The sequence below is a fragment of the Vigna umbellata genome, chromosome 3 (assembly GCF_029865625.1).
Source record: "Vigna umbellata cultivar VRB3 chromosome 3, Vumbellata_1.0, whole genome shotgun sequence".
In the NCBI taxonomy this organism is placed as follows: Eukaryota; Viridiplantae; Streptophyta; class Magnoliopsida; order Fabales; family Fabaceae; genus Vigna; species Vigna umbellata.
In genome coordinates this window covers 14,673,210-14,817,388 of record NC_142167.1, presented here as the reverse complement: position 1 = coordinate 14,817,388, position 144,179 = coordinate 14,673,210, and the positions used below count along the sequence as shown (strand labels likewise).

The window sequence follows — 144,179 nt, the reverse complement described above, 5'->3', positions numbered from 1 at the left end:
TTTTACTTCTCTTTAAGAGTTCTTCTCTTACATTCATCTGTTTCAATATCAGAGACGGTTTGAATGATTCTCGTGGTGAGATCTTTAAATCTAACTGATTGGTTTCTCAAATAAAGTAAGTTGGTTTTATGCTCCTTTCTTTGGTCAAATTTCTTGAATGTTAACTCTCTTTATTTTTCATGTGAAGTTTGAGTTTTCTATAAGACTCTCTATTGATCAGTAGTCCTAACGATGTACCTTGATCGTGTTTCTGTGGTTCATAGGAGCATATAGAGATTTTTGTATGTTGGAATTGTTTTAGGCTTTCGGGAGCGGTTTGGTCTTCTGTCAGGTAAGAGAAGCTAATATTTTCTTAACTTGTGTTACGAAGTATGAAGTTTTTATTTACTAGGTTGTGAGAATGATATTTGATTGAATATGTTATTATTTGAGACAATTATTTAGTAATATTTGTATTTGATGAGTGAATTTGGATGATGGAGAAATGTTGTTGTGAATTGATACTTGTTTGAACTTTGAATGTTGTTGTTTTGGAGTCCTAGGGGTACAAATTTGTTTTAGAATTGAAAGTAGTGAAAATGGAGTGTTGTTGGGTTGGTTTTCGGTCTAAATTGGCGTTTTATTAGGTAAATTTCTATTAGAGTGACTTTGGAACTATAATTGATGTTTGAGAGCGGTATTTAAGTCATTACAAACTTGTCTAGGATTTTTAATGATAAATCTTATGTTGAGTTAATAAGTAGTTCATAAGTTGAGTTTTAGGATGTTTTTGGTACATTTTAGGGGTTTTAATAGGTGAATATGTAGAGGAGTAAGTCTCTCATAAAATTTAAGGTTTGGAGCCTGTTGTTGAGTCAAGTATGACTTGTTAGGACCTTTAGTTGGCTAAATTCTAGTTTATAATATGTAGAATTGGTTATAGATGATTTTGAGTGGTTGGGTTAATCTAGTGTATCTTGTTTCTTACGAAATGATCAAAGAGATACTCAATTTCATCAATAAACCTATTTTGCATCAATCCTAGCATTAAAGAAGTCAATTTGGTCATTTGGATACGTCCAAGGTGCATTTAGATTAGAACTTCCTGTCATCCAATATAACGTTGAAGGCTCTATTTAATTGCTAAGTTATGCTTTTCTAGCGAGTTTTGGAGGCTGGACGAGTTAATAGAGTAGTGACAGTGTGTTTCAGAGGCTAAGCGAGAGTTCTCGTTGGGCTTGGAGAACTCTCTGGTTTCGCTCTCGTTGGGCCAGCTAGGGGAGATCGTTGGGCGAGCATGGTCAACGATGAGCGTCAGAATGCTGGTGTTGGACGTCTCTATGCAATTTTGGTTTGTGTATTCTTTTCTCTTGTGTCTTGCTAGGTTTAAGTGTTATCGGTACTTTGATACTTGTTTGGCACTATCTATTGAATTGTATGGTGTATGATGAGGATGCGTATGTATTGATCATGTGCGTGATAGATGGATGTAATTTCATGACTTTCGTGGAGAGATTCCATGGTGGTACCCTCTAATATAGGTCTTGATGTAGGAAGCTCAGTGTTAGGAGTTATTCTAACGCTTCAATAATCGTTCAATCTCAAGTAAGGAAGAGGATTATGTAATGAGGAGTAGCAGGAGGTCCTAGTCTATCATATGATGTTCTATGTCCATAAGTAGTTTGACGGACTAATCTTGCGAAGAGAAGGGGCAGTTGTTCCTCCACTACAAGTGTACAACCCGCCATATAAATATTTGTATCCAGATTTGTCAAGTCTAGAATATGTATATATGCTTAGGTTCTTATTTGATTTTAAAGTAAAATGTGTTGTATGTTGGATTATAATTACATGATTTGATTATTTTACAATATTAACTTACTCTTTCTTCTCTGTATGTATGTTTGTCAGGTAAAGTAGTGGTCCAATTAGAAATTACACATTGACTAAACATAAAATAATTTTATAATGTATAATTATATGTAAATTTCACTGTATTACTGAATGAAATTTAAAATCAACTTTTTAATAATATGAACTAAAATCTACTTTATATTGTTTGTTAAATGTGCCCGTTTAATAAAATTAAATTAAATTTAAATAATTAAAAGTAATTAAAGTCCAAAATTATATATATATATATATATATATATATATATATATATATATAAAACTTAATGTTAAAGTTTAACTCAACTTTATGAAATTAATTTAAAAATTTATAAAGTGAGATTTACACCTTTTATAAATTCATTATACTTTCAACACTATCTGTGAGTCACATTTTAAAAATCTGTTTAACAGAGTATAAAGAATGTTTACATCGATTAATTATGAGAGCAGTGTGTTAGAAAGCTATAAAATGTGTTGGCACATGTCAAATGCGGTAGAAACATGGAGAGAATTAATAGTATTAGATCTTGCTGTTTTCCACATGAAACATTTTCATAGTATTAACCAATTGAACTGCTAGAACTTTCATTAATCAGGAAAAAAGGAGAGCTTATTATCAAGTTGAAATTGCACAAGAACATGTAGGAATACTAGGAACAACCATAACAGATGCACACGCATGCATGCACTTTAAAGATGGAAAGTTTAATTGCTTGAATAAGTTGAGGATCATGCTGGTGCTTTGACAAGCTTAGATGGAAAATCCAGCACCACAATCTTCTCAATAGCTGGTGAAAACACTCCTGAGAACTCAACATGATTGGGATGAGTCTGAAATGCATTGAACTCCTCTTTTCCATCGAATGCCATCAAGAAAACATGAGTGAAACCTTGTCTTAGCATTTCATGGCTTTCTATGTCCTTTCCCCTGTCATACAAACATGAATCAAACCTAGTCTTAGCATATCAATGATTATTTACTAAATGTTTGATCAATCTTTCAAAAACATAGAAAAATCGGAAAAACACAATACCTTCGATCCAAAACCTTAATAAATTTATAAAATTTTTATTTTGTAAAGTATTTAAACTTTTTTTAAGTGTGTCTATAGACACATACTTTTTAACTTTGATAATACTAAATTAAAGAAAAATCATGCATGTATGCAAAAATAGCCTAAAAAGGTTAAGGATCATATATATATATACAACCTTTACTGGTTGTGTTTTTCATTTACTATATATCTAAAAGGTTATCTTTGACAACCGATATACCAAAAATCAATAAAACGTTATATAAAGTGATACCCTATTCATAGATCACACACAGAAGTATTAACCAGTCATGTAAATGCAGAAAAGTAAGTCATGTAAATAAAGCAAGATATAGTTTTATACCATTCAAAGGATTTGACTTGATCAATTCCAGATGCCATCTTCTCCAACCCTTGAATGAGTTCTTCAACTTCCACACCATCCTTGAACTTAACAATCACATAGTGATTAAAAGAACCCATAGCTGCAACACAAGTCTTATAACCAAAAGTGTAGTTGCTAGGAGCCACATATATATGCAGAAAAGCTACACATCATGCAGGCAAAAACTATTTTACAGTCCCTATTTGTACACTGTGATCATAAAAGACCAATTTCACCGCAAAAAAGTAATTGGGGACAGAATCCACGGTTGAATATGAGGAAAGGTACTGGTTCGAAACATTGACCCACCATGGTGCAACTTCTTCTCCATATTTGCACAGTAAAAGTTGTCTGGTTAAATTGTCATTGTGCATGAAGGACACAGCTTTGGGGTCATTTCCCTCTAGAAGTTTGAGTTATGTGTTGGCCTCATTCAGAGTCAGAAAACATTATCATAATATATCTGCCACAACCCTTTCCTTTCTTCACTGCCATTTTCTATTCAAGAAAAAGTGGTGTCATTTGCTGGACTGTTCTTCTTGTCCTTGCCATGTGCACTACCAAGATGAATTATTGAACTTCAATTCATCAATGGCATCTTCATATGTACTTATCTTTAAGGAATAGGTTAAGAAATCAATTTAAGTCTAACTCAATCTCAGTTAAGTGATCAGTGAAAAAATTTGCATCTATTTATATATTATAAATTAATCTTATTTATAATTTAGATTAACTTCCAATAGAATGTTGAGTCTCTTTAATATACAACAGTGTAGATATTTTTTTATTTATCATTTTCACCTGTTTAATTCCAAAATATCTTTTCTTTTTCTCTGCTTAATAAATGATATTGAAATCATTTAATGCCTGTTATATAGTAATTTTTGGAAATTTTTGTGAATATTTTTTTCCTGATATATATTGTCTGGTTTGAAAGTTGAAGCTTTTGAAGGATTGAAGAAAAATATGTATTTAAATAATTTTTAGTTTCCACCGTTAAGTTATACAAAACTATTGAATGAATTGGAATGAACCTCCACTTCAGGACTAAAGAGGTTTTATTTGAATATATTAATTAATCTTAAGAATATTATCAATTATAAATTGAAAGAAAAAATATATTTAAATTATTTTTTATGTCAATTCCTAAATAAATTAAAAATAATAGATACCTAGAAGACGTATTTATTTTGCATCAACACGTGTTTCCTATGCTATCATTGGTGTAAAAAGGCTAGCAATATTTAGCTTAATTATATGACATGACATATATGAAAAAAGAAAGCCATTATTGATTATAGATAGCCTAATAAAATCAATACAATTGGTAATCCGTCTTAATCATTAGATATTATGAAATCAAAAACTTTTAATACAAATGAATTATTTGGGTTGATTTTTTTTAGAAATTATTTTCTCTATAATTTTAATAATTGATGATATTTTAGTCAATAATGGACTCCAATATTTACCCTTAGATTCAAGAAATTTAAACTGTGAAAATTTGACTAGATTAAAGAAAAATATTATAAATTTAAATTTTTGATAAAAGAAATATAACTTGTTACAGGTTAACCACTAAAATATAGCATATAGTAAAAAATATTTATTTTTTAATAAATTCTTTCAACTCTATTTTATAAAATTAATTTCTAAATAAAATTTTGTATCTTCAAAAGTCTAATAAATAATAAATTTTGTTGAAATAAATTTCATATAAGTTTCATACAATCAAACTTTAAATATAATTTAATCTTACAAAATTTACATATAATATAAGATTTTTATCTATTTATATAATATAAATTTGTCTTAATTTTTAATTGGTGTGAAGTCTCTAATATTATTGATATAAAAATATGAAACATCATATTAGAGTTAGGAATATGTGTTTTCGTAAAAAATTTTGGATACTAATTGACTTTCTAAATATACTAAGACTCGCCAATAAAGAAACATCATATTATAGCTCTATTATGGTGTATTGTGTGATAGATTATATGAAAAAGATAAGATACAAAGAGTGTAATAGATACAAATATTCTCTTTCACAAGGTGAATCATCACTTCTAAATCATTTTTATATCGTTTTCAGAATTGTACTTGTATGTTTTTACATTTTAAATTTTGTAAATCTAAAAAAATAATTAAATTGAATCGATTTAACAAAAATAAAATTGAAAAATAAAAAAAATAAGGGAAACTAAAGTGAACTAACAACAAAAATTGTAACAAAAATAGTAATTAAACAATAACAAGGGTAACTAATTTATTTATTTATAAATAAAAAATATAGATTAATATTTATTTAAAGTAAATTTTTAATTAATTTTAGGTTAATACAAATATTTTAAAAATATAAATAATATATTTAATTAATTATGAGTAACTATGTTTTTAGGTTGGGAAAATATTGAATATTTATGAAGGGTGCAAATACATTTGTAACAGACTTCCAATCTAAAAAATATATAGTTTTGCAGGGTAATATTTTTATAAATGATTTTTTCAATGTTTTTGTAAGGTTTAATACCTAATTTTGTTCCCAGTTTGGTTGACAAATCTCAATTTAGTTCATCATTACAAAAGTGTTTGAAATGTGTTCTTACTTTTAAATTTTTGTGTTAAATTAGTCTTTTCCGTTAAATATAACCAAACGAAGTTAAGAGATTGATTATATGGCAGAATGCAGTGATAACGTGTCATTTTTATATTATTTTTATATTGTATGCGGTGACATGTTAAGTTGTCAAAGGTTGAGCTGGATATTGTCATTTTTAAATTGTCAAAAATTATATTTTCTGTTACTCACCCTTCCAAATATGACATCGTTCGCCCCGCTTTCATCATACTGCAGCCACCACCCACATCTTCCGCCTCTGCCTCCGTTCGTCCCCGCTTACATGACGTTCACTAAATTTGTCCCGGGAAGGTGGGGCAGCCAAATTTTGTCTTTGATTCACTTCCCAATTTGGGAACCTCTCTTTCAGCTTCCCCTTCCAAATCCAAACCTAGAAAATTTCTGAACCTTCTCTTTCAACTTTCCCTTCCAACTTTCCCTTTCAACTTTCAACCTAGACAGGTGTTGATTCCACCTGTGCTCAATGGGCCATATGTGTCCCGCGAACACCAGCAGAAATGGCGGCAGAGAACCCAATTCTTTGATCGGTCGCTCTTCTGGATCTCCATCCAGCTCTCTATCCTTCTACTGTAATCGAGTTTCCGTTACCACACCAGATCTATCACCATCACACTTATGTTTCGCAATGTCGTCTACAACAACTAGATTTGAATTTAGATATATAACCCCTCACGTAGCTCTCGAGAATCAAGGTATTCTCGGGAATGGAGGTTCGATTAGAGGCACATTTATCGGCAATGCAGAATGGGGCGGCGCGGCAAAAGGAGAGTGGTGACGTTTAGAGCAGGAGGCAGAGGACGACGTCGAGGTGGGAGGAGCCATAACATCTCCTTCGGTGTGAAGGGAAAAGATAGAAGTTAGGGTTGGGTTTATGTGAGGTAGAGTGGGGATGTGAATGAGAATCAATGCATTTCTCAATTGGAGAGTGGATGATGCCGTGGGGTCGAAGCGAGCGAGGAGAGAGAAAACGATGGAGAGGAATTCATGCTAAGGTGCGCACTGTTTCCTCTTCCTCCCTTCCTATGCTTCTGCTTCCTCTCTCCACTGATTCTCCATGAATGTGTGTGCTATTGATGATCGTGGATGGTTCAAGAAGAGAGGTGAAGAGTTTTGTGTGTGGAATTAGGCAGTTTGCAGCTTTGATTGGTGGTTGTGGAGGTGCTCTATGAGTTTGGGGTTTGGGTGAATGGAGGTGATGAAGTATTTGTATGTGGAGTGATGAATGAGTGCTGGAATTTGTGGAGGTGGGGGAGACATATGTGATTAGCATAAAAGAAAAGGCCCTAAATCGATTTTTCTCTCATTTCAGATACTTAATCTTTAATATCGAGTTTAACTTCTAACACGTCAATGTGCATATAATATAAGAATAACACGTTATCATTGCATTCTGCCACATCATCATCCCATTAACTCCGTTTGGTTATATTTAACGGAAATGACTAATTTGACTCAAAAATTTAAAAGTAAGAACCCATTTCAAACACTTTTGTAACGAGGGACTAAATTGAGATTTGCCAACCAAACTAAGGACAAAATTGGGAATTAAACCTTTTTGTAATAAGTATTAGAGACAAATCCTTATTTTTTTTTCTTTTTCGCGTTCCGCCCCAATCTAATTTGGGACAACATTTTTTAATTCTTTGAGATTATACTGAAATATATATTTGATTTTTTTTAAATAATATAACTAAATTATGAAATTAAAATAGGGTAATAGGTTGATTAAGGATAAATAAGAATGAAGATATTTTATTAATGAAAATGACTAGGGTATAAATACATCAATTCTCTTACAAATAGCATATGGTTTATCCTTTTAAGGAAAAAAGAGAGTCAATTTTTATTATTAAGTTATGAAAAAAAAAGTTTTTTAAACCTATAAACTCATGTTATTTAAAAATAGACTTAATTGCTCTATTTAAAGTTTTAAGTTGGTTTTTATTTGAATGTTTGTTTTAATCAAGTCTCAACTTTTGAAAAATTAGCTTAATTAAGTATTTTTCGTTAGGATCCTAACAATTTGACAGAAAATACTTAATTGTGTCAATTTTTCAGAAAATGAAAATTTGATTGAAACAAAAATTTAAGTGAAGACTTACTTAAAACTTTTCAACCAAATTTGAAATGAACAGAGTAATTAAGCCTATTTTTAACTAATATTAGTTTAAAATTTGATGATAAAATTGACATCAATTCTTCCCTTAGACTAGAAGGGAGTTATAAATTAAATAAAAACCAGTGAGAAGAAGAAGATGAGTATGAAAAAGAGGGAGGAGAGAGAGGATGAAGAGGTGACAAAAATAACAACAATGGTGATGGACGACGACAACGGTGATAAGAGCAACAGAAAAGAAAGAAGAAAAGAAGAAAGAAGAGGAGGAGAATGACGAGACAAAGTAATGTACATAGCGACAACAGTGACAACACCATACAACTGTGGTAACACCAGACAATAAAGACAACTATGAAAGAAGAGAAGAAGTAAAAATAAAGAAAAAAAATAAAAATGAGAGAAAGATTAAATTGGTTGTTAATTATCTTTGATAATTAAAAATAAATCAAAAAATTAATTGATAAAATTTATTAACAAATATTTTATCCGTTAGTAATTTTAATGATTTTTTTAAAGGATTATAAACCCATTTTTCTTGTAATAGGAATGCAATTTTTTTATCATTATTTACTAATATTATTTTCGAGGAAAAAAATAAAGAGAAAGAGAGTTTATCTACAAAAATAAAAAACTAGCTCAATTTAATAACATTATTAACTTATAATCTTTATTTTTAAGAATTAATGCTGTGGAAGAGAAAGTTTGGATTTGCCGGTGTGGAGACAAAACTAGGGTAGTTATAACATTCTGGATTGATGCATAAAAACATTGCGAAATTATTGATCTAGAATATTTTTCTTTTCTAACAACACGTCTCTTGATCTTTTCCAGTTGACGAGCAGTTTAAAATTATCTTATATTTTAATATAACTAGGTTATATTAAAAGTTTATATTTTATTCATCTTATTACTAAATAATAAAATTCTAAAAACTAATTTGACCATTCACAATTAACAATGAAAATTTTCTATCTTAAGTATTTTGTTTGATATTTTTAAGTTAGAATAATTATGACTTTAGAATCTTAATATATTTATTTCAATTTATTTTTTTTCTTCTCTTTTCAAAACGTCTGTTCTAACTCAAAAAGTTGTTCTCTCTTATATCAGTAGTGTATAATGATTCTTTTGTGAGAGATCAATAATAATAAAAGTTAAGTTAATTTATATAAAAAAGTTGATATTACTCTAATTTAAAACTAATTTAAAATATAAAGACAATAAATTTATAAATCTTTTAATTGATTTTCTTAATTTTATATTTTTTAAATTAAACTTTCATTTAAATTCTTAACATTATATATGTATGAACTAAATAACACTTTTTTCTGTGGTTGAAAATTAGAAATACGAGAATGTAAAGATGGTAACCAAGCACATGATTGACTTTGACGAAATGCACTTGGTCAAGTTCATACCTGTATCTCATGAGCAGAGTCAAAAGTTCTTTTACAGAATACATTTTTTGCATACGAAATATAAAATATATATTTAGTAATAAAATATCCTTTTGATATAAAACTAATTAATATTGTCCTGTACGGTCCTCCCGACTGAGCGGTTCTCCCAAGTTCGACCGAACGGTTCCTTCAGGTCGACTCTTCTAAGGCCGTCCTTAGACCGACCATACATAGACTGAGCGATCTTTCCAAGGTCGTCCATCAAGACCGAGCGTCTAAGTTGACGCCGTTCTTGGACTGACCATACATAGACCGAGCTGTCTTTCCAAGGCCGTCCATTTAGGTCGACCATCAAGACTGAACATCCAAGCTGACCAACCAGCAGAACCGAGTGGTCGCCTACCCGGGTCGATTACATGATTAGATTACAAACACTAATGACTCTTTAAGCCCCTAATGAAGATTAAGCATGATTAGGCCATCATCAGACCCACAAAAGGTAAAAGCCCATTACAACTGCTATAAATAAAGGTCTCAGGTATGATTTCTGGGCAGGTTGCATAGCACATGCTTTACTCGCTATAATAACTACTCGATCACTTTACTGACTTGAGCGTCGGAGTGCCTTTGACAGGTGTCCGCCCGGCTCGGAGAGCGAGGAGGGAGAACAAATACCACAACTAGAGAACCAGAAGAGGAGAGAACTCGTCCGGTCTTCCACAGTTTGGAGCAACGTCCATCCGCTTTCAGGTGCCCGCCCGGCTTGGAGAAGGAGGAGGACAACCATTTGGAGCGCTTGAAGCAACGTCCGTCCGCTTTGGAGAAGCTCTCCCGGTCTCCTTTAGTTCGTGGTCTTCACAAGTCGTCCGGCCTTCGAATACAGTATGGAACGCTTAAGTCCGCGCAGTCTTCGAGATTCGTCCGACCTTGGTATAATGTTATACTAGAAACATTTTGCCCATTCTCTTTTAGTTCGTGGTCTTCACAAGCCGTCCGGCCAAGCATGGAACACTTAAGTCCGCCCAGTCTTCGAGATTCATCCGGCCTTCGACACAATGTTATACCCGAAACAAATATTAAAATTGATAAATGTTCATTATCACCGTTTAATCAATTATAAATCGGTCAACACACCTTGATACTTTATAATGATATGAAAACCTATTTTTCTCAATCTCCATAATTACTTTTTAATTGTAAAAGATAAAACAATTAAAAATTTTAATAATTTATGTCTTAAAACAATAAACTTTAAACTCTAACTTAATTTTATAAAATCAACTTTTAAAATAAAATTTATATTCAGTTATATAAAACTGACTTTTTAAAAGATGAGCTTTTTTATTAATTATCATAAATTAATCTTATTTTCTTAATCAATATAACACTTTTAACATACCTCCACATGTTGACACATTAGTGGCTTAGGATGCAACAAACTTTATTATAATAAATTTTAATTCATAATTTTAATTTTAAACTTAACTCACTTTTTAAAAAAATTTATAAAATGAAATTTGTATGTTTTAATGTAAATTAATCTTATTCTAATTTATACAAGGTTTTCAACAACTTTACTGAAATTCAATTTATCCTTTTAAAACTTTATTCGTTTAGTTTGGATAATTTTTTTCTTTGAAACATGTATAAAACAAAAAGTTGTTTACATTAAATTAAAAAGTTATCCCAGATTAAATAATCAGCATACACTTTACTCATACTCATGATTCCTCTATCCACAAATATATACAATAGATTTTGACTTGAGAGAGATATTACAATTTTTATATAATTAACTTATATATTAGTAATTATATATATATATATATATATATATATATATATATATATATATATATATATATATATAATTATTGTCATTATTGGGTAAATTCAATAAAAACTTTCAATTTGATAGAGCTATTATTATTAAAAAGTAGATTTTTAAATCTAATAATTCTACAAAATTGACTTAGGTTTATATTACCTATATACTATATGTAATCGTCTAATATCTTATCATTGTGGATTTCCAAGTGTTACCTTCTTGCATGAAACGAGTTCATTTAGTAATTTGCTCGCACCCACAACAAACTTAAATATAAAAGATAAAAGAAAAAAGAAAAAAAGAAGAAGGAGAAGACCAGAAAACCACGTTTTTCTTTTCTACGATTGATCCACGTATGTCGATAATGTAAACAATAAATTCTTATAGAGTCTGTTTATCTGCAAAACTAATTAATAAACTTTTATGACAAACGACAACAAATGTTTTTAAAATATTACGATACTTTTAAAAATAACTTTCAAAAACTTGCTTTAATGATAAAATATTATATTTATATGTTGTATCCTATGAAATATTGACCGAGCGATAATTGAAAAGGAATGATCGGTCTGTCCGTCATTGGTCAGTCTGATCAAATGGTTTGGGCCGTAATTGAGCGTACAGTGTTAATAAGCTACTTCAAATGATAATTGGGTCAGCACTTAAGTTATTATATCTGGTTAAAGATATTTGATAAATCAAATCCAGAAATATTTGGTTGAAGATACTGATAAACAGGATTTTCAGATAATCTGTTTATATCTTATTTTGTTTATATTTTATTGGGCTTTTATCAGTTTATGATCCATGAGTTAAATTATAAATACAAAGCTAGGGCCACAAGCCAGGTACATTTTCACTTAAGCATTATACACTCTCTCCTACTCTCCAAATATTCAAACAATGTCAATCAAGCACTGATTGTCTCATTAAAAGTAAACACTCTTCAACCACACACCTAACTTGAGTGTCGGAGTGTCTTTTGCAGGTACATCCTCCCTCGTCAAGAAGGAGACCGATCAGTTTGTGCCAATACCGATCGGCCAATAGCAGGAGTTTGGAAGCGAGCGAGCGGCCCAGACACGTCAGCAGGTTAGTCTCTTGGTCCCGAAAATATTTGCAGAAACATTTGGCGCCCACCGTGGGGCCGAGCGTCAAACCCAATGGTGACCACGAGGAGCATGGAGGAAGAACAGAACAACAGAGATTTGATAGCGCAGATGCAAGCACAGATACAGGCATAGGCAAGAACCATACAGGCACAAACGAAAGCACAACAAGAGATGCAGCGAAGGCACGCTGAGGTGATTGCAACATTGAGAGTAGAGCGAGGCCGTACCGAACGTCAGATCAGCACTCGGAGGCCACAGTCGATCGGGGTAACAACCATCAGAATGATAACGATGGAAGTCGTAATCGATAGCCATCTCAGCATACCGACCCGAACGGTCGGGGAAGGAGAGAATCGTCCCTCCTGCAAACCGATCGACCCTAAAGTCTACTCCCTTTTACGACGGCCATCATGCAAACTCCAATGCCAGAGAAGAATCCTCCTGTATTGGATAGGTATGATGGCTCGGCATATCCCGATAATCATCTTATGATTTTCACCAATGCAATGGTGTTCTACACGGACAGTGATCCGGTTATGTGCAGAGCTTTCTCCTTATCACTCAAGGACGAGGCATTAGAGTGGTATAACACTCTTTCCCCGAACACAGTGGATTGCTTCACCATTGTGGAAACCCTTTTTAGAAGACAATATGCCTCAAATCGTAATCAGGAGGTAACACCAGCGGAATTGGTAAATACTAAAATGGAAAAAGGAGAAACTTTGAAGGCCTTTATGAAAAGGTATACTGAAACTGCAGGGCGAGTTAAAGAGGTAAATCACTCTTTTATCATCACCAATTTGCCTTCCTGTCTAAGACCAGGATATTTTGTTGAAAAATTGTATGCACGACCACCAAAAACTATGGAGGAACTCCAAGAAAGAGTAGTTAAATTCATCCGCATGGAGGATATATGAATCTCACAAAGAAAGCGACAACAAGAAGCTGAGTCAAGTGGAGGTAGAAAGGACGGCAAGCGACCATTCGGCAATAATGGTAAAAGTGGGGAGTTTCCCCGAACATTTAAGTTTAATCATTATACAGCCCTCAACGCACCTAGGGCAAAAGTTCTTGAAGAAGCTCTAAACGTTGAACTTCTCACACTCTAAACGAAACTATCTCCAAGAAACGCAGATGAAAGGAAGAGCTGTCATTTCTATCAGAATCATGGACATACTATAGAAGAATGCATTACGCTAAAAAACGAAATAGAAAGCCTCATTCGGGCAGGACATCTCCGTAAGTATATACAGGAAACAAGAAGAAGTCCCGAACGGACGTATCGGAAGAACGAACGGAGGCGAGACTATAGTCGCAATCTAGTCGTCATCGTGAACGATCGGTTCATAGAATTATCAACTGAAGAGAGGAATCCAAAACTCTGTTAATGTTTAAATTTTTGATTTAGACTTTTGTTATTTTCTTATACTTTAATTATGAAATAAATAAAACCGAGCAATTCATGCTCGGTCATTGGTTACCAATTTCGTTAAAGAATTTTATAGTCAACACTGAAGCTAAAAGACCGAGCGGTAAATCCCTCTCGGCAAAAAGGTAAAGCCCTCTCAAAGCCGAACGGTAAAACCCGTTCACTAGGAAGCACTCCTAGCTCAAAGACCAAGCGGTAAATCCCTCTCGGCAAAGAGGTAAAGTCCTCCATTAGGAAGTTCTCCAGGAACTCCTAGTGTAAAGCCGAACGGTAATGCCCGTTCACTAGGAAGCACTCCTAGCGCAAAGACCGAGTGGTAAATCCCTCTCGGCAAAGAGGTAAAGCCCTCTCAAAGCTGAACGGTAAAGCTCGTTCACTAGGAAGCACTCCTAGCTCATAGACCGAGCGATAAATCCCTCTCGGCAAGGAGGTAAAGCCCTCTCAAAGACGAACGGTAAAGCCCGTTCACTAGGAAGCACTCCTAGCTCAAAGACCAAGCGGTAAATCCCTCTCGGCAAAGAGGTAAAGCCCTCTCAAAGCCGAACGGTAAAGCCCGTTCACTAGGAAGCACTCCTAGCTCAAAGACCAAGCGGTAAATCCCTCTCGACAAAGAGGTAAAGTCCTCCATTAGGAAGTTCTCCAGGAACTCCTAGTGTAAAGTCGAACGGTAAAGCCTGTTCATTAGGAAGCACTCCTAGAGTAAAGACCGAGCGGTATCCCTCTCGGCAAAGAGGTAAAGCCCTCTCAAATGGAAACCGAACGGTGAAGACAGTCCCCCAGTTATTGTAAATCAAATGGTAAAACCCGCTCCCTAGGAGGAACTCCTAGGTCAAAGTCAAAGACCGAGAGATAAATCTCTCTCGGTTCATGTTGAAGGCCGAGAGGTAAATCCCTCTCGGTTCATGTTGAAGACCAAGAGGTAAATGTAATCCCTCTCGGTTCATGTTGAAGGCCGAGAAGTAAATCCCTCTCGGTTCATGTTGAAGGCCAAGAGGTAAATTCCTCTCGGTTCATGTTGAAGGCCGAGAGGTAATTCCCTCTCGGTTGATGTTGAAGACCGAGCGGTAAATCCCTCTCGGTTCATGTTGAAGGCCGAGAGGTAAATCCTTCTCGGTTCATGTTTACATGGAAAAGCAAACTTCTCACTACAACAAACACAACCTCCCTCAAACTCATAAGTCCTATAGTTAATCAAGGTTAAAGCTGACCAATTACACTCGGACTTGGGGGACATGATGTATCGTATGAAATATTGACCGAGCGATAATTGAAAAGGACCGATCGGTCTGTCCGCCATTGGTCAGCTTGATCAAATGGTTTGGGCCATAATTGGGCCTACAGTGCTAATAAGCTACTTCAAATGATAATTGGCTCAGCACTTAAGTTGTTACTGGGCCAATGATCTAGTGAATAATAAAATAATTCAAGATATCTGGTTAAAGATATTTGATAAACCAAATCCAGAAATATTTGGTTGAAGATATTGATAAACAGGATTTTCAGGTAATCTGTTTATATCTTATTTTGTTTATATTTTATTGGGCTTTTATCAGTTCATGATTTATGAGGTAAATTATAAATACAAAGCCAGGGCTACAAGCCAGGTACGTTTTCACTTAAGCATTATACACTCTCCCCTACTCTCCAAATATTCAAACAGTGTTAATCAAGCACTGATTGTCTCATTAAGAGTAAACACTCTTCAACCACACGCCTAACTTGAGTGTCCTCCCTCGTCAAGAAGGAGACCGGTCGGTTTGTGCCAATACCGATCGACTAATAGCAAGAGTTTGGAAGCGAGCGAGCGGCCAGACACATCAGCAGATTAGTCTCTCGGTCCCGGAAATATTTGCAGAAGCATACGTTAATAATAATAATAATAATAATAATAATAATAATAATAATAATAATAATAATAATATAAATAAAATTATGAGATAAAATGATATCATATGTATATATATAAATTTTGAAAAATGAAGTCAACCTATCATGTTCTTTTTTAAATAGAATAAATCTGTACAAAGTGTAGGGAACATATTTTGCACATAGAAAGAAACCTAATTTTGTTTTTTCTGATATAGCAGTTTCACACTTTTTATTTCTTCTCCCTAATGACGTTGCCAATTACATATATAAACCTTTCTGACTTCATATTCCTCTCAAAAAGGTGCATGCACTTAACCACGACATACGGATAGGTCTTTCTGATGAGTTTGAAAAATCGTTGGGAGATATTATAGCAGCAGTTCAACAGTACATGCAGTAATTAACCAAAGATTCTAGCAGAAGGAATTAGTATCATTCAACGATCTTTTTTTAACTCTCTCTCACACACACATAGATTCTCACTGTGTTTAAAATATCTGTGAGAATGAGAAACCAAAAATATAGGTAGTATTGATATCAGTTATTCCACAGAGTAAGGTCTATTTCAGAATCAGAATGGTCCCAGTCCAGTGCTCTAGAGGGTGGAGTAATTAGCAATCCCTCGGCCATACTATCCAACAAACCTGGCATATTATACAGTGCCTCCTCATCAAAGAACACTGTTTCAGACTCATCATTGTGGATGCTCGTGTTCAAAAAACTCTCTTCTGCATTCCCATTTTCTTCAAAACTAGAATTTCCATGAGAGGAACAAGAAAAAGATGTGTTTGGCGTGAAAGTATCATCAACAGTAGCAGTTTTTGCTGCTTCCCTTATATCTGCAGCAGAAGAAGACTTTGCAAGAGGAAGAAGGGAAACTGAATCGGGGAAATTGAACTTAGCAGAGATGCCATTAAGGGCTAAAACAGCCACGTCGTGTGCCCTAGCAGCCATTTCAGGAGAAGGGTATGTGCCTACCCAGATCCTTGACTTTTTCACTGGTTCCCTAATTTCACACACCCATCTGTTTCCGTTTCTTTGGCGTACACCCCTATACACAGGGTGCCGTGTCTCCCTAAACTTCTTTCTACCTGCTTTCCTCTTGTGAGATGGATTTGAAGAATCACACAATGGATCAGATTTTGGTGGAGACTGTGACTTGGAACAAGGAGATTCGTTGTTCTTCATGTTCATATTAATCATTTGTATCTATTTGAGTTTTGGAAAAGATGAAGCATAAGAATGGAGAAGAAAGAGAAAATGGTGTGTTGTCTGTGTGTGAGGAAGATGATACTTGATTCAGTAATATATATATATATATATATATATATATATATATATATATATATATATATATATATATGAATGATAAACACGATTTGGACACGTACACGTGCGACACATGTACGTTATGAATATCATTGCTTTGGTTGGTTTTGGGAGACCACGTGGGTGTGAAGAACAGATTTTAAGAGTGTTTAACCCTGGATTCTGGTTTTGTGACCTCAATGGATGTCGTGTCGCGAGCAGGGGTGAGATGAAAGGTGGTATTCAAATTCAAAGAATGTAAACTGTTAGACCAGGCTACACTGTGGGTAAAAGAAGTGACAGATAAAAATAGAAAGAAAAAGAGAAAAAAAAACTAACAGTTTGTGGTGAACAAACGATATAGAAGAGATATGGTGAAAAGGAAGTGAAATAAGAGTGAAAGTGTGGGCGATATTATATTATTCAGATTTGTATAATGTGATGATAAAATACACAATGTGACGAACTTGAGTTGGTTGCAATATTTAAAGCTATAAAGGTATCATTACGAGTGATATTGCCATCAACTTTTGGAAATAACGAAATAGGAAAATAATCCTTTTTTAAAATTTAGATAAAAAATACACACAAAAATTAAGGTAGTTTGACGTTTGAAAACATATATCTTTGAATAAACATAAATATGTTATTAAAAAAATTATTGGGTTGATCCAAGTTGATGAGTTCCTGATTGATAAAAAGAAATTTACCTACAAGAATTTCGAAGTATTAGAATATAAAATTAGTATTAAGTTAGATTATTACTAAAGGGATATTTATACGCTTATGTGTAGAGATGATAATGAATCAAGTCGAGCGCGAATAATTTCTATCAGCACTTCCATAACAAAAAAGTTCATTTATCATGTGTTTGGTTATCCATTGAATATTTGTCTAAAAAATATCTCCAAGTATTTTAAAACGTATGGGTATCCGTAAGTATCCTTATATATTTAAAAAAATTCAATAAATTTTTAAAATAAAATCTATGTAAAACTAAAATAAAATAAAATATAAATTAAATTAAATATAAATTAAAATTTAATTTCAATTAAATTTAACTTAATAAAATATAATTTAATTTAAATTTTAATTAAATTTACCTGAATAAAATATAAATTAAATTTTAATTTTAATTGTTTGTCGCTAATAGATACTCGCAGATACAAATAGTATAATATCCACACCCATTTATAAATTAGTATTAAAATACCTATAAATCGCCATCCGCGTATAATAAATACTCATGAGTACTAATTATCCGTGGTAGATTTTATCTATACATACCTACATGCATGACTATATTTGTCATCCCTACTTTCTTTTGTGAGCCTATTAGTATAACAACAATTAAGATAAATTCAAAATATAACAACATATTAATAGATATAATAATTTTATTCAATTTATAAATCTCACACTTGGATCACATGACTATAAGACCATTTTGGACCTAATGATAATAATATATTTTGAGTCGGATATGAACAAATAATATTACTTAACATAATACAAACTTTTGTATATTTTTCTATAATAAATTTTAAATCTTCTTATACAATTTGTTTTAGAATGTAGGGTCGAGGTCAACGATTCAAAGTTTGGTGAGTCATCTGGGGTTCGAAAGTTGTCATAAAGTCCAAGTTCTAGTGTTACTGCTTGTCCAAACCACTCAGAGGGTACTTGCACAAGACACTTTGATGTTAAAGTCAACTTAATGTTGACAGTTCAAATATTAATAGTGCAATAAATGCAGATCACCTACCTTCTTACCTCAAACCTTTAGGGTGCTCTGTTCGGTATTCGATATCACCCCAACTCCTCTCATCTTTCCACATTACTTCCGTACTCACCCGAACGCCAACAAAAGTTTGGTGTCCCTCGTATCCAAAAAGGTGACGTGACTATTTTCTTTGTATGTCACCATCTTTAAGGGGATTCAAGACAAAGTGCTTCAGGATGGGAATAATAGAGGTCGGTCGACCAAAGTTTTTTATGAGGCCGATTGACTTAAATTTCCTTTGTATCGGACTCAAATTCCCCTAAAAATAACCTTATGGCACACAAGTCCACAATGACACTGAAAGAAGTGGCTGCAATGGAGATGATCAATCACCTCCCTTGTCGTCTTCCCTCCCGAAAACTTATCATGTGCCACAAGTCTACAAACCTCTTCCACAAGGTGTTTGCTAAGCTTTATTTATCAATGTTTAGTGATTAATTGGTGTTAACTTGCTATCTCGAGTCGATGGTGGCGAGTCTTCGAGCTCTTCAACAGCGAGTCACCCTACCTCGAGCACTCCAACATTAAGACGTCCTACTATTGTCAAAGGGACTGAACAGTTATCTATCGATTGTCCTACCTCTGGATGTCCACCTAATCAACCTCAACCTGTTTGGGTTGCTTTTGCCTTTCAACCAACGCCCATCACGGTCTTCTACCCTGATCCACAAGAAGGTCGAGAGGCAAAGAAGGGGAAAAGGAAGTCTCAATGTCAAGGTGAGAAGTCATCTTCACACAAGAAGAGTTGCAAGGATGGCGACCCTTCCAAGTCTTTGATTGGAGGCGTCTTTAGCATTGAGTTCCAACTTGGTGCTAAGGTAGTCTTCAACTTGGTCGGGGACAAGAAGAACTTGATGGAGAAGATGTCTCACAAGAAAGCTTTGGACGCTACCTTTGAGATGGTTGCCCTGACGGCTCTATTAATTTTGCGTGTTGTTGACACCGCAAATAGTGGGTCCAAGAAGCTGAAGGAAAAATTGGCTACCATGTAGTTTAGCTTGGACAAAGCATTAAAGGTCATTTCTGAGTTGAATGCAAAGTTTCAGGAGGTGATCACTGCTCACCCTGATTGCGATAAGAAGCGGGAGGATGCGGCCACCCAGCTATCAGAGTCCCACGGGATTGACACTACAAGAAAAAAAAGTATTATCGATGGTCAAAATTAGTCAAAAACATTAAAAATTCGTCGGTAGTGGCTTTTATTCGGACGATCCACCGATTGACCTAAATTCGTCTGTAAGAATGCAATCGATAATATGTACCGATGAAATATTAAATTTGTCGATAATTATCAACGAAAAATCCGTTAGTAAATATAAAAAAAAATTATCGATAATTATTGAAGAAAAAATTCGTCAGTAATTATCGAAGAAAAAAATCGTAAATAATTATTGAAGAAAAAACCCATCGATAATTACCAAAAAGAAAAATTTGTCAATAGTTATTGAAGAAAAAATTTGTTAGAAGTTACTGAAGGAAAAATTCGTCGAAAATTATCCAAAGAAAAATTTGTCGGTAAATACTATAATCTGGATCTTCTTCTTCATCACCTCTCCTTTTTCTTCTTTGCTTTAGGGTTTCAATTTTTTTGTTTGTGCATTTTCATGTCAACAAAATCAAATCTTCCTAGCCTTGTCGCCAATTTTGAACTTTCAATCCGATGATGCGAATCTGCTTCAGGTGCACTTTGATGCCAAAGTTAGCTTAACGTTGGCAGTTCATATATTAATAGCGCAACAAGTTACCAATGAGGAGCATTGGTATCTTGAAGCTACTGTGAAGTTTTGATGATGATAAAAGCTGAAGAATTGAAGACTCTAAATGCATCTTTGTTAAACGCATTTTGTAGAAACAAATGTATAGGATAAATTGTAATGATGTAAAAACTGTTAGAAGTTTTTGTATTTATTGCGCAAATAATCGATTATCAAGAGCCAATTTAGAAGAGAGTTGCTCGCGCAAATAATTGATTATTACACAGAATAATCGATTATCATTGTTTCATTTAATATTGTCCAAGTCTCTGGAATAATCGATTATTGCTCAGGATAATCGATTATCACATTTTGAAAACCCCATAACGGACACAAATAATCGATTATCACTTATGATAATCGATTATCAGTGGCAGTTGGGAGATGTCTTTTCAGTTTTTGTCCCTGCACGAAACTAGGCTTATAAATAGAGGTCTTCACAGCTCTTAGAAAAAATACTTTCAATTGAGGGTATTAGAGCTTTGTGCCTAAGGGAAGCTCTCTGTGAGTGAAAAGGATCTATGCCATTTTGAGAATACAGTTTGTCTGAGGAAGTTCTCAAAGGGATAAAGTGCTCTTGTCTGGTCTTGTGAATAGGAGAAGCTCGCGCTTTGTGTGCCAAAGGTCGGAGCAGTTCTCTTCAAGTTGGCAGAGCTGGTGCTTCCGGTTCGTTCGTCGAAGAAAGCTCTTCCGGTTCATTTGTCGAAGGAAGTTACTTGTTGCACTCTTTTGGTTCGTTTGTCGAAGGAAGTTACTTGTTGCACTCTTCTGGTTCGTTTGTCGAAGGAAGGTGTTTTCTATTCTTTGCTCATTTCATTATCTTGTAATCTGTACAACTATATTTTTAGTGAAAAAGGTTAATCACTATTTATAGTGATTAACAACTGGACGTAGAATCTTTTGATTCGAACCAGGATAAAAATTCTGTGTTGATTTTCTTGATTCCTAAACTCTTAGCACATCAACTGTTCGATAAAAGTTCGCAAAGAAAATCAATTTTTGAAACCGACTATTTTAACTTGTGTTGTGATCGTTACACGCTTTCCTCTATCTATATTTTATTCCGCTGCGCGACTCTATAACGGTACCGATTGTTCCGACAATAAATGCATATCATCTAACTCCTTACCTCAAACTTGCATTTATAAGTTTTTGAATGGACTTTTGATTAATACTAGCCTAATTACAACACAATTAAGTAATGACATTTTACCTCTAAGTTGATCAACATTAAAGTTAATTGTGCAGACTCATGACCAATCGATTCATTTCTTGACCAATTGGTCTCCAAAATAGCTCATTGGATCGTCTAAATTATGGTTAACCATCTAGTTTGTGTTTGACATATGGTCATACAGTACAGAATTCAAAAGAGTTGAATTATAGTGATTATTCTCAAATCAACTTTATTTTTTATAATTTTTTTTTTTTGCTACATTCTTCATATTTGTGAACGGAGGACTTTGATGAACATTACTTATAACCAACGTCAACATAGCTGACTTTGTGATGTTTCGTGTTTAGTTTATTAAATGTGTTCAGAATGAATTAATGGGTATATGATTCCACATAAATTAAAAAGAAGTTGAAAGAAAATTATACACATCGATATAGTTTATCTAGAATTTAACATTTTATAAAAATAAAATTTGACGTACGTGTGATAACTATAAAAAAGAATTAAGGTCTAAAAATTTACAATTTATTATAAATAAATAAGAAAGTATATTATAAAAAATATATTGAAAGAGACTGTAAAATAAAATTTAGATTTGTACTTGTAATATAATGAAATAATTAATAACAATATTTAATTATTATACACACAAATATAGCGATGAAAGATTAAAAAAAATATTAATGTGGAATGTAAGATAGTGTATGCCAACCCACACTTTAGTTATGAGAATATTGCAAGTTATGCAAAAGGACTCTACGGGTTGAATGACTTAAATGTCCATTCCATCCAGTATTTCTTCAAAGAGGACTGCACCGTACTTTGTTTGCTAATAAGTATTTATGTAATTCTATCTTAAAAAACTATTTTATTATGAATTAAATATAATATATAAATCATAATGTTATTGTTACTACGAGTTTATAACTTACGGATTGGGTACGAGGATGACAAGATAGTTGGAAAAAACTTAACCATTGACATGTTAGGGAAGTATCTTTTGATCGATTGGTCCCGAAAAGCGTTGAACAAAATTAAGACGTAATTAATATCGCAACAACTTCTATAAAGTGGTTAAAATTTGTATTAAAGATTATTAAGAGATAAATTAACTTGTCATTAATATAATAATCTGATCAATTAATTTATATCTTAATAATTATTAATGTAAACTGTTTAACAGTAATCGTTCTAACATTAATTGAACTTTAATTCTATTAAATGGTTGTGAAAATCGAACTGTAAAGAAATGTTTTCTTAATGTTAATCGTTGGATTCTCTCTAACTATGTTGACACCGAATCAGTAAGGTATAAGCCATAGTAACATAAATTTATCGTGGAATAGTGAGCTATACCTTGGAATGAATGGGTTAATTCAATTAATAATGTTTGGTTCCCACTTTTTAGTCATAAGCAGACATCACGAGTATGGATAAAGTCCACCATTCATACTCAACCTAATAGAGCTCTATCCTTTTCGTGGACTATGTTTCCATTTTACAAATCACAAGTTTTCTGACATTTTGTCTGTTTTAATCATGATTATGGTTCACTTCTCCTTTCTAATACGACCTAGATTAATCTTATAAATGTCCAAGGTTAATAATTTTGTTTAGATAATTTGTGAATATTATGAATATAGAGATATATAAAGATAATTTTATAACAATAACTTTAAAAGTTATATAAAGATAATGTTTTATTGACAAATAGTATAATTATCTTACATTACTCGTGTTTAAATTGATATCAATGATTTGATTATTTTTTTCATTAAAGAAGACAACTGAATAAAGTGGAAACTGATTTTATTATCTCACTTTTATTTTCTTCAAAATAAAATTCATTTTCATATTTAATGAATATAAAAATTTTATTTTATCTCCAGTACCCATTAATATTAATTAATTTTTTTTAATAAAAAACAAAATAATAATAAAAAATATAATATTTTCAAATATTAAATATTAAAAGATGTGTTCTTCTTTTTTAATATCAGATATTTATAAACAAATTATAATTATATAAATTTTAAATGAGGATATAAAATAAGATAAAAGTAAAAAGAATTATATAAAATATTACATAATAACACATAAATAAAATATTATGACAACCAAAATATTTATTCATTTTAAAAGCGTTAATAAAACAAAGTTAGTAAAATTAATAAATATTTTTAAAAAATTATAAAATAACACATTTTTAAATGTCTCTTCAATTTTTTTTCTAAATTATAATAAAATATGTTTTTATTATACACTAATAAATATTATAATGCACCACTTAAATAAAATCACACATAAAAAATATTAAACTAATAGTAATTATAATAATTTAAATTTGGACATAAATCTTTTATCTTTCAAACTTTGTTTATGATAATGATAATATCCATGAAAATGATATTATTTTATTAACTGTAGTGAATAAAATATTTTTATATAATTAAAGTGATAAAATTAAAAATGATATAAAAAATAATTATATTAAAAATTATTAAGTATTATATATGACAATCATAAACAACCTATTTCTAAAATAAAAACAATTGAAAGTAGTGAAATTATGTACATCAGATAAAATTTATTTTATATTTTATATGAATAAACATTTGAATAAATCATAACTTTTTCTTTTCATAAAATCATATTATAAAATTGCGAATTTTTCATAAATTCATATTTTTTATTCGTGATTTTGATTTGATATTGGTATTTATTTTCTACATTTTTATTTAATTATAATATCTATGTTCTCTTTTATTGTTAAATTATAGAAAAAAAATACACTTACTGTATTAAAAGACTCTAACATACTCTCTAATTCTCAAATAGATATTGATTTTTCTTAAAGTTACGATAAAATAACAATTTACACTCTGTCTAATTTTTAAAAGACTCCAACTTCCTGAATCTTTTTAATTAAATGAGAAACACAAAACTTCAAGTTTTTAGAAGGTATAAACTTATTATCTATTTAATAAAATGTATTCATCTCCCTTTTTTTATTAAAGTAATAATTACATTCCTTGCTTTACTTTTCATAATTCATAATTAATTATTAGCTAATATGTTATTTTTAAATAAAATAAGGGAGATGGATATTTTGTTAAAAATATAGGACATAAAAATTTTATTTTACTAAAAAGTAAAAAAGATGGTTTTTTTTTAAAAAAAAATAAGAAATATGTAATTGTCATTTTATTCTATTCTTTTATTAAATTTAACGATTTCAAGTTTTTAAGTGATTTAAAGACAGTTACTATAAAATATAATATGGTCAAAATATGAAGCTTTCTAAACTCTATAAATTTTATTTTTATATTTAATAAATTACATAATTAAATAGTTTTTTAGACATTCATCTCTATTTCTTAAAGTTATATTTATTACTCATTATTTTCTATTCTTAAAATAACCTAACTTGTATAATTTATCTATTTGTTGAATTATGTTTTATTATTAAAGAGGTCTATTTGTCTTTTTCTTTCGATGTATATATGACAGAAGTAATTTTGTTCATTTTCACCTTTTCAGAATTTGATAGCTCGTAGTTCGATTATTTCGATTGTTCTCAAAATGAATGACATGTAGAGTTAAAAGTGACCAAGTAGAATCACCTAAAATGGTGACATTCATCTCTATTTTATATTTTTTCTTTATAAATATAAAATTAATTTTTTTATGATGATTTTATTCTTATAATATATTATTAAATAATTATTTTTTGTGTTAAACAATATTTTTCCCACTCATCCATGTTATACGAAATTACTTGTTGTAACATCCCAAAATGTCACACTTGATAATTCATAATTTATATATTGAAGCATTACATTTAAGGTAACATCTCATAATCTTACACTTGAAAATTCATAGTTGATATATATCTATATGTTTTAAACTCAGATTTCAACTACAAATTCATAAATATAACTCGAATTCTTCTACTTTATTCTTCTATCTCTCCCTTCCTTGGCACTGAGTCAGACGACATTCCTTCATCTGCTCCCGTATAACAAATTATACGATCATCGCACATACCCAAACACAAACACAAACAAGTATGGTGAGCTAACATGCAACCAATCATTTATAAAAACATGCATAATTACTTTGATGCACTCAACAAACCTCGTATAATAATTATGTCAGACACCCTCCTACCATCAGACAACAATCGCATCACAGATACTCATACCATCATACAACAATCGCATCATAGATATTCATATCATCATACAACAATCGTATCATAGATACTTATACCATCATACAACAATCGCATCATAGATACTCATACCATCATACAACAATCGCATCATAGATACTTATACCATCATACCACAATCGCATCATAGATACTCATCCCACTATACCACAATTATTAATAGACATTCGTCCCACAATACTCAATGGACACCACAGTACTCAATAGACACTCATTCCACAATGCCCAATAGACACTCATTTCGATGATATGTTGATGAGCGATCACGGGAGGTTATGCACTTGTGATGACTTCTACTTCTTCTCATCCACGGTTAGTCCTCAACACTATGTCCAAAACCGGCACATAGACCAGGACCTCCTGCCATCCACAAGGTTAGTCCTCAACACTATATCCAAAACCGGCACATAGACCAGGACCTCCTGCCCCTCTCACCACATAATTCATCCTTCTCAACTTGAGACTGGATGACTATTAGAGTATCAGGATAACCTCCAACTACGGGACCCTCAACATCAACATATACACAAATACCATAACATTACTGAATCTCTCCACGAGACTCATACCATACTCATATTCCTCAACTCACATTATACCCTTACAAAATCTTCCTATAATACTCATATCATGTTCAGACGCATAAATTCAAATCTAATATAATAAAATACAATCATCACAGAAATTATACAAAATGAATATATCACAAAATAAATTAACAATACTAAAATATCACCATAAATGGTCACCGGAGAAGAATCAAATGTTTGACGAATCAAACTCACCATAAATGCCAGTACATATGACTAGTCACAACTTACTGGATTTGATCAGGGCTGCTCTATGATCAGGGATGTACCAACTCCGGTTTTTAAGATTCCTCTATCCTACCATCACAACTATAATTCATAATTCCATATCTACCACAACAACATAAATTCATCAGACATTTTCATTCCAACGAGATATATTGTACAATAATTTAACAGTACATAATCTGTTCAACAAGATTTAAGTTAAAAACTTGTCGAGTAGACTTCCAGAAAAGAGAGGTGTGTCATAATGGACAACTTAAGTACCAAGTCTTTCCTTAGTCAAAGTGTTCCTCAACTAGTTTTATCAAATTTCTTATTTACAGATCCAAAACAACAACATATAATATTAACACCGAAATTCAATATAGATAGATATACAGTAAGCATTAAAAGTATTCACACAAAATTTCAAGACATGAATAGTAATAAAACAATACTAAATCATAATATAAAAGCTTAGAAAGGTTAGCTCCCCTACCTCTATTCCAGACTTCTCTTGCACCGAATTTGTTTTCCCCGAAAACCCTCTAGAGCCTCTACTCTTCTTGCAACTAAAAATTTCTTCCTAACTCTTTCTTCTCTATTTCTCAAGGTTTCTCACTTGATTCTTCCTCTCTTTGTGCAAAATAGCCTCCCCTCTCATGGCTATTTATAGTCCAAAAATTTTACTATTCATCCATTTTTTTAATATTATTTATTATTTTAATATTATTTTATTATATTAATATCTTAATCACCACTTACATAATGGATTCCTCAATAATGCCTTCAAATCTGAGTGCTTTATCCATTATCAATATTTTAAATTTTATTTTATTTTATTTTTTTTCGTTTTTTTTAAACAAAAAGGTAGAAAAGAGTTTGAACCCATCACTAAAATTTTCTACCAATTAAGCTACCAAAATTTCTATATTTAACTTATTAATTATATTTTTCATTCATAAAGAAATTTATTACTACTAGTAATAAAATTGTTACAATTAAGATAAATATTTTTCTTTACAAACAAAATTATTTATACTTTAGGACAAACATAACACATTTAAAACTATTAAAAAATGAAAATTTATGAATAAATACAATTAAGTGTAAAATCCAATTACCCCAATTCTAATATTAAAAGCTAAACCAACGAGCTTAACTTTTTAAAAGAGTAAACCATTTCGGTGTAAATACAATTTGGTTCGAATACCTTTTTAGTGATTAAACTCATATTTCCGAGGGAGAGAATTTTTTTTAAAAAAAAAAGCTTGAAAACTTTCCAGAAAGTATATAATCTTATCTATTTCTTTTTACACTTTTTATCTGAAAATAAAACTTATATATTTCCTTGAAAAAAAAATATAATTGATTACATAATTTTCAAAATATATGAATATTTATTAAAAGTAAAGTTGTTTAATAATTATTTCAAATAATTAATTATTTGTATACACATGATTTAAAAAAATTAAATATTCGATTAGTTCTTAATTATAATCTATCATAAACATAAAATAATCGATTATCTAAGAATTCATATATATTTTTAAATATGAACATTTTAAAATAATAATATTCTTAATCGATTAAATTATTTTTTATTTAAAAAACATTTTCTTATAAAAGTTGATGAACGAAAGAAACATGTCAATGAAAATAATGTATTTAAAATAGCTAATTGAGTACATATGTATCACAAATATGAAAACATCATCATCAAAACAACTAATACCCACACGCTTTGTGGAAAAATACTAATACTCTATTTCTTCAGTGAGTGTATATACTTTATAAACACAAGCAAACAGTCACTTTTTTTTTCTTTTTTCTTTTTTATCTATTTAGAATTTGACCTATGTTTCTCTTTTGTCAGTCCACGCTGCATGTGCATTAAATGTTTTCACATTCCTCATATATGGCTACACACAGTGATCTATAAAATGAAGCAAAATTTGAAACGGAACATATGCAACACACTCACTAACCACAACCAGATTTGTCATAACAAATCTTGACTTACTTTCTATGCAGACCAGATTTGGTATCAGTTGAAATCTAATTTCTTTTTTGTTATGTGATGAGTCGGGTAAAACGATTGGTTGGGTTATTGAGACGAACGGTCAAATCGGATAGTTATTGAACAAAGTTAAAGCGTATTAGGTAACTTAATAAGTTTGATTCTTGTAACTATATATGTAGATGTTTAATTTGGAAGAAGACTTACTTTTTCATAATTTGATTATTTTAGACCTTAAAAAAAGATATCTGATTTGAGTTTTGGAGTTCTTTTGCAAGTCAATCCCTCCAACTGATCGGTGAGAAAGGAGTAAACGTTCGATCAGACAGGTGAAGCGAGCAGGATCCATCCTCGTTCCAATTCAGCGAAATATTTTTGTTTTTTTCAATATTCTTTGTTTTAGAAAATTCATATTTATTTTTGTATAATTAATGTTGGGAATGCAAATATAAAATGAAATATTGATTAAAAATAGAAAGTTGATAAATATATAAATATAAAGATTCTAACAAAAACATTAACTTAAACTTTTGAGTTGATGATACTGTTTTATTAATTTTATGTTTAATTCAATTTCACAAAATTATCTCATAATTAGTTAGATTTACATTAAACTTATTAAAATTAGAATAATTGTAATTTATTTTAAGTTTCAGTCAAAATACAGAGATCTTCAAAAATACTCAATTATATCAAATTAATATATTAAACATATTCAATTATGTCAAATGAATATATTAAACAAAACTATGATGCGATTGTTGTATGATGGTATAAGTATCTATGATGCGATTGTTGCATGATGGTATGAGTATCTATGATGCGATTGTTGTATGATGGTATGAGTATCTATGATGTGATTGTTGTATGATGGTGGGAGGGTGTTTGACATAATTATTATATGAGGTTTATTGAGTGCATCAAAGTAATTATGTATGTTTTATAAATGATTGGTTCCATGTTAGCTCACCCTACTTGTTTGTGTTTGTGTTTGGGTATATGAGATGATCGTATAATTTGTTATACGGAAGCAGATGAAGGAATGTCGTCTGACTCAGTGCCAAGGAAAAGAGAGATAGAAGAACTCAAGTTATAATTATGATTTTGTAGTTGAAATCTGAGTTTAAAACATACATGTATAGACATATATCAACTATGAAATTTTAAGTATGAGATTACGGGATGTTACCGTACGTAATGTTACAGTATATAAATTATAAATCATCAACTGTGAGATATTGAAACGTTACATTGTTGATTTCCACTAATAATAAAACAATCTATATTTATTGGGTTATGCAAATTGAAGAACAATTTAACCCATATAAAAATATTTTTTTGTTTCTCACCTGCCTTTTACTACCGTATATCAAAATTACTTTTAAAATCTTTCATTAAATGATTTAAGAAATATTTTTAAAAATTAATTATTTTCGTTAAAATAAATGAACTTATTTTTATAAGTATTAGTCAAACTTGTCTTCACTTTAATATTTTATTGATTAAATATGAATAAGTTTTTCAATAATACTTGATTTTTTAAATTAGATATAAGAACAATAATAAATATCTATATATTATCCTGTTTGAGAGTTCGTTTAATTGGTGTTCATCCTCGTACTTATCCTAAAACCTTATATAAATTTATATGAACTTTTTAGTTCTTAGTTTTGTAAAATATATATTTAACTATTTTCACTCTTTTTTATAATTATTTAAATTTTATCAAATTATTATTTTACATTTATATAATTATAATTTTCTTTTTATATTTGACATTGAAAAAAAGTTATAGAATTTTGGATTTTGAATAGTTGATCAAATAACGTTTTATATGTAATTTTATTTTATAAAATAAATTATTTAATAAATATTTAGAATAGTAAAATATCGTGTACAAATATCTGGAATAGTATAAATATTTGGATATTTCGATGAAACGAAGATGAAATAAAAAATTTATACTTTCTTAAATTTAAAAATTAAAATAAATAAAGATAATATCTTTAAAAATAAGAATAAAATAGCCATCATTCCATTATTATCATTATAGTTTATTTATATCTTACTATTGTGTAAACTCTGTATTTCTACAATATTAATGTTAAATATGTTTTTAGTCTGTAAACTATCAAACGATTTTGTTTTTAGTCCCTCTTTCAAACTTTGTTACATTTTGATCATTCTCTTTAAAAATCATAATTTTTCATCCTCCAAAACCAACGGCGTTAAAAATCAGTTGAGGTGGCTAACGATGGTGTGCTACATATTTTTTTTCTGACACTGAGTCAATCTTTCTCGGATTTTCTCCCTCCCTTTCCCGATTTTTCTCCCTCCCTTTCCCGACTTTTCTCCCTCCCTCTCCCTCTATCTCCTTCCTTGCATCTTCACGCCCAGCTTCTCTCCCTTCATCTTCCATCTTCTTGCTCATCAAACCCCGTCGACGTCGCAACTGCACACCTCCCCTCCTTGTCCACCACCACAAACACGTTGCAGCCGCATCACCCATTATGGCTCCATTTCAGCATAGAAAAGCAATTCATATCCATAACACAAAATACTAACAAGCTCCATCTATTCAACTAAGTGAAAAGCAATTTAGATCCATAACACAAAAAAAAAAGAATCAGACAAACCCATTTATCCCATTTCTTTCCACAATATCAAGGTAAGAAAATCCAAGCCACCAAGTATGATCTCCTCCAACAAATTTTCCAAATAAAACAAAAATAGAAAAATCAAGAAGAAAATGAATAACAAATAAACGTATAAATTAAAGTACAAAAAATCCCAGATAAAAAAACCGCAAAAAATGAAACTCCGAAGCAAAGTTTCATCGAAAAATGACAAAATTACTCTAATCGAAAGCAAAGAATGAAAATTTAACGAACCTTTGCGAGAAATGACAACTCATGCAACTCATAGTGAAGCGATTCAGGGGCAGCGAAATGGGTAAAAATTGAAACTTTTTGTGGTTTTGATTCGTCGATGAAAACCCCCTTGTCCAGTCAAAGAAAGTAGATTGGAAAAGCTGAGAAGTGAAGATTTTAGAGAGAGAGGGAAAAGTAGAGGAGAGAGAAAGAGGTTACATGAACATTTAGAATTGTAGAGAGAGAAAGAGGTTACATGAACATTTAGAATTATAGAGAAAGAAAAAGATAGAAAAATTGGAACCCAATGAGTAGTGGTCAAACCTAACTAAAACTAGATTTAATTAAGGGTGATGCGGCTGCAACGTGTGTGTGATGATGGACAAGGAGGGGAGGTGTGCGGCTACGACGTGAAGATGGAGGGAGAGAAGATGGGCGTGAAGATGCAAGGAAGGAGACAGAGGGAGAAAATGTCAGAAAAAAAAATGACGTGGCATACCACCGTTAGCCACCTCAGCTGATTTTTAACGTTGTTGATTTTAGAGGACGAAAAATTATGGTTTCCTTAAGGAGAAGGATCAAAATGTAGCAAAGTTTGAAAGATGGACTAAAAACAAAATCTCTTGATAGGGACTAAAATCATATTTAACCCACAATATTATAGGTAAAAACTCTCAGATGATCCTCTTATTTGTTTAAAAATTTCAATTCGGTCTACTCTTTTTAAAGTGTCTTAATTGGGTCCTCAATTTTAAAAATTAGTAACAAATAAGTCTTTTCAGTTAAGTAGTAAGAAACGACGTTTAGACTTGCTGAGCTATAATATTTATTGGAGGACATGTCATTGTTGATTAATTTCAGTGGCTAATGTTTTTTTTCATTGCCCTTTATAAGTGTAGTGTTTGCCCTAACATTATTATGTTTGCCTAACATTTAAAGGGGTTGTTCATCTAAAATGTCTCATTTGTCTTCGTCTTGTGGAAGGTGGAACTCGAACAATGCTCAGCTGAGGAATGTCTCGTTCTTCTTCGGCTTGCACATGCAACAGTTGGAGGATACAACATAGTAGTGGCGACGTAAGGAAGTTGGGTGTAAAACTCACTTACTTCTGTGGTGAGAATGCAATGTTTCAAATTGCGAGAACCCCTAAAAATAAAAATAAGGGAAAAAAGTTTTGGGGTTGCCCTAACCTCAAGATAAGATCCATGGAAGCAAAAATCTCAGTTTTCTTTTTCGAGTTGTCAGCAGGAAGTAGAAGTGTGTTTTGAAATGTGTTGTTGTTGTGTTGTTGAATAGGGTGGGAGTGAAAATTCAGTTGGTTGCAATTTTTTCAGTGGTGAAGTGAAGACGAAATTAAAGAAAGTTTGAGACATAAAGAAATACGTGGAACTGTGGTAAATTTGGAAGAAAAGATTCGTGAAATTCCAAAAAATAAAGAAACGAATGGAACTATGGTGAAGATGGAAGAAGGGATGTTGAAAAGATGAAAAATAGCTTCTTTACATAAATCTATTTTTATGTTGGAAGAGTGGTTGAAGGTGTTAATGGAGATGGTGTTTGTTATCTGTATTTTTAATGTAATTGTAATATCAATGTTGATGAAACTTGATTGATGTGTTGTAAGAAGTTGATGTAATGTAATTGGATATTTGTAATATTAATGTGTTTTAATTAATGAGATAATTTCATTAGTGTTTAACAATGTGTGAAAGGTAAACAAAAAATGATGTCTACCTAAAAGCTAATATAGTTTAATCATTGCATGAAAAAGTTTAAATCATTAAGCAAAAAGAGATATCCAACGATGGTAATTATTCATTACATCAAAATGAACCTGATAATATAGTTTAACAGAGCCCCAAAGTTATCAAAGTATGTGACATGCTCTTTAACAAAGCATATACATGCATTGCATTACGAACCAAATAAAAAGGGATGTCCAGGAATTGTAATTAATCATTACATCAAATATAAAACATTGTCTACAAAATTAAACTCCAAACATTGTCTACTAATTAAACATGAGTTCATTGCTGAGTAGGAATCAAATCTGTTGGTTCAGATATTGTTACTTCAGTTTGTTGTGGTGCAAATTTTATTGATTCAGTGTGTTGTATTTGAGGTCATTAGGGGAAAGATTTTTTGTTGTGTCCAATTTGCTTGTAGACACCACATATTTTTCTGAAGCCACCATTTCTTAACTCAATATCATTCTTCTTCATCTCTCATGCCTCTAGTCTTTGCTTTTTCTTAGGCCTTCCTAGAATTGTTCTTTTCTTTGGGGGGTAATACATCTAGATATGATGTAATTTCCCACACATGTTGACTATTGATAGGATAAATGATTGAGTTGTTCGTCTCTTCATATGTTGTCTACATCTTGTACCTCACCATCACCATCAGCAACTACATCTTCCACCTCTTTTGCAGCACCACTCCCCTCCAACTCTTTTCCACCATCAAAATCACCACTACCCTTCTCCACCTCTTTTGCACCATCAACATCACCCTCCCCCACCTCTTCTGTACCAATAACACTAAGTCACCTCCATCCCCTCCACCTTTTTTGCACCCTTACCATCCTTCATCTCTCTTGCAACTTCACCACTACCATCTTTGCCACCATCACCATCACCCTCTTCCACCTCTTTTGCAACTTCACCATGACCATAACCTTCCACCTCACAACCCTCCTCCACCCATTTTTCACCAACAGCCTCCACCTCCCCACCTTCACCATTTTCCTTCAACTCAACTCATTCAATCATTTATATTATCTCAGTTTCTAAGGTGTTATGAACTACATATAGATGAACTACACCATTTAACATGGTTATGTTAAGCATATGCATTACACCACGACCATCAGTCAATAGCTCACCTCTTAAATAGTACCAAAGCTCTTTCACTTCAATATGTCCTAAGTATTTGATTGAACATAAGATTCCAAAATAGCTCCATGTATCCGGGTCACAAAACCATTGTATTGTTCTCCCATCAAATATCAATTTCCCATTTTCGTCACTTACAAAGTATCCACTATACTTCAAAATGTTTCGCATTCATTTTATACTATATATATTTCTCCACGTCTTTGCACCCGTAAATTATGTTCACAAAATATTAAACATATTACACTCCCTACAACTCATAGAGGGATAAACTAGCATCCCTACCACCGACACACCCAAATAGGGGACCACAAGTTCTACACAATTCAAAACAAAATAGGGGACAAATTAACATCCCCACCACCGAAACACCCAAATAGGGGACCACCAATTCTACACATTTCAAAAGGAAATAGGGACCACATCGCATAATACATTGTAAATAAATACTTATATCATAACAATACAATAAAAAAAATCATTTCCCATCTCCAAAGTCAAAAGGAAACACAAAATCAACCACCAAATGAAACTAACCTCAACTATCGTGAACCTTTGTTCACTACGTGTTTCAAAATCCCCAACTGATTGTCTTCGTCTTCTATCCAATTCGCATTCAAATATCTTTCATAGTGTTTGTCTTCTATTACAAATCACTGTTTTTCAAATCCTTAAATCCCTTACGATATCCCTATTTCAAAATCACAAATATGTAGTTGCAAAATCCTTAATTTGCACTACACTAAATCCTTAATTGTTTTCCTTAACCATGTTCACCAATTAAATAATGTCACATGAAAAAATAAACTTTAATTCCACGTCATAATTTAAATCTCAATTCCATATAATAAAATTATCTACATCAATGTCTATTGTGCACCACATTAGCCGGTCTTAAATTTATTTTGTACCACTTAATGAAAATGACTTAATTATTATTAAATTTCGAAATTGAAGATTCAATTAAAACACTTTAAAAGGAAAGGAAAAAAGATTCTTGAATAAATTTAAAAACCAAGAATTTTAACCATATATATATGTAGTGCTTATAAAATAATTTTGAAATAAACTAATTTAGGTTTGAATTTACACTTTTAGGTAACACTTAATAAATGTGATTAACGGGAAAATATAACTAATTTTTTATAAACGATAAAAAACAAATGAAAGTTAATATATATATATATATATATATATATATATATATATATATATATATAGATTAATTATGTCACAATATCATTAAAATATATAATAAAGATTTATTTTGTTTTACAAATGTTATTAATTACAAAGAAAAACTTAAAATAGTAATTATTTTGATTTTAAATTTATTGAACGATATCGTGAAGATCAATTATTGAATTTTCAGGACATTATTTATTTTGAAATTTAAAATTCTATTCCAATTTTATCATTAAAAAAATGTCTAAAACTTTAATTTCTAAATCATAGGAACAATAACAATTTAAAAGATCACTTTTCGTTATGCTAAATCTTTCTTTAATTGTGAAAAGTATAACGATAATAAATTGATTGAAGGGTTGACTATTATTGATCCTAACGTGTAAAATGTTATTGAATTTAGCTCATAAATAGTTAAAATTAAATCAATTACTGTATAATTAATGTGTTCCACAGGAAGAAACAAAACAAATAAAAAGTGGTTCCAATAATATTCCGTGACAAAAGCAAAAGCACGTTATGCATGTGCTTGGATTTTGTTAAACGGCACGGACCCATATTGGACCACACGTACAATCTCGTTGATGACGCGTAGTGTCCACGTGCATACCACATAATGGTTAAAAGATTCCTTGGTGTTATCTTTCTTACTGTCCTTATTTACACACACTCAAAAGAAAAAAGTGTTCAGAATTAAAAAATTCAATATAAACAAACTTTCAGTTTTGTAATTTAAAAATTAAAAAATATTTTTTATATCATGTAATTTAAAATCTAAAAGATACTTTTAAACTGCATAATTCATAAAAACTTTTTTTATGAACAGTTATTTTTGAATTGTGAAATTGAAAAACAAATCACATAAAAAATAATTTTTAAATTATACTAAAAAAACTATTATACACTTCAAAATTTATTTAAATTTTAAATTATATAATTTAAAAACTTTTCTTTTATGCTAAAAATGATTTTCACACAATCCAAAAATCATGATACCGTGAAAATTTCATATATATGAAGATGAAGAAGACAAAATGTAGGATACAAAAAGAAATGACTGAGCTTGATTAGGGCATGGTACGTTTTACCCATCACATGGTGGCCTGTTTTGGGCTGGTCCTGAAAATCTAGGTTTGGGAAGATCACTTCTTTTTGTACCTCTATGATTTCTTCCTACACCTTCATATATTTTAAAATTTCAATCTTTTTTATTTTAAATTTAAAATTAATTTGAGAACGTTTCTAAATATATAATTAAAAACATAAATTTTATATTCTGAGTTATATAATTTGAAACAAAATAAAAATATATTTCAATTAAAATAAAAATTTTGCATTTTAAATTATATAATCTAAAACATATGTTTTTTGAGTCAATAATTCAAATATAATTTTTAGAGTTTAAACTGCACAATTTAAAACACAAAATAAAAAAATATATTTCAAATTATACGAACTAAAGCATAAAATAAAAAATCTGAAAAGATACATAATCTGAATTATACCTTCAGACTTCAAATCCATTTTAAATTATTAATTGAGAATGCAAAATTTGTATTCTGATTCGACAATCCAAAAGATTTAGGTGCGTGCAAATCTAGAGTGTGTATGAAGAAGAGGAAGATTAATATTAAAAAATACTAATCATATTTATATAATTAACATTGTGGATTTATATTTCTATTGAATATATAATAATAATGTAATTTATAATAAGATAAATACTATCATTTTGGGAAATAATAATGTAATATATAGAGTTACATAAATAAGCATCAGTTTGGGAAATAGGTTCATAAACTGCAGGTCGACTCGTAAAAAAGATTAAAGTTTTATATTTCATAATATCATTTGAAATTTTTAAAAATTAGATAAAATTTCTAATTTAACCTAAATTTGATTTTTGGAGAGTTTTTTTATGAGTGTTTCATTTTACACCTCCAACATTTCATCTGCACCTCCAAAAGTTTCATTTTTAACCTTATGATTTTCTAAAAATTTTATATTTTAGTAAATATATTTTTTTTATAGACACTTTAATAAATACATTTTTATTTTTTCTCTTTCTTATTAAAATCTCTCTGTATCATCTTAATAATAATCTAATTTAATTTAAAATTTAAATATTATTTAATATAATTTTATATTTTAATAATTATTAAAATATGATTTATATTATAATAATAGTTATATTAAAAAATAAAATAAAATAATTAAAATAATAATAATAATAAAAATAAAAAATGAAATAATAATAATAATAATATAAAATTTGATTTGATATATTAATATATATTAAAGTATATTAAAATATTAAAATAAATTAAAAAATTATCAAATTTTAAATAAAAACAAAAATTTTAAGTATGCTAACAGTTTATTTTATTTAAAATTTAATAAATATTTAATTTAATTGAAAATTATAATATTATTTATTATATTTTTATATTTTAATAATTATTAAAATATAATATATTTTTATAATAGTTTTATTAAAATTACTAAAAATAATAATAATAAAAATAATATTTAAAATCACATTTAATATTTAATATATTTAAATATGTTAAATTATATTATATTATATTATTAAATTAAATAATTATTAAAATTAAATAAAATATAAAATTTTAAAAAATTCTTAATCGGATATCCATATCCGATTGATATATTATTGGATTTCTATATCCGATTAATAAATTTTAAATTTATTTTTTATTTAAATTTTATTAATTATTTAATTAAATAAATATTTTAATATAATATAATATATTTAAATATCGTGATTTTGAATACTATTTTTATTTTTATTATTATTACTTTTATTTTAGTTATTTTATTTTACTTTTTTAATAAAATTATTATAAATATAAATAATATTTTAATAATTATTAAATTAGAAAAATAATAAAGAATATTATTATTTTTAATTAAATTAAATATTTATTAAATTTTAAATAAAAAACTATTAACATATTTTACTCTATCCTATAAATAAATTTTTAAAAATTTTGTTTTTATTTAAAATTTAATAACTGTTTAATTTATTGTAATACTTTAATATAATTTAATATATTTAAATATATTAAATCAAAATTTTTTTATTGTTGTTATTATTTTATTTTTTATTTTTATCAGTATTACTTTTATTTTAGTTATTTGATATTTATTTATTTAATATAACTATTATTATGATATAAATTATATTTTAATAATTATTAAAATATAAAATTATATTAAATAATATTTAAATTTTAAATTAAATTAGATTATTATTAAGATGGTGTAGAGGGACTTTAATAAGAAAGAGAAAAAAATATAAAAGTATTTATTAAAGTGTTTTTAATAAAAGAGAAGAAAACAAAATATATTTATGAAAAATAAATTTTTTAAAAAAGTTGGAAATACATATTTCATATTAAAAATGAAACTTTTGAAAGTGTAGGATAAGAGAGGTATAAGATGAAACATTTTTTTTTTTATTAGTAGTGTTATCGGACCCAGAAAAAAACAAATTTGGACCAGAGAGACAAAAAAAGCTGGCCCTGACCAAAACCAAGAGAAGAAAAATAATAAAAAAAAGAACAAGATAAGAAATAAAAAAACAAAAATAAAATAAAGAAAGGTAAACAAAAGACGTAGTCAGGAAAAGAAAAAGGGGTTGGCCCATCCCGCTCTTTCTCAATCAGGAGACCTAAAGAAGCATCGACTTCCTCACGTACAGGTGCGCCCTTAACACCGCAGAGCTAGCCGCCGTGTCAGTCTTTCCGCCTGGCCATAGGCATTACCGGCGACATCCATTGTTGACGGAGTCATCGCCGACCACCGCGTCATCATCTCCTCTCCTTCGCATCTCCTTTCGTGCGCAAGATAGAAGCACCACTCTTCTTCATTGATGATTGTTCCTCTCTTCCTCTATTTCTTGTTTTGGCGAACTATGAGTTTGAATTAGGAGCTGATGGCTGGGCGTTCTTCATTGATGATCATTAGAAGGGCATTTTGGTCTTTTGGGTTATATAAACACCTCCCAGCCTTTTCAGCTCTAGGATTTCAAGTTGGGAGCTTCTTCTTCTTCCTTCCCCGGTTTTGCTTTCTTTTACTTTTAATGTATTGAACCTTTTTCATTTTAATTGCAATTTCATTGTGTGCTTTAAATCCCATTACGTTTCTGCTCTTTAAATTCCATTTCGTTTTGCTTCGTTTCCAGATTTGAATAGCGTTTTAAGTTGTTGCTTTAAGTTCGTTTTGAGCTCTAATTCATGAATTGCGTTGTAATGCTGCTGTTATGTTTATGAGCTTTCATTCTGCAATGTTTATTAGCTTTCAGAAAAAATAAAATGCAGAAGGCAACATGCAGCGTGGTATTTCAATGGAAAATATTTTATAACCATGTGTACACCAGAAAAATGTGTATACTAAAGATGTAACTAAAGCTGAACGTGTTGTAACACCTTGCAGTCTTGTGTGATTATTCGGGTTTACGATGATAAACAAAAGCATTCGAAGTGTGACAGGCTTCTTCGCACGAGAGTGGTTGGTTCAGTTAATACGTCAAACACCTTGTGGCACTCTTACCTTGAAATTGTTCTGTGCTCAAGCGACACAAAACCAGGATTCCCTCTCTCGGAGAATCGAGAGACTCCCCAAAGGAGAACTCGTTGGCTCTGCTTTCCGCAGTTGGATGAGAGATGGCTTTCCCGTTCACGGCGGTGACGTCTTTCACTCCATTAATCGGCTCAGGAAGCTCAAAAAGAACAAACGTGCCCTTCAGGTCAGTTATATGTGTAGTAATAGTCTGATCCCTCAATAGTGAATGTGACTATTTAAGTTTAAGCAATGTTGGATTTTTCTTTTTTAAATGTTGTAGAATGGAAAATGTATTGCTTGTCGGTACTTGATAGAGTAGATATACTGAAGGTTTTACCGTTTTGTGCTGATTGATAGGTGATGGAATGGGTAATCAGGGAAAGACCCTACAGACCTAGGGAACTGGATTACTCTTATCTTGTTGAGTTTACAATTAAGGTTCATGGGATTTCACATGGTGAGAAGTTGTTCTCCCGAATTCCGGTTGAGTTTCACAATGAGTTGCTCTACAACAATCTAGTGATTGCATGCTTGGATAAGGGTGTCATAAGGCTTTCACTTGAGTACATGAAGAGAATGAGGGAATTGAAGTTTCCCATTTCGCACTTGGTTTTCAACCGTCTCATAATTCTTCATTCATCGCCAGAGCGCAAGAAGATGATACCCAAGTTGCTCACCCAAATGAAGGCTGATAAAGTTCCCCCACATGTGTCCACCTACAATATTTTGATGAAAATAGAGGCCAGTGAACATAATCTCGAGAATTTGTTGAAGGTCTTCTGTCGAATGAAAGAAGCACAGGTTGAACCAAATGAAATATCTTACTGCATTATGGCTATTGCTCATGCAGTGGCCAGATTATATACTGCAACTGAAGCATATGTAGAAGCTGTGGAGAAGTCTATTACAGGGAATAACTGGTCAACATTGGATGTCCTACTTATTTTGTATGGGTATCTAGGGAGCCAGAAGGAGCTGGAAAGAATTTGGACCATCATTCAAGAACTCCCCTCTGTTAGATCTAAAAGTTACATGCTAGCCATTGAAGCATTTGGTAGGATTGGACAGTTAAACCGAGCTGAAGAAATTTGGTTAGAAATGAAATCAACCAAAGGATTGAAATCTGTAGAGCAATTCAATTCAATGATCTCTGTATACTGCAAGCATGGATTTGTCGACAAAGGGGCTAGACTGTACCAAATTATGAAGGCGAGCGAGTGTAAACCAAATGGCATAACTTATCGTCAACTTGCTCTGGGCTGCTTAAGATCTGGTATGGCAGAGCAAGCTTTAAAGACCTTAGACTTGGGTTTGCATTTGACAATTAGCAAGAGGGTTAGAAATTCAACCCCGTGGTTGGAAGCCACTCTTTCAATTGTTGAGGTTTTTGCTGAAAAAGGTGATGTGGGAAATGTTGAGAGATTGTTTGAAGAATTTCATAAAGCAAAGTATTGTAGATATACTTTTGTATATAATACCTTGATTAAGGCTTATGTAAAAGCTGAGATTTATGATCCAAATCTTTTGAAAAGAATGATTCTTGGGGGAGCTAGACCAGATGCTGAAACCTACAGTCTTTTAAAAATTGCTGAACAATTTCGAACTTGATTTTGGATGACAACTTTCAATAAGTTATCTGTATTTTGTTTTCTTTCTGTCTGCTACATATGTATCAATTGCGGGACAAAGAGTCAATAAGAGACAAGAGATAGTACGAAGCATGTGCCATTTGTTTGCCTTTTACAACTGATAATGTAAAGATGAGCATAATATGTAGATTTGATAAATACCGAGGGTTGGGGGGAGTGGTTCTGCACCTTAATTTTGGCTAAGTGATGCAGAAATCTGGGAGAGAGTGTGAGTTGAAGACTTTTGGACGGCAAGGAGGATAGAGTGCTGCAGAACCCGTGAGAAGAATTCAAGGTTTGCTGAGGAAGTCTTCAAGAGGTAGGGGACCTAAACCTTGTCTTCTAAATTATGCAGAAAATTGTATGGATAATTTTGGTGAATATCCTGAATATGAATGGATGTTTGTTGTGAGATGATCTGCACTTACGTTAATACTTGGATTGAAGTTTCTAAGTATGTGGGAAACTTGGGGTGAGGTTAAGAAGGGGAGCTAACCCTGATCTGCAGTTTTTGTGTGAACTGTGATGGAATACTTGTTGAATGTAATGAATATACGTTGATTTGATGATAAATTTTCGTGTGTATGTTTATATATATATATATATATATATATATATATATATATATATATATATATATGTATGTATATATGAGATCTATGATGAATTGGGTTGTTCACTGGGATAAGAAATATGAGGGACAGAACACACCTTGGACCAATATGAGATCTCTGGTGACTGGAATGATATAAAACTTTAGAGGAAGGATACACTGGAATAGTATAAACAGAACAATTATAAATAGATATACTGAACAGGAGAAGCAATTAAGGGCCGAACAGTTTGATTAGATGTAAGGAACAATAGATGTAGTTAAAGGCCGAACGATCCAAATTAATACCGAACGATAGAGAGTTAGTAAAATATGTAGAACGGTAGAGAGTTAGTAAAATATGTATTTGTGATGTGTAGAGTTTGTATGACTCGGATGACTGGTTTTAAGCATATGATGAATGTGAGATTTTGTTAATGAATTGAAGTTATGGATTTTTTGATAATCTGGAGGTGATCTTTGTATCGTACCCAGTGGAGGTCGAACGATTAACAGCAGATGATAAAATAATCAAGGAATATCTAATTAAAGATATTGATAAGCAGGTTATAAACAATTAACAGGATTTTCAAGTAATATGTTTATATCTTATTTTGTTTATATTTTATTGGGTTTATATCACCTTAGGATCCATGAGGTAAATTATAAATACAAAGCCAGGGCCAAAAGTTAGGTACGTTCCATTCAGGGTCTACTCACACTCAACTCATATTCTCAAACATTCAGTTGTGATAACAATTCACTAAATACTCAACCAAGAGCTGAGGCTCTCCAAATCACACGCCTAACTTGAGCGTCGGAGTATCTTTTACAGGCACCTCCCCCTCTCTGTCCAGAAGGCAACTGTGCGGTCCTACTGAAGGTCGAGCGGTCGGATAGGATCGAGCGGCTTGGATTAAAGGAAAGTGAGCGACTTCGACAATTCAGGCGTTCGAAGGCGAGGAAGACACGTCAGCAAAGGTTTGTCTCTCGATCTTGTAAAAATCTACCGAAACAATCTTTAAGATAGATTTTTGGCATGGATAATTTGGTATCAGTAGTATGGGGATTTGAGTTGGAACAAAATCTGGAAAATTTTGGAAACATGTGAGTTTTAGCTAAGTTTTATGCTATGTGCGAAAATCACATATTTTGGATGAATGATCATATGTTAGGATGTTAAAAGTACGAGGAGAGGAATAAAAGAGAAGTGAGCTGAACAGTAGTAATGAGGGAGTAGTGAGCCGAACGATATTAGCAGAAGAGTAAGTGAGCCGAACGGTATTAGGAAAGGGAAATTGAATAATATGGTAGTAGTATGGAGTAAGGTAATCAAATAGTATTAATAGTGGGAAGTATGTCTAGGACCGAACATTCTGAGGCAGTGACCGAGTAGTGCGGACACATGAACGAAGTAAGAGACCGAACAGTTTGATGCATTTGATCGAGTAGTGTAGTACCGAACAATTAAGTATGTGACCAAATTGTTTAGTTGAGAGCTGAATACCTTTATAAGATCGAATGGCCGAACAATTGAAGTAGTGATATGACCGAGTAGTGTGAGCGCATGTTGTGTGGTGAAGGGAGCCGAATGGTTTAGCAACGGCAAGCGAACGACCGAGTAGTGCAGACGAATGGCCGAGCGATGTAAATAATCCGCCGAGCGTGGATGACCGAAAGGTTTAGTGTGTACCTGTGCAGAACCGAATGGTTAATTGTGTTGTTTACATGAAATTGATATATTTGTGACTATTTCGGCATGATAGCATAATGTGTATTCCCAATTGTGAATGGGAAATGATATGAATGTTTAGAATAGTGTAAAAAGATCGTATGAGTGAGTCATACTTGAGTTTGAGGATGGTTTGAATATATGTGAGATAAGTCTCGGTTGGTTCCGAGAATTGGATATGGGTATTTTGTTCTTGACTATGATGGTTTAGTCAGAACAGTTCTTCCTCGCCTGTGAGACAGTGGAAAATGAAAGGAGATGGGAAAACGAGACTCAAAGGTGTTGTTCTTCCGCCTGCGTGAGGCAGTGGGAGGACTTCTCTTTGTCTGTGAGGCAGTGAAAGAGGTTCGAGTGTAGCCCCTTCTCACTTGTGTGATGCGATGAGAAAGATTCAAGCATTTCACCTTCAAATCGTGTGATGAGGTGTGGGAGGTATTTATACTATTCACTTGCGTGAGGTAGTCAGAGATCAGCGACAAGAGTTAGTGTCTTTTCACCTGTGTGATGCAGTGAGAAAGATTCGAGCCATTCACCTTCAGATCCGTGTGATGCGGTGGGGGGGAGGTATTTATACTATTCGCCTGCGTGAGGCAGTGGGAGATCAGTGACACGAATTATTAACTTCTCGCCTGTGTGGGACAGTGGAGAAAAATATTGGGTTAACCTGAACCACCTAGTCTCGAGAAGGAAGAACGTGATATGAATTAGATAACTATAAAGAGATTATGTAATATTCGAGGGTTACCAAAGCAAGGGTAATGCTAGGAAGAGATCATAAGGATGAAATAGGTAGAGTGTCCGAGTAGAGACATAGGGTGATAATGATCACATGAATGATATGGAGATAGATGAACTTGTATTGTTGTATAAGTAGTGTGGGTGAGTTTGATTGTGTGATACTTATTAGAAAGTGGGTTTTTAAGCCTAACTCAACCCCACAAAACCGGCTTGTAAGGTGAGGTTTGCACCTCACTTATATATTATAAATTGGCCTTATCTCTAGTCGATGTGGGACTTCCAACACACCCCCTTCACGCCGAGGTATAGACATCTCGTGCGTGATAGTAGAAATTGGGTGGTCCAATAGCGGCCCGATTGCGGGTGGAATAGAAGAATAGAATGCCCACTTAGAACTCGCTAGGATAGGCACTAACCATGGCTCTGATACCATATTAGAAAGTGGGTTTTAAGCCTAACTCAACCCCACAAAACCGGCTTTTAAGGTGAGGTTTGCACCTCACTTATATATTATAAATTGGCTTTATCTCTAGTCGATGTGGGACTTCCAACACACCTCCTTCACGCCGAGGTATAGACATCTCGTGCGTGATAGTAGAAATTGGGTGGTCCAATAGCGGCCCGATTGCGGGTGGAATAGAAGAATAGAATGCCCACTTAGAACTCGCTAGGATAGGCACTAACCATGGCTCTGATACCATATTAGAAAGTGGGTTTTTAAGCCTAACTCAACCCCACAAAACCGGCTTGTAAGGTGAGGTTTGCACCTCACTTATATATTATAAATTGGCCTTATCTCTAGTCGATGTGGGACTTCCAACACACCCCCTTCACGCCGAGGTATAGACATCTCGTGCGTGATAGTAGAAATTGGATGGTCCAATAGCGGCCCGATTGCGGGTGGAATAGAAGAATAGAATGTCCACTTAGAACTCGCTAGGATAGGCACTAACCATGGCTCTGATACCATATTAGAAAGTGGGTTTTAAGCCTAACTCAACCCCACAAAACCGGCTTTTAAGGTGAGGTTTGCACCTCACTTATATATTATAAATTGGCCTTATCTCTAGTCGATGTGGGACTTCCAACAATACTTATCATATGTTGATGGTGTAGCTCATCCTACTTGTTTGTTTGTGTTTTGCCCATGTGAATGCAATGATTGTATAATGTGTGATGTTATACGGGAGCAATTGATATTACAGTTGAAGTGGGAGCTGTTTAAAGCAAGGAGTGCGCTGGCCAATTGTTAGGATTTTATAAAATGTATTATGAAAAACATTGCTCATGTATTTTATTTAAATTTCACTTTCTGCTTTGGAAACGACATTTATGATTGTAAGGTTTAATTTTTTTTTTTTTGGATTCACTAATGGTATGAGAAGTTATTTTCTTTAATGAATGTGTAGAAAAAAAAATATATTCTGCACGACACCCATAGAAGGGGTGTTATAAACATCAGACCGAGTGGCCGACCACCAGACCGAGTGGCTGACCATCAAGCCAACAGTCAGACTGAGTGGTCGAACACCAGAAGGAGTGGTCGACCACCAGGCCGACCACTAGACCGAGTGGCCGACCGCCAGACTGAGTGGCGAACACCAGACCGAGTGGCCGACCACCAGACCGAAATCTCAACAGTTGATGGCCTCTGCTAATGGTGTTGTAGTTGAGTACTGAACTTTGGCCTCTTGTGCTCTAATTCCTTTATGACCTATTGATGAGTCTCTATTTTGTGTTATTCACTTAGCTTTCCGCACCATATTATGTTAGTGAAGTGTGTTTAATTGTCTATTATTGTTTCATTTTCACTATTTGAGCTTAATTAGACTGTTAATTCTTATTTTAATTAATTTGAATTATTTGGGCATAATTATTTCAATCATTATGTGTAGGACAATCACTATTGAAGGGTTCAGAAAGGGTCTGAATATATTGCACAAAACTGGTCTGATGAAGACTGTCGAAAGGTCTGTTAAATAATAGTCTTTTTTAGCCTTTTTGTTTTTCTTTCAGAATTATATTTTAGTTTTTTTCAGTAATTTTTCCAACAATATCCTTAAATATAATTAAGAATAATCAATATTGAAAAAGACAATTGTAGTTGAAAAATTGAGAGTATTTATTTTATTGAATTTGTATTAGTTAAGTATTTCAAAATCAGCCTGTAAATCTTAAAAGACTATTTATTTTGGAATACAGAGTATAATTTTCTTAATTGGATGTCACAATTTTTTAACATGAATATACGACACATTTTTTAAATAAGAACTTTAATATGGCAGAAATAGAGTTGAATATATTATCAAAGTAAAAACCACGTTGCACTATGAGATTATAGAAAAGCTAAAACTAATTTTTGACCTTCTCAGACAGATAAGTATATACCTTATAGGCTACGAAAACCAATAAATGGAGATGCAGAGGCCAGACTTAAGAAATTTCATAACCCACAAAACTCGGACAAGCAATTTTTGGCACCTTGAATTCAAATCCACCATACTGGCAGCAACTTCTCAAACCTAAAAGCATAAACTGAGTCACAAAAATAAAATGCAGAAGGCAACATGAAGCGTGGTATTTCAATGGGAAATATTTTATAACTACGTGTACACCAGAAAAATGTGTATACTAAAGATGTAACTACAGCTGAACGTTTAGAGGATATATATGAGATAGTCAACCTATCACTTTTAAACGTGAGTTAAATGAAAATCATTACTTATAAAAAAAGGAAAAAGGAAATAAGAAAATTGAGAGAGAACAAAATTTTTTTTAAGTATTTGAAAGAGAGGTTGTTTGAACCAAAATATATCACCTACGTAAGTCGAAATGCTAAAATGGCAAAAGAATTCAGATGAAACTCATGAAAGAACTTCATGCTCAGCATCAAATAGGTCAACATAATCAGTCATCAACAATACACAATTTGGAAGTTATTTGAGATTTACTCATGCAGTTAGTTGATTAATTAGGAAAATATCATTACTATAAATAAAAGCATCTTGGAATCTTTCTATATCCTTTTCTTAACAATTAGTATCATGAGTTATTTATTTGAAACACCCCTTTCGTTCTTGAATTATATAATGTTTGGTCTCATCAATTTGATGTAATTTGCATCTCTTCTCAAAATTCTGATACTTCGAATAGATTATAACTTGAGCTTCAGGTCGACCGACCACCACACCTTTGCTGCCACGTCAATTAAAAGTACTCAGGGAATGTGACATTATACGTGGACTGACGGTTAGTCACATCTACTAAAAGTTAACGTCGTCCAATTTTAAGGATTAATAATAAGATTTTTAAAACTATGAAGAATAAACACCATCAAAGTTTCGAGTAGAGACTAAAACCAAAATCATGTGAGAATAAAAACCATCAAAGTTAATTGCGTACTTTTTCTTACAAAATATCGAGTTAAATAAGCATGTACATTTACCTTTTTAGGTAGTTATTGTTAAAAGATAAATGAATTTTTATTTTTTAAACAAATTATTTTTATCCTTTTAACTCTAGTTAATGTTGTCTTTATTTCTACCACTTTCGATTTTGGACACATTTATATAATTTTTTAAATTGTTTATTCTATGATTCAATTTTCGAACAATCTTTACCTTATAGTCTTTTTCTATTCACACATAAATTGGGTTTTTTAGTCTACTTATTTTCATATAAATAAATATAATAGATTAAGTTTCATGATTCTTTCCATTATTAGAAAAAAATCAAAGTTGTACCATAAAATTGAAGATAACTATAGTTTGAAAGAAATATTTATTTAAATTTAAGAGGTAAGATATTAAAATGAATATTTTAAAAGATAAAAAAACACATTTAATTAAAGAAAAAACTACAAGCATAGTTTAAGTTATAAACTATACCCATATATTTTTAATTTCAGAAATCATACGATATATTGTCACTGTTCACACTGAGAATACTCAACCTTCTGTTCCACGAAACCAGGAAATTGGCCCTTGCTCTTAAGACTTGAAATACGTTTTCGGTGCCCACGACCTTGTCTGTGTTGTTCCCATTCATGTAATCCTCTAAGAACGCGATCTCCACACGCCTGTCAAAAGGAAGGTTCGTAAGAAAACAGAATGTTTGAGTTTGATGATGCAAGTCACAAACTCCTTGTAGTAATTCATACAGAAAAATTTGTCATTCAAATGAAAGATTTTCGAGAAACAAAAATCCGACAGACGGTAGTTTAACAAATTGCTTCCACTTGTTTTTTTCTGTAGGTGAAAATTGTATTGCAATGCAGAACGCCATAAGGATCACCACACTCGTTTTCCAGAGTAAAAAGAACATTCATGTAAGTTATTAACAAAAAAAAAAATGTCTCACGAAGGTGGATCATAAAATATTACAGACCTTGCATACGTATTGTGTCCAGAGGTCCCTTTGCATTATTTTCATCCCTGTGTCATTTGAAGCCCCAAAGGTGGATGACAAGCTTCCATTCTCACTCAAGAAAGATTTAACTATCTTCACAGCAGGTTCAACTACTTGGCGTGCCCATGCATTTTCTGATTTGCCTGTAACATAACATAACTAAATGAATGTAATCCAAGGATATTACACGAGCTAATTGATGAACATAGAAAATACAGGGAACATGATTAAAACAGCTTACTCGATATTGCTTCTGTGGAATCAACGTAGTATATGTTCCAACCAAACAATGTTTGCAGTCGACTGAGCATCCTCTTCTGTCATGAAGATAGCTTCAATATTAATGTCATACTTTAAGCTTCCGTACAAACCTCAATAATTCATTGTCACCAACGAATATTGATCAATTACATTATTTAACGTTTCCGTTATCATGGCCCTGAATCCACGTACCTGAGTACGTAAACTAGCCAAATGCAACCTTTCACACTCTCACACACGTAATAGAACAATAAACGATGGATGAATGAATCTCTTTTATTGATGGTAATATAAACAAGGGTAAACAATAATTGGGAGCATAACCTCCCTTACAAGACAATAATGTCTGTCACAAAACTCAATAATAAAAAGCATACCCTTAACCCTAGACTCTAACTTTATTTATACTAATTATTTCCTGCACATCTCTTATTAAATATTTCCCTAGAATATATCTGCATTTAATATAAATATCCCTATATTTAATATAAATATCTCTCCATATATTATCCTAGCATATATCCTTAATTATAAATATCCTATATTGAATATTTCTTAGAATATATATATTTATTTACTCTAATTAACTTATACTGAATATTCTCTCTTATTGTGCTTCTTTTAATGTAATTAGCTCTTGCCCCCCTAACCGCTACGCAGTTAAGACGGTGATTCTTCAACCGTTCGACTCAGGTCCTTCCTGCTTCCCACCGTTCGGCTTGGTCGCTCCCTGCCTCCCACCGTTCAGCCTGGTCGCTCCCGTTGTCACCGTTCGGCCTGACCATTCCCCTTTGTCCCCCGTTCGGCCTTACCTCTCAATGCCTTCCCCCGTTCGGCCTTTACGGTCAATACCATTCGGCCTCACTTCCCTCCTACTTTTCTTCTCCTTCTCATTACCTCCCAACCCTTACCATTATCTCCTACCTTATACCCTAACATTACACCCTGCTGCAAAACAACCTTGTCCTCAAGGTTGGAATCGGGGAGCTTGATCTCATGGCTCCTCATCAATTCAGGTCTGGAGGCTCGGGTGGTGGCCATCCCTCCTCATCTTTCGCCAATATCGTGACTCTCAAGCTCCTGTCCAGACAGTAATGAGCATAACCGAACCGATCACCGCATCTAAAGCACCTTCCTTCTTCCCTCTGTTTCACATATTCCGCATCTAAAGTACCCCATCAGCTGTGTGTTGGGTATTGTTTCCATTTGGCCTACCAAGACTTCGAATTCTTGGATGTATTCCTCCACGGTTCCTGATTGTTTACAGGCCGCCAGTCTCTCGAAAACGGTTCCCCGGTTTCTTCCTCTGAAATGGATCACCATTGACTCTTTTAATCCTGACCACAAACGGTTCCTGGCCTTCTCCCTCCAAAATCTAAACCAGTGTTCCGCGATTCCCTCCATGCTGATATAGGTTAGGCGCAACTTCTCTTCCTCCGATATTCCTTGTAGCTCAAAGAATTTGTCCGCTCTATTGATCCAATTCAACGGATCACTTCCTTCAAAAATGGGTAGATCTACCCTTTTCCTCCAGTTCAGATGCTCCTCTCGGTGTCCACCATCTAGCCTGCCACCATCTCTCTCGCCCTCCTCCTCCTTTCTCCCGTTGACAGACCCCTGACTTCCATCTGAGTTTCCTTCATGCCGTCGACCTCGCTCTCCCATCACCTTCACTAGTTCCAGGACCGCTGCCCCCAATCCTCCCATGGAGATTTCTATGACCTCCAATTTCCCTTCAATTGCATTTACTCTTCCCTCCATGATGTCCTTCCTCCTCTCAATAGGATCCGGCAATTTCCTCCCTTGACGAATCCGGTAGGTCGGACCAATTGTTACGTACCTGAGTACGTAAACTAGCCAAATACAACCTTTCACACTCTCACACACGTAATAGAACAATAAACGAATGATAATGGATGAATGAATCTCTTTTATTGATGGTAATATCTGAATAAACAAGGGTAAACAATAATTGGGAGCATAACCTCCTTCAATTACTTTGGGAGCATAACCTCCCTCACAAGACAATAATATCTGTCACAAAACTCAATAATCAAAAGCATACTCTTAATCCTAGACTCTAACTTTATTTATACTAATTATTTCCGCACATCTCTTATTAAATATTTCCCTAGAATATATCTGCATTTAATATAAATATCCCTATATTTAATATAAATATCCTTATATTTAATATAAATATCTCCCCATATATTATCCTAGCATATATCATTAATTATAAATATCCTATATTGAATATTTCTTAAGATATATATATTTATTTACTCTAATTAACTTATACTGAATATTCTCTCTTATTGTGCTTCTTTTACTATAATTAGCTCTCGCCCCCCTAACCGCTGCGCAGTTAAGATGGTGATTCTTCAACTGTTCGGCTCAGGTCCTTCCTGCTTCCCACCGTTCGGCCTGGTCGCTCCCTGCCTCCCACCGTTTGGCCCGGTCGCTCCCTGCCTCCCACCGCTTGGCCCGATCGCTCCCTGCCTCCCACCGTTCGGTTTGGTCGCTCCCTGTCTCCCACCGTTCGGTCTGGTCGCTCCCTGCCTCCCACCGTTCGGTCTGGTCGCTCCCTGCCTCCCACCGTTCGGCCTAGTCGCTCCCTGTCTCCCACCGTTCGGCTTGGTCGCCCCCGTTGTCACCGTTCGGCCTGACCATTCCCCTTTGTCCCCCGTTCGGCCTTACCTCTCAATGCCTTCCACCGTTCGGCCTTTACGGTGAATATCGTTCGGCCTCACTTCCCTCCTACCTTTCTTCTCCTTCTCATTACCTCCCAACCCTTATCATTATCTCCCACCTTATACCCTAACAAACACTAATTCTAGGAAGCACAGGAAAACGCTAATAATAATAATACAAATAAATTATAGAAAAAACAAATAAATAGTCATACTGTACAGCCGAATGGCAGGTGAACTAAATGCTCTACAGAAAGGACAATGTATTTCAAACGTCTAAGTCAAAATTATTAATCATCTCAGTGGTACTGGCAATTTTCTATAACTTGTGAATACAGAAAATGACATTTTCAGTTTCCTTGCATGCTCGGCCAAAATAATTTCATCCAAGAATGCTTGTTTAAGGAAGTCAGAAAACAAAAGACATTATTTTTTACCTGTCGGCGAACAAGTCTCCTGGTATTAACCTTTACTTTTTCAAATGCTTCTTCCAAAAGAGTTATGGATTCAGTATCATTGGAAGATCTCACCAACTCCATCAAATTACCATTAAACAAGGTCTTGCCCTTTTCTACCCTGGATCCTTCAGTCAGTTCCCTCTCTCTTTCATACATGTCTTTGACAACACAAGTTCTAAGAAGAGGCTCGAATTCACGGACACCAATGGCCTGCCGCAAACCTCTAGTATAATCTGCATTCAAATTATAAATGTCATAGACTTCATTGAGTAATCCATCGTCCATCATGCAATCTACCCTCTGCTCTACATATCTGTCCAGTACAGGGAGAGATGCATCCACACATATAAAACAACAATCATATCTTAAGTTGTCAACTTGACCCCAATTCTGCCCTGCCACAAGTAAGACCAATATTATTTATAAGGGGAAAAAAGAATCACCATACATTGCAACAAAACATTAGCAAGTTAAACATCCTTTTTCCATTATTGATCCACTTGATACCCACACCAATTGTCCATCAATAGAACAGAATGAGTATAGTGTGGTAATGTGATTAGTGGGAAAAATAATTATATAACTATACGTCGACAAAGGGAAAAGAGATCATATTGAAATTCCAGTAATTGACTATTGGCAAAGAAAACAAACCTCTGCTGCCTTTCCTTGAAAAACTTTACTAGGAAGAACACCCGTGCGAGTGTACAAATTAATATATTGATTTATCTGAAACCCATTGAAACACAAGTATGCGGGTTGATGATTCCCAATTAGGCACTTCATATATATTTAAATGTTATAAAATGAATTGAAAAACCATATGGCTTGGTCCCAATAGATGTACAACACGCTGGAACTTTAAAATCATAAGACTACAATAGTAAACATACTTATAAATGCCTTATATATTTTATGAATTAAATTTAAATAAATTAATAATGTAAATGCTTAGTTGCAAGCCAATTTTGTAAAGTTGAACTAGACCTAAATTTACTTTCTAAGATGATATCGAGGTCTACCTTAACAAGGTTTAGTCTTTGGCATGAAGGGTTGTACTTATACATGCTCTAATTTTATATGAATTAAATTTAAATAAATTAATATGCAGAGGTTCATTTGCAAGCCAATTTTGTAGAATCGAGTTAGATCTAAATTTACTTTATAAGATGATATCAAAGTTTATTTTAATAAAGATTGTTGCACATATTGTACCACCTGCACAAGTATTTAGTTCCACATGCAAGATGCTTAATCCTTAGCATGAAGGGTAGTACTTATACATGCTTCATATATTAAATGAATTAAATTTAAATACATTAATAATATAGATGATTGTTTGCAAGCAAGTTTTGTAAAACTGATTTTGGTCTAACTTCACTTTCTAAAGTAGTATCAAAGCTTACCTTAATAATAAGGTTTGTTGGTCATATCGTGTTACCTGCACAAATATCTAGTTCCATATGCGAAATTTATACTCCTTGGCATGAAAGACTATATTAAAGATTTTACATTAACTAGAGATATAACCAAATTATAGTATATAAACTAATACAGATATCATCTTGCAAGTTTATTTCTTAGGGTAGAGTTGGACCTAAATCCACTTTTTAAGAGTCGTTATACCATCATAAACTGCCATGCATATTCGGATGCTGACTTTTGCAACAACTATTTTAAAAGTAAAATTTTGACTGATATTTAACTGGTGGACGATGTAAAAGTTTTTACATAGGCATTCAACAAAACTGAACTCATTATAAACAGAATAACCATCATGGAATTGTTGCATACGTAACTCCAAGTGCACAAATAAGACGGACCTTTCATTGTACCTAGAAGTGTAAATGATAAATAATCAAATTATACTCAACCTTTCTATGGTTATTTGGATGGATTCTATTAGCAGCAACTGGATCAATATCCTTGAGCAGATCATAACCATAGCTTGAACCATCATTTTCAGCAGGGAAACTGTTCTCAGACTGCGTGATGCCTATAAAATTACAAATGCAATAAAGGATAAGTATATATCAATTGAAATAGAAAAAAAAAAGTAAAGTAAGAGAAAGCACCAAATACATAATAATATACCAGGTGGGTCACCCACACAGCTTTCATCCATATCTTCGGCAGAATCATCTAGAAGAAACGGACTCACAAGAGCCTGAAGAGGATTAATAAGTAGAAAGCAGCCATATAAGTACATTATTAATCATTATAAGAAATTCAAATAAATAAATAAAATGATGAACACAACAAGACACAAAGAACGCATCACTCAAAATCCCAACCTGGATATAGTAATTTGTACCCCCAACTATAACAGGCAAATGATTGCGAGCCACTATGTCATCAATAATCTGAAAATTAAAATAATAATAATAATAATAATAGCAAATAACAAATAATAATAATAATATTAATAATAAGTGGATTCTCTTGATTCATCGATTAAGACATACGGGAATAGCGGAATCCCGAAACGCTTTAGCCGTGAATTCTTCGTTGGGGCTTACAGTTCCCAAGAGATGATGCGTCACTCCTGCAGCAAATTCGAAACGTGATTTCAGAAACGGAACGGGATTGGGATGGAGAATAATCAGGTGCGGCGAGGGTACTTGGTACCGTTTTGGTGAGAGAGAGGGAGTTTGTTGGCGAGAACATCAAGGCCGCGGTAGACCTGCATGGAATCAGCGTTGATGACTTCTATGGGGAATTGAGAGGCTAAATCAACGGCAAGCTTCGACTTCCCGGAAGCTGTGGGTCCCATTATGACAACCACCTTCGGTCGTTCACCGTCGGTAGAGTTTGAAGTCACTGTGCTCTCCGACGCCATTGTTAACCTTTCTTTCACTCTACGTTCTTCCCCTAATGTCAGCTTTGGATGTTGGGACAAAATATTCGAATTATTTCCATACGTTTTAGGGTTTCAATGGAAAAATTACATTTCTCTATTTATTTCTATTTTAATTTATTTTTATATTTTATTTTTTCATTTGTTTTGATTATTATATTTTTTTTTACTTAATTGATTTTTTTTTAAATTCAATTGAGTTCCAAGTGACTTATTAAAATTAGTATTAATGAACTTTAAAAGCGTCATGTGATAAAATCAATATCTAAAATAAAATGAAAAAGAATACAGAAAATTAATTCTGATACTACTTTTAAATTTTTTTTTAATACTAATTTAATAAGATAAAACATATTAAATCTTTTAATAAAAACTTAATTGAATATCAAGTGGAGAATAAATATAAGAATTAAATTATTAATTAAATCTAATTTATAATTTTTTTTTAAATTAGATTTATCTATGTATTTATCTCTTGATAATATTCATCTCTTATATAATTAATTTTCAATACCTGTTTAATTTATAACAATTATAAATAATTTAATATATATTATCTTTATTTTGTTTTTACACTTTTAATCAATTTTTCACTTGTTCTCGTACTTTTTATATTTACTTATACTTTTTAAACTTTATACTTTACCGTTTCTTAATAAATATTGATTTTTATTGTATAATAAAAGAAATAATATAAAATATTTGAATAAGTGATATCAGCAAGGAGATATAAACTTATTATACATAAAAAATTATCTTATAAAATTTTAATTTTTTATTGTTATCAAATGAAACTGATACTCATATTTACCAACATTTTAAGAATAAGTATATGTGCAAAATGTTGACAAATTGAATAACTCCTTTAGTGTTACTGATATAGTTAAGTTTTGTGTTCGTGACATCAATTGGGTAAGTTGGAACATGAAAAAATTGATTGGTTTAATGGGATATTTTCATTCATAAAAAAAAAAGGTTAAATATATTTTTCGTCCCTGTGATTTTGGTTTTAGTCCATACTCGAAACTTTGATGATTTTTAGTTCTCATAGTTTTGAAACTTTTACTATTAGTCATTAAAATTGTACGGCGTTAACTTTTAATACATGTGGCTAATTGTCAACTCACGTGTGATGTCACCTTTCCTGACTACTTTTAATTGATGTGGCAGTAAAGGTGTGGCAGTCTGGTGGGTGGTCGATCACTCGGTCTGGTGGTCGGTCGGCTTGGTGGGTTCTATTACAATCAACAGAACAATGCAATAGAAGCAGACTATGTAAAAGACCGAATGGTGTTGGGTAAAGACCGAACTGTTATGGGCAAAGACCACCATGCCGACCACCAGACCGAGTGGCTGACCACCCACCAGGCCGACCGACCACCACACTTTTACTGCCACGTCAATTAAAAGTAGTCAGGTGACATGACACGTGGGCTGGTCATTAGTCACGTCAAACAAAAGTTAACGTCATCCAATTTTAAGGACTAATAGTAAGAGTTTCAAAATTATGAGGACTAAAAACCATCAAAGTTTCGAGTAGAGACTAAAACCAAAATCATGTGATATTTAAGGGACGAAAAACATATTTAACAAAAAAAATTGATGTTTCTGAATGTTCAGTTTGAATACACATCTCAATCAAATGACAAGAACTTTTGCAATGTTCAGAATTTAGGTGTCTTGCAGATTTCCTAATCAAATTCTCAAAATACAATGAAATCACAAATTATGTCACATTACAAAACCACATGGTTCTAGTTACATCACACAGAAGTAAGGTTACTTGTATTAGCATTAATTTCAGTTCAGGGTATCTACGTTTTTGCTTAACTCCTCCAACTTCTTCATCCTCAACTTCTCACTTTCAGTCACCAGCTATCCCAACATTCATGGAACAAACAGAAAAAAAGACAAGTTACGAAACAAATTCAGAAAGTTTTGTACTCACTCAAATCAACAAAGAAATTCTTACCTCCATTAGTTTGGTAACAAGTTGAGCTTTTTCCTTGTTTTTCTCATTGAAAGCATCAAGGGCTTCCTTATATTCTTTTTCCTGTGAGTCCAGAAAAGAGATAAATGAAAATATGAAAATTATGTTTAAATCAGTTAAGTATTTTTTATCCATAAATTTAGAAACGAAATTGAAATTAGTCCGTCTTAAACCTCAATATATTTTAGTCTCAAATTTGAAAATGAATGAATATAATCTTTTTAATTTAATGATGTTAATTTTTTTTTGTGTTAATCACAGTGTTCAGGTTAGCATTTGAGTTGAAAGTGGTAAGTGACGTAAACAACTCAAACATCTGAAACAATATTTAACATGTAAAAGAAAGTTAATATCATTAGTTATATTTATTCATTTTTAAAGTTTTAATTCATTTTTAAAGTTTAAAAACTAAAATATATGAAAGATTGGGATATAGAGAAATTCCATGTTTAGGAAACTAAAAGCATATTTAAGTCTTCTTTATTTAATACTTAACTAATTCTATTGTTATCTGTCAAACCATTTTTGAAAGTAAAGTAGTATCAACAAAGGTGAGTTATGATTGGTTTATGGTTCATATTTCCCTCAACCCTTTTCTTTATTTAATTTTTTGTAGGCATAATGATGCAAAAGAAGCAGCATGAGGAATTTGAAATCTGCCACTGAACCAAATAGATCATTTTCTACATGGACATTTGAACACAATTATTAATAATGAACAGCTTAACCACTAAATAATCATGTCCACTTTGCCTCTCAGTTGATGAGACAACATGGGGCCAAGAAAGCAAGCATGGCTAATTGATTAAATTCTATTCAGTGCTCAAGTGTTTGTATCAAAAGCTGTGTAAGTAAACCAGATAGGGATCACTTAAGAATGGATTTTAGAAATGTCAAAAAGCAAACAACTGTAAACAGTTGGAAAACTTCACCTTTCTCTGGCAGGTTTGGCCCAGTGGCTTTAACTCTTTGTTCACACTGTCTATCTTCTTTCTAACCATTGCAACTTCCTTCCTCAATGGATCTGTCAGACCCTCAAGCTCCTACAACATCGTATTCAGTTTTTCAAACAATTACTTTTCAAATATGGTGACATGTTATAAGTACTTGTCCAAGAACAAGGAAAAATAACCAATACACAGCACACATGACACAGCAATTGCCCAGTTTCTGATCATCACTTGAAGATTTTGAGAAAATTAAAAGGAAACAAACTTTCTGATCAGATTAGTATATTTTTCCCTATACCTTAAGTTTATTGGCGTGTTTGGGAAGAGAAGCTAGAAATCAGGTCTGAGAGATAGAAACTATACCTATTGGAATGTGGAACCAAACACGCTGTATATTGATTTATATGTAAAACACAAAAGAACAGAAAACAAATAAAGCATGAAAGCTTAGAGGTAAGCCAAAAGCATTGTGACACTTACTTCTCTAATCTCAGCCAAGCGTTTTGTTTCCTCCTCTACTCGACCCAGATAAGCGTGAACCTTATCCCTCACCTCCATTTTCTTCCTCTCAATTTCTTCTTCCTTTGCTCTGAACATTGCCAAAGCTGATCTTGACATCTCCTCTTCCTTGTCATCCCTCATTGGACTCTGGTTGACGTTAATCATCCCTGAATTTCTCACACGCTGCACATTTGTTTGTTGTTGGTGTTGCTCATATGGCTGTTTTGGTGTTGCCATTATTGCACCACAGTCAATAACACTCTTTTCCTCTCCCAGGCCTGTTATCTCCCGTTTTCTTTCTCTGTTCTTTTTTCTCTTTTCCTTGGAATGATGGCTCCACTTTCCCCTAAGGTGCTTATAAACAGGACTGGCTTTAAGGGTGTGAGAGTAAGTAGTTTGTGTTGTTAACAAACCTTAGAATAAGCCCAAATGACAGATATGACTGCCAAAAGCTATGAAGTTAACAGTGGATTTATCTTCTCTAAACAAATACTTAGTGTTTTCCCTGTCAACTTTATTCACAAGCCAACTTGATTATGGCACCATCAAAGTTCTAGTATTGGATTTGGAAGGTGTTATACGTTGAGAGTATAAATGTTAATCTTTGACTACACTTCTCCTTTTATTATTCTCTGAAAACTTAGTGAAGAATCTTTATGAGAGTGCTTTGGTTAGGTAGCAATTTTCTCAAGTTGGTATATTGGCATATTCAGCTAACGACTGTTCCTCAACATGGTATCAATAGTTGATGTATGGACCAAAAAATTTACACAGACGCGTGTATATATGTAGCTATATACCTGCTTCCCCAAAGTAACTTGGAGGATCATATCATCTTTTTACCACTTTTAATATGGCAAATATTTTTAGATCTTTTAAGGTAGCATATATATAGGTATTTTTCTTAAGAAGTTTCTAAGGAGCATTGGTAATTATATAAGTGCTTTCTTTAAGATAGAAAAGTGCTTGGACCATAAGTTTTGGTTGAGGAGTGAACAGAAAGGGTCACCTACTGATATATAAATAAAGCATGAATGTGGGAGAGCCTTAGGAAGCAAGACAGAGTAGGAGAACTGGCAGTACCCAGTTGCCTTTATAGAAAATTATTACCCATATGGACGACCAGCCCAAAAATGCATTTTCTGGAACAGAAAGTCACATACTCACACAGCTTGGCACTGTAAGAGAGGAGCTTCCAGCTTATGTTCTAAATAATTGCTCACTCGCATTACACTGGGCCAAGCACCATTGAGTTCCACTCGATGAATCTAGGTGTGAAAAGTGAAAAGTGAAAACACAGCATTATCTTATAATCATATTTCATTTTTAAGATAATATTTTTCGTGGATGTGACGACCTTTTTGATTGAGTTAATATACGAATGAGTTTGAGATTGTTTAAAATTTCTTCTACAAACGCATATAACAAGAATGATTTAAGTAGGGAAAGTACAACACGAGTAAATGCATGAAAGAGTGGATGGTGAATACTTTACAGCCTGACTTGTGATCCTTCATTATTAGTTAGTGTTCGTCATAGTTTTTTTTTTCTTTTGTTACATCATCATTGATTAGTATGTTGAATAGCCAATTAGAGTATCTCATCAAATTAATCATGCACTTGGATTGTTCTTAGAATTTCATCACTTCCTAAGTATACTCAGAAGTCAGAAAAGCTTAAAAGTCAATCCAACTCTGTCAAGCGTGGTGTATACATTCAAAGATCTGCAAACTTTCTGCTGGCTTATTGGAGGCATATGAATGTTATATGCCCCACAGTCCACCCACCAAAAAATTAGTCTCCAGCTTAGTTGTTAGTTGCTGTGCTCTTGTTTTTGGGTTTTGACCGTCCATGAACTTCTTAGTATCTGAATTTTGATCAGCAGCGTTGAATATCTGAGCTCTATAACTGCTGCGACTTAGAGAGCAGTACCTACTGGCTGTGGTACGTCATGTCGAGCTTTGAATTGCATAGGCCCACCGTATCACATTTCCACTGAATCTATCCTGCAAAAGATTTTTGCTTTGCCTGCTCATAATAAGAATTTGTTTGCTGCTTGTGTAATACTCTTTTGGTACGTGATCAAACAAAACCTAGAGGAAGACAAAGTACGCGCAGGACTTGCAGCCACATATTTTCAACTAAGGGGCAAATCTGTGCTTACATTCACGCACTTGACAAAATATGCTCTGATCACTGTTAAGCAGATTGCTTCCTTCTTCAATGACAAAGTTGCCGCTTAACAGCGTGTTTGGACCGAGAAAAATTGCCTTTAGTGTTTTGTGCTTCCGATTTAGGCAGAGAACACTCGCACCCAACCACATCATACAAACTCAGAATCTTGAAAGTATTGAATCAAGATTCTAATGATAACGTGTTTTATTTTCAGTTAGACTTTTCTAAATCATGGTACGGGAAAAAACTACGACATGTTCTTTTACCCAAACCATGGTTGGGGTTAGAGACCTCTCTAATATAAAACCAAATATGCATTATAAATACAAATTCTATGGAGTTCCAATCCGCACTTGGTTTCCACCTTAAGACCATTTCACAGGTTCCTGCCACCACCTATAGCTTAAGGGCAACTACTCACCAAGTAATTCCACTGGACGACACACCATAAAGAAAAAACTGAAATGCATAACGACCGATGAGGAAAGCCGTTGAGCTTGTCTAACGCATGCAAAAGAAGGGGCAAAGCATAAACCAGAATCTAATGCCAGCAGTCTGAGCCAATTCACCCAATTTGATTTTATAAAACATACAATGAACAACTTCCGTTATAAAGTTATAAACCCCAATGGCAGTCAAAATCTGCAACTAAGAAATTTTATTAAGAGAACAAACATAAATGCAAGGGTAACCAGTGGTCCATATTAAGGAGGCTATGGTTGTTTTGTGTCGCAAATAGCCACCTCCTCAATTCGAAATTCCCAGGTCATTCTTTCTTTCCAATTCCATGCGACATATTATAGATCCCTCGTCCCTGGACAAAATGCGTAACACAGTGTCGATATAACATGATTCCAAAAAAATGGAGAATTGGAGATATACTGATAACGAAGTCAACAGAGACAAGTAAAAAGACCATATTACAATTAAACTTACAATCAGATAAAGTGATGATGCAGCCAAAGCCAGAGGTATGGCCACAGATGTAACCTTATCCATGGGTCCCTTCAAGTAGGTATGCTTGGGAATATTCTGGAAATATTTTTGCTTCTCAAAAAGCTTTTCACGTGGTCTAAATGGTGCTTCCGACATCCTGCATACCAAAGCCAAGGATTATCTCATTTTTTCCCAACTATCTAAAATAGGAAGAAAACATAGCATGAAATGAATTGAAACAAAACAGGACTTGAAGGTGCTCTCCCCCGCTTTTGTCACCATCACAAACATACCAGATAGAGAGAAGTACTTGAAGCTTTACCTAGTTCCAACTTAGGCATCGAACGAAGCAGGAGAGAAACAAAAGATAAAATAGGAACAACGCGATAAATATATAACTGAAGCACCATACTACCAAAAACTAGAATATCAAATAAAGTGGGGATTTTCAGGTGAACAAGAAGATACAAAAGCTATATAGCAAAACTCCAGTGCAGACAATTTTCAGTTTCATCAGATAATATCTAAGATGTTACATTAGAAACAGCTCTACATATACAGTGAAACAGCTTTCCAAACTCCAGTGAGTAACAAACTATATCTTGCTACATTCTCCTCACCACTCCAAAGTCTCTTGACCAAGTACCATTGTATACTATAAATTGTAGCAGGTGCAACTGTTCATGCTTGTAGACCAAGCACACTGCCTCGTATCTTCGTAAATTGAATGAATTGATCATTCAAAAAATGCAAATATGAGGTTACAGATGTGCAGGAGAAGTGACTGGGGTAAAGGTGGTTATAATTATAAACTATTCGTCAATTATTCGAGCAAATATCATTATATACGTGCCAAAAGAACATTACAGAATTGACATCACCAAATGCTTGCCACTACTGCTTGGGAACAAAGGTATGTCTAACCCTAATGTTATTTTGCACAACTTGAACTTCTTCACAGTTTCATAATTCAACAGAACACTAAATAAATAATCCCCCACACACGTAACAGATGAAAAACAAAATTGAAGCATCAATTCGACTAACAACCAGAAAACAGGGAAAACAACAAAATATCCGGATTTAATTGAGAAGACAAAATCGAATACAGCAACAGATTGAACAATGATAAAAACCAGATTCGTGGATAAGGCACACTGTTTGAATATGATCAAAACAGAAGAATTTGGCAAAATTGATTTAACTAGAATAAAATAACAAAAAACAAATGGAAGACGAGATCTGGGAGAAGAGCGAGGCTAAATCGTGAAGTGAGTGAGGAATAGCGTGGGGCTTTAGGAGCTTACTTGGAATAGAGGCGATAGGTTTCTCTAAAGATTGTGAGATTTGCGACGAAGAAGAATGAGGAAGATGAACGAGTTTTATAGGTGTTCCGTTTGTCTCTCTATTGACCCGGTCTGAACCGAAGTTTGTGTTCCTAACAATTATTTTAAGGATTAAATTAAAGTTAATTATAAAAAATAAAAAAAATTGAAAAACAAATTTATTTATTTGTCACTTTAATTTAGTGTTTTTGTTTGGCGGCTTACGCATGAGATCTTTGTTCTGGTGCGGCGCAGCGCAGCTTCACGCATGCACAGTCACCATGTCCACTTCAATCCTCTCTGGTCTCAAACCCATTTCCGTTAACACCCTCCTCAACGAAGGAGCCCTCAAACCCGCTTTTGAATCCTTAACCCTCCTTTCCTCTCACCCACTCACGCCCCCCTCGCGTCTCGAACACGCGCATTCTCTCCTCCTTGACTTCTGCACCACTGAGAAAGCCCTCCCACAAGGCCAACAGTTGCATGCCCGTTTGTTAAAATCTCACGTTTCGGCGTTTCTAGCCACCAAGCTTGTCCACATGTACGGAAAATGTGGCTCTTTGAGCGATGCACTCAAAGTGTTCGGCGAAATAACTGAAAGAACTAATTTTACCTGGAATGCCATGATGGGTGCGTTTGTGTCAAGCGGTAAATACCTCGAAGCAATCGAGTTGTACAGAGAGATGAGAGTCGATGGAGTGGCGCTTGACGCTTGTACTTTTCCCTCCGTGCTTAAAGCGTGTGGTGCTCTTGGAGCAACTCGCTCTGGGGCTGAAATCCATGGTGTGGCTGTTAAGTGTGGATATGGTGAATTTGTGTTTGTGTGCAATGCGCTTATAAGTATGTATGCCAAGTGCGGTAATCTTGATGGGGCCAGGATGCTGTTTGATGGGATTATGATGGAGAAAGAGGACGCTGTTTCTTGGAATTCTATTATTTCGGCACATGTAGCAGAAGGGAAATGCTTGGAGGCATTGTTGCTTTTTAGAAGAATGCAGGAGGTTGGTGTCGAGAGTAATACATATACTTTTGTTGCAGCTCTTCAAGGTTGTGAGGATCCCTCGTTTGTTAAACTGGGTATGGAGATTCATGGTGCCGTGTTGAAATCTAACCATTTTGTTGATGTCTATGTTGCCAATGCTTTGATTGCCATGTATGCAAAGTGTGGTCGTATGGAGGATGCTGTAAGAGTTTTTGAAAGTATGCTTTGCAGGGATTGTGTATCTTGGAATACATTGCTCTCTGGTTTGGTTCAAAATGAGCTCTATAGAGATGCTGTAAATTACTTTCGAGATATGCAGGGTTCTGGCCTGAAGTTTGATCAGGTGTCAGTGTTAAACTTGATTGCTGCGTCTGGCCGATTGGGAAATTTATTGAAAGGGAAGGAAGTTCATGCCTATGTAATAAGAAATGGAATGGATTGTAATATGCAGATTGGGAACACCATGATAGATATGTATGCCAAGTGTTGCTGTCTGAAATATATGGGTCATGCTTTTGAATGTATGCCTAAAAAGGATTTGATTTCTTGGACAACTGTTATTGCCGGTTATGCACAGAATGAATGCCATCTGGAAGCAATGAACTTGTTCCGGATGGTTCAGGTGGAGGGGATGCCTGTTGATCCCATGATGGTTGGAAGTGTTTTGCAGGCTTGTGGCGAGTTGAAATCTAAAAACTTTGTCAGAGAGATTCATGGTTATGTTTTGAAAAGAGATTTAGCTGATACAGTGCTACAAAATGCCATTGTCAATGTATACGGAGAAGTTGGGCATATAGATTATGCAAGACGTGTATTTGAATCAATTAAATCCAAAGATATTGTGTCTTGGACAAGTATGATTACCTGCTGTGTTCATAATGGACTTCCAGTTGAGGCTCTTGAACTTTTCTACACTCTAAACCAATTTAAAATTCATCCCGACTATATAGCTCTCATTAGTGCACTATCTGCCACTGCTAGTTTATCTTCATTGAAGAAAGTGAAGGAGATTCACGGGTTTCTGATTAGGAAAGGTTTTTTCTTGGAGGGACCAATTGCTAGCTCCCTGGTGGATACGTATGCTCACTGTGGGAATGTGGAGAACTCAAGAAAGATATTTAATTCTGTAAAAAAAAGAGATTTAATTTTATGGACTTCCATGATTAATGCAAATGGAATGCATGGATGTGGACGTAGGGCCATTTCTTTATTCGAGGAAATGACTGATGAAAATGTTATTCCTGATCATATAACATTTTTGGCTTTATTATATGCATGCAGCCATTCAGGGTTGATGGATGAAGGTAAGAGGGTTTTCGATGTTATGAAATATGAATATAAACTGGAACCCTGGCCAGAGCATTATGCCTGTATGGTTGATCTCCTCAGCCGTTCCAATTCCCTTGAGGAGGCTCATAGTTTTGTGAGAAACATGCCTATCAAACCTACTTCTGAAGTCTGGTGTGCTCTTCTCAGCGCTTCCCTCATTCATTCTAATAAAGAACTGGGAGAGCTTGCAGCAAAGAAGCTCTCACAATCGGATACAGAGAATTCAGGAAAATATGTATTGATATCAAACATCTTTGCAGCATATGGTAGATGGAACGATGTTGAAGAGGTAAGGTTGAGAATGAAAGGAAATGGCACGAAGAAGACACCAGGATGCAGTTGGATTGAGGTTGAGAATAAGATTCACACCTTCATGGCAAGGGACAAGTCTCATCCAAAATCTGATGATATTTGTCTAAAACTAGCTCAGTTTACAGAACTTCTGGAAACAGAAGGCTATAGGGCTCAAACGAAGTTTGTGTTCCATAATGTCAGTGGAGAAGAAAAAATGCAGATATTATATAGACATAGTGAAAGGTTGGCACTTGGTTTTGGTCTGCTTGTTACGCCAAACGGTTCTACTATTCGGATCACAAAAAACCTTCGAATTTGTGATGATTGTCATACATTCTTTAAGATAGCATCAAAAGTCTCCCAACGGACCCTTGTTGTAAGGGATGCCAATAGGTTCCATCATTTTGAAAGAGGAATTTGTTCATGTGGAGATTTCTGGTGAATACTTGATGATATGAAAATTTATAGCACACTTCTATGTAGAGTTTACAACTTGATTCATGGTCCACATGTTAGTCCTAGTTCATCCATGAAAAAGCCCCATGGTTTCTTCAAGTGGAGTAAAAGAAAGCTTTAGCTGTAAGAGCCCAAATAATTTTTTTTTTATTATAAAAGAAGATGGTGGGTGAGGGGAGGGCTCTACATGCCAGCAAAAGCCACGGTGAGTGCTTCAGTCACCAGAAGAGAAATCATCATTTCCACCTTGAGTGCTCCAGCCACCAGAAGAGGAATTATCACTCCACTTTGAAGTGCTCCAACCACCAAGAAATTATCATCATCATCTTCATAGTGGGCATGGCACTGAGGATGGAAGGAGACGGCTGAGGTTCGTCCAGCAGCACACAAATAGGAAATTTACTTCTTCATTTTAAGGACTCTTGAGGGAGGAAAGAAGAAGAGAGGGAAAGAATAAGCTGAACACGGTCCAAGCAGAGAGCAGAAAGCTGCAAGGGAGTTGGAATATACACGGTCCAGCAGAGATATACAGTAGGGGCTGGATAGAGGGCTGGAACAGCAGAGGAGAAAGTATGTGCTGACCACTTTCTTTTATGTGTGTGGCAGCAACTTAAGTGGAAAGTATGTGCTGACCACTTTCTTCATTCCATACCATTGTGTCCGTTTGGTGGTTCTGCAAATGCATATTTTTTTAAAAAAAAACAATTGTCACCTCCACTCTCCATGTGCTGCTAGCTTCTTCGTGGGTGGGACCCTTTCTCACTTCCATCCATCACGTGCACATCTGGACATTCACTCATGGGCACCATCCTTTCCTGCTGGCCGGAACTGGACCGAGGACTTCCTCCATGGTGGCGGCTGCACCTGCTCCAAGCCGAGACACCGTGCAGCTCTCTCTTCCACCGGTGGCTGCTCACTCTTCTTCCTTCATCACCACGTGCTACCATGTCCATTGCTTTGCTGCCATGTGCGTCTCAAGCTGCTGGAAACGTGTTGGCTAATGGCTGGAACGTGTTAGAGCTGGAGCGTGAAGTGCTGGAGCTGCTGCCAACCTTCCTTGCTGCACCAAGGCCGTGTGTTTCTTTCTTCAAGCTTGCTGGACTTGCTTCCACTTCTTGCTTGCTGTTGTTTGCGTTGATGCTTGCTGGACGCATGAATCCAGTGAATCACCATGCAGCACTTCACATTTTTCTTCCAGCCAGCATTGTGCATCTTCCAAAGTAGTAGCTGCAATGACCGAGAGCTCCTCCTTCTTTTCCAAGCACACACCACGCTGCTGCTATTCCGGATCTCCATCACTTAGGCGGCGGCTGGACTGTGTTTTATTTTTCTCTCCAAGCTGTTGCCTCAAGTTAGAATCCATAGCTGCTGGATGGAAGTTTCCGGACCTGCAACCAAGCTCTTCTCCTTGCCCGTCCGTGATGGATGAAAAACCGCTGCTGTTGTGTTTTCTCCCAGACCGTGAATGTGTGTTCTTCCACTCCAAACTGCTGTCCATGTGGTGTTCTTCATGTGAAGCTGCTGGACCGAGGGAGTGCTTGATCACAATTCCTTCTTCTCTTCAACGTCCATCACCGTTGCTGCTTGGAGACGAACTCCTGCTGGACGTAGAAGGTCTTCTTGCTTCCCCAGCTGGACCGTGAGCTGCTGCTCTTCAAAGCTGGTCACTCCATTTCCGCTCCAAGCTACTGGACGGTGATGTGCTTTCTGTTTTAGCCGTGAAGTGTTGCTGCTGGTCCTTCCCATCTCCACGTTTCCGCACACTACACTCTCAACGTGCTGGCTTTGGAGCTCTCCATCAACGTGTGCATCCGCTTGCTTCCAGCCGTGATACTTTGACACAAAGACGTGGCAGCACCTCCTATTGATTTGCTTTCAAAACGTGCTGCTGCCCCTGCCTTGAGGCTTGGCGTGTTGCTGCGGTGGACGGTGATGATGGTGTTGCTGGAACGTGGATGTGTGCTCTCTGTTTCAGCAAAATTAATCAGCCGTGTGCTTTGCAAAAAGAAAGATGCTGGACGTGAATTCCATCCGAACCCGTGACAACTCTCCAAAATGTCCTAAATTATTATCCAATAATTTCCTAGAATTAACCATGTAAATAATTAATCACAAATAATTCAAATTAATCAAAATAAAAATTATCGGTCAAATTAAGCATAATTATGAAAAACGGGAAAATACTGGACAATTAAGCACAATTCCCCAACTAATTTTAGCACAATAAGCTAAGTGTAGGAATAAAATATCGATTCATCAAAGATGAAAGAGAAAAGATTGAAAGAAATGAGGGAGATGAGTAAGGGTCTAGGAGTTTCTTGTTTTTTTTTTTAATTTTTAGAATGAAATTATTAAAATACCCTTAACCTTAAAACTTAGAATTCATAATATAAAGGGTATTTTTGTTTACTAAAATCCGGTACACATGGCTAAAATGTATCAACTGAAAAACAGGCGTACAAGTGTTAGCAAACTCCATACATATATATATATATATATATATACATATATATATATATATACATATATATATATATATATATATATATATTATTAAATAGAAATAAATAATTGATTGAATTTAACTATAAGTTATATATTAAAAAAATAAATAAACAACATATAATAAAAAAAATTCATATACTTATTACTTTTAAATAAAAAATTCATATACTTATTACTTTTAAATTCATTATGTTAAATTGTTTCATTCATATGTTTTATCTAATTTTGATAAGATCTATATGAGTTTTTTACATAATAAAATTAAATAGTTATATTATATATTTTAAAAATATGTTTAGTCAATAACAAAATTTATTTTAGTCTAATTAAAAGTTTTATACATAATTGTTTTACAAATTTAAAATACTTAAATTTAAGATAAATTAAGAATTAATTATATTTTTTATATTTAAAATAAAAAAATTTTGAAAAGGAAAACTAATATATTGATATTAGTTGACTATAGTTTTATGAATATTTTGGCCATTGAACTTTTATTATTGAAGGTGTAACATCCCAAAATATAGCATAATATTATATCATAGATTAATCACATATAATAATATGATAGATCATTTCACCAATAGTTAGTAAAGTATTTAACAATTATAGTTATCCAAAATAACCATAAAACTACAATCTTTATAGAATATCATAAGTTTGATACAAAATATAGGAATAAACCGAACGGTGATACAACACACTGTAAAAATCGATCGGTTTGCAAAAAGTAAACTAACCCTATTGACCGAACGGTCCAATTCAAAACTACACACAACCGATGACCGGGCGGTCATAACTTAAGCGACAAGATCCTCGCCTTCCAATACTTGCTCCACCGAACACTCATCACCTTCTGCTCACATCCACAGGATGATCATCGCAATGGAAAAGAAAACCGAACGGACAAGACAAGACAGAACAAGAAAGTAGGGTAAGCTATTGCAATTTAATTATAACCACATATATGCATTTCATGAAAGTTTAATTCATACGAAACCGAACGGTACATCATACAACAATGAATACAATTCATCACATACAAACAAAACATCATAATTCATATAAGTATATATAAATCGAACACTATGCTTGACCATCCGGATTGTATGAATATGTAGCTACAGTCGTCCTTGCACTTGTGGTAGTGTAATAGCTGACACCAATAAAGCTACTACCCAAGGTTAATCCCATAATACCTACCTCGGCACCCTGAGGTGGTAAGACCTCCTACTATTCTCACAAATGAAATACCTCTCTCTATGTGAGAATGATACTCAGAATTTCAGCATGAACGCCAACTTAGCATATCCATATTCATACTTTACAATTCCATAACCATACACGAGACATTCCGCCTTGGAATTCTCTCCCACAGTATACATAAGTCCAAAATTCTCATATTAAACATAATTTGTCATTCATCAATTATATTTTCATTCACAGAATAAAGAGAACATGTGAACGTTGGAGACCGAATACCTTCACACTACCCAATCGAGAGTAACGAACGGTTCATAAGAAACAAAACCGAAACAATTGACCGAACGCTATTATAGACCGACCAAACAAACTATTAGAAACTTATCCCAAACCGAAGAGCTTAAACCGTACCCTCATAACTCAAACCAAAACTCTTAAAAACTTATACTGAACACTATACTAGACCGAGCACTTAGATATTATTGTATCCTCTATCCAGACTAAACACTAGTTTAATATTAGAACAATATGATTAGACCGAACGGTCATACATAGATAATACCTTAATAGATCGAACTCAGTAAATGACTGAGTATGTGACACGGTCGAACGGTCAACAAAGCAAAACCCTGAATAACACTTCTTAAACCAAAACAAGATATTTTTCTTAATTTCTAAACTTCCAAACTTGATTTCTAAGTTATTTTAAACCTATTCCACTGAACCTATTACTCACTGCTCACCACTCACATTTTCACATACTCTCAATCCCAAACTAGAAATGACCGAACGTTCTACAACAGGAAACTCCAACCCAGTTCACATGTATCGGCCAAACACAAAAATTGAATACAATTCAATCAAACATACCATTATTCATACGTGCAATCATTCAAACATAAATTCCAAACACAAAAAAATATAATTAAATCACTAGCTTCCCTTCCCTTGAATAAACTAGGCACTTCCTAAGCTTCCACTACTTTAACTAATCAGCAACCACTTCTAAAGCAACTTACTACAATTCCGATCGGTAAAAAGGGACCAACCAGAGGATAAAAAACAGAAACATGTTCAGAGAGAGATAAATGAAGAACATATGCCAGCGAAACAATGCTTGCATGTTCCAGAAAATACGGAAACTTAAAAAGGAAGAATGATTTTACTTACCAACTTCACACAGCAACTAGATTGATGAAAAATAACTTATTGCCACCAAGGAAGAACTCAAACATGGCCTAGAAGGTGATTAGCAGAAGAAGAAAGTGAGGATTTTTAGAGAGAAGAAGGAGAATTGTAGAGAGAAGGAGGAGAAACTCATAATTTTGGAAATAGAGGTGCATGCAAAAATGACTCAACGTTAGAAAATTTTCCTTATATACCACCGTCAAAAACCGATCGGCCAACCAGCTAGACACACCCGTCTTCCACTTTTTGAATTTTCTAAACCCTCACACTAACACCTGGATTCCACTCAGCATGGATTTTATGGTTCTGACAAAAGTTTTTTTTTGTTTTATTTTAGTCTAATTAAAATTTGTATACATAATTTTTTTACAAGTTTAAAATACTTAAATTTAAGATAAATTAAGAATTAATTATATTTTTTATATTTAAAATAAATATTTTTTGAAAAGGAAAACTAATAAATTGATATTAGTCTACTAAAGTTTTATGAATATTTTGGCCATTGAACTTTTATTATTGAAGGTTTTTTTGGTTCAAGTTTTTCTAGTCCAAAGTATGTTAAAGAATTCAAATTATGAGTTATATTTCTCTGTGGTTGAGAGAATTTAAAGGTAAATTCTTTTATTATTTATTTGAGTAGATTTGAAGGTAACTGAGAGTGAATTTGAAAGTAAAGTTTATGAGAAATAGTGTAGGATTTGATTGATATGACAGATTAAAAAAAAGTTACTTTCAAATTCACTCTCACTTATCTCCAAATCCACTCAAATAAATAACAAAAAATTTATCTTTAAATCCTCTTAAATTTATTCTATCACTCCCCTAAAAATCTATTGAAGTGAATAAAGCATAAAATTTCTCCTTCGAAGTATTACTCTGGAATCAAATAGATGTTGAATCTAGGCATAATACCCAATTTTGTCCCCACTTTGGTTCGGAAATCTCAAGTTAGTCCCTTTATAAAAAAGTGAGTTGAATGGATCCTTACTTGTAATTAATTGATTCTAATGAGTCCCTTCCGTTAAATAGAAGGAAACGGAGTTAGTGGACTGATGATGTGGCAGTTGTCTTTGGTGAGGTGTCTTTGGTGAGGTGTCAATTCGCCGGCGACGTCACTTATGGTGGAAGCACCGCCGGACACCGTAGAGTCTCCTTTTTTCTCGCGCTCGTTCTTCTTCGAAAATGGTAACCCAGGGAGGGGTTGGCCCTGCACGCGCGTCGCCACCTCCTCCGCGCAGTCCGCCGCGAGTTGCCTCCACCGTCGGAATCGAGCCCTGGCTTCTCCCCTTCGCTCTCGTGTCTCTGTGCCACGCCGACGCTGCTTCTCGGTAGGGCCAACCTCCGCAATTTTTCAACAGCAATGCACGATCCATTAATTTTTCTAGAGAGCCCGAGCATAAATGAATGTTGGAAACTGTTGCTGCAAAACCAATTGGTTTTCCCAAGCTGCAAAACCAATTGTGTGATTGGCAGACCTGAGGTAGTTTGTGCAGCTGAGGATGCTGTTGCATTGAGGAATGAGTCGTATAATGTAGAGGCATCATTGGATGAACCTATTGATAATGCTACTGTGACTGCAACTGTAAAATCACCTTTTCCAGTTACCCTGAGAAATGAACCAGCTCGAAGGATTAGAAGCACATTACAGGTCCAAGCCTTTGTTGTACCTTGTAGTGATGGTGAAAATATCGGTGATTGTAATAGTGATGACTATGTATTAGCTGATGCAATTCAGAGTATGGGTATACGAAGGTGTAAACATACCAGGAAATCTCCTAATATCTTAGGTTGCGATGATACTGATTCACTTGCATTTGCCTCAAATCTTAGCATGGAGGATAATGGTTCTGAAATTATTACTGTAAATTCTGATGCCTTTACTTTACATGACGGAAGTACAATAGATTGTAATTTAAAACTTGAACAGTCTGAGCCTTTTGAGTGCCTTAAAGGTGAAGATGATTTTAACAGAGGTCTTGATCTAGAAATAAAGACTATAATCAGCAAGAAGAAAAGAAGACTATAATCAACTGGTAGGTGCTGTATATCTACTATCAAGAAATGTCCTTGTATGACTGATAATAATGAAGGAGGTAACGATTTAGAACTTCAAAGGTTGGATTCTTGTGGCATTGATTCTTCACATGTTAGTGTATGTAGTTTCTCAGCTCGTTCAAATACAATTATTTCCATAGAGAATGAGTCATCTATAGAAGTGGATGAGCAGTTGGCCAAGCACGAAAATGAAATTGGGAAGGATGCCATCCCTGGTGATAGACAGCAAGTTGGTGAAGATCTTAGTGATTCTGTTGTTTGTTTTCCTTCCAAAATAGTTTCTCAAATTCACTTACATGGCAAAATTTCTCGTAATCCTGATATGAAATGTTGTCAAGTTGGAAGCAATCAAGATTCACCAGGTCCATCCTTGTTACCAAATTGTGATGGCAACATCAGGCCTTTGAACCATTCAGATGCATCGGATACATTAGAGCATGGCGGAATAAGTCTTGATCCTGTGTTCGGGGACAGTGAAAGTGATAAATTATTACCTCAAAACAGAATTAACGTGCCCCAAAATGTGGTGGTTGTTTGTGAGGATGTGAAGCAAGTAGTTGGTGACAGCAAAAAAATTAATGACACGTAAGTTATTTTAGCTTGTACAATTACTAGATTCTGATCACACATCCTTGGGGAGAAAAAAAGAAAATATTATGTTAAAAACATTTTACTTTAATTATTTATGCAGATTTGCTTTTTTATTTCTTTAAAGAAAAATGGTTTTTTGGAGAGGCTAGAATTTTAGCCTGAGTAAAGCTCTAAACAAGCTGTTTTCAGCCTACACTGAAGCATTGAATTTCAAATATTGCTCAACCAAATGTTGAAGAAGTTATAACATTCACAAACTTCATGCTTTCCTTTCTCTGTTATGCTATTATTGATCATTATGAAATTTGACAGGATGAAACTTTGCATTCCTTGTTTTGATCATACTTGTGCAAATAGTTGTTCTCCAGCCTAAATTTTTAGTTGGTACAACTTCTGATTAAGAAGAGAAAGTAAGCGCCTACCTATAGCAAAGCACTGAAACTAAGAACATGAGTTGAATTATTTTCCTTACTCAGGAAAAACAGAAAAGAGAATACCGCTCTCAATGAAAGAATTTTAAGCTCTCATGTATCTAGTATAATCCATTTGATTTTCATGCATAATGTCTCCCTATATGCTTGCCCTTTCCTCATCACTTTCCACGTGTTGTGTAGTGAATCTTTCCTTCCTCCACCGCCACCCACTCCAGTCGACTTCCACCGCCGCTAGTACCCCTCCCGCGACTTCGACGTCAGCAGCCGCCCCTCATCCGTTGGCGTCGGCGGACGCCCCACTCTCGATTTCTACAAAGACCGCCAGTTCCAGCAAACGGTAGTTTCCACCATCAACTCCTTCCTCTCCTCGCACAATTTCCCAATCACCTTCAAAACAACCTTCCCCTCTGCCAAAGACATCCTCGAAACCCTAAAATTCCTCCTCTCCCTCCTCGATTTCCCCTCCTCCAAACTAAAAGAGGATCTTCCTTTCCTCCTCAAATGCCTCAATTACCCTTTCAAAATCAACAACGCCATTAACCAATACACTGTCAACAGTTACATGCACTACATCCGCGGCGACGACGATGCCGTCGAGGAAGTTGACCGCAACATCCAGAAGAAGATCCAACACCAGGGTTTAGGAGAAGATCCAACTGAAAATACATGGCAGCTGAAAATACACACGGACACCCCAAATCCTTTTATCCCCAATTTTTAACAAAATCCAATTTGAAAATGGGGAACCCTAACACCACGTAAGCATGACAGCTCACCAAAGACAACTGCCACATCATCAGCCCACTAACTCCGTTTCCTTCTATTTAACGGAAGGGACTGATTAGAGTCAATTAATTACAAGTAAGGATCCATTCAACTCACTTTTCTATAAAGGGACTAATTTGAGATTTCCGAACCAAAGTGGGGACAAAATTGGGTATTTTGCCTTGAATCTATTAAGCAGCGCTACTTTTCAAACGGGGAAATTGTTGCTTTCCTGAACCTCATTTTCTGAACCAGAAATTAGTGGTTTATCTTGGACCATTTGATTTAGTGATTCTCAATCTTCAACCTATTTGAATGTTTTTAATAAAAAAATTAACACTGGAATTTAAATGCCAAATTATCTCGATATAAACACAATTAAAAATGTATTAAGAATTAAGACTACCACTGATCAAATGTATTAAAAATAATTAAGGGAATTAGTACTTAAATTACTATGATCATATCTCATAAATAAAATTTTATGAAACTTTAATTGAATCATAAAATTACCTTCTCAGTCAATACAGTTCATGGCTGTTAAGAAAGAAAAATGCTAACGATAATTTTGTTTGTTTCTGGAAATGATAAAATTATATACAGAGAGATAGATAGATATATTAAATGAGTAACGTCACATGCATTACTTCATGGCATTTCAATCATATAATAGAAGAAATGGAGAAAATTAAGATTTATATAAACGCAGCGTGTAACATCCCAAAATATATATATAATAAACTATATATTAAAGAGAAGCTACATACATGATAAAGTATTACAGTTATTTATCAAAAATATAAAGTGTTACTTTTAAAGTCATCCAAAAACAATTATAAATTTAAAACTTTATATACATACTATAGGAGACTCAAAACTATATACAAGATTCTACTAAATAAGCCAACTACTCTACAGCATCGCCTCCATCCAATGCTTGCTCTAGAGAAACCTCTTCTTCCGCTGCTCACATCCAAAGGATGGTCATTGCAGAAGAAAAAACATCAACACATACAAAACACAACACACAACAGGGTAAGCTAGTTTAAACAAAAGTTAATCATACACTAATTTATTTAACTTCATACAATCATACTATTCATTCACATCACATAAAATATTCACACATTACATCACACTGACTTTGACTGTCCGAACTTAGAATGATTGTCGAGCTATGGCGGGTCGTGCACTCGTGGTGGCTTCTACTGCTTTGCAAAACCATTGCCAATGGGTTTCACCCTACCACACTCATGAGGTTAGTCCGTTACCACTCACCTTGGGCCATACTGGAAGCATCCAAGACTAGGACCTCCTCCTACTCCTCACGACATAGATCAATCCTCTCTACTTGAGAATGAAAGACCATTGGAGTTTCAGGATAACCCCCAAGGCTAAGCTCATGCATTCATTCTAAACTTACTTGAATCTCAACTAGAGATTGCACTTTGGATCACAACATAGGACACAACCATGTATCCTCTCCTTGAGGATTATGGAATTACGTCCATTAACCATACTTTGAACTTTACACTTTGAAATCACCAACTTACACTTTGAAACACAACATACATCAATGACCAATGATATTACATAATACAACTTCAACTTACTTCATAAAGTACTCAATGTTTCATTTAAAACAACTTAAGATCAAAATAAAAGTGAACTAAAACTGAACCCCTCGCACAACGCACACATTCGCATAGCGAAACTAGAGGCTTCTCGCACAACGACATAACTCGATGTGTGAATCCTTAGACAGAGACCCAACCCTCTAAACCACTCGCATAGCGGTTAGACTCGCTATGCGAATAAACCACGACTTCAATCAGACCCCATACCCCTCGCATAGCATCCCAGTTTGCTATGCGAGAGCCCCAGACAGTGGCTCAGGCTCCCCAAACACTCGCAGAGCGAAACCTATTCATTGTTCGAATAAAATGAATAATAGCCCCAGACTCCAACCAATAGCATAGCAACTTGATTCGCTATGCGAATCATCAAACATAGAACATCTCGCCAAGGTGACTCGCTATGCGAATCCATTCGCACATCGAATCTGCGTAATATGCAGAACGAAATTATGCAGAATTATGAAACTCAACCACAACTTACCAATTCTAAACATTTTTCCCAACTTCTAACACTCCTAGATTGTTGTATATGCTTAATTAGACTTGACTAAGTAATTCTAAACCTTACTAACATCCATATAATGTGTTTATGCACCAAATCCTACTCTAAAACCTCAATTTCATCAACCTAGAGACTGAAATTCGAATTTACCACCTTGAACCTGTTTTTGACCATTTTGATGACTCAAACAAGTCACATACAACTTACCTAAACTGCCCAAACAGACCATATCAGCTTTTGACATCAATTTCTCAAATTCACTACCTCACTTCCTCCAAAATGATACTAAACAACTACAATTCACTTCACATTTTATTTGATCACCACTATAACAGATTACTTACATTAGTATATTCAATTACAACAGTACACAACATCCAATTCAGTTCACAATCATCATTTCACAGTTTTCACAATTTGACATTCAAAGAACATACGATTAAACCTACTCAAAACCTAATTTTCAACTCAAACAGCACTATAACACATAATTTATCACACACAAAACAAACTACTAACTAAAATAACAAACTAGCTTCCCTTACCTCATAGATTAACAACCCAGCTCACAGAGTCACTCCAACCGTACCTTGCACTGCAAGGAAACTCAACAAAAACCTACAACTCACCAATTGGTGATAGAAAACAACTCTTAGAACCTAAATTGAGCTGAAAATTGAAGAAGAAAACTGCGAGACACATGCAACAACACTACTTTGAATGATCCAGAATCAAGAACAAAAGGAGAAAGGGGACAAACAGCTTACCAGCTAAAATCACAGAATTGATTGGTTAATATCGAAGCCTTCAACGCTAGGATCGCCTAGGCACCTCCTAATCGTCGAACAGATAACTCAACAGCGAGATAAGGTAGAGAGAAGTCAGAGAACTCAGAGGAATAATGTTCTAGAAAGATGAAGTGTTCTTAGAATAATGAGACGTGTTTATAAAAATCCTATTTATATTAGAAGATTATTTTGAAGTAAAATAATTTGTCTCATTATTTTAATACACCTATGTGCTCTAATACTAAATTATACTGATGTTATACAGTAAGATTTCTCAAATTTACCTGGCAACAATACTTATTATGTAAAATATAATAAAAAATAATAGATAAATAACTTGTAACGGAAATAGATGACAGATTAATAAGAGAATCGAACCAATTAAAGTTTATATATATATATATATATATATATATATATATATATATATATTTTTTTTTTTTTTTTTTATAATTTATTCAATTTGGACCGTTCCGGTTCGTCGGGTTGGTTATTTGCGGACCAAACTTTACTTTGCGGCCGGGGAAAAAGCGCGGGAAAACGTCTTGATTGTGTCTTCCCTCCGTTCCCAATCTTCTAATCACGCTAGTAGCAGTTTTTCCCAAACTCTCGTAACCTTCATTCAAAAGCGCCAACGCCAAATCCTTCGATCTCGTTGGGGGCAACGATGAGCGGGGATGGTCGACGACGTGACCGGAGAGATACCAGAGCACCGAAAAAGCGGAAGCTAAACCGCAACCCCGAGGACGAACTCGAAGCTAAATTAGGGTTCGATCTGTTTTCAGAGGGTGAAAAGCGGCTCGGATGGCTACTCACTCTTGCATCGGTAAGCACATTACTATTGCATTTCGCTAGCACTGATTAAGTATGAATTGAAGCGTTATTACATAGCAAAGCTGAAGAATGATTGAATTGCAATTGTCTCAGTCGAGTTTTCGGGTTCCTATTTACAATATACAGTCTCAACTAGTTGGTTTGCTTTAATAGATCATTATTGTTAGCCTATTCATGATTTTCCATACTTTTGCAGTCATCTGTTCAGGATGAAAACAGTTACAAAGAATACAGTTGTGTCGATCTTTACTTTGTTACACAGGTATTTTTTTTTTTTGGTAAAGATTGCTTAAGTTAAAAGTTATTTTTGCTCCAAAGAGTGACCTGGTTTAAGGAATAGTTTACTGATTGGATCCTGGTTGCAGGATGGCTCTTCATTCAAGTCAAAACTCAGATTTCGGCCTTACTTCTATGTAGCTACAAAGGTAGGCGAGAACATTCTTGTATGTCATATGTGGGGCTATGGAGTACGTTTTGATCTAAACCTGTTCATTGCCGTTGTGGATATATTTTGATTCAGTGTTTATTTTTTAGTAACCATCATGATGTTGTGTTAATTATGATTATATAATTTAATTTAATAGGATAAAATGGAGATGGATGTTGAAGCATACCTGAGAAGACGTTACGAAGGTCAGATTGCTGATATTGAAATTATAGACAAAGAAGACCTGGATCTTGTAAGCAAATTATACATGTCTTATATGCTTCACTTTGTCTGGTACACCACAAACATCTTTTAAAATACGACATTCAGCACCAGTAATATTTTTAATTGGAAGTCAAGTGAATGTGGTTCGTCTTGATATAGTCTGCATTAGTTTCTTGCAATTGTTTGTGGATTTGACAATGCCTATCTGCAAGTTAAATCTGAGGTTGCATTTTCTTTAAAATTTCATGCTTTGATTCAAATGGGTTGTGATTGCTTTCTTTATACTTATAAATGGACTCTGACGCTTTCTTGATTTTTGACAGAAAAATCATTTATCAGGATTAAGAAAATCTTATTTAAAGCTTTCATTTGATACTGTACAACAATTGATGGATGTGAAGAGAGACCTGATGCCTTCTGTTGAAAGAAATAAGGCTAAGTCTGATACTGCAGAAGCCTTTGTATCCATGTCAACAGAAAGAAGGTAGATCAATTTTCACATCTTAGTTCACATTCGCATATTACTTCCTTTATGCAATGGCATATATTTTCATCTTGGATAATTTTAGTTAAACCTTTCTTTTACCTGATCTTGTTGCTTATCAGAGAACATAGACCTCAGGACTTTCTAGATTGCTTGACTGATCTTCGAGAATATGATGTTCCTTATCATGTTCGCTTTGCCATTGACAATGGTACTTTTTGAATTTTTTTTGCTTTTAATATTTAGTCTGTTATCCTGTTGTCCATTGCTATGCTATTGTCTATTTATCATGACACTTGCAAAAACATATTACCTAGATATACGGTGTGGCCAGTGGTATGATGTTGGAGTGTCCAATAACGGGGTTAAACTTGAAAAGAGGACAGATCTTCTGCAGCGTGCTGAAGTTCGAGTTTGTGCATTTGACATTGAGACCACAAAACTTCCATTAAAGTTTCCTGATGCTGACTATGATTTAGTTATGATGATTTCATACATGGTAGATGGTCAGGGGTATTTAATCATAAATAGGGAGGTAAACTTCATAATTTTGTTTTTCACTCTTACTATTTTTAATTCAGAGGAAACCACCAACATCTCATCAAAAGAGACTTATTATTAGTATTCTCGTTATCAATATCTTCTGATTTCTTCCTCTTTCTTTTAAAGATGGTTCATTTTATTCAGATTGTTTATCTGCAAGAGATTATATTTCCCAAACAACCCAAATTTTGTGTCTACAGAGGATGATTGATTTGCATTAAAGTATTGAATATAATGTTGCAACTTCATTTGTAATTTTAGATATGCAACTAGAGATTACATAATTTTTTCAATGGCAAATTAGGTAGAAATTGGAATATAATAAATTATTCAGCTCTTATGCATGAAATGTTGTTGTTAACTGATTCAGGAATTGCACCATGAGAAACTATAATGTACGGCATTAGTCATTGTCATGGGCTGATAACTTTAAATAACTTATTTGCTTTATCTATAGTGTGTCGGGGATGATATAGAAGATATAGAGTACACTCCAAAACCAGAGTTTGAAGGGTGTTTTAAAGTGACAAATGTTCAAAATGAGGTAAGGGTACTTCTGAATCCATAAGCAATAAGTATATAGTATGTGTTATCTTTTTTCGTTGTTGAAAATCTGTTCCAGTGTGTGGTTTTCTTTATTTGTAATGATTAGTCTAATTTGTTGACATTTGAGTTTTTTTTTTCAGATTGAGCTTCTTAGATTGTGGTTCTCTCATATGCAAGAGGTGAAACCTGGTATCTACGTGACGTATAATGGTGATTTTTTTGATTGGCCATTCCTGGAACGAAGGGCAACCCATCTTGGGTTGAAAATGAGTGATGTATGTTAACTTTTTGTTAGCATTCTGTGCAATTCTCCATCTCATTATGTTGGATGCATATCTATTTTCTATTAAACCCTTTGAATTTGTAGAATGTCAACTGTTAGCATAGTATTTGAACTTGAATTAGACTATGTTATGTCACAGTTTTGGGACAAATCATGTTTGTTATCTGGTTTCCCTTTTTATTGTTATCGTGAAAGTGTCAAACCAAATAGTTTTCTTTTAAGTTTGTTTAGTTGGCATTCTTTTTCCTTCTATTTTCATCACTGTTATTTAATCATTCAGGAATTGGGGTTCAAATGCGACACAAACCAAGGGGAATGTCGTGCTAAATATGCTTGCCATTTGGATTGTTTTGCTTGGGTTAAACGTGATAGTTATCTCCCTCAGGGGAGCCAAGGCTTGAAGGTACAAAGTTTGACCTCGATTTCTCAGCTGTTTGCATAATTCAATTTATTAATCATTAACATGATAAAAACTATGTATTGGAGAACTTATGTTTCATATTGTTAAGTATTGTTCTAACTTCTCGTTCGTGAGCCAGATAAAACATACTTTTGAAATAATTTGTGTTTACTCTGAGACAGTTCAAAATTACAATTCTCAGTTTGCATGATTAGGAACCTATGATGCACAGATATGATTCATGTCTTGGATAAAACACATATCTGATAAGCAAATACGCTTATTTTGGAATATGCATATTGAAAAATATATATATTTTTTAAAAAACAATAAATTTTTGATTGCTATTATGTGAATCCAAATTAAAATCACTGTATTAAATGTCAAAATAAAAAATTTATAAATTATTGTCTCCACAAAAGTATTATTGCTTTATAGATTAGATACTTCATTGATAACTATTTGTAAAGTATCCTAAAGTATTAGATGTAGATACGTGTCAGACATGGATACTAATAGCTAGGAACTAAAATCCTTATGTTGGTGCACTGTTACTACCTTTTGAAGATCCGTGGACAATCTAGTTGGAACCTATGAAGCACTTATGAAGCCAAACGCTCTTTGTATAGAATGTGTTGCTGTTTCTGTGTTATGAGATAAAATAAATTTTATGGCTTCTCATTGGTGCATGGTTTATAACTGATTTAGTGGAAACTTCTTGCCCAATATTCTGAGGATTGGAGAGCTTTTATTTTCTTTTCATTTTTGCTGTCTTTGGCTTTGTAATAGAGGGTTTATATTCGTTCTTCCAATTTGTACCCTGTATCTTCTGTATCTTACTATATTCATCTTCCTAGCTAAAAGGTGCTCCATCGTCAGCCAAAGTGTTCATTCAGTCCTATATCTAACTGTTCAGCACCTCCACATGCAATTTTGCACCAATAAACAAAATTTCGGTGTAAATAAATTGTTTTATAATTATTTGTTGTGAAATGAATTGTTCTCTAGAGATTAGCAGGGGTATGAGAAATATAAGAAACATCTGATGATACTGTCTTTGAATATTTAGAGTGTCTAAGATTATATATAAGGATTTATTCTTTTATATTTTGAGTTTTTTTTTTTCAATTAGAAACTTTATAACTGTTAGGATATTTTTATAGATCTGATTCAAAGGCATATTATATCATATATAAAAGGAATAAAATCTCCTATAACTATTTTTGTAATTAACTTATATAAAATGGACTCTATTGTTTACTTCATACACAGTTTTAGTCCAATGTCTCACAATTATAGCCAACTAACCAAATCAGTAACAGCTAATTGATAACCACCTACTATACTAATTGCAACAGTTTTTTATTTGATGCAAAGTAGTTGTACGCTCATACTTAACAATTTCTTTTTCAGTGTGACACTGAATTATCAAGCTGGAAATGTACCATATATTTTCAACCACAATAGAATTGTAAACATTTTTATCCTGGCACCCTGTAACTGCAGGAGGATGAGCTGTGTGCACGAAGGCAACTAATATTTGCTCAACAAGCTATCCACTTAACCATGCATAATTTATTTACTATATTGGGAAAATCATTTTAGAATTTTATACTTATTAGTTTTGAAAAAGAACTTTATTTTTATATTAAATTGAACAGTTTCCTTGCATGTTATAATAAGTAAAGCAGGAATAAGTTCTCAGCTCATAAATTTTTAATTAACCAAATTTGTCCTTTTCATTCTTTGTTTTCTTTAGGCTGTTACAAAAGCAAAGTTGGGATATGATCCAGTGGAGGTGCATCCTGAAGACATGGTTCGATTTGCAAAGGAAAAGCCTCAGGTATGATTCATTTGAATTGATGTCTTTATTTTTTATTAAATTGGTTTGATATGATGTATTGGGTATGAATCATAGTAGTAAAATTATTTGAACGCCTTTTTTGTCTTGTTAGCTTAATTGTTATGATTGTGCAAAAAATAAGTGTTCATTTTGATTGCCACTGCTATTCTTCGCTAAAATGGACATTTTTATTTTCCTAATAAAATGGGATACAATTGTTTGAGTGACATTGCTATGGTAATTTGAAGGAGTTGGCCTTTTACTTTATGCTTATATTTTGTGTAAAACAAATGTCTCCTAATTTGTCGGTGTTTTGGGTTCTACTTATGGAAAATATGTAACTTCTTAGGTTTTGGCTTTGGACCTAAATCTATCCAAAAGTTAGCTCATGGGTGGGGTTTGGCTCTCAACTTATGTACATTATCTTGGCATTGTCCCTAGTTGATAACTTAATCTCACAAAATCAACTAGTGATACGTGGGTTTCTCCACATGTATACATTGTTTTGGCTAAGTGAAATTTGTGTTTCCCCCCAATTACAACCCCCTAAAGTTAAGTCATAGGTTGGCCCTCCACTTATATACGGTACTGGTACCAGCTTTAGTCAATGTGTGATTTGAGTTTTTCCCAATACTCCTCTCACACTTAGAACTATTAGGCTTGGTGCACATATAATATGATAAGTGACCCATTAATGGATGTTGTTAGAAGTCCCACGTCGACTAGAGATAAGACCAATTTATAGTGTATAAGTGGGTGCAAACCTCACCTTAAAAGCCAGTTTTGTGGGGTTGAGTTAGGCTTAAAGTTCATTTCTTAACATGGTATCAAAGCCAGGTTAGAGCCTATCCTAGAGAGATTTGTGTGGACATATTCACATTGACTAGAGATAAGGCCAATTTATAGTATATAAGTGGGTGTAAACCTCACCTTATAAGCTGATTTTGTGGGGTTGAGTTAGACTTAAAGTTCACTTCTTAACATGATATTAGAGTCAGGTTAGAGCCTATCCTAGAGAGATTTGTGTGGACATATGGTTCCACCCGCTATCGGGCCACTATCGGACCACCCACTAATGTCTAGTTTCACGCTCGAGATGTATATACCTCGTCGTGAGGGGGATGTGTTGGAAGTTCCACATCGACTAGAGATAAGACCAATTTATAGTATATAAGTGCGTGCAAATCTCACCTTACAAGCCGGTTTTTTGGGTTGTGTTAGGTTTAAAGTCCACTTCTTAACATGGTATCAGAGCTTGGTTAGAGCCTATCCTAGCGAGATTTGTGTGGATATAATGTTCCATCCGCTATCGGGCCACTATCGGACCACCCATTAATGTCTAGTCTCACGCTCAAGATGTATATACCTCGGCGTGAGGGAGGTGTGTTGGAAGTCCTTCATTGACTAGAGATAAGGCCAATTTATAATATATAAATAGATGCAAATCTCACTTTACAAGCTGGTTTTTAGGATTGAGTTAGGCTTAAAGTACACTTCTTAACAGATGTAGACTCCGAGATCATCTTACGTTGTGGGTTTGACCCTAACATGACCCCAAAGCTAGTTCATAGGGTGAAAATTGCCCCTTTCTTATTTGCACTAATTTATGCCTTTTTTCTTCTTCTCAGGATTAGGGAGTATGTTCTACTTTGACATTGGAAAATCTGAAAAGTTATGCATCCAGGTCATGAGACATCTTAATCATATTTTTTTAAATGTTTTTGCAGATGATGGCCTCCTATTCTGTTTCTGATGCAGTGGCAACTTATTACTTATATAAAACTTATGTTCATCCCTTTATATTCTCTCTTGCAACCATTATACCTATGCCACCCGACGAGGTTTTGCGCAAAGGTAGTGGAACCCTATGTGAAATGTTGCTTATGGTGCAGGTGGGCTCTTACTATTCATGGTGGAATTCTCTGCTTAAATTTTTTCATTTAACGTCCTCTACTTTCAGTTTAATTGTTTTGGCATCTTTTACAGGCATACAAGGCCAATGTTATATGCCCTAACAAACACCAGTCTGATCCAGAGAAGTTTTATAATAATCATCTTCTTGAGAGTGAGACATACATTGGTGGTCATGTGGAATGTCTTGAAAGTGGTGTATTCAGATCTGACATCCCATCTAGTTTTACATTAGAGCCATCTGCTTTTCAGGTTTGTTGTTTCTATCTTAAATTACTTTACTGGTGACTAGCTCTCCTTTTTATTATAATCACGTCATACAATCTTTTTACAATTTTCATATGTTTACTTATTATTTCTTCCAATTATAGTTATTTTCTTTGCAAAATAAGGAAATCTCTTGCGTGTATGCCCAAGGGGGTGCACCACTGGAACAGACATGAAAACCATAATTCTACTAGTTTATATTTTATTAACTCTATTATGATATTGTTTATCTTTCTTAAAATATGTTTGACTAACCATAGAGTGGCATGGTTCCAGCAACTTATCAACAACCTTGATCGAGATCTACAGTATGCTATAACAGTGGAGGGCAAGATGGATTTGGAATCTGTTTCTAATTATGACGAAGTAAGAAATGCAATCATGGAAAAGGTACTGATTCTGATTTTTGTCTGATCAAATTTTCATGTATTTACTTGTGTATTATAATCATGTGTAAAGCTGTAATTTAATTGTTTGGTTTTACGATTTTAAGATCATTATTTTCTATTCATATGTCATTACATGGACTAAGATATGCACATTTGTTTATTGTGATCTAAACTGCTGAAAATTTCAATACCCTTGAATAAGAGATGACCACTTCTCATTGTGCATGCAGCTTGTAAAATTACGAGATGTGCCAACACGTGAAGAATGTCCCCTCATTTATCACCTGGATGTAGCTGCTATGTATCCAAACATAATTTTAACAAACCGACTTCAGGTATGATGATATTTGTAATTTATATTCCTGCACTTTAGCAGGATATGCATGTTGGTAGAAATAAACACTATCCACCAGAAGTGAGAGTGTATTTTGATTAAAAAAACGGCAAAATGCCCCAGCCAAGGAAGAAAATCCTTTGGACCCAAGCTATGAGCTGAAAAGAAAGAAAGATACACATGATCCCTATCAACATAAAGCTTTCCCTTATTTCTCAGATTCTCATTCTCATACTGTAACTTTTCCTTCACGTTTTACTCTTTTCCTCACCCATTTCACACCCCTTCTCCTAATTTCAATTGGACCTTATTTAGGCCTTTGTGAACACAATGACCTTCCTTGGTTGGCATGGGTCTAACCCTGGTATTCGAGTTTTATTAATTGAAAATAAGTCTTTACTTCTATAAAGTGCAGAATTTAATTATCAAAGCAGACAAAATAAGATAATTTGTTTATCTGTTTGAATTCTTCTGTTCCTGCATTACACTATGTTACATGACTAATTTGAATATTTACTTGTTAAAATATCCCTAGTGCTCTCCTATTTTCCTTAGATGGTTTTTCAAAATAATGTTAATAAAACTAGTAAAATATGAGGATGACTACAATATGTAGTTTGAGGCATATTAAATGTGAAGATGACATTTATGTAGTCTCGGGCATATATTAAAATACTCAGCTGGTGGCATGGAGTTGTTCTGGTCTTACACACTTGTGATTATTGTTGATAGAGGCAATGCATCTCACCACATTATCACAACAATTTCTGCTCTTTTTATGGTAAACTTTTAGTGTGGATAAGCATTTGATGTAAAATGCTAGGAGCTAAGGATATCGTTGTTGTTTTCTGCTTCAATTTTCCACTAAGATTGTCATCCTGAATTTTGAAATTCTGATAATACGAACCTCCCATTCTTCTCATTCATAATTGCAGCCACCATCAATTGTTACCGATGAAGTCTGCACTGCATGTGATTTTAATCGTCCTGGAAAGACTTGCCTACGTAAGCTTGAGTGGGTTTGGCGTGGAGAAACATTCATTGCAAAGAAAAGGTGTAATTTTTTTTTTTTTCACTTAATGTTTCCTGTTCTGCAGATCTTTTGAGGAAATTTTTAGAAAATTAATAAACTACTGACTATAACTTTTATTTGAAATCCTTCAGTGACTACTATGCTTTAAAGACACAAATAGAATCAGAGTTTGTTGATGATTCTGAGAACAACAAATCCTTACCCCGCTATTCTGAGAAGAGGTCATCAAAATCCTTTCTTGACCTTCCCAAGTCAGAGCAAATATCAAGATTGAAAGATCGTTTAAAGAAATACTGCCAGAAGGTTATGGCTGTTTCATTGAACATGTTTGATTGAATAATGCATGATTACTAAATCTTGATGGATTCCACAGGCATATAAGCGGGTACTTGACAAACCTGTTACTGAAATTCGTGAAGCAGGAATCTGCATGCGGGAAAATCCATTTTATGTTGACACTGTTCGCAGGTGAGTAAATATCATTGAAGATTAATTTTGAATGGTAAAGTTAACCTTTGCATATGTAGTTAGAGGCAGAAAGTAATTATTATCTCCTTAGATGTTCATAAGCTGAGGAACATATAAGTTATACAGTCCATAGATACAGTGTGTCCTAACCTTAGAATTTCGTTAAATTTCTACTGCACTTTTTTCTTTTGTTGCTTGCCGTGTACTAAGCCCTTATTTTGTGCTATCTTATTTAAGTTTCCGGGATAGAAGATATGAATATAAAGGTCTCAATAAGGTTTGGAAGGGAAAATTGTCAGAGGCCAAGGCTAGTGGAAATTCTATGAAGATCCAAGAAGCACAGGTATAAAAGATATTTGTAACTTGTAGGTTCTTCAACAAGTTATTCATTTACTATGAGCAATACTCGATTATGACAGGATTTAATTATAATTATTTCATGCATCAGGATATGGTTGTGCTTTATGATTCATTGCAACTTGCTCACAAGTGTATACTTAATTCCTTTTATGGATATGTCATGCGCAAGTAAGTAAATGGAACTTCGTATTTTCCTGAAGTTTCATTGGAGTTCATTTAGTTACGTTTCCTACTTTTTCCTCCCGAATCATCCCTTGCGTTGATGTTTATCTTACAGGGGTGCAAGATGGTATTCCATGGAAATGGCTGGAGTAGTGACATATACTGGTGCAAAAATAATTCAGAATGCCCGCTTGCTAGTAGAAAAAATAGGAAAACCACTTGAACTAGATACAGATGGTATTTGGTGTGCACTACCTGGATCTTTTCCGGAAAATTTCACTTTTAAAACAAAGTATGCTCTATTCATATATAATTACACTACATATTTTGAAATTTTAGTTTATTGTTTTTCTTTTAGTTGCTTAACACGGGCTATTCTAAGACAATCATTGTTTAATTTGTTCATAGAATGAAGAATTTTAGGAAATTGCTGACTTCCAATATTAAGGGACATTTATTTGGGTGCCTAATTTTTAATAAGGATGATTGGATGTTCTTGTATCATTCCTCATGCCTTCAGTGTAGTTTGAGGTGTTAGCTGTAGCCAATATATTGCTTTCAACTTTTTTACCCTGTCTTTCTTCCAAATTGTCACTTTCTCTATTTAATTATCAATAATTTTGAGTGCTCTTGATATAAATGTAGTAATAATTATAATATTTAATGGATTTCAGAGACCCAAAGAAGAAGTTCACAATATCATACCCTTGTGTTATGCTTAATGTTGATGTGGCAATAAATAATACAAATGATCAATATCAGGTCAGCTTGTTTTATCAGTAAATGATTTATTTAATTCACAATTTGATGGAGACTCTTCTGACTCAGTGTTTTGCAGTTAGTGCAGTTTCTTTGCTATTGGTTGTTATTAATTCATTCTTTCAATTTTCTGACAGACACTCACAGATCCAATCAGGAAAACTTATACAACTCATAGTGAATGCTCTATTGAATTTGAGGTGGATGGGCCATACAAGGTAAAATGTAGGGATATTTTATGATTTACATGATTTCCCGAGTTTTACTATTGATTTATTAGTGATAGACTAAAGTAGCAACTATAAGCAGGGGACAATTCTCACTTTATGAGTAGATTTTATAGTGTTGGCTTAAGCATAAAACCCAAATTATATGATGATATCTGAGTTTATTGTAGATCTATTATTGGGCCACCCATCCCATTGTTTCCACACAAAACCAAATTGTGCTGGGCGTTGTATCGGGAAAAATTCAAGTCTTTATATTGACTTGAGATAATTCTAACATAGTGTTGGGAGGCAGCCCTTAGGTTCCAAACCAATTTTAAGGGGTTAAGGCATGCTTAAATTCAAAGTCTAAGATTTACTATATGTAAATTGCTTACATGGCTTTGATTTGGTGTAGGCAATGATCCTTCCTGCTTCAAAGGAAGAAGGAATTTTGATTAAGAAGCGATATGCTGTTTTTAATGATGACGGAACCCTTGCAGAGCTTAAAGGTTTTGAGATCAAGCGCAGAGGTGAACTGAAGCTAATCAAAGTTTTCCAGGTATGTTGATAAAGAATTGTGATCATCATCTTCAATTGCAATGCCATACAATATTCTCCCTGATGCCTGTTCATGGGAATGATAAACCTGTCAATGTTTTTAATACAAGGCTGATGATAAGTGAAGATTTTAACATCTGTGGAACTAAAACTGATCAAAGTGGATGAATTAATGTTTATAAGGAATGGCTGATTCTTTTCACAAAAATTGGTAACTATATTATACTTTCTAATTTGCGGAAATAGTACCCCCAAACTTAGTGGGTAATCTATTTTGTGGATTGGCTCATCTAACAGATTTGATGAAATTATCTTTGTGTATTTTCCTTAATGCGTTGCCATCACATTTTAAAAATAAAAACATTTTGTTCAATGTTGAGGTTCTTTTTTATGGCTGTTCTTTTCTCAATTTTTTCTAATGTGAAACACTTTTCTTGTCACAGGCTGAACTTTTTGACAAGTTTCTCCATGGTTCATCATTAGAAGAATGCTATTCAGCTGTTGCTTCGGTGGCAAACCGCTGGCTTGATCTTCTTGATGTATGCTGGTTAATTTGTAGTTCCTTAAACAATTTAATGATTATTAAGAGTGATAGAAACCAACTGGTATAGAAATTGTATTAAATTACTCTCACGAGATCTGGTCTATAATTTACCAGATTACACTGAACACAATAGAACACAAACTGAAATAGAACAACACTTGGGACAGTATGCATCTTCCAAGTTACCGAGAGCTTGGTCTCTCGCATTCCAAATTTTCTCTCCAGTCTAATATGCCTTTTTCCCTCCCTTTCTCTATTTTTCTACTGTTCTGATAACAGCCTAAAAGCAGTTATGCTTGGCCCTAATTAAATATAGAAAACTGTCAAACTGAACACAGAACTGTCAAAAACTATTACAATAACTATCCTATTTACTATAGATCCTGCAGACTCTTTATTTCTAGTTTCTCCTTTTATAGTGCTTACTTATAAGAGGTCTAACAATACCCCCCCAAAAAGAGTCGTTGTCCTCAAGGTCAAAAGAAGGAAAGTGGTGCATAATGGTCTACATGGATTCCCAGGTGGCTTCAAATTCTGGCAGATCTGTCCACTGAATTAGCACTTCTGCAGTCCCATTGGGGGAATTGCGCATGTTTTCACCGCAGCCGGGGTGACCAGTAATTCTAGTTCTTGTGATAACATTGGAGGTAGAGTTTGTGGCCTTGTGGAGGGCGAAAGAGCCCTCTTTGATAGAGAGACATGAAATACCGGATGAATCTTACTCTTTGACGGAAGAGCTAATTGAAAAGCAACTGCTCCAATTCTGTTGTGATCTGGTAAGGATTGTTATTAGATGTTCGAGTTGGTCGACTCCAACTACTTCCAGTAATGCTCCCTCTCTCAGCCAATCGATTCTTCTCATCGACCTGTTGTGCACAATCCATTAAATCAGCCAAACTCTCTATTGGGTAGAGTTTAAGTTCTACTTTAATTAATTCATTAAGCCCATTCAAAAATATGCCTTGCAAGTACACTGGTTCTATTCTTTAACGAACCAGCATAGAGTTCAAACTTCTCCCGATATTCCTCCACTGAGCCTATTTGCTTTTAGACTCAACCATTCAAAAGGATTTTCAACCATGGTGTGTTGGAAGCATCTAATAACTGCTGCCCTAAAATCCTCCCAAGTTGGTTGGTGCTCTGAAAACTCCTACCATTGATGCCAAGTCAGCGCCTTCCCTTCACTGCATGTAATTTATCCTCTCGTGCCATCCCTTTTAAGTCAAAATATCGCTCTACTCGGGTTTATCCATCCATATGCATCCTCACCACCAAAAGTTGGTATCTCTAACTTCCTCCACCTACCCACTTTGTATCATCCACGTGTATGGCTCCGGTGTATGGCTCCGTTGCATGCCACCTGCACGAAATGGTTGGCCGCCATCACTGTTCTCTTCCTCTTGTCTCACTAATTTCATGTATAGATGCCTTCACTTCGTTTAACTGTTCAGAAATTTTTGCCATTGTTACCTGCATTGCCAACAAGCCTTCCAACCCCCTGTCCAATGCTTCCACCCTTGCTTCCATGCTTTGTGTTGTCACCGTGAGGGTCCCTTGGAACGTACAACTCTGATACCAGTTGATGTCACAAGATCTGGTCTATAATTTACCAGATTGCACAAAACACAGCAAAACACAAATTGAAATAGAACAACACTTATGACAGGATGCATCTTCCAAGTTACCGAGCTTGGTCTCTCCCTTCTCAGATTTTCTCTCCAATCTAATATGCCTTTTTCCCTCCCTTTCTCTATTTTCTCCTGTTCTGATAACTGCCTAAAAGCAGTTATGCTTGGCCCTAATAAAATATGGAAAACTGTCAAACTGAACACAAAACTGTCAAAAACTATTACAATAACTGTCCTATTTATTTCTGGTTTCTCCTCTTATAGTTCTTACTTATAAGAGGTCTAACAGAGAGTTCATATATGTTTGGTTCAAATTAGTTTTATGATATTGATGCTCATGACTAGGTACAACTTTTTTGCTTCCTTATTTTATCAAATCTTTGTCATACAGAACCAGGGAAAGGATATCGCAGACAGTGAGTTGCTTGATTATATATCAGAATCAAGTACCATGAGCAAATCTTTAGCTGATTATGGTGAGCAGAAGTCTTGTGCTGTTACCACTGCTAAACGTCTAGCTGACTTTCTTGGAGATACAATGGTCAAAGATAAAGGTCTTCGATGTCAGTACATAGTTGCAAGTGAACCAAAGGTATGGTCCATGTTTGATACAGAAAATTTGTGAATCGCAAATATATATTTTCCTTTTTTCATCTACCTACAATCATCACAACTTCTTTATTTCCTAGTTACTTTTATTTTAAAAGGTTATTGCCTTTGCAGGGCACACCAGTTAGTGAGCGTGCTATTCCTGTGGCAATATTTGAAACTGATGCTGGTAACTTTTTTACTTTCTTAATTCAGACAAAACAAAATGATTGTATTTCATATTCTAAATAGGTGTATGCTTAATGTATGCAGAGGTAATGAAGTTCTATGTCCGAAAATGGTGCAAAGTTTCATTGGAAGTTGCCATTCGTTCAATAATTGATTGGTCCTATTACAAGCAGCGGCTTAGTTCTGCAATTCAAAAGATTGTCACTATTCCTGCTGCAATGCAAAAGGTTTATTGAATTCTTTTGTCCGGATTTGAAATAATCCATTCTTGTTTGCTCTCTTTTCTAAAGGAGTTTAATGCCTGCAGGTTTCAAACCCTGTCCCTAGGGTAGCTCATCCTGATTGGTTGCACAAAAAAGTTCGGGAGAAGGAGGACAAATTTCGCCAACGGAAAATAGTTGATGCCTTTAAACCAATGAACAAGAACGAGCACTTGAAAAAGCATAATGACTCAAATCGTGTCTCTTTTGAGATGGATGATGAGATTCTTAATGAGTTAGAGGACTTTGGAAACAAGGGTAGGAGTTCTACTTACGGACCTAGACCAATTATAAGGCATTATGAAGCTAATAATGAACAAAATTCAAGGAAGCTCAGTGATCAACAAGATTTAGAGCAAGAGCATAGTAAAGATAATAGCAGCAAGAAAAATCTACTTTCACCACCACAACAAGATGAAACGTATGAAAATATAGACAGAAATGTAGATTATCAGGGATGGCTTCAAGTAAAGAAGCGAATGTGGAAAAATATTCTGGAAAGAAGAAAGAAGCAAAGGTAAAGTGCTCACTTTCATGCATTGGTATTAGGAACTCTTTGGTGTGGTTTCTTCCCATTAAGAGCAAGACCCAAAAGATAGTCTTGGGTTGTTTGAAAGAGCTAAAACAATGTATTAAACCTACATCCTTTGGATCTTCTGCTGATACTTTTCTTTTCTGCATTATGCATGTAATTTTATTGGTAGACACCGTTAACATGATAACTAATAGAGCTAGATCATACAAAAGCTCAAAAGGGGGAATTTAGCATTGCTATGTTCTTGTATATTATGAAATTGGTTTTTTTCAGAATTTGTATGACCCAAGCCTTTAGTGTGACATCTTGAGATGTTAGTACTTACTAAACTATTCCTGGCTTAAATGAAAACGAAATTGAAACTTAAGAGAATTAAAATGGACAGTATCATTGTTGTTGTTTTCAATCAGAATCAGAGTTTCACCTTGGTGGATTCCATTAAATGTCATTGTGTATTATTGAGATGATACTCTAAATTTGATTGGAGCGTAACACCCATTGAACTGTATATAAGTTGTCCAAATAGAATAGGATATCCACAAATATCTACAGTTTTCTTTAACTGGGCCACTGTAACATGTGAAGGACCAATCATGAATAATGTGTTAGGATCAATTGTAATGTATGTGACTTGAGTTCTATATTTATTACCAAAAAAAGACGAGTCCTACATTGGAAGAATGTTGTTTTATGGGGCATTTGACTCTTACTACAATGGCTGGCTTTCATGGTGTGGTAACTATCGTTGAAGCTTTTTCCCTGTTTTGAAGTTTATAATGTAAGTTTATATCATTGTTTGACTCACTTTACTATTAACTGACCAACCGGAGATATAAGATTGGCTTAATGGTAAAGTTAGAAGGAAGGTGGGAGAGGTTGTGGTTCTACTCCCCCACTAACACTTGGGAGATATAAGGTTGATTTGATAGGTTTGGAAGGAAGGGTCGTAGAGGTTGTTGGTTCGACTTCCTCCACTAGCAAATACTAACAACTAAACATTGTTGATAAAAAAAACTATTAACTGACCAACCATCCTTTAAGCCATACATTTGATTGTTGGAACAAAACCCGACTAAAGAAGAGATTTTTGTTTCCCAGATTGGAGAAATCAAAGATATCTAATCGCATGAATGGTGTTTCTGAACAAATAAATGGTAAGAGGAATCTAGGAAGAAGTCATGTCAGTTCATATCTTAAAAGGCTTGAGGTAGACTTAACGAAGTGTCATTGGCAGGTATGGTTAACTTTTTGCAAGTAGTCAATTTTCTTAATGACTGGTATGATTTTTAAAATTTCTTATCCAATTTTGTGGTTCAGATAATACAATTAGTTCCCAGTTCACTGATAGGCCAATTTGTTGCTTGGGTTGTTGTTGATGGGAGTATGCATAAGATTCCTGTTTCTGTTCCTAGAGTCTTTTACCTCAATTCAAGATCTCCAATTACTGAAGAATTTATGGGTAAACGTGTTAACAAGAATCTTCCTCATGGAAGGCTGAATTATAACTTATATGAGGTAGTTGGTGTTATTGCTTCTATTTTTTTCAGGTTTAGTAGATTTTGTTAACTTTTTCATTGAAATGTATCATTATTACGTTGAAAATTTTGCAGGTCTCAATTAGTGAAATTCAATATGGGGAAGTGAGCAAAAAACTTGCAACTCTTCTAGCGGATCCTGATATTGAGGTCAGCATACGGACTAATCATCTTGTATGTGTGTGTTTGTATATGTAGTATGAGTGAGGATCATGTTATTACATTCAATAATTGTATATATTAAAGTTTAATAATCCAATCTTTGAATGTTATTGCATAGATTAACTTAATTTTTATAAAATTTTAACTTATAAATTTTGAAAATATAAGCAAATGTCTACATAAGATGATCTAGATATAGATGCCCAATTTATTGAAAATTTGGTAGCATAAGCGTTGAGATCATATCAATGTAATCAATGGTTATATTATTGGAATTTAACACATACAAAAAGTTATTGAATGGAGTAACAATTTGTTGTTCACCCAATATTTTGTTGTTAATTTGATGTACAGTAAATTCTTGTATTTTACTAGTTGGTAGTTTGACTTCAATATATACGAAGTTGTCTTTATCTTTTACCCAGGGTTAAAGGTAGTTTTTTCAGTGTTGAACACTTGTATGTGCCATCTATTTGCAAGAGTATGGTTGGCCTCATTAAAATATAGTTCTACTAGATTCTTTTTTCTTCCGAGCAAGGCATTGAATATGCACTATTCATTCAAAATATTTTCCTGGCTTGTAGTGTCTTTCATTTTGATTAGCAAATTACTAGACTGGCTCATGATAAAGTCGAACTTTTCAACATTGACTGATAAAAGTTGTGATATGAACTGTGGTTTTTTTATTATAAACTTGGGTTATATGAATTTGGCAATGTGCGAAAGGTCTATTTGTGTTCCAAATTTGCAGGACCTTTTATATGGTATAAAATGGGAGTTCTCTCAAATCTGAATCATTTTTTACAACCCCCCGTATAATTCTTGGATTTATGTTACTAAGTTACAATGAAGAGCTTAAATTGTATTATGAATATTATATTCATAGTGTAAAATATATATGATCAGCGTAGTTACATTGAATTTAATGGACAATTTTATATCAGGGAATATATGAAACAAAGGTGCCACTGGAGTTTAATGCATTAATCCAGCTTGGTTGCGTATGTAAGGTGGATAAAACTGCCAATAAACGTAGTCTGCATGAACCATGGAATTTGAGTGAATTGCACATGAAGACTACGACAGAATGTGTTTATCTTGAACAGTCTTTATCCTTCTTTTATTTGTACCACAGGTAAGTGGAGGCTCCTTATTTACAGAGATTATTTTCTTCATTCATTTATGTTAAAAACATATAGTTGTATTTGCTTTGAAACTTCATGTTATTTTTTTTGTTTTTCTTCCAATATATTTAAAGCTTTAGTTTCATATTTAATACTCCTTTATGAATTTCAGCATCTCTGAGGGACGGGCTATATATGTTGGATATTTTCCTGCATCAAAAGCAATAACTGTTGTGGTGGTTAATCCCTATCAAAACAAAGATTTATTACCGACTTTTCTTGAACGACAATTTCATGATGCTTGCCAGGCTTTGTCTATTGACCCACCTCCGAGGAATGACATTAATTTTAAGGTAAGTCTACTACATTTTTCTGATTGTTTACTTTGTAGTATCACTTAAAAACTAATCTGTATCAAGTTTGAATATAATTATGTCCTGTATACAGGTGGACTATGTCGCCCATGTCAAGGATGCTGAAACAGTGATGCAAAGAGCAATAAATAGTCACAGGTTATCTATTCTATCTTGGTTTACTATAACTCTCTTTGAACGTTTCAGAAATACATTTATTTAAGTCTCTCATAATTTCTCTCTTCACCTTAATTATCATTCTAATGTCTCTTAAATTTCAATATGCTGTTATTGGAGAAGTAGAACTTTTTTAGGGACGTGTAGAGTAGAGGAATTAAACATAATGTAATTGGAGATGAAAGGTAGACTTCGAAAAAAAATATCTAATGCTTCATGGATTTTATAAAATGATTTTTCTGTAAGTAAAATTTTTAGAATTTTACCTATAACAAAGAGCAGAGGACTTTTCTCTTAGAGTATGAAGTTCTTAAAATGTGAAGAAGAACATGGGGGAGTTTTCTCATACAATTTCTTTTAGGGTGGGTTTGTTGCCTGTAGTGTAACATGAGTGAAACAAGATTTTGAATATTGAGTAATGTAGATAAGGTAGTAGCACTTGAGTTTATATTATAATATAAATAAGGTTTGTTCTGTCTGAATCTGATTTTAACCGATAAATTCCATATGACTATCATGTATGGGTAAGTTGATTTTTTGTCTTATGTGGAAATGTTACATTAATTAATGTTCAAAATGAGATTGCGAGTGATAGCAGATTTAAATTTTGACAATGCTAATATTTATGGTCCTTAAAGATTGAGGCTTTCCAGTTATTTATTTTATGAAATTCGACAAGCTCTGAAATTTTAAAATGCCATATTCTGTTTACATTTTTTGGACTGAGTTATTTTGCACTTCTCTCAATCTTAGTCACGGAAGGGAAAATCATGTGCCTATGGTTGCTGTCATTGAATGCCCTAATGTTCAATTAGTAAAATTGGGCATCCGTGCTCTAGATGATTTTCCATGCCTGAGTGTTCCTTACAATGCACGTGATAGTCAGTACCAGGTAAAAATGTTTGAAACAAGTAGTCCTTTTCAAGCATATCTGTAACTAGACCTTTTTTTTTAATAATATATGTAATTTTGTCATTGTTTAGATTCTTGGATGGCAACAAACTGCTGGTAAAGTTGGAATGCAACGTTGTGCTGCATCAGTCCGATGGTTAAATGAAAGAATTGCTCTCTCAAGATATGCCCATGTAAGTACTTCAATCTTTAGAAACATAACTGGGGGGAGATTATAAAAAAATAGATAAAAATATTTGTTTGTAAAAGAAATTTATAGTTTAGGAAAAGGAAAATTCAATTAACAAAAGTGGTTATTTAAGACAAGTAAAAACATTCGTAGCTCTCTTTATATGCCATTAATTGTTCCTGCAGGGGAAATACTTTTTAGTTGAGAAGTTATATTTTTTAATTTGTATGACATTTTGTTTTCTTGTGCATGTCCTTTGCAGGTACCCCTGGGGAACTTTGAACTTGACTGGCTCATATTTATGGCAGATATCTTCTTTTCAAGGGCGTTGCGTGATAATCAACAGGTTTTAATTTTAATTTGATTGAAGTTATTGTAATATCGTATTTAGAAAGTGAATTTATGTCTGACTTAATCCTACAAAATTGACTTGTTGGGTATATTATGTCATCTCAATCGATTTGCTATCTAACTAGTCAAAAATATCTTATCTCATGTTTGAGATGGTTCTCAATGTGAGAGAATATGTTGGATATCCCAAATTGATTAAAACTATGGTCAACTTATACTAAATGAGTGGATGCAAATCTTCCCTTGTTAGTTTTGTGATTGAGTAAGATATAAATCCACTTTCTAAGACTTAACAAAAAGAAAATTTATTGCTCTTTCTTTTGTTTTTGATGTTTTACATCTTGTGTCCTCACATGAACAAAATAGTTTTATCTTTTGTGTGTTCAAATGTGGGTTTGTAATTATTTAGAGGACAGGGTTGAACATTTTGTAATTCATTATATAGTTCCTAAAATGATAATTCATGAAGGAGATTTCCATTTGTACAGGTGCTTTGGATATCTGATGATGGCCTTCCAGATTTAGGTGGGATTAATGGCGAACAGAACTTTTTTGTTGATGAGGTATGCCACGGAGTTATTTTGGTTCTTTATTATCCCAATTTTTTGCAGACCCTAATGTTTTCCACTTATAAATTTTGAAAAAATGATTATTATTATTGTTATTGAGAATAAAAATGATTTCTGTATTCTTATGAAAGCTGCAGTTATTGTACTGTACTCAGCCACTCTGATTTTTATTGTACTGTACTCAACCACTCTGATGTTAATTTATTCTTTTACAAATATTAAGCAGTAACAACCTTTTATAACATGACTGCCATGATTAACTTGTTCTTTCATAACAGATGTTATCTGTTGGGAACTCTCCCAGATTTAGTAACAAATTTATGATGAACTAATTCACCACTCTGACATACATGATAAGATTTTAAACTGTGGGTTCCAATGGTTTTTGAATAAATACTAAAGTGTGCCACTATTGTCACCGGTGAATAATTTTCCCTCATTATTTGTTATTATTTGATGATTTAAAATGCTTATATTTGATTGCTCAACTTGACGGCTGTGCTATTTGAAAATAGGTCCAACAACCTGTTCTTACATATCCTGGAGCTTATAGAAACGTAACTGTGGAGTTAAAGGTTCAATGATCTAAAGTTACTTTCCCCATATTGAATGAGAATTAAAAGTTAATGATGATTTTATTTTTATTTATTAATTAATTTGTATGCAGATACACCACCTGGCTGTAAATGCTCTACTCAAGTACAGCCTAGTTAATGAAATGGAAGGAGGCACTCTATTAGGATTTGGTCACGAACATGATTCTGGAGCATTTTCTATGAATGATCAGAATGGTTTTGATGAGTCTACCTCTTGTGCACATGCCTTTCGAGTCCTTAAGCAGTTGATCCAGCGTTGCCTAGCAGATGCAGTGACATCAGGAAATGTTTATGCTGATTCAATTTTGCAGCATCTGTACAGATGGCTTTGCAGGTTTTTACTACATTCTTTACCCGTTGTTAAACAACCACACAAATGGGCTTATGGGTCCACACTACCTGACATATTAACAGTCCTATTATTTTTTTTGTCTAATTAATTCCTGTTCTGCTTTCCACATTGCAGCCCTAAATCAAAACTTCATGATCCAGCTCTCCATCAGCTACTCCACAAGGTAAACAATTTACATTAAAAGAAGCTCTATAGTGAGTGAAATTAGGGGTGTTTAAAAGCGAGCCATCCTAATTGGAAAACAGAAATTCGAACTGAAGAACTGCCCACTCTGAAACCAAATTCATTGAATTGTATTTAGTTTTTTTGTTCTCCCTCCAGACCACTCAGTTTGGTTTAGTTGGCGGTGTGGGATTGAAAACCAAACCAAATTGCCTAGTGCATTCTATTTATTATTTCCATGTTATTTTTATTTTTTTAAATGTAAGTAAATTTCATTTATTATTGAGTTGTTCATTAAATTTGAATACGGTTTAATTTATATAGTATTTAGATCTTTGCATTTATCAATTAAAATTATTCTAAGTGCTATTTCTGTCAGAAATCTAGTTTTTATTGTTGCAGCTGACTTTTTCATTAATGTAGTATAGAATTATTTGACTTTTCATCATGGTTATCTTGTTTTGTATTTTTTACTGTAATTATGAAATGTTTGACAACAACTAATATGTAATGTGTTGCTTTAAATTCGTTCAATGGTAATGCTTTTAAGTTAAATGCTTGTTCAAAAAATAAAATGTTGCAAAATTGTTTTGAAATTGCAAAAACTGAACCAACTCAAACTGCAATAGTTTGGTTCGGATTGCATAATTAATTTCAACCGAACCAAACTGCACCACACATGTTTTTTATTGGTTCAGATGATTTTTTCTTTTGCTGGAAACTGAACCAAATTGTATTGGGAACACTGCTAAATGTAATTAAATTCATTTTTTTATTTTTCCCTTATCATAATAGAGTATGTGCTTTCCTACCTCTAAATTGGGTTTTTCTTTTCCAGGCTTTTGTGCCTTTATTAGTTCATTTCATTGTGATTTAAATATCTAGACTAAATTCTTTTAATTGAATGTCACTAATGTCTATTGATTGCATTGATATTTTTAGGTCATGCAAAAGGTCTTTGCATTATTGTTGGCAGAGTTCCGCAAGTTAGGTGCTACAATTGTATTTGCAAACTTCACGAAGATTATTATAGACACAGGGAAATATGATTTGTCTAGAGCCAAAGCTTACTGTGACAGTTTGCTAAGAACTATACAATCTAGGTCAGTATTGCAAAAGCCATAAATTAATTTTCTTTTATTATATAATTGTTTCGCTATCTTTGGATAATTTAAATGAATTGCATAAAGTTGTGATGAAAGAATAACTCAGTTGAGTCTTTTTCCTTTTCTTTTAAATTCAACTTAATTGACATTAGAGTGATGCTTCTTGTTTTATGTAACCATGTATTACTTATTTTTGTAGGGATTTATTTGAATGGATTGAGCTTGAACCATTACAGTTCTGGTGCTCGTTGCTATTCATGGATCAGGTATTGTCATGATTTTTTGTTGTTCGTTGTTTAGACCTCACTGTTTTAATTACACTCGCAAGGTATTTTTTTCTTCAAATTATTTCTGAAGCAATTTTGAATGGCCTGGATTGCTTAGCACCTAAGAATAATAATTAATTAATACAGGTCTGCCACTCATTTGATAATTATAATTCTTAATGGTTGGTTAGAAAAATAATAATATAATTGAACTTTGGATGTTTACAAAGGCACGGGACATAAAAAATTTCTTATAATTAGTGAGAAAGTATTTGAGATAAGGTTGGGTTGTCTGTATGTGAAATAGCATCTTTGCGGGAGAGGTTTTGATTCTGATGCCAAAATGAGTACTGAGTTTCTTCACTGATTCTGATAGAGGAAAAGGGAAATATGCTTGATTGATGAAGCTGGTATATGATTTGGTAATGGTGTGATCGTAGTTGTCAACCAAATATTACAAATCCCTAGCAGTCCTTGGTTCCAGTTGGGTTATACTTTGTTTGACATCAAATGCATACTGATCGTGACCAAGTGCTTAATGATCTAATTACTAGTTAAGGTCATTAGTTTTTACTGTACAACTTTGAAAAGTTGGTGTATTTTTATTTGTATGTTATTCACTCCAACATAATGTAATCATATATTGTTCTCATTGTGATTTTCTGCGTGCAGTATAACTACGGTGGAATACCAGTAAAATCTGATGAAGCCATGAATGATAAATCCCAAGTAGACATTATATCAAGCTGGAACATTGCTGAATACTTGCCAAAAAAAGTCCAAGTAAGTTACCGTGTAAAAATTTTAGCTCGAATACTGATGTGATGAAGGGAAGGTGTCTTTACATTTGAAGATTAATGTACTGTATTTAAAATCGAATGGCCAGTAATTTAATACAGGAGCTGTTCTGCGTTCTTCATGTCTTTGTTGTTCGTATTATGGCTATCTACAGGACCATTTTGTTTTCATCGTTTCTCAATTCATGTATATTCCCTGGAATTATGCACAAAACCAAGCACAAATCAGGGCCTCATTTAAGGATGGTGACACCTGCACTCCATCAATAAGCATTGGAGCTGCAGCTGCTTTTGAATCAGAAATAACAGAGTATATCAAAGAACAGGTATAACAGCAGAAGTAACTGAAATTGCATGTTTTCTTCTTTCGAAGGATTAGTTTATACTTATTTTGTTTTTGCATAATATTCTATTCCACAGATTAGCTCTTACTTTGCGGACAAACTGCTGGGAATTGTTCACGATATTAGTCTTCATATGAAGGGGGTGAGCAGATCAGAAAACAACCAGAGTATATCACCAGGCCCTGAATTACACAGAGGGGATGCTGCCTTGGAATTTATCAAGCATGTCTGTGCTGTCCTGGCTCTTGACCAAAGTGTGCAGCATGAAGTTTTGGTAATAATTGTTTAAGCAATGCTAGCAAAATTCTTAACAGTTATTCATTTATTTGTTTCATAACATAATAAAGGATGTCTTAAAGAGGGATTTGCTACAATTTTTGTACTTGTTTTCCTTGAATGACTTAATGCTGTCTTATCATCATACTATCGTTAATAATATTATATTTTTGTGGTACTGCTGCTGTATGTTCACACAGAATACTTCTAATATATTTCAGAGGCCATGAGATATTTCCTTCTTAAATGCATATAATTCCATAGCAGATTCATATACTTCCTTGAGTAATTTAGGTTGAATGACTTCTTTCTTCTGCTGTTGATTTTCATCTCTCTACGCTGAGGTGAGCCAAAAAGTAGTTCTGATTGGTTCGTTCACTTGCAGGTGTTGAGAAAGAATTTGCTAAAATATGTTGGTGTTAGAGAGTTTGCTCCCGAAGCCGAGTTTCATGATCCTTGTCATTCATTCGTCTTATCCAACGTCATATGCAGGTAAAAAGTTAACAAGTTTTCATTATATGAGAGCAAAAGATTTCTCACTCGAGGTTGACTATCCCAACAATGTTAACCATGGACGCAGAAAAGGCATTAAGATTCCTGTATTCACATGTTTTAATTTTTGTTTTTTTGGGTGCAGCTATTGTAATGACTGCAGAGATTTGGACTTGTGCCGGGATTTGGCTTTATTAACTGAGGAGTGGCGTTGTGCTGTGCCACAGTGTGGGCAGCCTTATGACCGTGAGGTGATGGAAAATGCTCTTCTTCAGACTGTAAGACAAAGAGAACGACTATACCACCTGCAAGATGTGGTGTGTATCAAGTGCCATCAGGTGAAAGCTGCGCATTTGGCAGAACAATGCGCATGTGCAGGCTCGTTTAGTTGCAAGGAAGATGCAAATGAATTTCGTAGAAAGATGCAGGTTTTCTTTAACATAGCATCTCGTCAGAAATTCCAGCTTCTCCTAGAGTGTACCTCTTGGATTTTAGAACTTAGATAATTTAAATTAGTGCCTAGAATCAGAGTAATTGTATATCAATGTATACAACGGGTCCCTGCAATTGAGATTATTCAACCTTGACACTGCTCAAAGCAATTCTTTTATTCTATTTATCATATCCATGATGTAAATTACGTGTATATGAAATGTTTACCATGATTAATGAAATATTTCTGTTGTCATACAATGCAAGTTCCTAAAACCATAAGCTACTAAATTGATCATCTATTGGGCTTCCAAGAATCTATGATATCTGCTTAAAAAGTTATTAATGATAAGAAGCTGTAGCTAAGATTATAGATAGTTTTCTGTATTATGTCGAGAACGTTCTATAAGGTTTAATGGAAACATTTTGAGATAAACTTTTCAAAAATTAACTCACTTTATCTCAAGATCCTAAATATCCGAAGAAAAATAATTTTTTAAATTCTCTTGGCGAAAATTTGTTTTGCAGTCATTCAAAACCAATGCTTACCAATGCATAAACTAGTGACAATTGAATTTGTAGAATGCTTTTAGTAAAAAGAAAAAACTAAATCTCCCATCTACTGGTTAATGAGACTTAAAAGGCAGGATATATGTTAATCAGTTCATACAAGACCAGAATTTCCTATAACAAACGCTCCTCCTTAAGAAGCGGCACCTGGCGGTTTGGAAAATTCGAAACTCCCCCAATGGTAGGAATAGGTTCTCCAAGGTTTGAACTCAAAACATCGTCACAAGGCTTTGATACCATTGTTAGAAATACCATTGTTAGAAAAAGGTTAACCTTTTATATAAGGCCAGAATTTCCTATAACAATATACTCAAGGATGGTCATGTGTAGTGATGAAACTTTTCGTTTAAACAGGAGTCGTGATTGAGGGTCTTGTTCGATTTTTCTCCTTTTCAGAATTTTTTTTAAGGATAAATTCATCGTGGAAACATAGAACATTTAAAGAATTTTGATGAATCGATCAATGAATTCACGGTTTTTGTTTAGATTTTTCATTGTTTGCAATGCAATCTTTATTTAGTTGTTCCTATGTATAAATAAAACAGCGTCTTTAATACGTATAAAAAAGTAGCCTGATTCTCAATTATCCAAGGTACCAAATTGCATAGTGTTAGAAACATGGTTCTAAGTTTTACAGTCAAGTCTCACCGAAGCTAACTGAAGCAGCTCTTGTATCACTACTAACTTGAGTCATGTTAATTTCATATATATCTTTTGTCAACGTTTTCTTGTTTCATGTACATCCTTCGTCAAACTTAAGTCGTTTTAGTGATTACACATCCAAAACTAATTTTGGTTGCATTTCCAAATATTACTTGTCAAAATAATTTTTCTAATGTTCGTTATCCAACACATGTTACTGCAAACTCGTGTTCAATTGGAATCGATTATGTAAAATCACGTTAATTTAAAATCAATTTTATAAACTCATCAAAATCACGCAACTTTGTGAGTATGTAATAAAGTTGTTCAAATGTTAGTCACATCTTTCATTGGCTTCCATGTCTAAGAATTGCTGAAAAATAGTTAACAAATTATTAATTTGTCTGCTTTTCATTTTTAGAGAAGAATATAAGCTGCTTTAGGTTTATATTACCTTCATGCTTATGAGAACATGCAAAGGGTTCATCACGTACTTCTTTAAACCAAAGGAAAGAATGCTATAAATCAGTCAGTAAAACCTAATCACCTATGTTACAGCTCAGGAAAAAAGAGCAGTTGCAAGCTTGTTGATATGTTTGATGTACAAGGAAAATTTGTTGTATATACACCAATGTTTATGTTGCAGAAGATGGTTAATATTCTCACCTTATATAGCTTTACTAAAGAAAACTATCAATAAAACAACTGTCCTACAAGTTTAACAATTCCCATTTGTACAATACTACTACAAAATGGAATTTCTTGCATGCCAAAGTGAATAGAGTTCAACATCAATTGGCTTCGAAATAGTTTATTACAGAATATTCTAACAGCAATTTTTTATTGAAAACTCACTAAAATTTTCCTATGTTATTGTGGATTAGCTTTTCTTCTTCTCACAGTCTTCCTCGCAGTTACAGTAACCTTGCTTTCACCTCCATTTTTCTGCACTTGCTCGTTGTCAACAGCAACTTTTGAAGAATTGACCCCTTCATTTTTCTGCACTTGCTCATTGTTAAGAGTAACTTTTGAAGAATTGACCTTGCCTTCACTTTCATCTTTCTGCACTTTCTCATTGTTAACAGCAACTTTAGAAGAGCTGATTCGGCTCTTTAAGCGCAATATCTCACCCTTGGCAGAAGCCAAATCCTCCTCCAATTTCTTCCCTTTTCTCTCTAAATTCTCTCTTTCATTGCCGAGTTTCATGATGAGGTTATGAGCATCTTCAATGTTTTCCTTGGCCTCTTTGCTTGCATTTCTTTGGTCTGCTAGGGAATTCATAAGCACCTCTTTCTCTTTTTCAAGGCTAGAAATAAGAGAGTTGGTTCTCTGTAGTTCACTAGAAAGGATCGTTGCATTTCGGTTCATTTCATCAAGTGATTTGACAGCCTCCTTCAAGTTCGTCTCAAGAGATTTTCGGGACTCCTTGTCTTCTGAGATTTGCTTCTCTAAAGTTTGTATATCTTTTTTCAAAGAATCAACTAACTGTTTTTCTTCCTTTAAATTCTCTGCTGTGGTCTCAGCCTTTTTGTATATCTCAATTAATTCTTTTTGTAGGCTATCACACTTTTCAAGAGCAATTGTTAAATCATGGGACTTACCTTGTAGCTCTGCTTCGGTTTTCTTCAAATGTTCCTTTGCAATTGTAACCTCACTTGCTAGCATCTCTGCCTCATGTTTTGCATTATCAAGACTTCTCTGTAGTGATCCTTTAACTTCAGTGAGCTCAGATGAAAGCTTAGACACCTCAACCACAAGGTCATTGCGCAGTTTGTTTGACTCACTTAAAAGGTTTTCCAATTCAGCAGACTCATTTCTTGATTTTTCAAGATTTCCCTGGGTGTCTTGAAGTTCATGCTTCAAATGATTCACTTTACCAGATTTATTCTCAAGAGCCTCCTTCAACAAATCTCTTTCCCGGGATAAATCAGCATTGATGAGCAGGTTTTGGCTTGATTCACGCAGGGCAAGTTCAAATTGATGCTTTAGCTGAAGAAGCTCCTCTTCTTTTTCACTTAAAACCCTAGAGTCCAAAGCAGCCTTTCTTTCAGTAGTGAGTTTTAGGTCATTGTATTCCTTCTCCATGACATCATATTTACTCCTAAAATCATCATTCTCATGAGTTAAGGAACTCAATCTTGAATTTAGTTCCATCACCAAGGAATCTTTAGCTTCTAGTTCATGTTGGCTTTTAAGTAGTTCATCTTTCAACCCTTGAATCTGCAATTGTACACTGGATAAGTCATCCTTGGTTTTCTCATAGGTAGAATTCAATCTCTTCAATTCCAACTCCTTTACTGCTAGAGATGAATTGAGATTCTTAACAACATCTTCTTTGTCTTTGAGGTCCTCACTGAGAAGATTGATTCTTTCCTGTAAAACTCCAATGAAATCTATCTTTTCTTTCAAATTGATTTCAAGATCTTTCTTATCTGTATCAATCTTTGAAAGCTCAGTCTCAAGTCTGTCAATTTGAAGTTTCAGGTCCTCAACCAAAATTCTCTCATTTTTAAGCTCCTTCCCCAAGTGGTTGATTGTACTGTTCGCAGAATTTAGTTGTTCCATCAATGCTTGCTTCTCTTCCTTTGCCTTTTCAAGTAGGTTGGCTTGTTCCTCCTGCTTATTCAGTAACTTCAGCTCATAGTCCTTCTTTAAGGAAACAATCAGTTCTTCCTTTTTCTTCAGTTTCCAGCTCATCTGTGCACATTGACCAGTATAAATAATGCTTAAATATTAACTAATAAATAATAAAATGACTTTAAAAAAAAAGTGGAATGCAGAAAAAAACTTATTTTCACTGATGCACACTGTTACACACTCATAGCAGTTACAACATTTTAAATAAAACAGTAATTACTTATAAAACTGTAAAACTGACTAATAATTACACATGACCCACAAACTGTTTGAATCACATTTTTAACAGAAGTGACCAGAATTTTTGTTTCCTCAGTAACAGAAGAATAATTCCTCATTTCCCTTTTTCGTCTTAGGAGTTTTTTAGGAAGAGAGACATCCCTCAAAGGCTAACACACATCTAAGAAACATAAGAGTGAAAATAAGCTTACTGTTTCTATTGTTGCATCAGCAGCAGCCTTTTCTTTCTGAGAAAGTGTATAGAGAGCACCCAGCACACCAGAAGAAAATATTCCAATTCCATTCAGGAGAGACAGAAAGGAATTTGATGGTGTTTCCACTTCAGGTGCTGTCTGTCCATAGAAGCTACAAAGTTTAGATCAACTAAACATCCAAGGCAAAACCATGATAGCTAAGGATAAATTTACTATTCAACATTGGTATCTGATCTTAACCACATACAAACCTCAGCTTCCTGGTTATCCTCTTGTGTCTTCACCTCATTTTCTTCAGCTGCAAGGAGAATGAATAATTACCCCCAAGTTACTTCAAAAAGAAGACTAATTAATCCACATAAAACCCATGGCAGAACAACACTTGAGGTCCTAAAGATACAATTTTCTTTGGAGGGATGGAGGGCAGACCTCATGAGATATCAGTATACAACAAATAGAGCAAGGGTATATTGTAAGCATAAGGGGGTCCAAAAAGGGGGAAATGGAGACCTTTTTGACATATGTATGAAACCCTAATGGTATATTGTAAGAGGCATAATGTAAAATAATCAATCATTCCTTTTAAATTAACAAATCAGTCTGGTGATATAGAACATGTCACAAGCAAAAAGCAGCAAATCAATAAGAACTTACTCAAGGAAGTTTCTAAGTATCCATTTCTTTTTCATCCTAGAGGAAAAGAATTGAAAAATTAAGATTTTATAATATCCTAGAACCAAAAAGAAAGAACATGCATTTTCACAACTTGAAACTTGAAAACAAATTCTAATTTCTTTTCAGAATATTATGAGGCAGAAAAGGAGAGAACATCCACCACAACACATCCTTCTCATTTCTTTCTCTTCTATCAGTATTCTAATCAATTGTATCACTTCTCCGGGAGTTAAAAATGATCACCAAAAACAAAGTCTGATTCGAACACTCAAAATCCATATTTCTTAAATTTAGAACACATCATATTGCATTCAACAAAAGAAGCTCCCATACTGGAATCTTGGATCCTAACTTGAATGCAAGTGAACTCTGAAGAAAGAATCCTCCAAAATAACTGTTACAAACATTTAGCATTCGTTGTTTTAAATTCTCTTCTAATAGAATAGATTAGAGGTAAACCCATTTCAGAAAATATTTGGATCATGCAATAAACCAATACAAGAACTCATCTTTCGGGATACTGCATGCTAATTCAGTGACCCATATGCAATTACACTATCATAATTTATAAATGCAAATTGAAGAAACTCACTTGGAGTTCCGGCCGGTGGTTCGAGAGCTGGGGCCCTCTTCAAACGGCGAAATGGAAGAAGGGCTATGCTCGTTAAAAGAATGGTTCTTTTGCTGCAGACTGGGTCTTGCTGGCCCAAGCAGGAGGATGTAGGAGCTCGCAACTTGGTCTTTGGTCTGTATCCAGATGAAGATGAAAAAGATGAAGATGAAGATGGGAATTTGCAGAGGGATGAGTGGAGCAAGCAGAAGGAGGTGCTTCCCATCTTGCTGTTGAGAGTTACTTGGTTCGTGGCTTTTCACTAACAGGGCGCCACATAGAAAAAGAGAAGAATGGTTTTGAACATGCGAATATCATTGGATGGTGATGACAAGCTTGCAGTTTTGTTGAGGATAATATATGGTTGGGAAAGAATAGACATTGTTAAATAAACTTAAATTTACAAAAGGATTAAAAATGTAATTTTTGATTGTTAGTTTGAGGAGATGGAGATATTTTTTAGTTGTTTAGTTTTTATATTTTTGTAGGTAACAGTTTTTATTCTATTTTAATTAATGGAAGGTAACGCAATAAATACTCTAGAAGGAAAAATATTTTATGCCTGAGATTAGTTTAACCCATGAGACATAAAATATTTTTTATATTGTTTTTTTCTCCTTTTTGTTATTTGGATGGAAAAGTATGAATTTTTTTTCTTTTTCCTTACTTTCTGTATAAATCATACAATTTTTTAAATGAATTTATTTATTGAACTTTAATCTTTAAATTGTAGCTTTTAGGACTAAGTTAACATAAAAAATTTATTCATAATACAAGTTATTATCAAGTTTTTTTTTTCCTGAATTCTCTAATTTAAAATTATTTTTTAAGAACTTTTGAATTATATGATGTGAAAGTCAAAAACGACTTCCCACTTCCCCAATCCAAAAACAATCTAAAAACCTTTTTTTTTTATAAAAAGAATAACTTTCAAATTTTACAATCTTTTTTTCTTTTTGGCCAAAAATAATATCCAAATTATACAACCCACAAGTTAAAAGAACTTTCAAAAGTCAAAGAATTTTGATATTACACAATCTAAAAATTAAGAATTTTCACATTACAAAATTCAAAATTTATAAATGACTTCCAAATTATACAATTTTGAAAAGAAATAATACAAAATTTTCATAAAACCTTTTTTTTATGTGAACCTTCTGGATTGTATAATCTAAAAATCAATTATTGATAATAAAGTGAAAATTTTAATTTTAAAGAAGGGCTAAAGGAAAATATGGAGAAGAAAAAAAATCCCCCAATAGTGAATTTTAGGTGATTTGTGACAAGTTGAACATACTTGTTAGAAATAATAAGGGGATCTCTTCTTGCACCCCATATTTAAAATTCTAATTATAACCTGTGATTATAGTTTGAGACTGTGTAATCCGAAAATTTTAGATTCTATAATTTATAATGTAAAACTATATCATGAAGTGTACAGTAATGCAAATTTGAAATATAATTTAAAATATAAATTACATTCTGAATTGTATAATTCTAATACAAAATTATATTTTAGATTGTATGTAAATTTGAAAGACAATTTGTAATACAAATTATACTTCAACTTGTATGATTTGTAGTTTAAAATTACATTCTAAATTGTATAATTTGTAATGCAAATTGGAATAATAAACTTGAAAACATTTTAAAAAGTACAATCCTTAAAACAAAATTATATTTTAAATTTACAATCTCTAATACAAATATGAATAGCCAATTCAAAATACAAATTATATTTCAAATTTTAAATTATACAATTCGTAGGACGAAGTGAGAGAATTGTTTTTGTTGTAAACAATGGAGGGAGAGACTTAAAAAAATGCAAAAGCAAAGGTGAATTTGTTTGTTTTCTTCAGCCAAACTTATAGGAAAATCAATTTTTTCCCAAAAATAAATAATTTTGTGATGAATTTTGATGAGCAGTGTCCATTGGGGACTTCAGGAAGAAGCTAATTTTTAAAGAATTTCTTCCAAGATTAGGAGAAAATGTCATGCTTATGAAATATACTTGTAATAGTCTTTCCTCTAGCCAACACAAATGCACTTGTAAGTTGTTTGCGGGAATTGAGAATTGGAGGGAGCAATGGAGGTGCAGCGGACTGTGAAATAAGGAAGAAATATTGGGGCTTTTAATATATTTTACTCAGGGGTAGTTAGATCATTCTCATAGGGTTTTGGGGTGCATAAAAAAAAATGAGGGTACAAAAAGAAACAATGGGCGCAAGAAGAAATAATCTTGCTCCCTCCCTACACTTCAATTTACAATTCTCACACTTGACAAGTGCAATTGCGGTGGTTGGTTAGCAAGAAGGCTATTACATGTGCATCTCTTAGATTTCTTAGGCATGGCATTTCCTCTTAATCTTTCAAGAAATTTCAGAGGAGCTTCTTCTTGAAGTTCCTAATGGACATTGCACATCAAAATTCATGACAAAACTCATCACTTTTGGACAAAAACTGGTTTCCCCATAAGTTTGGTTCAAGAAGGCAAACAAATTCACTTTTGTTTTTGCTTTTTTTTAAGGTGTCTCGTTACATTGTTGATGACAAAAGTAATTTCCCTACTATGTTCTATTTTTCCACTACAACTTCAATACTTTATGTAAATTTAAGTTACATTATAAATTGTATAATTCAAAATATAAATTTATATTTCAAATTATATCATCCAAAATATGTAATTTGATCTCGGATTGACTATTTCAATTTGTGTCATTGATTGTACAATACAAAATATAATCTTACATTACAAATTATATAATCCATAATATAATTTACATTTTAAATGTAATCCAAAATATAATTTGTGTTGCAGATTGTGAATTTACATTTTAGATTATTTTTCAAATTTATATTACAAATTGTACCCTTCTATAATGTAATTTACATTATGAATTATAAAATTCAAAATATTATGAATAGCACAATCCAAAATTATAATTACAACAATAATATAATTGGAATTTTAAAAAATATAAGAACACAGCAATAAATGCCATACAATCAATTGAGGCCGTAAAAGAAGGGAAAAATATTAGGATTTTCAATATTTTTAATCTAGGGTAATTAGGTCACTTTCATAAGGCTATGGGGTGCAGGAAGAAAATATTGGGTGCAGGAAGAAGACCAAAATAATAATTTCACAATTTTCTCGTTCTAGCTCAGTTTTCCCAAATAAATAGAGTCCATAACTCGCAATTGGAACCTAAAGACAATAATTTGTTCAAGAAAACTAGCACAAAGTAACCAGAAGGGAAGATAAAACAAAATTAAAGGTAAAGATTATGTCTGGAAGCAAACTATGTCTGGAAGCAATAGTTTGGAGGCATTTGTGATTGAATATAAATTTTTCATTTCAAAATTTATATAATTATAGAACTTCAATAAAAATAATAATAACAGATGATAGAAAACTTATAAGATGACTTATCTTTATTTCCTAGTAGATAAAAAATTTAAAAACAAACCCCTCCTTCCGGACATATTCAAAGGTTCAGAAAATGTGTCCCTCGAATAAGAATAAGAACAAGGAGCTTCAGTGCATCCATGCTTTATTATTAGAATTTAGAATTGGTTTTTCTAGAGTATAAACACCCTTACATAAATATAGTGATAAAAACGGCAGGCCTACATTGGTGTCCACCAGTATCATGTTAAACAGTTGAAAAGATGTCTATAAGGTAACAGCCATCGCCATTTCACACATTATTAACATTCTCAAGTACGCTAAAAATCAATAAAACATTTACCAAGTCCTGCGCTTTCCTCTTACTTTTCTTTTGTTTGAAGAAGCACTTTTTTCTTCTAAAAAAAGCTGGTTTGTAATATGGTGTGATGTGATCATACCTGAAAATCTCCAAGCAAGGGTGTTTGTGTGTGTGCATACAAATGCATGTGTACTTCTGTGCAAGAGACAAATTTTGAAACATGGATGGATACGAGTGATTCTTAGGTTAACCTACCCTACAAAACAAACACTTTTAATGATACTCACTAAAAAAATGAAACAGGGATATTAAATATAATAAATTCCATAAAAAACTAAAGACAGTAACTAATGCAAATAAATAAAGGCACTTAAAGCTTGTGTTTCTCTAATAAAATAAATTCGTAAGTGTGGGATCTAAAGTTAAATGATAGATAACGAGAAATGTATGCAAGGCAATAATTGGACTTCGTTGATGCAGATAAGTATGTAAAAATGTACTAGCACACCCATTAAACTGAGAAATATAAATGTATGTAATTAAATTCCAAACAACTGCATTTCTTTGGGGTTTCATAATTCCGTGCTAGATGCCATCTTTGAACAGAACATTAACTAATTGTATATATGCAATCATTAATATAAACAAGTCAATTGAAGATTCAAATGTTGATCACTCGCCTGACACACTTCCTAACTGATATTATATAATAAAAGCACAGTTAATATCAGTTACTGTGAAGAATTACCATAAAAATGGTATGGCAAAATATTTTTGATTATTTTTTTTGGTTTTTAGTAAAATATTATCATGTTTTTATATTATCATGCTTGTGAGAGCATGCAATGGTTCATCACAGCATAAAAAAAATCTAGTTTGCCAGATGCTCTAAAGTCTGAATAAAAGAACTATAACTCACCCTATGCTGCAATAGTAGATATTTTAAGTTTTTAACATATTATACACTAAACAGCTATGCTTAAAATAGATGCAATAAATGTAAATAAAGAGAAAAGAAGTTAGATGTGCAAACAAAATCAACCGATACAGAAAAAGGTGGAGGGAAGTATGTTGCTAGACAAGGAACACTAGCTGGCTATAAATACCACAAACAGTGTTCAATGTTTCAAACTTAGCCTTCTCACTTTTTAAAGGTTATTTTTGAAAACGGTTAGAAATCATATTTCAGAAAGGAAAACAAAAGCAGATGCCTAAAAGTAGTTTTAACTTCAAAATGTATGATGGTATCAATACACCCCTCCCTGTAAGCAAGAACCTTTTTGAGTTTGAACTTTGAAGAAAAGAAAATACATCCATGCTGAAATTGATATATCTATTGTGAAGAATGAGGATAGTAAAAGATCAAAGTCTTACATTGGTTCTAAATCTTTAACAAAAACAAATTTTGAACCATTGCTCAACAGCTCATGATTTTAGGCCAACAGTTACTTTGACAATAATATTTCTTTGCTTTAGAAGATAAAAAAATAATTAAACAGAATAAAGACAGATGGACAGTGAATGAAGTAAAAAATAATTATAGGCGTTATGTTTTCTTGTTGTATGCTCCAGTCAGTTTCACTTATTTCTGTCCTTTAAAACGTGCCAGTTCTCGTTGTAGACTAAATGTCTATGTCCAATTAAAGAAAGTGATAACAAAGAATATAGATATGCCCGGTTTACCAGTAGGCATAAACACAATAGATGGACAATTATACCTTGCACTCTTTTCCTCCATTTCACGAGCTAGGGAAACCAGCTTAAAGAAATCAACTCTCAGAATATCACTGTAGATAAAGAAATTGAAGCACAGGTCAGAAAGACAAAAATGATTATCAGCTCTTTTTTTAATCAAAAGGAAAATGTTATTGCATCATAATATAGGTTGCAATAATCCTACCCAGATTAGCATTACAACCTGTACTAATAATTTGCAACATTATAAATACAATTAATAGAAAAAAGAAATACAAAAGTGGGAGGACCAAACCAAAATCCACTAAGAGAATCTGAAATGTGAAATACCATATCTATCTCTACAAAATTCAAAGACAATACAAGGAGAAAATCATGAAAGGCCAGAAAAGTAACCATGTGAACAGTTATTTGTAACATTGACACAGAAGTTCACGACAAGTAAATTTCAGTATTCGATGTTGAAGCAAGTTCTCCAAATAAAAATGTATAATAAAATTTTTCATACGAACAGACATAATTTGAATTTCAAGACACTGAGGACAGGTTTGAATCACTCCATATAGAAAGAACTGGTGATGCCACGCCACAAAAAGCAATTAAGTTAAAAAAACAGAATTTTAAAGATGGAAACTCCAAGAGATCCTTTCTTTAATCAATTACTGAGCAGAATTAAATCATTTAACAAGGGTTTATCTACCTCATCAAACAATGAATACATGTATCCTAGCAGAAGTCCCTAGAGAATGGTCATACTCGTTTTTTATTAAAAAAAAAGTTAAAATAAAGAAAAGCATCCACCATAGAAAATCAAAATTAGAAGGGTTTGATTGGAAGAGATTGTTTTGCAATAGAGGTGCTAACTTTTCCCTTGCAGATTTAAATACCCCAAATCAATAGAGACAAACAAAGGTTGTCCTGTTGCAGAGCTTAATTAGTACCACATGTGGAAACTGACAGATAATCATGTCTTTTAGCATTAACTCTTAAGAAATAATAACGTACTAATTACTAATTAGAATACCCTATCCTATCTCAGTACAGCTGTACTTTCAAGGAAATTACTGAGACCATTTTAATGACATTAAGTTGAAGACTTTGTATATGTTGAAGACTTAACAATGATTCTACTTAAAAAACAAGCACACAAATTCAAGCAATCAATAATTGGAAGAAGGCCGTATGTATATGTGTGCGTGGGGGTGCGTTTATGTGTATGTGTCTATGTGTGTAACATGTATGTATATGTGTATGTGTATAATGTATGTATATGTGTGTGTATGTATGTGTGTATTTATGCATTTGTAAGTTAAAAGATGGGTATGGTCCACAAATAAAGAAGAAAAAGAAAACTATCATTAAAACTAACAATAACAAGTAGATTTTAGAAACTCATTTTCTCTTTATGATATTACATTAAAATTAAGAAAGAAAAGTCAGATTGACTTCCATACTAGTGTAGGTCACAATAATACCATAAAAGTATACTTTTGAGCTTTTGGTTAGGATTATTCACCATTCTGCGTGGCTGGAGAAAATAGATCAGTATTCAAAATCATTTTCCTTAATAGATTATATGAAGTTTGAGATATTTTTGTCAAAATCGTTTTCCACATTAGCTATTATTTGAGACTTTCCTTTTCAAAACCATCTTTCTTATTATCTTTACGTTCTCCTTTACTAAGAATATTTCATTTTTTAAAAAATTGACAGTATGAATTTGTTTCTCAGTCTCTTTTGGATAAGTCATTTCGTCTCTTTTCTTTTAAAAAATGTCACTCAAGAAGGAAAAGCATACATAGTTGCCGCCCATCCCCGGACATACACAAAATAATGAAAAAAAAATCACTTAGATGTGCATGGTCGGCTATGTATCAGACAAACAAAATCACAAAAAGTTATGTGACAACTTGGCTAATAAACTGCTCTTATGTCAAGGAGCAGCCTCCTGAAGTATGGAGTAGAAGCGTGTAAATGATTCAATATCTCTTGCAAACTTCATGATTTTCGAATAACTTAAAGAACAACTCCATGATGAAAACTCGAGCTTTCAAGTTTTGATGTAACTTGATTATAGGATTATCTATAAGAAAAAAGTTTGCTACCCTAAAGAAGATCTATCCATTTTTTAGGAATTAAGAAATAAAATCATTTAGTGTGCAAGTGCACACGTAATTTCTCTCACCTCCTGTCCCCGCTATAGTTTATCAAACAAGAATTACAATATGGTCAAACTTAAAGCGTGTATCTTATAGGGCTTGGTGGTATGTGTTATGGAGATGGGCTACTATTACCATAGCTTTGCCTCACCCTAACCCCCTCCGAACACACACACACTATAAATAAGCAACACATGATTATGGTTCAGGTAAGCCTTGTGTACCTACAATTACTTTTCTACAGTATCATCCTAAGTTAAGTATTGAAATGTCTAGGTAATTACCAGCTCCATTTTTCCTACTCGCTCCAGTCACTGCAGGGGAGCAATAGAGACAAATCCTACAAAACACAAACACTACGCACAATACAAACACTAACACGATTAATGCCTAAGATATAAGACACGGAGACTTTATGCGCAAATGTGTACAATGACAAATTATTGAAATAAAATAGGATAAATATAACAAAAGATCTAAATTGATGATCAAAATCTCGATATTCAATTTTTTTCTTATGATGAGGAGTAATAAAAATATTAAGAAATATTGTTCTACAACAAATGAACTTAGTCACTTCACCAAAAATCTTAAAATTATAAATTGGAATATCTTATAAAAAAGATATATTCACCCTCTACAAGTCAGGTTTCTATTTCTTTTACGTTGACAAGTGTCACAGGTAACAGATATTGTTTTTAAATTTTATATTATATTTGAAGTTGATTTTCTGAAAACTAAAATTTAATATTTTTTTAATGATATTGGCTTGTGTCCATTCACATGGAGGTATAAACACCATTGCCTGAACTGTACAGAGGTGGTGCCTAAAGTGTTTGGGCCAATACTTTACTTTTAATTAGAAACTTAATGAGAAATGTTGACAAGTGTTGTCGGAAATTTATTCAACAACATTGCAACACTTCAAGTAGGATCTAAGTCCATGATTCATAGGCCAACTCAACAGCAGGGGTAGAGTACCATTACTATGTTGGATATAGAAAAATTTAGCCATTATAGAGAAACAATACCAGGTTATTCCTTCCGGCAACAAAAATATCAAATATTATAAATAAGGGCAATTACACATAGTACTAGGTGAATTCACACTACTAAAACTAGTTTATACAGCGGAATCTTTCTATCTAACATTAAAACAAAAGGGAATAAAGAATATGAAACAAAAAAACAGAAAAACAGAAAACTACTGAGAACTTCAACTAAAAGTAGTTTCAGATAGCAACCAAGGAATTATTATGCAATGCCAATAATAAACTGTAATTAACAAAAGTTTAGAATAGGATAACTCTCAAAGGCCAAATAAAACCTTCAAAAGGAAATTTGAAATCATCCATAAATTGTATATCATATGTAGGTCACTCTGACTTAACCCATAAATAATAAAACCACATAATATGAAGCTGAAATGTACATGAACAAATACATAGGTACACTGAAAACTGACTATCACATTACCCCGAACCAAAGTCTGTGTCCAAAGGCATATAAAATAGCAACTGAAATTACCAAGGCATGTCATCAGAAATTTCAACCAGATATGCTTCTGCTGTAGATATCAAAAGTGATCCATTCTTCTCATTGAGCATTCTCAAGGTTGAGAATAGACCTCTCCATCTGTAGCATTTAAGAGTTGCGGATAAAATATAATAAGAACATAAGATTTCAATTTCCTAGTACCATCCTGATACACATCCACGTTAAGGAACACAACTCAGAAAATAGCATAGACAAATATTAATTCAAAAAGATGACTCTCCTATTAAAACTTGCACATATATTGCAACCGACCTTAAAAAGATAACATTAAATCAGTAGAGCATGTTTTTTGATCGATCTCCATCCTCCAATTCACATGAAAAATGCAAGCGATGAATTCATCGCAAGCAAATAATCATAATATACCTGAATTTTGAGCATATTCACCTTGAAAGTTTATGATATCACAAACTATAAGATTTGAATAGAATCACACAGAGATATCTTTTTCCCTTGTGTCCTTTTTATCCATTTCATTTCTTGATTGAAGATACGTTACTAACACAAATAGGTAATGAATAAGGAGAATGGGGTATCCTTCGTACATAGAGCTATGAAGAAATCACAATGAATGTTGTAAAAATATAGCAAAACAAAAGAGCTCTCAGTCCCACCATATGCACCAAAGAAAGACTTTGGAACTATATCACAGAGCTTCGCTTATCCAGTAATTTCATTCCAAACAAGAGAAGAAAGAAAAACACACAGCCCCTCCCTGACTAAAAAGAAAAAACCTCTAAATTTAAGAAAAGGGAAAAGCTCTAACGTACCAAAATGTGATCAATATAACAACTATTTCAAGTGACTCCCATTTTGGTTCTATTTTTAATCTTCTCAATTGAATCCTCGTATGTTTAATATTCTTTTATTTGAACATAAATGCTTTAAATTTGGTGTTTTAGAAATTTGAGCAAATAAAAATATGAAGAAATTCAGAAAGTTAAGTAAAGGCAGAAAACTGAAAAATATAATGTCTTTCCAAGTTAAGAGCACTTCTTTTTCAACAATTTTTATGAATAACCTTCTATTTTTATCATGTAAAAACATACTCTAGACTGAGACATACAGCACATACAAAACATTGCACCAACTACAATTTACAAAACCCACCAGAAATTGGAAGTGTATAAAATAATAGTAATAAAGTCTTTCACATTTTTATTTAATTAAAGACAAAAGAAAATCATAATCATCAACACCAAACTCGGAATGTCAAAAGGGTTTAGTTCATTAATTGCCACTGATTATTTAACAACACAGACAAAAGCCAGGTACAAAACAACAGTTGCTGACCAAGGAAAAAGAAACTGCATTCAATCCATCTCTGAAGCCAAAGCTAAAGTGATATTGATGTACCTTCACAAGGGTTTCAAATTTGCCCCTCAAACAAGAAAATCTGTGCTTGGTCCAATATAAAGCCAGGGAGCAACTGAAACATCACAAGATAATGGAAATCTTTAGAACAAAATCTAGGATGTTGAACAATAAGAGAAAGAACAAAATAATTTATTGCTACGAATCTATGATATAGTAGTTCTATATACATTAAAAATTATTCAATGATGCAATCTTCCACTCTCTAAGTGCCTGTCCGTAATAATTTGATATTCTACTAACATAATTTTAATTGTGTTGTATCATAATTTCATAAGATTATTAACACTGTATTTTCCAAAAAATATAATAGTAAAATTTAGCAGACTAAAACCCTCACTGCATTCGAAAAATAGAATTTGCAGCTAATCAATGAACTGATGACCTCTCAACAACATATGCATTCAATTAACCTAAGACATCTTGATCTATATAGTGTAAGCTTGATAAGATAGGATTATGGAAATAATTCACAAGGTACACTTTCTTTAATAAAGCAAGATCCAGATACTTCCATTTACATTAATAAGATGACTTATTTCATGACAGGGCTTTTTTCAAGATGTCTAACCAATATCTCACAAAAAAAATCCTTGCTCACCTAATCAAGCTAAGATAATATGTAATTATACAAAATGGAATGATATTGTGTAGGTACTAAAGCATCCAAGTAGATAAAATGACAATGAATTAGAGCATATTGAAAATATATGCTACAGAAATGCAAATGACCCATTGTTTGGACATAGTTTGGTGGAAGTATAACATGCATCCAACAAAGCCAGACTGATCATCATTCATCAACTAGAACCTACAAGTTTGTCTAATGCCGATGTAAATATAAGCTACACGTTCACAAGGGAGGAGTTTCCTTACTAATCCTTGTCTTTTCTCTCAGATGCTTGAATAAGTTCAGCACATGCATGTTTTACACGCTCTGCACCAATACTGCAATGACCAAGGGAAAACCGAAATTTATTACTGAAAATATCTAAAGTCTAAACAACAACAAGCCTTGTCCCTCTAGGCGAAATGAGTTACATGAATCAATATAACCATTAGACTATATTCAAAGTTAAAACTAAAAATAACTAAATAAGGCTCAGGCTGATACACTAGGCTAATTACCAATGATGAAACATAAAAAGCACGCGAAAAATTAAATTTGGTAATTTTTTTAAAAATACAGCAATCTCCAAATATGATCAATAACAGTTATGAAATATATGGTAGAGATCTGATTCCATACATTTAATTGGCACTTAAGAAACACCTTAACAAAAAAATAGAACATAAGGCACCCGCCGCTGGTACACAAAATGACACATTTTACATCTTTTTTGAGCTCTTAAACAGTGAATGTCATGCAGAGACAAGAAAGTTGAGCTCGGAATATGTTTAGCATCAAACAGAAATCAAATAACTAATCAGATGCAAGTTATATTAGAATAAAAAGTGAAATTTCCACTTTGTGCAGTAAATGACCAAAACAAAGTCCAAGCAGCAGCAACTAATTCTCTGCAAACATGTGACAAGGATATCCGGTAAAAGTGAGATGCTAACAAGACACTCATTATTATTGGTTGAAATTTATTGGAGTATACAAAATTGGGAAGTCACATTTGTTAAACCAATAATAAAGAAACAAACCATCAATTTCATAATTAAAGTATTATTATCTCCAGAATAGTTTTCAAAGTAAGAAAATATTATGAGCCATCCCTTAATCCTCAAGTAAAATCCTTCAAAACAGTGCTGAATGTTAGTGAAACATATGATTTCAGGACTACAGCAATGGATATTCACACTTTAGGAACCACTAGTATAATTTCTTTCTTTTGAAGACAATTCAAGAAAGTAATACTCAAGGAACCAAAATGACGGTTTATTTATGAATAATAAAGGATGCATTCAAAAAGAGTCCGTTAGCACTCCACTTCAGTGAAATAATCAAAAACACAGTCCAACTCCAAATTCAGTAAATTCACTTATTCAATATCATTACCTGCTCGATCTGGCATATAAATCCCGAACAAGTTCACTAACTCTTTCAAAATCAACCTGCTGCTGTTCACTGCGCAAGAGGAAAAAATGAGTCACAGCTACACCGAGAAACGAAGCCAAAGAATTATTAGAAACCTAAATTCGCGTAAAATGAGAAAAGAAACAAAAACGTAAACAGAGAATTAGGCGGTTATAGTTACAGCTGGATAGTGATAGCAGAAAATAGGCTTTTGGAGGAGAGAGTGTAGACGGTGACCGCTCGTAGGAGAGCGTCGCGGCGAAGAGGATGTAGCCTCGAAGTTTCAAGGTAAACGAATTGCTCGTTGACGAGTCCCTGCGAGAATCGGAACAACAACACACGATTAGTTACCGAAACGGTGAGAGAATGGTGAGAGAGAGAGAGAGAGAGAGAGAGTGCTTACATCGTCCCACATGGAGCGGATGAAGTTGTGAGTTTGGAAATTGAGAGCGTGAATGGACATGATTGAGAGCGGAGAGAAGAGTGAATGAAGAAATGAATGAGAGAGGGGTTTTGAGGAGTTGCATGGTGCTTCGGTTTGTCGGGATTTGGGGATTCTGCGTTCTTGTTTGGCTTTCGGGATTAGTCACATTTGTCGTTTCAACGTTACATGCATGCAACCGTGTTAGTGTCATCATGTACTACTTCACTCTTTAACTCCCGAGTTTGTTTTTCTCGGAATGATTTCTGTAACGCCATTTTCTTACCGGAAAAACAGCGTGGGAGATGAAAGAAGAGAGTGGGGGTTACTGATCTGGGAGAAGGAAAACGCTAGAAGCTCGTATTTTTAATTTTAAATAGTGGGGTCCACGTCTTCTTTTAAAATAAAAAATTATTACATATTAGAGTAACTGCTTTCATGGAAACATGTGCTATTTGTATGCGTATATATTGTTTATGCGTTAAATATGTTCTTTCTAATATCTAAACTTTGGAGTTTTCTTTGTTGAAAATTTCGTTAAAGTTTAGTATTCAAATTTAAAATGTAAATAGGCATAGTCTTAAAGTTAAATTTTTTTTTATAAATTATATCCATTTAATTTTAAAAATTAAATTGTATCATGATAATTTTTTTAAAATTTTTAAAATAACAATTTTGAATTATGAAAAGAGACAAATCTTGTTACTTTGATTTCATTGTAAAAGAAGTCATTCATGTACTATTTTTAAGTTGAAGTTATATTACATTACTTTAGTTCAATGCGGTTTTAAATTAAAGTTATATTAATTGAAGTTGTGTCAACTCAGTGATTCTATCAAAACTAAATTTAAACAATGTGAATTTAGCATGACTTCAATTTTAAAAGAATTGTAACATCCCTTCCCTTTTAAATAGTATAAATACTATATAAAAGTTATCACATAATTAATAAAATAGAATAGTTAACAAGCATAAAAATATAAAGTCGCATCATAGTTATATAAAACATAATTATAAATAAACTTTATATACAAGTTACTAAACCAAAACTACTTACAAGTTGGTTCTTTAAAACAACCAAAAGAAAAATATATACAAATATATACTAAAGTCTCTATGTATGTCATCTCCACCTAAAGTTGGCTCCAAAACATATTATCTCACTATGCTCACATCCACCATATGATCATCCCTATAGAATCAATCACACAATAACAACCAACAAAGAAACACACAAGAAGGGCAAGTTAATGATAAAAAGAATCAACATAGTATATTAAGATTGCATCATATATACATTTCACACAGAGTTAATCAAACGTCCTAATCATGCCTTTGACCTATACTTGACCATCCGGAAATAGTATGAATGTCGAACTATGGCGGGTAATGCACTTGTGGTGGCCTCTACTACTTTGTAGAGTCATTGCCAATGAGTTTCACCTTACCACACACATAAGGTTGGTTTATTCCGCGTCTTAGGCCATAATGGATCACCTAGACTAGGACCTCCTAATATTCAAAGCATATGCATCACTCCTCTATAATTGAGAATGAATGATCATTAGCGTGTTAGAATAACCCCAAAGATTAAGCTTCCTACATTCATACCAACAACACTTTGATACCACCACTAAGAATTCTTCCTTAGAACTCTTAAAATCACAATTCCATACCATCATGTAGTTCAAATCATATCACTGAGTATACAATAAAACATCATACCATTTATATCCAAACATAGTAGAGAAAAGAAAACAAAAAAACCTAGAATGCCTAAACCTACTCACCCAACACCAAAATCATGGCACCCAACACCAAAATCATGGCACCCAACGAGCACAAGCTCGTCCAACTAGCAGATCTCGTTCCCCAGCGAGAGCTCAAATAGAGAGTTTCTCTAGCCTAAAGAGCTAGCTCACCTAGCCTTTGAAACTCATTGCCAAAACATCCTAAATACTTGCCCAACCACTTTGTAGAATTCTGCAAAAAACCAATTATGTAGAATTTGCATCCTCTAAACCTTACATGTCCTACCTTATGCACTTCTACCAACTTTTACCACTTCTATTTGGTATTCTAAGCCTCAATTGACCTATCTAAGTGTATATGATCCAACTCAAACCGAGTTTAACTCATTTTATCATGAAATTCCAACTCAAGCCAACTAAAACACCACTATATAGACCATAAATCAATTCTACCAATTTTAACACATAACTTAGCAACTTAGGGATCTAAACAAGTGTAAAATGACCCAACAACAAACCCTATATATTCCAATTTGCCTCAGACATTCTATTTTAAAATCTCACTAGTCAAAACCCTTAAAATAAACTTAAAACCATCCAAAACACAACCTATTGACTACCAACCATTTTTATAACAAATTTTTACCAACTTAAGGTTCCAATAAGTTTCAATTGATCACCAAATACATCCTATAACTCTGCTTTTCTCTTTTGACCCTTAAATCAAAATCTCACCTATTAAAACCTCTTTTTAAACTAAAAACGACCAATAACTCATCCAAAATCCTTTCTTCTCAAAACTATATCAATTTTATACCACTAAACTTCATAACAAAAACATTCGCAAAATAAATCCAATCCAAAATAGAATAATTCAAGGCATCAAGTATCACATAACTAATTACACTCATCAAAACACAAAATTAACACAAACAATTATCTCAATTACATTTAAACCATCCTAACAACAATCAATCATAATTCTAAATTCAAAATTTAAACATAAACAATGGTTTCTCTTACCTTAACAAGGATGCTACCAAGCTTTATACACACATGGCCCTTGCTTCAAGGTCAATAAGTCTTTAGGACCTCTGATCAACAAGGAATTAGAAAAGAAACTCAAATAACACATGCGAAAGAATTTCTATGTATGGCCTTAAACTAATAATTAAAGGAAAATGAGCAAAAATTTACTTGTTTTACAAGAAAAACTGATCGAATGATGATGGAGAATACACTGTTATGATCTCCTATATGCTTCCTATTTGTCAAACAAATGATTTAGAAGTCAGAAATTATAGAGAAAAAAGAAATGGAACTCAAAGAAAGAGTTTTAGAGAGATGGTAGATGTTTTAGATAATGAGACGAATTTATGAAATTTTTTTATATTATTAAATTATTTTAACATTAAAATACTCAATTTCATTATTTTAAAGCACCTATCAACTTTGATCCTCTATTTTTTTAGTTCTCACAATAACTATTTAATTTAAAAATAATTAAATTTAAATTAGTTATTATTAAAAGAATAAAAGTAGAAATGTAATTATTTTCGTTTAAAATAATATTGCTTAACGAATAAAATTAGAAAGAAAATATGTAAAAAATGAATAAATTTTCTTTATAAGTATATATTGTCTTCACTTTTTATCAGAGACATGTTTTGATTTGCCTGAGTATTTTTAGATAGTAGGCATTTATAAATAATAATATTTTAAATTATAGTATGTACGGCTGGTCTTGTTTAACGTGTATTATTTTAAATTATTAAAATATTTTTATTTATTATGTAATTTAAAAAATCACTATCATTTAATTATTAATTTGATCGTTATTTTTATCGAGAAGTATAAATTGGTTTTCTAGTTTTCCCTGTCTTAATTTAATTTTTAGTTTTTTATAAGTAATTTTATTTGATTTTTTGGGTTAAATATGTTTTTCGTCCTTAAGTATCATACGATTTTGGGTTTAGTCTCTATTCGAAACTTTTGTTCCTTTTAGTTATCTTAGTTTTAAAACTATTACAATTAGTTCTTAAAATTGAACGACGTTAACTTTTGTTTGATGTGGCAAACGACAAGTCCACATGTAATGTCATCTTCCTCGTTACGCTTTTCTTGCACATTAGATGTCTCTCTTTCCTTCTGATCATGTTTTTGAGCTTCAGTACCTTGCACCAAATTCTTCCATTCCCGCCAGATCAAAAAAATCAGATTCATCTTTCCATGTTCCAACTTTTGTGCTTCCATCGGATTTTATAGATGATCGGAATTCCATCTTTTTCTTTTCCTCAAACATGCTTACTGCGCTTTTCCCTTCTAAATTTTCCATAGTTTCTGGGGATGTTTACCAATACTTCACTGGGCGTGTTGCTTCCAACTAATAGAAATAGTTCTTTATTAATTTATCTATTTCCATCAACAACAATTTTCTCTACGTTTCTTCTCTCTAAGCACTTCAAATGATTCTTTCTCAGCTAACTGAACTGGTATCCAACTAAAACAAGTCTGCTTCTACAACATAAATTCAATTCAAGCTCGAAAAATAGCACATAAAAATTAAATTAAAAAAATAAATAAAGCAAGAAATATAACCTCGTAAACGGTAGTGTTACCAACACGATCCGACGCAGCAGCCTCAAACATAGTAACCAAATCTACAACTCGGTTGAAGTAAATCCCTTCACAGATCTTTTGCAAATTCTCTAACACGGGCTCAAACGCCAAAACCTGAAACCCCATGGCAGAGGCGACAAAGGTGGCCATACCCACGTTGGCACCAACATCGACGACCAACCCATCCTTGCTCTTGCTCTTGGCCTTATCGAGCAGGTCCTGAATGGTGACGGAGATGTCGGGCTTGCGAAAGGGCTTCCCTTTGAGCATCCTTACGATGTTCTTGTGAGGCTTGTCGGGGAGGGTTCCGAAATCGAAGAGGGAGAAGTGGAAGGGGTAGCGCAAGCCCTCGACGGTGTTGGCGAAGACGGGATGAGCTTGAGGAGAGGCGGAGCAATCGAAGCGGAGACTGCTTTCAAGGAGAGAAACCAGAATTAGGCTTGGCCTTCGTGGGTTTTTTTGGGCTTGCGATTTTGGGTCTTGCTTTGGATCTGCCGATGAATCCACCGCCTCCAGTGAAATCATGAATCAGAATAGAAGAACCCTAATCTAATTTAGAGAAGAAAATATACGTGGCAGACACCTAACATAGAAGCTGACATTGCTGACCTCACACGTGGACTCGCCGTTTGCCACATCAAACAAAAGTTAATGTCGTTCAATTTTAAAGACTAATTGTAATAGTTTCAAAACTAAGGATTAAAAGAAATAAAAGTTTTAAATAGGGACTAAACCCAAAATCATGTGATACTTAAAGGACGAAAAACATATTTAACCTTTGATTTTTTTTTATAACTACTGTATTACTAGTGTTAAATTTAATATTATATGTCAATTTGTAATTTTTTTAAATTTTTTAACTTTTTTTTTCTTGATAATTTTACTTTTGTTGTGTTTTTACGTGTTACTCGAAATTGTGAAATATGATACTAACAAAATTTTAATTTAGTCTTTATATTTTTTATTCAATTTAATCTCACTATTTTTAAAATAAAACAAGGTTGTTTTTCTTTAAATTGAGATAATTATTTTATAAATTTTGTTAATATTTTTATTAAAATTAACATAAATATATTAGTCTTCAAAAACGAGGCACAAGTAATTTTAGTTCTCCAATTATATATATATATATATATATATATATATATATATATATATATATATATATATATATATATATATATATATAATATTTTTACCCCTTTAGATTACATGGCATTGTGGAAAAAACATCACCCCACCTAACTTTTCTAACATTATTCTAAAACTCCAAAATCTGAATTAAAGGTGTGATAATGTAACACCAACAAATATTTTATTTATAAAAATGTTAGAACTTTAAATATAATTTATCTTTAAAAATATTATTTATAAGATGATATATGTGTTCACTTATACATTATTATTTAATTTTTAGTACGAGAATTGGACATTTTGAGTCTAATAAATGGCTTGATAGATAATAAATGATCTCATACACCAAACAAATATTATTACAACATATTTTAATATCATCTTAAAAAAAGTAGACTTTGAAGTTAATTTAACAACAAAATCAATCAAATTTTTAGTCACTTGTAACTTTAATCATATTTGTAGTTGATATAAAATTTTCAGTTTCCTCACTCATTTTTAGTTGATAAAATACTTATAAGTATTTTAATGGTATCTGATAGCAAGTAGAGCTTTCAGAACGGGCCACTTGACCCGGTCCACCACAGGTTGATCATTTAGTGAGTCAATCCAACCCGACTTATTTATTAGCGAGCCAAAAAATTTGAATCCGGCCCGATCCACCACAGGTTGGTGGATAAATGGGTTGACTCACTGGCTCACTTAATTACAACTTTCTTTTAAATAAAAAAAAATTACAAATTTTCTATAATTCAAATCTAAACAAATTTCACCCCATTAATCAATTTTGAAAATAAGGAACTTAAATAATTTTTTCAAGTAAAAACAAAATAATAAATATTTTTATAAAATTAAAATTAAATTTTAATAAAATAAAATTAGGTAGGCGGGACCACGGGTTCAAAAGCGGGGTTGAAATCTGACCCGCATAAAAAATATACAATTTTTTCAAACCCAACCTGGCTCAAACACGTGGTGGGCCGGGTTGATTCGTAGATTATGACCCATTTTGACAGCTCTAACAAGTGATATAATAATTATAATAAACTTATCCATAATATTTTTGTGCAAAATAAATTTTAAATTTAGTTTAACAAAAATCAATTTATAAAGAAAAGTTTTCATTTATTTTATACTTTAATTTGGATATTTAATTGATGTTAGATTTTTATTATATAATTAAATACGACCACGGTAACTGGTGCAACTCCTCCATTGTATTTATTACAGAAATAAGTGTTCGAATAATGAAGAATGGAAAATCAAACTAAGAGATAAGGTCATAACTTCTTCAAAAATTGATGGACATTTGCTGATCATTCACGGTACAAGATAACTAAACAAATAACAATATACGAAATAAAGGACCGCAAAATATAGATTTTAATTAAGTGAAAAATAAATGTCCAATTTAAAGTACTGAAAATATATTTAAGTTCTTAACAAACTTAAAAGAAAACAATATTACTAAATTAAATTTGCATAGTAATAAATGTTGAGTGTAAAAGAATACATATCGCATAAACATTTGGCCACACATATTTAATAATATTATTTTAGTTAAGTTTACATTATATTTGATAAATTTAATGTATAGAAACATTAAGGCTTGATACCTTTTTTGGTCCCTCTTTAGGAGGGCAATGTTCAAGTCCGTCCTACCTTTTTTAAAAAGTTCAATGTGGTTACAACTTGTGAAAAAAGTGTACAATTAAATCCTTTTTGGTCACGGCGTTAAATATTTAACAATCCAGCAGACAGCGTGGAGTGATCTGTGCAACGTGGCTGTTTAGGTTTATAACGTGGCTGCATAAGGGGTAAACATGTGATTTTCATTAAAGTTGACGTGGCAGTGATTAAAAAATTCTGAGTTAGGGTTTGGGTTGCAGAAATCGCGATTTGGGGTTAAGCATTTTGGAGGAGCTATCTTCCAAATTGGGTGATCTTGAAGCTGAAATCTGCATAGCAAATTGAATTCCGCAAATCAGGTTAGGGTTTACATCTGATAATTTTAAGAAGTTGAGGTTTTCGATATGTTTTGATTAAAAAATTATGAGCTAGGGTTTGGGTTGCAGAAATCGCGATTTGGGGTTAAGCATGGGATAATCTAAATTGTCTGAAAACAGATTGATTGTTTCCCAAATTGTCTGATTTCAAAAAATGGTGTGATCTAACAATATGATCTGCAATTCCCCATGAAAAGGACTAAGGAAAGTTATTCAATATTCTCTAACATAATTTCAGTAGTTTTTCATTATTTTGGAAGGAGATGCTGAGGGTTAGTGTTTTATCCTAGCTTTAGAATTTAGCTTTAATGCTTTGTGTGTGAGAGAGAAGTTTCACGAAAACTGATTGTTATATCCTAACTTGACCATATTCATGCTCTCTTTATGTATGCACTTATACCCAGTAAATTGTTTATCATACATTCTCTGATACAGGTAGAATTGGTCATTCTGCCCTGGTCAGTTGTTACTGAGAGCCCACCAGATCAACAAAATCAGCCTCCTCCTCCTCCGCCCCCTCCACAAAATCAAGAATCAGTCGAAGAACAAAATGAAGAGGAAGATCAAGAGGTTGAGTTAAACCATTCTTCAAGTTAATTAACTTCTTCAAAGACATCCTTTTTGAAAGTAATAGATTTTGGTCCATTTACTGGAGAATATTATCGGGTTAAGCCACGTCAACTTTAATGAAAATCACACGTTAGCTGGATCGTTAAATATTTAACGTCGTGACCAAAAAGGATTTAATTGTACACTTTTTTCACAAGTTGGGACCACATTGAACTTTTTAAAAAAGTTAGGACGGACTTGAACATTGCCCCCCTAAAGAGGGACCAAAAGAGGTATTAAGCCAAACATTAAATGCTACCCTTATTAACTATAATGCATAATGCATAGTTAGATTAATATAAATGTAACTAATTTTTAACCACATAATATATATATATATATATATATTACAAAATAAATATTTGAAAAAAAATAAATATTTATAAACGACATTTTCATATTTTAAAATATTAATAGATTCAATAAATAAATAAATAAATATTATATTTGAATAATATTGGTAGAGGTGTAACATCCCAATATCTCACACTTGATAATTCAAAATTTATATATTGTAACATTACATTTACGGTAACATCCCGTAATCTCACACTTAAAAATTCATAGTTGATATATGTTTATACATGTTTTAAATTCATATTTCAACTACAAAATCATAATTATAACTTGAGTTCTTATACTTTATTCTTCTATCTTTCTCTTCATTGGCACTGAATCAGACGACATTCCTTCATCTGCTCCCGTATAACGAATTATACGATCATCGCACATACCCAAACACAAACACAAACAAGTAGGGTGAGCTAACATGCAACCAATCATTTATAAAACATGCATAATTACTTTGATGTACTCAACAAACCTCATATAATAATTATGTCAAACACCCTCCTACCATCATACAACAATCGCATCATAGATACTCATACCATCATACAACAATCGCATCATAGATACTTATTTCATTATACAACAATCGCATCATAGATACTCATACCATCATACAACAATCACATCATAGATACTTATACTATCATACCACAATCGCATCATAGATACTCATACCATCATACAACAATCGCATCACAGATACTTATACCATCATACCACAATCGCATCATAGATACTCATACCATCATACAACGATCGCATCATAGATACTTATACCATCATACCACAATCGCATCATAGATACTCATCCCACCATACCACAATTACTAATAGACATTCGTCCCACAATACTCAATGGACACTCGTCCCACAGTACTCAATAGACACTCATTCCACAATGTCCAATAGACACGCATTCCGATGATATGTTGATGAGCGGTCAACGGAAGGTTACGCACTTGTGATGCCTTCTTAGTCCTAACACTATGTCCAAAACCGGCACATAGACCAGGACCTCCTACCGCTCTCACCACATAATTCATCCTTCTCAACTTGAGACTGGATGACTATTAGAGTATCAGGATAACCTCCAACTATGGGACCCTCAACATCAACATATACACAAATACCATAACATTACTGAATCTCTCCACGAGACTCATACCATACTCATATTCCTTAACTCACATTATACCCTTACAAAATCTCCCCATAATACTCATATCATGTTCAGACGCATAAATTCAAATCCAATATAATAAAATACAATCATCACATAAATAATACAAAATGAATATATCACAAAATAAATTAACAAGACTAAAATATCACCATAAATGGTCACCGGAGAAGAATCAAATGTTTGACGAATCAAACTCACCATAAACGTTAGTACATATGACTAGTCACAACTTACTGGATTTGACCAGGGCTGCTCTATGATCAGGGATGTACCAACTCCGGTTTTTAAGATTCCTCTATCCTACCATCACAATTATAATTCATAATTCCATATTTACCACAATAACATGAATTCATCAGAAATTTCCATTCCAACAAGATATATTACACAATAATTTAACAGTACATAATCTGTTCAACAGGATTTAAGTTAAAAACTTGTCGAGTTGACTTTCAGGAAAGAGAGGTGTGTCACAATGGACAACTTAAGTACCAAGTCTTTCCTTAGCCAAAGTGTTCCTCAACTAGTTTTAACAAATTTCTTATTTACAGATTCAAAACAACAACATATAATATTAACACAGAAATTCAATATAGATAGATATACAGTAAGCATTAACAGTATTCGCACATAATTTTAAGACATGAATAGTAATAAAACAATACTAAATCATAATATAAAAGCTTAGAAAGGTTAGCTCCCCTACCTCTATTCCAGACTTCTCTTGTCCCGAATTTGTTTTCCCGAAAACCCTCCAGAGCCTCTACTCTTCTTGCAACTAAAAATTTCTTCCTAACTCTTTCTTCTCTATTTCTCAAGGTTTCTCACTTGATTCTTCCTCTCTTTATGCAAAATAGCCTCCCCTCACATGGCTATTTATAGTCCAAAAATTTTACTATTCATCCATTTTTTTAATATTATTTATTATTTTAATATTATTTTATTATATTAATATCTTAATCACCACTTACATAATGGATTCCTCAATAATGCCTTAAAATCTGAATGCTTTATCCATTATCAATATTTTAAATTTTATTTTATTTTTTTCGTTTTTTTTAACAAAAAGGTAGAAAAGAGTTTGAACCCATCACTAAAATTTTCTACCAATTAAGCTTCCAAAATTTCTATATTTAACTTATTAATTATATTTTTCATTCACAAAGAAATATATTACTACTAGTAATAAAATTGTTGCAATTAAGGTAAATATTTTTCATGAATCTTACAAGAGGTAGTTTAAAAAAGGTTAAATATGTTTTTCGTTCCTTAAGTATCACACGATTTTGGTTTTAGTCTCTACTCGAAACTTTGATGGTTTTTAGTCCTCATAGTTTTGAAACTCTTACTATTAATCCTTAAAATTGGACAGCGTTAACTTTTGTTTAACGTGGCTAACGGCCTGCCCACGTGTGATGTCATCTTCTCTGATTACTTTTAATTGACGTGGCAGTAAAGGTGTGGTGGTCGGTCGGCCTGGTGGGTAGTCGGCCACAATGTCTGGTGGTCGGTCGGCCTGGTGACGGGTTCAATATGTGAATGACCGAACGGTATTGGGCAAAGACTGAACGGTATTGGGCAAAGACCGAACGGTGTTGGAAAAGACCGAACGGTATTGGGCAAAGACCGAACGATTATGGTGACGGGTGGAGTGCAATATATGAAAGACCGAGCGGTGTTGGGAAAAGACTGAACGATTATGGACAAAGACCACCATGTTGACCACCAGATTGAGTGGCCGACTACCCACCAGGCCGACCGACCACCACACCTTTATCGTCACGTCAATTAAAAGTAGTCAGGTGGCATCACACGTGGGCTGGCCGTTAGCCACATCAAAGAAAGTTAACACCATCCAATTTTAAGGACTAATAGTAAGAGTTTCAAAACTATGAGGACTAAAAATCATCAAAGTTTCGAGTAGGGACTAAAACCAAAATCGTGTGATACTTAAGGGACAAAAAACATATTTAACCCGTTTAAAAATAATGAAAAAATATTTAATAAAAATATAAATTTTAATAAAACTTAATTTTGTCCAAATTTAGAGAGATAAAATTGAAACTGAATTGAACAAACTTAACCAAAATTAGAACTAAGTTGAATATAGGACATTCATACTGACTCGACAATTGACACAATATCGAACATATAAATACCATTTCTTAAATTATGAAAAATTTAAAAATATTAATAAAAATATTAAAAATATTAAAAACTATAAATTTACGCATAATACATATGATTGAAAACTTGACATTACTAAAAAACAAATTTATCAAAATTTATCAAAATGTAAATCATATTAAACATAAAAAATCTGAATCTCAAGTTGAACAAAGTATAAAATTAGGAACTAAAATAATATTTAAATATTTATAATAATATATAAACGCGTGATAACTCTATTTTGGTATGAAGATTTTATCCTACACTTCATGTAACTGTTTTTATTTCAATAATTATTTTGACAACTTTATTTTAATTATGATAACTATTTTCTTATTATTAAAAAAGATGGTTACATATATAACTTTTATGTTTTTACCGTGGTATTATGGGTAACAGTTTCAAGAATATAAAAATGAATAAAAAGACGTTAATTGAAATATCTGTGGTTGGTAAATATTACCACAATTTTTCATTTTTTACTTTTGACGTTAGAGAAAATTTTGACGTTATAGTTAGAAACTACGGACATCACAACACATCAACGTTTAATTAATGTCATTTTTCTTAAATTAAAATTAGGTAACATTTGACTTTTGTTAGTGTCCAAAGCTAAGGATCTCTAATGTTTGGTTAATGCTCTAACAAATATCAAAGGCTATTTTTTCTTTAAGTTTTGTTTACATTTAGAAATTATTCAAACCTAAAAAGTAGAAATTATTTCATCACAACTCAGAAAATTTACCATCACAAATTATATATTAAAGGATTAAATATGTTTTTCGTCCCTTAAGTATCACACGATTTCGGTTTTAGTTGTTACTCGAAACTTAATGGTTTTTAATCCTCATAGTTTTGAAACTCTTACTATTAATCCTTAAATTTGGACGGTGTTAACTTTTAGTAGATGTGACTAACGGCCAACCCATGTGTGATGCCACCTTCCCTGACTACTTTTTGTGTAAAATCTACACTATAAATATACCTATTTCTTTTATTTTTCTGCTAAGTTCTGATTAGCACGGTATCCTTTACTAGTAATATATATATATATATATATATATATATATATATATATATATATATATATATATATATATATATATATTACTAGTAAAAACTGGTGAATGTTTTCACTTTGCATAATTAAAAGTAATAAAATTATTGTTATTATAATTATAAAAGTAAATATAAATAAATTTTATAATTTTGCTCTATGCAAAATTTATTTGTAGGTAACTTTTTAGTTATAAAATAGTTAAATTTAAAGAATGATCAAATCGAAAAAATGTTCCTTAAAAGGTAATATTGATAAAATAATTATTTCAATTTAAAAAATTATTTAAAGGGTAAAATTAAAACATGAAATGAAAAAAAAAAGGAATTTTCTTTATAGATAAGTATAGAAATATTAATATAGACTGGTTATATATTACTAGTGTGAACATATTATATGTTCACTTTTTCTTATGATAATAAAAATTATAAAAAAAGTAACTATAAATTATTTTTAGAATTTATTATAGATACTTATTTTAATTTAAATAATGATTAAATTTTAAAAATTTCAAATAAAAAATGTCAATTATAATAAGCATCAACTTTAAAAGGAAAATTGGTGAAATAATTATTTTAATTTTAAAAAATAATTATTTAAAATGTAAAAAGGAGAAAAAATGTATACACTAATGAGAAATCCTTTTTATATAATAGTATATAGATTATTACAAATATTTTTTATTTTAAAATAGAATTAAAGGCAAACTAAATTATTTGTGTATAAAGAGCATTATCTTCATATATTATTATAAATTAAATATTAAAATAGTAATCATCAATTTTATAAGAGTAAAATAAATCTATAGTAAATAAAATTAAAACTCGCATTTGAAGATAAGGCAGGATTAGAAAATTGAAATGTAATTTTCAACTTTTTAAAATTTGAGGTGTACTTCGTATAATTGGGAGTGCATTTACCAATATTCCCTTATTGTTAATTTTATACGTCGGAGTGGGCTAAAGCCAGAAGCATTTATACTAGGCTATTTCTTCCTTGTCCCCATTTTTTCATTGTGCACCCCCTAACTTTCATAACTCCCCTTTCACCCTCACTCAAAAAAAAAAATACCTAATTACCTTCTCTCTCCTATCTTTACCTTTCTTATCCCAGATCTTTTTTCTCCGAGTAATCTCTCTCCAACCTTTTCCTTTTATAACTAATGATATAAAAAGCACAGTGTTGTTTATGGATCTACAATGAAGGGTAAGATGGATGGGAAAAAAAGCTCCTCACAATCTGAAGTAGATAAAAAAGAAGGGTGTTGCTCCCTCCATCACCACACCTTTTCCCTCCATCTCTTCAATTTTTTTTTAATTTCAATTATATCTTTAGATTAAAATTTTTTGCTTTTACTATTTTAATTTATTTCAAACCTAGTTCTTTTACTTTAATCCCTACACTCAATCTTTCCATCTCTCATTTCTGTTTAACAATTTGTCTTCTGTTTTACTCTGCAACCCGATTTGTCTTCTTCGTTTCACTTCTTCTCCTCCGTTTCTTTCTTCTTCATTTTCCTTACATTATTAAAATACATTAAAAATATATTCAAAAATAATAAATCAAAACACTGAAATTAAATTATTAAAATATTTCCAAAATAAAGAATAAACTAATAAAACAAATCCTAAAATAAAAAACGTAACCTTTAAACGGAGGTGACATCCTTCAACGAATGTCAACATCCATTTAAGGAAAAACGGATCGGACATTCGTTGAAGGATGTTGACATCTGTTTTACCTTAAACGGATGTTGACATCCGTTGAAGGATGTCACCTACGTTTTTTATTTTAGGGTTTTATTTGAAGGTTTATCCAAATACGCACCTGGAGGAAGCAACACACGCACTGCACCACGAGAGCGACACTACACCACGAGAGGGAGACTGCTTGATAATTCTTTCCACCACCACCAACCTTTGCAACTTGTAGTATCTTACAACGACGAAAGAAAGAGAGGAAGAAATATAATGTTAAAATGAAATAAAAGTATTTTACTCATGTATGGGGGACTATAAAATAGGTTATTAGTGGAATAGGTTGTGAATGGGTAAAATTAAAAAATAATAACTATAAAAATAAAATTTTACTTAGGAACAAAATAGTAAATGGGGAGGTGGAGGGAGAAAGGTGTGGTGGTGAGGAAGAAACACCCTAAAAAGAAATAACAACAAAGTTACAGAAAAATAACATAAAATAAATAACATTTTCAATGGATTAGAAATTAAATAAATACAACATCTTTTTTTTTTTTATAATTTCGTAAGATATAAATTGTTGTGACAATCGAATACAAATATATTGGAAATACTTATAAACAAAAAAAAATTCTACGATTACTTATACTCCATTGATTTTAGTTTAAAATTTTACTATCTAAGGTTGGAAATAATAATCGAACAAGTTATATGCATCAATAAAAAATTATGAAATATTAAAATGAGTAATCAGTGAGATTTCATTTAATTATTTATTAATTGGGGATTAACCTTTTTTTTCATTCAATTAGTATAAAACTTATAAAAGAATGAGTAAAGCATGCATTTGAATATTGTTTAACACCCTATATACCTAACTATTCAAAGCTTTTTCAATGATTCCTTCATCAATATATTAAACTAAAGAAACTTTTGAGATTTGAAGTTAATTACTCCAAGTTGGTGTTCTCGATCAAACGTGAAAGCAACATTTGTGCGCAGTCTCACGTTTAATACCAAAAAGAACTCGACGAGAAAGTCCACCTTTAGTTTTAGTCACAGAAAAAGATGAAGCATGCTTCCATTTAAATACAAAACATTTTTTAATAAACACGTTTTTTAGGTAAAAAATTAACACATGTTAAAGACTTGTTTGTTTCGAGTTTTCAACATATATTTTCCCACAACTTCGTATCTCGTTTACTATATTATTAATTATTCATGTCAACCTGACGTGATCGGTTAGACCATAGTTTCACAGGAAAATCACTGTTGCGAAGGTGGACACTCTATTAAAACGTGCTTTTTTTTTCTGTTTTATTTATACTTTTTAAAAGAAACCCAAGAATGAAATTCATTAAAGTGCAATCTCTTATGTTAATCCGTCAATTAATCTGGCTTAAACAGGTTGGACATAATTCAAACTTTCGAAAGCATTTCCTTAATAATCTTTTGCATTTTTTTGACATTTGAGTAAACATTGTCAAAGACTCGTGATGGATATGAAAATCGATAGAAAAGCCAAAGCAATTTTTGTTTGCTTCTTCGTTTTTGTTGACATTTGGCGTAAACACTGTCATAGGCTGATCATGGCGTATTTGACAACACGTTAATAAAAAGCAAATAACTCTATTTTAAAAAAAAAAAATAGCAAAACTTACATCTAAACATAAAAAACGCTACGTTAAACAACAATTTGAAACCAAACACGTTAACAAAGTTCAATACTATCTTATTGCAAAATATGTAACATGTATTAATAATAAAAAAACTGTTGAATACAAAAGTGTGTGGTTCATAACATTTCATCGGAATTTCTACTTGCTCTTATGTGATTTTTAAAGTTGCAAATTTGTCTCCACTTTTGCCATCTGATGACGCGTCCTGTTTATGGGAAAATATTAACTTTTTAAGATTTCTCTCTTCGTTTATGACTTCTTTAATTATTATTTGGTTTAATGTCTTAATAGGTCCCTATTTTTGTTCAGAATTTGAAATAGGTCTCTTTATTTTTTGGCGTCTCAATTGGGTCCTTATTTTTGTTAATTTGATGGAAATAAATCTTTTCCGTCAATTTCATCAAACGGCGTTAATGAATGTGTGACGTGGCCTGAGAACAGTATTGACACGTGTAAGGCCATAATTTGTTAATTTATTAATATTAGTGACTCTTCCATAATAACTTATTTATATTTTTTAAAATATATATGAATAATTTAAAATCAATTTTAGTAAGATTTATTATTTATTAAATATATAATATTACTTATCATCGATTATTTTTTAGTTTCACGAAATATCGGCGTGGTGGGTTGGAAATCAGAAATTATCTTAAAATAAGAAAAACTCACATTTTATCTACTTTATCTTTAAAAAATTACCTTAAGTTGTTATTTTAAATAAATAAATATAAACTTAAACGTATTAAAAACGTGCGTTAAAATATTGGTTCTAGATGTTGTTTATGGGAGAAATCCATATGATATCCATTCATAAGATAAGGCATGACGCTTGACATGACAGACGCATTAACCTTGTCCATTGACACTAAGAAACATGTTCCAAACAAAGCATGACACTGCAAATTTCGAGAAAGTTGATGCAACCGTTGGGGTTGAAGAAAGAAGGCATGAAATGGCACGCAGAGTTCAATTCTATTATTATTTCTCTGCTGACATTAATGAAAACCTTTGCTTTCGGCCGAGCTTGCTTTAGTTTAGTCTCTATCGTCTGATAAAAGAGAAAAAAGCTACGACTTTGTACGTTTTTTATGCATGAAAATAGTTGCAGAAGAGAACAACAAAAACCAACAGAGACAACCTGCATAAGAATAAACGTACGAAAGACACGTATGTATATGCTGACACGTACACATGTTATCTTTTTACGGTGAAGAAACAGGTAGACATCTGATTAATTAGTAAATAGAATATGGTAGAGTGTCATGCTCATCACTGCAGGTCCCTGAATCATATTCTTTCCATCACATATCAACTTATCATAGTTTTAAATTAGACACCCCGACAATATTTTAATTAAAGTATTCAAATCTATTTTAATAATAATGATATTATATTATTTTTGTTTTATTTTTATTAATTCATTCTTACATGTTCTTGTGTTTTATGATCATATTACATACATTATAAGTTTTTTATATAGGCAAAGGTTGAAAGCAACCTTCCACGAGAGTTACTAATATAAGATTTCACTCTATCTCAATCCAAGAGAGTTAGTATATCTCAATAGTTTTAAAAAAAATCTAAAAAGAACTGATATATACTTAAAAGATTTTAATGCCTATTATCCAAGTAGATATTTGTTATGGTAATAGTTATAGACAGATAAGCGGAAATACAAGAGTTGTGGTTTACTGGAATTTTTTAAAGCTTTAAAAATTAATAACCATAATTAGTACTAGTTTTAGGAAAGAATTCAAATTAAACTCAACTTATCTGTAAGTATAAATTAATTTATATATAAGTTAAATTAACACTTTCTCATTTATTTATTTTAAAACTTTTTTAATGAAATGAGTTTTGGTACTAGTTTTCCATTGTGGTCTCTTGGACATCCTAGATAATTCAACCAAGATAGATTGGAAAACTATATATAATATACATATGTTTCCAATAGATGTCCCCATATATAGTAAAAGATTCCATTACACTTTGATGTCGAGGGCATAAGATTCCTTATAAATGACACACATTTATAGTATCTTGATTTCTACTCATCCCAATTTTTAAATGTAGTTAAAGGTTTTCCTTACACATTTGTCAGTTTGTTTCTTCTGGGTCATGTTTATAAAGTTCACTTTCAAGAAATTATAGTGTTTAAAGTAAATTTACAGTGTAAACATAGTAGCTACAAGGTTTTTCGATCAGTCTCTTGGACGAAGGAAAAATATTGAGGAAAAAATAACAAGTTTAGAAAAAGGTATTTTTTATTTATTAAAATGAAATAAAATAGAATGAACACTAGTACAATGAAGGGAATTGGCACCGGTTAATTTTACTCATTCGCACCGGTTCCTGAACCGAAGCATATTCAGGCGAGACAAAAACTTGTAGACTCTTTGTCTCGGTTATGAACCGAGTTATTTTATCTGCCTCTACTGCCTCGGGTAGAACCTGAACCGAGGCAGTAGGATCTTTTTTTTTTCTTTACCGTGCTTAGATTTTGATTTCAATTCCAGATTCTAATTTCAAATACCCCAAAACTGAAAAACCTTAAAGATGAACAAGATGAAAATATCCTCTGCAATCCGAAAACATAACCAAGCTGTTTCACAAACTCAGATAACAAATCGTTTCACAAACTCAGATAACAAAACTGGAACTGCAAAAATTAGATGAATGGCTGAAACCCTAAGTCGCAGAAACAAGAACAAAAATCCCAGATCTGAAAATGAAAAACCTAATTCTCCAATTCTCAATTTCAGAAACCCTAAAATGTCAAATTGAAAAACGATTCAGTCCACTGTCGCCTTCCCCGCAACGCGCCACCGCCACCTTTGTCCGTCATCGCATCCCCATTCGCACTAACACACGAAAACAGACGAAGGAGGAGAAGGAAACTTGCGCCGCGAACGGCCAACGTCCTCGCGCAGTCGTCTCCATCGAAGACCTCGTCGCGCCGCGCCTCACCGCTACCCGACGCGACCTCGCCGCACCGCGAACGGCCAACGTCCTCGCGCAGTCGTCTCCATCGAAGACCTCGCCGCGCCGCGCCTCATCGCTATCAGACGCGACCTCGCCGGGCCGCGAAGGGCCAACGTCCTCGCGCAGTCGTCTCCATCGAAGACCTCGCCGCGCCGCGCCTCGCCACTATCAGACGCGACCTCGCCGCGCCGCGCCTCATCGCTATCAGACGCGACCTCGCCGCGTCGCGCCTCGTCTCGTCGCGTCGCGCCTCGTCTCGCCGCTATCAGACGCGTCCTCGCCGCGCCTCGTCGCGTCTCTCCACGTCTTCGTTGGCCACTTACCTCCATCACAACACTCTCCTGTACTGCCTCCTGGTCTGCGTTCAAGGGAAGAAGAGAAAGGGAAGAGGAGGATCTGGACTGCTCTGAAAATAAAGTTGAACCCTTTATTAGGTCACGGGCCTTCAAGGGAAGAAGAGAAAGGGAAGAAGAGAAAGGGATGAGGAGGATCTGCTCCGAAAATAAAGCTGAACGGTCACGGGTTCAAGGCCTTTGCACCGCCTATTGTGCCTCGGTTCAAAATATATCCGAGATAATATAACCATACTGTTTCGGTTATTCAGTTTAACCGGTGCCTATTATATCAGAAAATAAAAAAAATGAAAAGTATAATGGCAATTTTGAAAATATATTGAACCTTTATGCCTCGGTTTCTGGCTTAACCGAGGTAGTAGACATCTTGCGTTTCGGCTTTTTTTAAACCGAGGCATATAACTTCCATAAAACTATGAGAATGCCACCGTGCTTTTATACGCTTCGGTTCTAGTAAAGCCGAAGCGTATACAGCGCGTTAAAATGACGTTATTTTACTAGTGGAAGTAAAAATGGAAAACACTTTAAAGATTATATATATATATATATATATATATATATATATATATATATATATATATATATATATATATATATAATTTGTGAGAAGTTAGCTGTGGGAATTTTTATAATTTTTATTAGTGAAAACATTTTTATAATTTTATTAAAGTTATAATTATAAAATTAAATATAATATTTTATTGTAGATAATTTTTTTTTTATTTTGTAGGTAATATTTTATTATAAATAATTATTTTAATTTTAAAAAGGTATTCAAATTAAAAAGGTGTTGAAATTAATAAAAATAATTATATTTATATAAAAAGAATCACTTAAAATATAAAATTGATAAACTGTTATTTAATAAATGATAAACTTAAAAAAGGAAATTCCTACACAATAAAAGATAAACCCTCTTTGTATAGATTTAAAGTTATTCATTCATAACTGGTTCCCATAATTGATTAGCAACCTTCACGTTTTTAATACTTAAATAATAAGGACGTTTCATTTTGTATGTGTATATTTATACACCTTAGTTTTCTTTTTCCAAAATCTATCCTTATTGAATTGAGAAGGGTAAATTTTTATATTATACCATATAATCTTTCCTTTTTTACAAAATACAATTACTAAAAAAAGGTATATCCAGAATCCATTTATTTTATCTGAATTATTGTATTTAAGCCACTTCTTACAAATTTATTTGTATACTTTCATTACTTGGAAAATCATACAAGACATAAGGAATTTTGTGGTTACATTTATCTTTTATATAAACATAAAGTACAAAATTAATATTTTATACTATTAAAATAAACATACTCAATTGATCATTTCTATTAATTTTCTTAAACTAAAGAGAACAACCTAAATCCCTACCTACCAAATAATTGCCGTAATTATACTCGTAAACGTTTGTGGTTGGTGTTGCAGACAATGGAAATTATAATGCTTATAATTGAAAAAAAATAACAATAGGAAGAGAAGACAAAATACAGTAACATGCTCTTTTATTCTTATTTGAAGAGGTCACATAATTGCACATAAAAAATTATGAATCAATAAATTCTGTTTCTGTATATGCTTAGACATTTTATTTATATAAGATTGGTATTTTTAACTCGAATTGAATTTGAAATACAAAGTTTTTAGGATTAAAAGATATATAATTGGTATTCTTCAATGAGCCCCTATATTCAGCTCATTTACCCAACCTTTATATATATATATATATATATATATATATATATATATATATATATATATATATATATATATATAAAACATGCTTTTGTTATGTTAAATTTGTACTTTGACAACTTCAATATACATTAAAAAGAAACACATATTTTACCTTTTA

At 33.1% G+C, this 144,179-nt stretch overlaps 11 protein-coding genes and 2 pseudogenes across 13 annotated transcripts; 4 read left to right on the top strand and 9 right to left on the bottom strand.

Moving 5' to 3' along the window:
• Window positions 1–2,432: 2,432 nt before the first annotated feature.
• Window positions 2,433–3,618, bottom strand: LOC148201704 (stress-response A/B barrel domain-containing protein At5g22580-like). Its single transcript, XM_088110272.1, has 2 exons — window positions 3,271–3,618; window positions 2,433–2,800 (listed from the first exon to the last, which is right to left on the bottom strand). Exons 1-2 carry the CDS (start codon window positions 3,387–3,389, stop codon window positions 2,602–2,604), a joined length of 318 nt encoding a protein of 105 aa, XP_087966398.1. The 5' UTR covers window positions 3,390–3,618; the 3' UTR covers window positions 2,433–2,601.
• Window positions 3,619–12,810: 9,192 nt separating this feature from the next.
• On the top strand, window positions 12,811–13,305 carry LOC148201703 (uncharacterized). The gene has a single exon (XM_088109467.1). The coding sequence runs from the start codon at window positions 12,811–12,813 to the stop codon at window positions 13,303–13,305; it is 495 nt and encodes a 164-aa protein (XP_087965593.1).
• Window positions 13,306–16,059: 2,754 nt separating this feature from the next.
• On the bottom strand, window positions 16,060–16,951 carry LOC124842530 (dehydration-responsive element-binding protein 1B pseudogene; annotated as a pseudogene).
• A 22,372-nt stretch (window positions 16,952–39,323) lies between these two features.
• Window positions 39,324–42,236, top strand: LOC124829167 (pentatricopeptide repeat-containing protein At1g07590, mitochondrial-like). Of its 3 annotated transcripts, none has more exons than XM_088109184.1 (3): window positions 39,324–39,756; window positions 40,161–40,473; window positions 40,647–42,236. In XM_088109184.1, the coding sequence occupies exons 2-3, from the start codon at window positions 40,186–40,188 to the stop codon at window positions 41,895–41,897; spliced, it is 1,539 nt and encodes a 512-aa protein (XP_087965310.1). In that variant the 5' UTR covers window positions 39,324–39,756; window positions 40,161–40,185; the 3' UTR covers window positions 41,898–42,236. The 3 variants fall into 3 exon arrangements, with proteins under 3 accessions (XP_087965310.1, XP_087965309.1, XP_087965308.1); XM_088109183.1 differs by having other exon boundaries at window positions 39,324–39,809; XM_088109182.1 differs by having other exon boundaries at window positions 39,324–40,473.
• A 6,506-nt stretch (window positions 42,237–48,742) lies between these two features.
• Window positions 48,743–55,722, bottom strand: IPT2 (tRNAisopentenyltransferase 2). The gene is made up of 10 exons (XM_047302628.2): window positions 55,427–55,722; window positions 55,264–55,343; window positions 55,093–55,161; window positions 54,893–54,965; window positions 54,673–54,794; window positions 53,453–53,527; window positions 52,778–53,188; window positions 49,628–49,703; window positions 49,366–49,529; window positions 48,743–49,057 (listed from the first exon to the last, which is right to left on the bottom strand). The coding sequence occupies exons 1-10, from the start codon at window positions 55,635–55,637 to the stop codon at window positions 48,905–48,907; spliced, it is 1,434 nt and encodes a 477-aa protein (XP_047158584.1). The 5' UTR covers window positions 55,638–55,722; the 3' UTR covers window positions 48,743–48,904.
• Window positions 55,723–57,238: 1,516 nt separating this feature from the next.
• On the bottom strand, window positions 57,239–59,664 carry LOC124829157 (RAB6-interacting golgin (DUF662)). Its single transcript, XM_047302627.2, has 4 exons — window positions 59,076–59,664; window positions 58,578–58,688; window positions 57,628–57,708; window positions 57,239–57,530 (listed from the first exon to the last, which is right to left on the bottom strand). Exons 1-4 carry the CDS (start codon window positions 59,331–59,333, stop codon window positions 57,456–57,458), a joined length of 525 nt encoding a protein of 174 aa, XP_047158583.1. The 5' UTR covers window positions 59,334–59,664; the 3' UTR covers window positions 57,239–57,455.
• Window positions 59,665–61,827: 2,163 nt separating this feature from the next.
• Window positions 61,828–63,645, bottom strand: LOC124829158 (uncharacterized). The gene is made up of 3 exons (XM_088108319.1): window positions 63,515–63,645; window positions 62,208–62,364; window positions 61,828–62,085 (listed from the first exon to the last, which is right to left on the bottom strand). The coding sequence occupies exons 2-3, from the start codon at window positions 62,361–62,363 to the stop codon at window positions 62,038–62,040; spliced, it is 204 nt and encodes a 67-aa protein (XP_087964445.1). The 5' UTR covers window position 62,364; window positions 63,515–63,645; the 3' UTR covers window positions 61,828–62,037.
• An 8-nt stretch (window positions 63,646–63,653) lies between these two features.
• LOC124829156 (pentatricopeptide repeat-containing protein At3g63370, chloroplastic-like) lies at window positions 63,654–68,746 on the top strand. The gene has a single exon (XM_088108318.1). The coding sequence runs from the start codon at window positions 63,760–63,762 to the stop codon at window positions 66,577–66,579; it is 2,820 nt and encodes a 939-aa protein (XP_087964444.1). The 5' UTR covers window positions 63,654–63,759; the 3' UTR covers window positions 66,580–68,746.
• A 10,034-nt stretch (window positions 68,747–78,780) lies between these two features.
• Window positions 78,781–104,476, top strand: LOC124829155 (DNA polymerase epsilon catalytic subunit A-like). Its single transcript, XM_047302624.2, has 49 exons — window positions 78,781–79,087; window positions 79,292–79,357; window positions 79,461–79,520; window positions 79,680–79,775; window positions 80,071–80,231; window positions 80,354–80,442; window positions 80,549–80,766; window positions 81,232–81,318; window positions 81,461–81,595; window positions 81,884–82,006; window positions 83,763–83,846; window positions 85,574–85,738; window positions 85,833–86,009; window positions 86,301–86,414; window positions 86,644–86,748; window positions 87,683–87,801; window positions 87,912–88,083; window positions 88,154–88,248; window positions 88,486–88,591; window positions 88,697–88,776; window positions 88,886–89,062; window positions 89,445–89,532; window positions 89,667–89,747; window positions 90,154–90,297; window positions 90,740–90,835; window positions 92,860–93,060; window positions 93,192–93,246; window positions 93,330–93,472; window positions 93,553–94,022; window positions 95,139–95,274; window positions 95,358–95,555; window positions 95,651–95,725; window positions 96,682–96,872; window positions 97,034–97,214; window positions 97,309–97,373; window positions 98,145–98,283; window positions 98,375–98,476; window positions 98,735–98,818; window positions 99,312–99,386; window positions 99,908–99,967; window positions 100,060–100,322; window positions 100,455–100,503; window positions 101,445–101,605; window positions 101,808–101,874; window positions 102,547–102,657; window positions 102,827–102,997; window positions 103,092–103,289; window positions 103,677–103,783; window positions 103,929–104,476. The coding sequence occupies exons 1-49, from the start codon at window positions 78,929–78,931 to the stop codon at window positions 104,287–104,289; spliced, it is 6,660 nt and encodes a 2,219-aa protein (XP_047158580.1). The 5' UTR covers window positions 78,781–78,928; the 3' UTR covers window positions 104,290–104,476.
• On the bottom strand, window positions 91,100–92,316 carry LOC148201702 (uncharacterized; annotated as a pseudogene).
• A 1,585-nt stretch (window positions 104,477–106,061) lies between the features above and the next one.
• MFP1 (MAR binding filament-like protein 1) lies at window positions 106,062–110,125 on the bottom strand. The gene is made up of 4 exons (XM_047302623.2): window positions 109,766–110,125; window positions 108,750–108,796; window positions 108,496–108,636; window positions 106,062–108,124 (listed from the first exon to the last, which is right to left on the bottom strand). Exons 1-4 carry the CDS (start codon window positions 110,007–110,009, stop codon window positions 106,298–106,300), a joined length of 2,259 nt encoding a protein of 752 aa, XP_047158579.1. The 5' UTR covers window positions 110,010–110,125; the 3' UTR covers window positions 106,062–106,297.
• A 5,016-nt stretch (window positions 110,126–115,141) lies between these two features.
• LOC124829152 (histidine-containing phosphotransfer protein 2-like) lies at window positions 115,142–123,051 on the bottom strand. Its single transcript, XM_047302621.2, has 7 exons — window positions 122,705–123,051; window positions 122,483–122,616; window positions 122,284–122,352; window positions 121,155–121,226; window positions 120,261–120,333; window positions 118,875–118,982; window positions 115,142–115,280 (listed from the first exon to the last, which is right to left on the bottom strand). The coding sequence occupies exons 1-6, from the start codon at window positions 122,762–122,764 to the stop codon at window positions 118,944–118,946; spliced, it is 447 nt and encodes a 148-aa protein (XP_047158577.1). The 5' UTR covers window positions 122,765–123,051; the 3' UTR covers window positions 115,142–115,280; window positions 118,875–118,943.
• A 3,843-nt stretch (window positions 123,052–126,894) lies between these two features.
• LOC124829166 (uncharacterized) lies at window positions 126,895–127,706 on the bottom strand. Its single transcript, XM_047302633.2, has 2 exons — window positions 127,072–127,706; window positions 126,895–126,990 (listed from the first exon to the last, which is right to left on the bottom strand). Exons 1-2 carry the CDS (start codon window positions 127,615–127,617, stop codon window positions 126,895–126,897), a joined length of 642 nt encoding a protein of 213 aa, XP_047158589.1. The 5' UTR covers window positions 127,618–127,706.
• Window positions 127,707–144,179: the final 16,473 nt, after the last annotated feature.

What these genes read in the sequence shown, in the direction of transcription:
- LOC148201704 (XM_088110272.1), bottom strand. Translation starts at nt 3,389, where the DNA reads ATGGGTTCTTTTAATCACTATGTGATTGTTAAGTTCAAGGATGGTGTG. An exon ending in CAAGTCAAATCCTTTGAATG is followed by an intron (nt 2,801 to 3,270) that starts GTATAAAACTAT and finishes TTTGTATGACAG; the next exon opens with GGGAAAGGACATAGAAAGCC.
- LOC148201703 (XM_088109467.1), top strand. Translation starts at nt 12,811, where the DNA reads ATGCCAGAGAAGAATCCTCCTGTATTGGATAGGTATGATGGCTCGGCA.
- LOC124829167 (XM_088109184.1), top strand. Translation starts at nt 40,186, where the DNA reads ATGATAAACAAAAGCATTCGAAGTGTGACAGGCTTCTTCGCACGAGAG. An exon ending in AGAACAAACGTGCCCTTCAG is followed by an intron (nt 40,474 to 40,646) that starts GTCAGTTATATG and finishes GCTGATTGATAG; the next exon opens with GTGATGGAATGGGTAATCAG.
- IPT2 (XM_047302628.2), bottom strand. Translation starts at nt 55,637, where the DNA reads ATGGCGTCGGAGAGCACAGTGACTTCAAACTCTACCGACGGTGAACGA. An exon ending in ATCCAAATAACCATAGAAAG is followed by an intron (nt 53,528 to 54,672) that starts GTTGAGTATAAT and finishes AATGGGTTTCAG; the next exon opens with ATAAATCAATATATTAATTT. An exon ending in GGAGACTTGTTCGCCGACAG is followed by an intron (nt 49,704 to 52,777) that starts GTAAAAAATAAT and finishes TCTTCATGACAG; the next exon opens with AAGAGGATGCTCAGTCGACT.
- LOC124829157 (XM_047302627.2), bottom strand. Translation starts at nt 59,333, where the DNA reads ATGGCAACACCAAAACAGCCATATGAGCAACACCAACAACAAACAAAT. An exon ending in GCCAAACCTGCCAGAGAAAG is followed by an intron (nt 57,709 to 58,577) that starts GTGAAGTTTTCC and finishes CTGGACTCACAG; the next exon opens with GAAAAAGAATATAAGGAAGC. An exon ending in TTGTTACCAAACTAATGGAG is followed by an intron (nt 57,531 to 57,627) that starts GTAAGAATTTCT and finishes ATGTTGGGATAG; the next exon opens with CTGGTGACTGAAAGTGAGAA.
- LOC124829158 (XM_088108319.1), bottom strand. Translation starts at nt 62,363, where the DNA reads ATGTCGGAAGCACCATTTAGACCACGTGAAAAGCTTTTTGAGAAGCAA. An exon ending in CATCATCACTTTATCTGATT is followed by an intron (nt 62,086 to 62,207) that starts GTAAGTTTAATT and finishes CATTTTGTCCAG; the next exon opens with GGACGAGGGATCTATAATAT.
- LOC124829156 (XM_088108318.1), top strand. Translation starts at nt 63,760, where the DNA reads ATGAGATCTTTGTTCTGGTGCGGCGCAGCGCAGCTTCACGCATGCACA.
- LOC124829155 (XM_047302624.2), top strand. Translation starts at nt 78,929, where the DNA reads ATGAGCGGGGATGGTCGACGACGTGACCGGAGAGATACCAGAGCACCG. An exon ending in CTGTACAGATGGCTTTGCAG is followed by an intron (nt 100,323 to 100,454) that starts GTTTTTACTACA and finishes TCCACATTGCAG; the next exon opens with CCCTAAATCAAAACTTCATG. An exon ending in TTATCCAACGTCATATGCAG is followed by an intron (nt 103,784 to 103,928) that starts GTAAAAAGTTAA and finishes TTTTGGGTGCAG; the next exon opens with CTATTGTAATGACTGCAGAG.
- MFP1 (XM_047302623.2), bottom strand. Translation starts at nt 110,009, where the DNA reads ATGGGAAGCACCTCCTTCTGCTTGCTCCACTCATCCCTCTGCAAATTC. An exon ending in AGGATAACCAGGAAGCTGAG is followed by an intron (nt 108,637 to 108,749) that starts GTTTGTATGTGG and finishes TTCTATGGACAG; the next exon opens with ACAGCACCTGAAGTGGAAAC. An exon ending in CTGATGCAACAATAGAAACA is followed by an intron (nt 108,125 to 108,495) that starts GTAAGCTTATTT and finishes CAATGTGCACAG; the next exon opens with ATGAGCTGGAAACTGAAGAA.
- LOC124829152 (XM_047302621.2), bottom strand. Translation starts at nt 122,764, where the DNA reads ATGTCCATTCACGCTCTCAATTTCCAAACTCACAACTTCATCCGCTCC. An exon ending in TTATATGCCAGATCGAGCAG is followed by an intron (nt 121,227 to 122,283) that starts GTAATGATATTG and finishes TGGTCATTGCAG; the next exon opens with TATTGGTGCAGAGCGTGTAA. An exon ending in AATTTGAAACCCTTGTGAAG is followed by an intron (nt 118,983 to 120,260) that starts GTACATCAATAT and finishes TAAATGCTACAG; the next exon opens with ATGGAGAGGTCTATTCTCAA.
- LOC124829166 (XM_047302633.2), bottom strand. Translation starts at nt 127,617, where the DNA reads ATGATTTCACTGGAGGCGGTGGATTCATCGGCAGATCCAAAGCAAGAC. An exon ending in GTAACACTACCGTTTACGAG is followed by an intron (nt 126,991 to 127,071) that starts GTTATATTTCTT and finishes TTTATGTTGTAG; the next exon opens with AAGCAGACTTGTTTTAGTTG.